This window comes from Hippoglossus hippoglossus, chromosome 10 (assembly GCF_009819705.1).
Source record: "Hippoglossus hippoglossus isolate fHipHip1 chromosome 10, fHipHip1.pri, whole genome shotgun sequence".
NCBI classification, from domain to species: Eukaryota; Metazoa; Chordata; class Actinopteri; order Pleuronectiformes; family Pleuronectidae; genus Hippoglossus; species Hippoglossus hippoglossus.
The window spans coordinates 24,886,602-25,030,267 of record NC_047160.1 but is presented as its reverse complement, the minus strand read 5'-3'; the positions used below and the strand labels follow the sequence as shown (position 1 = coordinate 25,030,267).

General features: G+C 43.8%; 5 protein-coding genes and 1 long non-coding RNA gene across 11 annotated transcripts; 4 read left to right on the top strand and 2 right to left on the bottom strand.

Annotated features, from left to right (window-relative positions):
* Positions 1-26,782: 26,782 nt before the first annotated feature.
* On the top strand, positions 26,783-53,106 carry LOC117769883. The gene is made up of 3 exons (XR_004615337.1): positions 26,783-26,793; positions 29,605-29,609; positions 52,295-53,106. It is a non-coding gene; the product is annotated as an uncharacterized LOC117769883 (long non-coding RNA).
* Positions 53,107-55,445: 2,339 nt separating this feature from the next.
* LOC117769880 (polycomb group RING finger protein 3) lies at positions 55,446-99,298 on the bottom strand. 2 transcript variants are annotated; one of them, XM_034599091.1, is made up of 10 exons: positions 99,177-99,298; positions 74,726-74,835; positions 69,302-69,419; positions 66,192-66,288; positions 64,230-64,285; positions 63,858-63,965; positions 61,004-61,092; positions 58,327-58,464; positions 56,248-56,328; positions 55,446-56,028 (listed from the first exon to the last, which is right to left on the bottom strand). In XM_034599091.1, the coding sequence occupies exons 2-10, from the start codon at positions 74,738-74,740 to the stop codon at positions 55,981-55,983; spliced, it is 750 nt and encodes a 249-aa protein (XP_034454982.1). In that variant the 5' UTR covers positions 74,741-74,835; positions 99,177-99,298; the 3' UTR covers positions 55,446-55,980. The 2 variants fall into 2 exon arrangements, with proteins under 2 accessions (XP_034454982.1, XP_034454981.1); XM_034599090.1 differs by lacking the exon at positions 99,177-99,298 and adding an exon at positions 96,569-96,859.
* On the top strand, positions 99,029-109,639 carry slc49a3 (solute carrier family 49 member 3). 2 transcript variants are annotated; one of them, XM_034599088.1, is made up of 10 exons: positions 99,029-99,438; positions 104,438-104,596; positions 105,099-105,315; positions 106,010-106,086; positions 106,346-106,483; positions 107,167-107,283; positions 107,422-107,574; positions 108,274-108,431; positions 108,594-108,697; positions 108,877-109,639. In XM_034599088.1, exons 1-10 carry the CDS (start codon positions 99,256-99,258, stop codon positions 109,107-109,109), a joined length of 1,539 nt encoding a protein of 512 aa, XP_034454979.1. In that variant the 5' UTR covers positions 99,029-99,255; the 3' UTR covers positions 109,110-109,639. The 2 variants fall into 2 exon arrangements, with proteins under 2 accessions (XP_034454979.1, XP_034454978.1); XM_034599087.1 differs by having other exon boundaries at positions 99,030-99,438; positions 106,346-106,487; positions 107,171-107,283; positions 108,877-109,278.
* A 755-nt stretch (positions 109,640-110,394) lies between these two features.
* LOC117769877 (nuclear cap-binding protein subunit 1) lies at positions 110,395-118,417 on the bottom strand. 3 transcript variants are annotated; one of them, XM_034599086.1, is made up of 23 exons: positions 118,197-118,402; positions 117,019-117,107; positions 116,678-116,778; positions 116,432-116,588; positions 116,220-116,327; positions 115,916-116,037; positions 115,692-115,761; positions 115,263-115,478; positions 115,075-115,172; positions 114,923-114,986; positions 114,721-114,831; positions 114,380-114,444; positions 114,202-114,264; positions 113,964-114,038; positions 113,635-113,738; positions 113,366-113,488; positions 113,003-113,105; positions 112,360-112,453; positions 112,168-112,271; positions 111,900-112,017; positions 111,648-111,788; positions 111,438-111,551; positions 110,395-110,969 (listed from the first exon to the last, which is right to left on the bottom strand). In XM_034599086.1, exons 1-23 carry the CDS (start codon positions 118,228-118,230, stop codon positions 110,856-110,858), a joined length of 2,388 nt encoding a protein of 795 aa, XP_034454977.1. In that variant the 5' UTR covers positions 118,231-118,402; the 3' UTR covers positions 110,395-110,855. The 3 variants fall into 3 exon arrangements, with proteins under 3 accessions (XP_034454977.1, XP_034454976.1, XP_034454975.1); XM_034599085.1 differs by having other exon boundaries at positions 110,402-110,969; positions 111,648-111,791; positions 118,197-118,417; XM_034599084.1 differs by having other exon boundaries at positions 110,402-110,969; positions 111,648-111,809.
* Positions 118,418-118,470: 53 nt separating this feature from the next.
* LOC117769879 (thiosulfate sulfurtransferase/rhodanese-like domain-containing protein 2) lies at positions 118,471-122,638 on the top strand. The gene is made up of 10 exons (XM_034599089.1): positions 118,471-118,810; positions 119,712-119,992; positions 120,108-120,216; positions 120,316-120,435; positions 120,725-120,830; positions 121,046-121,161; positions 121,420-121,578; positions 121,784-121,922; positions 122,075-122,353; positions 122,408-122,638. Exons 1-9 carry the CDS (start codon positions 118,670-118,672, stop codon positions 122,302-122,304), a joined length of 1,401 nt encoding a protein of 466 aa, XP_034454980.1. The 5' UTR covers positions 118,471-118,669; the 3' UTR covers positions 122,305-122,353; positions 122,408-122,638.
* A 1,270-nt stretch (positions 122,639-123,908) lies between these two features.
* Positions 123,909-142,166, top strand: sec24b (SEC24 homolog B, COPII coat complex component). Of its 2 annotated transcripts, none has more exons than XM_034599083.1 (24): positions 123,909-124,200; positions 124,760-125,449; positions 125,950-126,093; positions 127,205-127,354; positions 130,519-130,602; positions 131,129-131,292; positions 131,602-131,786; positions 132,086-132,188; positions 132,300-132,423; positions 132,527-132,636; positions 132,925-133,037; positions 133,194-133,312; positions 133,715-133,770; positions 134,258-134,464; positions 135,121-135,244; positions 135,563-135,721; positions 136,030-136,203; positions 136,485-136,595; positions 136,987-137,162; positions 137,607-137,744; positions 138,169-138,273; positions 138,993-139,085; positions 139,676-139,779; positions 141,146-142,166. In XM_034599083.1, the coding sequence occupies exons 1-24, from the start codon at positions 124,110-124,112 to the stop codon at positions 141,258-141,260; spliced, it is 3,639 nt and encodes a 1,212-aa protein (XP_034454974.1). In that variant the 5' UTR covers positions 123,909-124,109; the 3' UTR covers positions 141,261-142,166. The 2 variants fall into 2 exon arrangements, with proteins under 2 accessions (XP_034454974.1, XP_034454972.1); XM_034599081.1 differs by having other exon boundaries at positions 132,297-132,423.
* The last annotated feature ends 1,500 nt before the right edge of the window (positions 142,167-143,666 follow it).

The window sequence follows — 143,666 nt, the reverse complement described above, 5'->3', positions numbered from 1 at the left end:
CTAGTGAATTTAAATGTGGAGATGGAGGTTCGTGATCTATGAGTTCCCTTCTAGTTGGAACCGTTTCTCCACAGCTCCTCCTGTAGGTCTGGAGCTGTATGACCAGCATGGAGCTTACTGGGAGTCAAGACGCTCCTCTGGGGAATCTGGATTCCCTCCTGCAAACATTCCCAGTTGTGTTTTCATCGAAAGGTCTTTGGAACTGCTTCTAGGGATTTCATCCTTCATCCTTTTCATTCTAAACATCTGAAGCCAGGCCTGAGGCGTATAGCATGGTGTGTTTCCAGTAGCTATACCATGAACTGATTGTCTGTATAACTAGGTCACTCTTAAATATGGCTGAGTTATGCTAATCCTCTCTTTCCTAAACATAATATATTTCTCATGAAATAATAAAACTCGTTCATGCTCCTCTGCCTGTGCATTGTCCAGGTTCGACGGCCACTGTCTCTGAGGACGTCTCTTCAGGGATCTCTACAGGAACAGTCACTCAGCTTCTCACTGACTCAAAGGTCAGCTGTGTCCTGCAGGTAAAAGTTCATTATTTGTGACGAGAGCGACACCGGTTTGAAACTCTGGAGCAGTTACGTCCAGAGCTGAGGAGATGCAGGGAGTGAGGAGTTCCCCTCTCGTGTGTCAACAGCTCCTGTGCGAACACGGTAAAGCTGTTTTCTGACATGAACACCAGAGAAGGTCAGAACAACAGAAGTCTGGACTTTCTCCAAAGTTTGCATTCCACATAGGAATAATGCAGCAGGATATTCTCTGGTCAGATGAACTCAACACAACACAGATATCTGGAGTTTAACCAGTTGCCTTTCCAAGTTGACATCTTCGTCTGTGTCTTCTACTGGTTCGGTTCCTCCTTTTTCATCCTGAGATATTTGTATCGTCCATCGTGTGTTAAAAACGTCATCAACGCGAGGATTCACATCGACTTGGACATCTGCGTCCTCTCCTCCAGAGAATTCCAGGAGTTCACTGCCTGAAAGCAGCTCAATTAAGAAGTGGCAGGCTCCCTGACGGAGGACAGCTGCCCACCAAAGTGTTCTGCTGTATTTACGACATTCTGAAAGACTCGCTAAATGTTGCATGAATGACTCATGGTCTTCATTAGCATGTCATTCTCCCACAACAGAAATGGCATTCTGAAAAATACATTATGCAAATGACGGAGCTATTCAGCGATGCCGTGGTAAATACGCTGGCCGGCACCTTGAATACATCTGCTGTGACATTCAAGGCTCAACGGTTTTCCTCCATAAAAGCTCTGCTCAGCATCCCGGCTCTGCAGAGGGTTTGAACTACGACACAATCTCGCCGTAAAGACAAACACACACACTTACATGAGCATTAATTATTCACCGCCTGCACGTTCGACCTTATTGAAAACCACTCCCAGTCCAATGAGATACAAAACACCCTGCAGATCCGTGCTATGAAACACATAGAGGCCTATGCAAATAGATTTGTCCAAGTAAAGAACATATTATACATGCATGCTTTTGAAGTGCAGGGGGCTTTGAACACATGAAGATGTAACTCGAGCTAAAGAGACCATACATATTCAGGAGCTGAACTCTGAAGACTGAGGAAGGGAGGATTTCAGGCCAAGGGCTGCAGATGGAGAACAGGAGGGAGGCTGCGAGTGTTGACCCTGATCATTCTGCCAACGCCGCCAAACCCGACCCTGCAGAGACGCCGTTCGCTTCCACAACAGCGGAATATGTTCGATTCTCTTCTCTGTGTTGTTTTTCGATGACAAAGAGACGTGTGTGTGTGTGTGTGTTTTCGGCCTTTCAGAGGGGGGTGCACCTGGGCAGGGGAATTCTCTCTGATGACGACAACGAGCTTTGAAGTCCGACGGCGGTTTGATGTTGCAGCCGTCCAACGCTCGCTGAGCCGGGACAGCAGCCAGTCTGCTCTCACCCTGAGAGCTCGATCACGGAGCTGCCTCTCCCATCTGTCTGCTGGAAAGACGCAGACAGCAACAGTGCGGTAATTGGGGCAAAAAATAGGCTTCCCCTCGACGCGCTGTTCAGCTCCCGGAGCCGAACCTCCCTCCTCGTTTTTACGCTGCCAAAAAAAGAAACGCAGCGCCGAAGCCACCCAAAATAATCCAATCAGCTCTCTCCCGTGCTGTTAATTGCCTCGCCTGCGCTTAGAGGTCACTCTCCACGTTGCCGAGCTGGCCAAGGGCACCGCCGACTGCATCTCCATAATGGCTCCGGTTCTCGATGGGATTAGCGGCGACGGCAGCTCCGCTCTCGGCACGCTGCTGAAGCCATTACCCTCAGCAGAGCGCCCGAGCCCTGCAGCGTGTCAAATGCTGTTATTGCTCAACGCTCCAGCCATTTAGCACCACTTGCCGCTCGCTATGTGGCGTTTGAGCTCGTGTCGGCGTTGTTTGGTGTTTGCCGACGCATGACAGAGCTGCTGCACGTCTCCATTTTATCTGTTTCTCTTTACACAGGGATTCAACGTCTTTTTCATTTAGTAACTGGTAATGTTTTTGAAACACGACATCATATTTTTAAGCTGGAAACAAGCACACAGTTGAACGGTGAAGCTACAACAGCTCTGGTCGATAGTCACAGCTGTTCTCATTTCATTTTCCCCTGACTGAACAGCACTGTGTTCTTTTCACTCTTCTTTATTATTATCATTATTTAACTGCCCTTCCTTCGCCCCCCCCCCGCCCCGAGACTGAATTTTTGTGTTTGAAGCCGTGGCTGTTTTTAAAGCTTCCTCTCTGCAGAGTGGGAGGAGAACGAGCAAATGTAAAAAGAAACAGTGATTTACTGTTTCCACGCCGACTGAGGGTATATACACAGATTAAAGTGGTTGTTCGGGGGGGAATATATTCATTATGCGTTGAAGGAACAGTGCATCCCTGCAAAGAGATAACAGTGCGGGGGGGTGGGGGGGGGGGGGGGGTACTGGAGGGTGGTGCCATGCATTTAACACATGGAGATGTTATTCATCACAAACCCTATTACTGCAGGTTATAGATTATTTCACATCTGTCCGTTCTGTCCTCGATTATACAGATGTTTTAACCTTCTCAGATATCCATTTGATATTTCAATTTAAAGTGACAAATCATTTAAATCTTTCTGCTATAGACCTACAGTAGATCTATGTAGGTTCCATGTCTACGTCCTGTTAGCAATTCCTCTTTTCAGATGAAATTAGAAAACCTTTATGGAACTAGTGGCTGTGGAGATTTGTATTCTTTGGCTCATGGGGGCGGGGAGGGTGAGGCCCAGACCTTCTGTTGCAGATTATTATTTCTTCTTCTTCTTCTTCTTCTTCTTCTTCTTGGGAGTGTGTAATAAGGGGGGGGGGGGATTGGAACTGCTGCACAGACGTCACTTTAGACAGAACAGGACAGGAGCTCCATCCTCAGTCCTCCTCTGTTCTGGGCCAGACGGTCAAAGAGGCAGATCTAGTGGACGCGTGGAGGAGGAAACATCCTTCAACCAGGCAGTATACCTGGATCAAAATAACAGACGGCAGGGTCGGTGCTGCCCGGCTGGACAGATTTTACATATCCGCTCCTTTTATCACCCGTGTGACAAACTGTCAAATCCACCCGGTTGGTTTCACAGACCATCATTTAGTTTTAGTGGAGCTGCTTTTATCTCCTGCTAGAAAGCCTGGATCCTTCTGGCATTTTAATGTTAAGCTCTTAAATGATTTTAACTTCTGTGGGAATTTTAAACTGTTCTGGGTCAACTGGGGATCCAAGAAAGAGTCGTTTCCCTCCCTGAGTCAGCGGTGGGAGGTCGGCAAGGGTCAAATCAGGGTGTTCTGCCAGCAGTACACCTCCTACTCTACAGAAAACATTAAAAGAGCAATGGAGCAGCTAGAGGCAGATATAAAGGAGCTGGAGAGTGTAGCTACTAACACGGAGCAATTAATAGTGAAAAGACAACAGCTGAACTCCTTTCTCCAGGAGAAGGCCAAAGGAGCTCTGGTCCGAGCTCGTTTCCAACAAGTAAGAGACATAGACGCACCTACCACCTTCTTTTTTAACCTGGAGAGGTCCGTGGCCCAGGGGAAGCAGATGGTGTGTCTCCGAGACACGCGGTGGATTTCTATACCGACCTGTTTGGGGCAGAGGAATGTGACGGGGAAGCTGTTGCAGATTTGCTGCAGGACCTCCCACAGCTGAGTCCAGGTGAACGAGACACCCTGAGCTCCGACATCACTCTGGAGGAGCTGACCACTGCAGTGTCACAGACGGCTGCAGGCAAGGCACCAGGGTTGGACGGATTACCGGCAGATTTTTTACAACATTTCTGGAATATTAATGGGACAGGACCTGCTGGATGTGTTGAAGGAGTCGTTTGGGAAAGGACTTCTTCCAGCCTCCTGCAGACGGGCTGTCATATCCCTCCTGCCAAAAAACGGGGATCTAACCCTGCTGAAAAACTGGAGACCCGTCTCTCTGTTATGTAGTGACTATAAGGTTTCATCTAAGGTGTTAGCAAATAGATTTAAGGTTTTTATGGAAGTGTTTATTGGTGCTGACCAATCGTATTGTGTACCAGGTAGGTCAATGCAGGACAATTTGTTTTTAATGAGACACATTTTTGATTTGTGTACAACGTATAATATTAATATTGGCATTATTTCCATTGACCAGGAAAAAGCATTTGATCGTGTCGATCGTTCTTTCCTGTTTGCCACACTGCAGGCTTTTGGTGTCGGGGAGCACTTTCTGTCCTGGGTGAAATTATTATATAATGATACGTGTTGTGTGGTGAAGGTGGGGGAGGGCTGAGCAGACCTGTACCAGTCAAAAGAGGGATCAGGTAGGGATGCCCCATCTCAGGCCAGCTGTACAGCGTGGCCATCGAACCTCTCCTGTGTCGGCTCAGGGCTCGGCTGAAAGGCCTGCGTCTGCCTGAGCCGTAAACGTCCTTGTCCAGGGTCAGGGGGACATCCAAGAATTAGAGGGCAGTCTGGCATTATATGAGAAGGCTACGACAGCAAAAGTGAACTGGGAAAAGAGTGGGGCCTGTGTGATTGGTCAGTGGGACGCAGGGAGAATACCCCGTCTCCCTGGGAACCTGACCTGGGGAATAAGAGGGTTGAAAGTCCTCGGATTGCATCTAGGCAGTAAAGAGATAGAGAGGCAGAACTGGGAGGGAGTGCTGGGGAAGGTGCAAGCAAAGTTGTCTCAGTGGAAATGGTTGCTACCCCAGCTGTCCTACAGGGGAAGAACTCTGATAGTCAATAACCTGGTTGCAGCATCCCTGTGGCACAGACTCCAGGTGCTTACTCCTCCACCGGGACTCATGGAACAACTGCAGAGGCTGCTGGTGGACTTCTTTTGGTCAGGTCATCACTGGGTGCGGGCGTCCGTTCTGTACCTCCCTGTGGCAGAGGGGGGCCAAGGACTAACGGACATCATCTCCAGGACGGCTGCTTTTAGACTGCAGGCAGCCCAGAGGCTGCTGTGCGGCTCCCCACTGTGTTGGTCGGCGGTGGCACGCCTGCTGCTCTGGAGAGCCGGGGGCCTCGGGTATGACAAGCAGCTGTTCCTGATGAACTCTCCTCAGCACAAACTGACTGGACTGAGTTGTTATTATACCTCGGTGATAGATGCCTGGAGGACTCTCAGCTTCACTAGGCCTCCTGACCCCACGCCTGGGATGTGGCTCTTTGAGGAGCCACTGTTCGACAGTGGGTTCCTGGCCGACTCGGTCCTAACGTCAACTACGGTAAAGAACAAGTTCAGGGAGGCAGGTAGAGTGAAGCTGGGCCACCTGACACGGACGTCACTTGAGAGGCTGGCGGAGGTGACGGGGAAAAGATCCACCAGAGTGCTGCGGAGCCTCGTGGACGAGGTGTGGCAGTCACTGGCCCAGCCTCTTCGGACCTTCGCCCAGAGCCAAAGTCAGGCTGACTAGTGGGCAAAAATACAAGAGTACAGGTTTCCTATCCTGAATGTGAGTCCTGCTGTGGGGGAGTGGAGAGAAGAGAGCGGCCGACTGCTAACCCTCAGGACTCCAGCACTGGGCACCTTCAACACCTCTGGAGGGAAACAGCTGTACTGCAGCTGTGTGAAGGTCCTGAACTGCCGCTCTCTCGCAGGAGTCAGGGAGTCGAGATGGACTGAGGTGTTTGGCTCAGACTCTTCCCTTAGTGGCAGTTGGCCTGTATAAACCTCCTGTGGAGAAACGGATGGCAGACATCCAATGGAGGATTATACATGGAGCTGTAGCTACAAACAGATACAGAGCTCACCTGGACCCAAGCACTGAGGGGGGGGTGTCCTTTCTGCTCACTGCCAGAGACCCTAGAACACCTAGTAGTGTCCTGTCCCCGATTGGCTAACACTTTTGAACAGCTGCGGGAGTGGGTGGGGGGGTTTAGGAGAGGTTTTCTCTGTGCCACTCTTTGTTTTTGGACCCAAATACACAGCAAGGAAAAAAACACACTATGGTTTTAATGAATTTTCTCTTTTCAAATGCAAAGATAGCGACTTGGATAAGTCGGAAGAACAAAATGGCTGGGGGAGGCTGGACTGATCCACTGCGCTGTCTGAGGGGTTTGGTGGCGTGTGTGTGCATGAAAGGAGTTATCCTTTCTGTTCACATTATAATTAGAATAATTAGGTTTTACTTGACAAATGTGTCATAATTAAAGTTATTCAAAAGTCAAGTCTTCTTCTTCTTCTTCAAGTCTCTGGCTGTGTTTGAATGAAAACAGCAACACAACTCTCCCTGCTGAACTAATTAACACATTAACTTAAAGATAAACTACCTCAAAGAGTGTGTGAAGTTAAACTCTCATAAATCAATAGGCGTCTGTCGGATTTTGATGGCAACGACACCTAATATGAAATATTACACAGAATTCCTCCGTGATGATGAATCGCTGAAGGATGAGCGGAGTCAGACTGATTGATGAGCGACGACAAAAACCACCGACAACAAAATGGTTCATTAACGCAGACAAAACACAGGGAACACCAAGAGTTTCACGCACAAATGCACACGGCTTAAATTCCTATTCACTTAATGTCACGCCTTAATTGTCCAAGCATTTCATCATTTTATTATTTTATGGAATAATACACAGACACAGTTAGAGGAGCTGGTTCTCTGCAGGTTTCTCAGCTGAATGATGGATCTGCTATTTTCTGTTGTGCATAAACAACAATGTGATGAATGGGAAGCCTCTGTGTGTGTGTGTGTGTGTGTGTGTGTGTGTGTGCGAGCGCGCACTTACTTTTTATTCATCATCATCAAAACCTGACTCCACAGTCTCACGGCTGCGGAGACTCACTTGTTGTAAACACGGATGATTTAGTTGGACGTGTTATACGATGGTGTCACCGGTGTTTAAAGTGTTTTATATGATCATTGTGGGTTTTATGGTTTCATTTTTCTTTCACATCTTGTGTATAAATCTGTGTGTTTTGTTTCAGCTCAAGGGAAAAACAAACGTCTCTCTGGGGACAAAGAAAAGGTGAAATGTGAAAACAGAGCTGTTAAACTTTTATGTTCAGACCCTCTTTTGACACTGTTACTGTAAAATGAATGAACTCTCACTCAGGGTTGAGTTTGTCACCTTGATTTCATTTGCTACTGTGCAATATTTTCATTTTCAAATATTCATGAGGTTTAACATTTGATTTGTTTTGTATTTTCCATTTATTCTCAGTTTCTTCTGTACTGTTATCTTCTTGTGTTTTCATATCTTAAGCCTGTTCAGTACTTTGGTCGACTGTGGTTGTTTTAAACCGGCTACATAAATACATTTTCACAGAAAACCTTTCAAAACGACATCTGTGGGATCTATTTCCACTAAACTGCAGCAGAACGTAAAGCAACAGTCTCCACAGTGGAAACCGTCTCTGCTGATCCTGGCACAGGTGATTTAAAGCCTCTCAGTCATCAGACCAGCTGCTTCTCGTTGAAATCTGATTGTTTGGCATCAGGTCGGAGAAGGACAATACACACATGTAAGACAGCACAATAAAAAGAATCACAAGTGTAGAAAACATATTTATTGGAAAGTGAGTAAACAATGAAACAGTGGTTGAGGTTTGCTTCATCTGGGACCTGAATGTTTCTCCATAATTCAAACACCAGGAACAAAGTTAAAGAAATAATAATTTTATCATCCAGCATCGAGCGTTTTATATCTCAGATGATTTTCATGCACTGGGAAGAAGATAAGGTTTGCAAACTGGACACTATCATGGAGGAATGTGAGGAGTGTTGACGTCTCAAAACGGGTTTTGATAAATAACAGGAGTCTTAAAAGGGAGAGCGGCGACCTCCGTGGGCAGACGAGACGGCGAAGGTCGACCAAAATGAGACGGTGTGTCCTGCCATTACCGCTGTCGCTTAGCAACAGAGCTGCACTCAAAGGGAAAGTTTGAACGGCCTTTGGTTTTTAAACATGTGTCGGTAGCCGCTCGGTTGAGTTTAAGCGTGATCCTCCAGCACCGGACATCTCGGTTAAACACTGAAGCTCAATGAATCCTGGGATTGAGAAGGATTCAGTCAATGCATCAGTCTTCAAATGAGGCCTCTGAAAAAGACACATGATGGATTTCAAATATAACCTAATCAATTCTCTCCATTACATTTGGATGTAATTCTCCAGACGTGTGTTTGTTGCTTTCCGTGTGTGGTTTCCTAAACGCAGGCTCATCCTCTTGACTCGTGTGCCTTCATGTATCTCAGCTGTCGGCTCTGCAGCCGTTTTCTCTGAACTCCAGGTCCTTCAGATGTGAGACAGAAGGAGAATAACTTCAAACACGGGAGCCTGCTGCTTTCTGGGCTTCTCCAAAAAGAGGACGAGAGAAAACACACCCACCGTCTTCACTTCAAGGAGCGAGCCAGAGGAGGGAGGATGAAACACACGACTGCAGGTTCACAGGAGCATTTGAACTTTTGACTTTCTGCTCATGTGGGATTTCGACTGAAGGGAGAAGATGTTTTCATGGTTTTGGGCTTTTTGGTTCAGTTTATTCCAGCTGTGCAGTGAGACTGTCTCCGTTTTAATTAATAAAGCTGAACTGCAAGAAGGTTTCAATGCTGCAGAGTTTGATTAAACTGTTAGGTTTTAAGTTTGCAAAGTATAAAATCAATATTAAAAGAGAGAACGGTGTGAAATTTGCACAGCGGGAAACTAAAGAGCTGAAAAGTGTTTAATCATCGTTCGTCAAGTGAGACTTCAGACGTCAAAACAACACAATTACATGTAAGCGGTCACAAAGTAACTTTAGATTTATTTGATTGAGCTGATTTCTATTCAGTGCTGAATCATAAAAGAAACAAACTGTAGTTAAGAGGTGGATGAACTTTAAACCTTCACTTCAGAGAAACATCACACGGACGTCACTTCTCAGTAAAATGCACTTTTTCTTTTTCATTAGTCCCACAGTGATAAACATTTGTCATGTTACAGCAGCAAAGGGGAAAGATATAGAATAAAAAACAAAGAAAGCAATAAATGAGTAAATACTGGTTCTTAGGTGTAGGATTCTAATTATAGCAACTAGTCTTATTTCCCTCTTTGCATCAGTGAAGTTTCAGAAACGTCTCAACTGAGCCACTCGAGGAAAATATCACAATCTGCTGATGAGAAAGCGGCCGTTTGCCTCCAGGAGCTGAATCTGTGACGTCACCGTTTTCACTCCTGTTTGTGTGTGTGAGCAAGATTACACAGAAACAACTGAACAGATTTCCATGAAACTTGGAAGAACCCAATTACATTCTTGTGCGGATTCAGAACCAGACGGTGGATCTGGTAAGTTTTTCTTAAACATTGAGAAATAAGGCATTTTTCAACATTTTCACCACTTTCCCAAGGAGGAAAAATCATATGTCTTGATTTAAACAGTCAAACATTTATGGAGCTGATTTCTATGATTGTGTGTAATTTGTCGCAGCTCGACTGAACATGATTGGCCCGTTGAGCCTCGGCAGAAGCGTGTGCTCTAAGTGTCACTGTAACCAGGCCTCTCTGAGTGAGAGACTCCTCGGTGTGTTTACATGTGCTGAGCCCTTCGGCAGTTCCTCATACAGCACATCGATGTAACTGTAATAAGCTTCTCCACCATTACACAGCAGCAATCAATTTCCTGCTGTCAGCCCAACGACCGAAATGAATCAGTGTGTTTACTGACTCCAACACACACGAGCACTGGAAGTATCACGTTAGCTCCTCGGGCTCCACATCCTGCAAATATTTACTGCAGCTGCCCGTAGTCGAGTAGAAACCACGGAACTACGCAGCGTTTGTGTCGTCGTGCAGCTGCAGCCGTCGAGTTCTCTGCAACACGGACGCCGACAACGAGCAGGTGAGCAGCTCTCGCCTCCGACAACCCACACATTATCCTCTTCATTTAAAAAAAAGGAAATGACACTCGCTCTCTGGATCTTTACGGAACATTTCAGACCTTGTTATCCTGGATCTTCTCCAGCCTCGTGGAGGTCGGCTGACCCCGTGTCTCCCTGCACACTCCTCCTTCATCCCCTCATTAAAGCCACTGTCCTGTTCCCATCATCCCTTTGGATGTCTTTGTCTTCAGCGCTCCAGCCGTTCCCTGCCTGCTTGTTCCCTCGGCTTTGACTTGAACCTGCTTATTATCGGCTCCCTGCACATTTACTCACTTCCTCTAACTTTTGCCGAGGCTGAGCATGTTATTCTATTGTTGATCAAGTGAAGTGAAGCCGTCCTGGCTCAGTCGTGTTTGTCGTGTTTCGGTGTCTCAGCTGATAAAGAATCCATCACCACCACAAAATGGGTTTTGAATTGAGGACTCATTTTATCTGCTTGTATGTGAAAATGAAATGTGCTCCCTGGGGCATCCTGTTCATATTCTTTGTTACATTGGAATCCACCACTGCTCTTGAGAATAGAATTCTAACACATAACTTTAAGCAAAGACAAAAACAACAATTATTTTCTTGGTACATTTGTGCTTAACCTCTGATCAAATCCTGAGAATTGGCCACTGAGTTTACCCAGAGTTCACCGTTCACACGTGCACAACCCAGCCGGAGGTTGTGACTCCTCCTCATTATTCAGGCGAGAGGTGCTTCACACATCGACTTCTCCTGAAACTGTGGAATCTGTGGAGCGTCTCACTCGGACATCTGCGTTCACACGTGCACGTCCTCCAGAGGAAATACGGAGGATCTGCACAGAGTCTGAAAGCAGCGTGTGTTGGTGTGTGGTCATTCCACTCTGAGGGCCGACGAGGGCAAAACACCAATAAGGTTTTTACACGCACCACCGCAGCAGAGAGCAAATCCATTAAACATTAACAAGGAAAAATAACACTTGGACTTTTCCTTTCCTTCTCCTCTCGGGGTAAATAGGAATAATTCAACCTGTATTACAGATTAGGTTTAAAGGGGCAAACACACTCTGGAGACAGATGAGCATTTACTGCTTTAATAACCTCTAAATGCTTAATTCCAAAGTCAAAGACTTCAACCATCATTCTTTTTTTAATCCTTTTATTTTTAATCCATCTCCTCTTGCTGTGGGTGAGAAAATGTTTTTTAGGGTTGTAGATTCTGTCTTGAATTGATCCGGATCGATCATGAATATAAAATATAAAACAGCCAGCTCTGGTTTGCAGGGTTTGATCCTGCACCTGCACATTTACACTTCAAATCAACATGCAGTGTGAACGTGCACTGACACATTTATCCAGATGGAGAGAAAGTGAGCGAGAGAGAGAGACGAGGAAATGTGAGAAAACATGTCAAACTAAAACCTCCCTGATAAATTAATACATGAGCTTCTTTCAAAGCTGTTCCCAGGATTCGGAAGCATTTAGTCAAGTTCTTTCTAATGAAACCAGTTCTGAGGATTTGATTAGTCTGCTCAAGTCACCGGGACAGAACAAATCACACAGTGCACATGATTCCAAACTTGTCTGGTTCTTTTCCTGCAGGAGATTCATTTACGTAGCCTAAAGAGAATCGGAACAATTCACGGAAGCAGCGGTGGTTTCCTCCGAGGTGGCCTCTTATACATTATCCATGGATAATCGATTGTGTCGCTGCTGAATCATCTGTTCTCCAAAGCTCTTCAGCCGCTTTCCAGGGAATAAGGACTTGTTCAAGGATTCATCAGCCTGAGGAGGACGAGCAGCCTCGTATTACAGATCTTACACACGCACCACAGGTCGTCAGGTTTTAATCCAAACTGCTCAGACCTCAAACAGTCATTTACCAAAGGACCACGAATACCAGCTGCCAAAATAAAACAAATGCCTTCATTATCTGCTTCTCTTTAACATACAATCTGCCTCTTCACTACATTAAAAACTGTTTTGTCTCCTCGTGTTTTAAAACCTGCTTCATTGAAGAGCTGGGATTTTCATAAATCAGCTGTTTAAACCTCATCAGTTTCAGGTCAGTTAGAAAGATAGAAAATAATGAGAGGTCCCATCAGCAGGAGGTTTTGTAAAGTGGGAACCCATGTTCCCAATTCTACATTGTATGTGTAACCATTTAGTCTTAGTTAATGGATGCTGATGCGAACACTATTTCTACACTCGTTTCATCAAGATCCATTAAAACAAACAGACAGGACTCAAAACATGACCTTGGCTGAGGTCAAACCTCCCTAACGTCCCCTGTGGCATGAAGATGACAGAAGAACGACCCTCTACGTGTTACTTGATGAACTGCTTTGATAAAAAGGATCCACTTTTGTAGGCAGGCGATCAAAACAAATGTAATCAACATGACGTCTGAGGAGAACTGAACCATTTCCAGCTCCAGTGTGAACAAACCTTTTCAGACCCACTCAGATATATTTCCATGGACAGCTGTACTGCAGCTCTGCCTCGTATGTATATATAGGGTAGTAAGGTGGGTGGTGGGGGGGGGGGCTCATACAGTATATTTGTAACATACACCTCCACAACACGTGCAGAGCAACACGTGATGCCAGATTTTTCAAAGTGGCACAGATCTGCCGTTAAACCACAACGAATCCACAAAGCGTTTGTTTCCCTTCCCGTCGCTCGTCGCTCTTCCTGCGTGCGGCTCGACGCTGCCAAGTCACGTGTGTGACGGACGCCGTGTTTATGGAAATGTCTCCTTTTGTTCTGCTGCAGGACACACGACAGCCACAGCAGCACAAAGCCTGGCATTTCTGCTTTTGTCTATATGACATTTACAAAAGGGGACAGATAAACACTGAGGCTGCGTTTCCCATCAGAGGCTCGTTCCAAAAACGCTTTGTGATTGAACCGTCACAGCTGGGGCACGGCGCCACGTTAAACCCCATTTTACTTTCCTCTCCCTGTTTAATTTCTCCATCTCGCTCCGCCGCCACGTCCTCTGGTCGCCAGCTCGTGGGGATGAGAGCCGGCGAGCCAGCGAATGAGAGACGGATACAGATGCACCTGTGTCTCTCAGCACTGGATGAATTTCAGGATTAAGACCCGGGGGCGTCGCCAGCAGATGTGATTTATTCATTGTAAATGAGAGCTTCAATCCTGTGGGGGGGGGGGATTTGATCTCTTCCTTTGTAAAACATCTGCTGGGTTGAAATCAAACCACCATGATCAATCAATCAATCACTGTGTCCTCTCAGACATTCACTTGTGACTAATACGCTGATTTAATGTCAGAATCAAAGTAGGAATTTGAAGTGGAAATAAAACCAACGGTGCAAATCCTCATCTCACTTTCTTTTATGTATTTATGCAGCAAACTCTTTCAAAACAACATTTCCAGGAAAGGAGCAGGAAAGAGAGAGAAAGAGAAGTGCGAAGCCACATCTCATGCAACTTGACAGCTCGACCCTTTCACCCCCCCTCCCGACAACAACAACAACGGTCCGTATGTCGCCCCTCATCCCGTCGGCAAGGGGCCGTTCACGGCTGAAGGCCTCGTGCATCAAGTCAGAGCCTAAGAGCCTCGTCCAGCCTCCTGAAGCTCAACGAGGGGAGAAGATGAGAAGAGTGAAAAAGTGGAAATGGCTCTTGGGTCTTTCTGGGCCAGTGACAACCTATCAAGACAAAATGTTGTGTATTCGAGCAACGTCCAGCTCATCTGAGGAATAGTCGGCAGGATCTGTCGGGTTTTAATGTGAACACAAAGGATTTTTCACATCCTAATCCGACTCTTTGTAGAACAACAGTCGCTGCAGCAGTTTTTAAAGCAAATTTAAGCAGAATTGATGAAACCAAGACTGAAAATCTCTCCGGTGACTTTCACAGCAGCAAAGCAATCAACAGCAGGAATTCCCTCTTGTGTGCAGAGCAAAGCTGCACAAGCACCATGATTACATCTGCATCATGGGAAACAGCTTTTATAGTTTTGCATGGGAAGAGAGATGTTGGGATATCGAGACCGACTCATAGGTCAGTTATTATTTATTGATTTCAGGTGATTATGGTCGAGCAAAGCCTGTCTGCTGTCAGATTTGTATTGATCCAGGAATTAGCAGATCTCAAGTAAGTCGAAGTCTCACACCCGTGACCAGGTGGATGAAAAAGGCCAAATGGAGTCATCAGAGGACGAGTTGCTGTCTTTCTAACGAGGCTCGTTCCCTCGGCTGCTGCACCTTGCAAAGACAATCGTGTGCATTCCTGCAAAAAACCTGCTGTGAGCGAGTGCTCATTCAGCGCAGCCGGGCGCATCATTGAAGCGAGGCGGAGTCGTCTATATCCTGCCTCAGTGGATGCTATTTTATTTTTGTAATGCTCATGTACAGGTCTCAAGTGCAGAGTGCCTCCTTCTCACAGGACGGTACTCGAGCAAAAGTGAAGTAACTTCTGCTCCGTGTGCACGTCTGCAAGAGGCTGAGAGTCGCTCTCAGGTCAAGTTGAATGGAGACACCTTGGGGGCGGGGACTGTGGCTTACGTTCCCCACATTTGATTGGTCTCAGGAAGGGTGGGGCTGAAAAGGCTCGACAGATCAAACATTTCCTTAATTTTGTGACTTTTGACAGTTTTATGCGTCTGCAAACCCATAACGTTCCGTCTATTACATCCATGTTAGTGCAGACTCAAAACATCACACCTCTGGCCCTTTCAGAAATACATTTATAACATTACAACAACAATAAATCATTTATAAATACCGAGTGTTTGAGGATCCTCTATTTGGAGCGTGGGATGTGAACAGTAAACAGGAAACACTGTGTCGGCTTGGAAGCTTTTTTTATTTCCCGTTATTAGCCCCTTTGAGAATATTGATTTGCTTCTGTGGGTCAATGACATTGATCTGAATTACAAATCCAAATGCAGGATAAATCCACCGCCGTTAATTTGTCTGACAGCTCATCCTCTGCATCAATACCTGAACACGGTGTGAAAAATGAAACTCAAGCGGAATATAAACGTGAAGGTGAAAGGTCAATAACGTAAGAGCTCGGGAGTTGTAGACAGCAGAAGATCATTTCTGTGTGTGTGTGTGTGTGTGTGTGTGTGTGTGTGTGTGTGTGTGTGTGTGTGTGTGTCCGTCTCTAACCTCGGCCAAGTGGAACTGAATGAATCGTCCTCTAAAGTGTCATTTAACAGTCTCTTTGGTTGTAACTTTATTCTTCCATTGCTCCGTATAAATTATGCAGCTCAGAAAACACAGAAGAGAGCAGCTGGCAGAAAAAACAGCTCTGAGGTCATTTTGTAGCTCAACTAAATAATGTAGGAGAAGTTTATTCACACAGAGAAGAACGAGAGTTCATCAGTGTTAAATCTTTGTCTTTATCTTTTAATTTGAGAAGAATAAAGATGCACGAGGCCAGATTCCCCAGGATGTAAAAGCCTCACTTCAAATTTAATGAAATTCTCTTCAGTTGCGTCGGCTCAGAGTCGGTCGGACGTCGGCACCACATTGGGGACCGAGCCCCAAACCGCGGCGATGTCCTGATGTGTCGGCTACAAGCACATGAAAGTGGCAGGTCCTGCCAGGTTACAGCCACATCTGGATGGGCAGAGGCCCCCCCCTCCCCCCTGGGAGACATCTGACTGTTGCAGAAGAGCATCAAAGTGAAACCTCCCTTTTAATGATTCATGGTTGTAGTGGGAGCTCCTGCACGTTCCAGATCTCTGCCGCTGACAAAGCAGCTTTGTAACATTTAGCAGAAAGTTAAAGGAAACGAATCAGGACGTAAACAACGCATTTATAACGGCTCAAAACTCCAAAAGAGATTTAGAAATGAGAGTGTTGTTTGAGGTTGGTTTCAGGGGATTCGTACAAATGAGAAGTTTAAATCGTCGTGAAAAGTTGGGAGAAGTGCACGACGACATCAGCATAAATTACATCTGGGCTTTCTGTGGGAGTCGGAGGCTCCAGGTGAGCAGACGTCTGTGTTTGTTTCTAAACAAAGCAACGTGTCAACGCACCTGTTGAGATGTGAGACGTGTGTGACACGTGCACATCTGTTTGTTCTTTTTTTTTCCCTTTCACTCCAGATGCACCAGTTCAAAGCGACCGCGTGTGAAAGCGTGTGCCGACGCTCAGCTTCAATCTGAAGAGACGTCTGATGTTCCAGCTCTTTCCTGGTATGTGCAAGAGTTGAAACAATTTAAAAAAACTGCAGCTCAATATTCTTTGTATTGGTTGAATGTGGAGGACGAGCTGCAGAGGAGGACGAGCTGCAGAGGAGGACGAGCTGCAGAGGACGACGAGCTGTGGAAGCTGCTGACACTGGGGACGCCTGCACACTGAACATCTGCTGGTGGAATCACTTGAATTAGGTCGTTTGGCGGCCGTGCATCACGTGTGTGGCAGGAAACGTCTCTGAAAATGAAACCGCAGTCGCTCTGTTCACTGAATTCTCTCTGACTCCGTCTCCAAACCCGTCTTTTTAAACTGGCCACACTCAGTTTGATTGTGTGAAATAGCTGCACAGTTGCGTGAGCAGTGGATGGAGCCCAGATTGAGAAACAGGGTTTGATTCCTTGTGGTCTACGTGGTCTGACCTGATCTCCTGCAGCCGCCCGGGCCCCCCCCCCCCGTCACTCACCTCCACCTCACCGAGCTGATGCCGCGTCTCCTGCGGCTCGTTTCCCAGTGACCTTCCAGGACGAGCTGGCCGGCGGCCACGGGTGAAGCAGCCCGCGGCCCGGTGACAGCTCTGTGTCCGCTTTAATTGACGATGAATAAGTGATGACATCTTAATTGAATGAGGCAGCTCAACACTGACGGTGGTGATCAAACGCTTTCCCTGTATAAATAAAGTGTTTTTTTTGTAATGAGTCATTTTGTCAGAAAACAATCTATTGTGCGATGACGACGATTTGGCTTATTATCAATGTGACATGCACACAAATGAGCCCAGAGAAGAGAACAAAGGAGTACTTACATTTTTAAATCGTACTAAGAGTCACATATCATATAATCAGATCCTCAGATGAAATAATAAAAGGAATAATTCACGAGTGGGAGGATTAAACTTGTGTCTATGCAGTAGAAAAGTAGAAAAGTAGAAAATTGGTGCAATAGGATTTGAGAAAACTTAGAAAGGACTGTGGTATTCTCCTTTTCCCAAAGGTAGAAATACTTCAACACCCAGAATGCATCAGACTTTCACCCCTGCTACTACAACAACATTTTTATTTGGACCAGTATGTTTTGATACTGGTTACTGGTACACACACCGCCCCCCCCCCCCTCCATGCAGGTGAGGTCTGGTACCCACTGGGTTAGGTTTAATGCTCACATCACAATGGTCTCTCCAGTCAATTAACATAGAAACTGCACTTAATTACACTATGATGAACGATGCAGCATAATAATGAGTTACCACCTCTTATCTGATGACTAACGATGTGCCAGGATCCGTCGGTGCGTGCGACTGTGTGGCGGTAACTTACTGCCGCTTCATAACAAAGTGAATATGTCACCGGGGGGGGGGGGGGGGGGGGGGGGGGTTCTGGACTCCACCCACGGGTGCTGTTGACTGTGTCGAGCGGCGCCGTTCATCTCGTCCTGTCCCGGCGCCCGGAGGCCATCACAGGCAGCTGGAGCCCAGATCCTTGTTCCTGAATTATAGCTGCTAATTATCCAGATCCTGCACGTGATGGGAATGTTAACAAACGACCTCCATTTACTGTGTGTGTGTGTGTGTGTGTGTGTGTGTAGCTGCACCTCTAAGGGGAATAATTGAATAAAGAAAAGCACATTAAAACACATTTGTTTCTTTCACGCTGGCTGCTTCCAATTTATATACTTAATAAATGCTTTGTGTTTTATAGCAGAGCCGTGTTTCATCTTTTATAACACAGATAATGTCTCATATTGTCCGTTCCACTCCTCAGAAAACCAGTGTGTCGGCTACATTATGTTAATCCACCTGGTCACATACAGTAAAAACCTATAATTTTCTAATGCGACATGTTGCGTTCACTGCAGCTGAGGGAAATGTGCTGCTGACGCTGTGGAAATTCCTGCTGCTTTGGTAACAACCAAGTAAAGCCCCTTTATTCACAGCAGCAATGGGGGTGAAACTGTGTGTGTGTCTCTGTGTGTCTGTGTGTGTGTCTGTGCTGAGCTGCACCTTTTAAACCAAAGGGGAATAATTGAAAGAATAACACATTAAAACACGTTTGTTTCTTTCATGCCGGCCGCTCAGGATTAAACATTATTAAACTGTTATTTTTCCAGCCTTTATATTCGGTGCAGGTTGTTGCTGATTGTGCTTTTTGTTTTTACAGCCCTGCTACACACTCATAATTAAACACAACACCAGTCGTCACCTGGCCAGATGTTGTGTTTCAGCACAAACCAAACAAGCTGCCCAGTTATGTCAGTTTCGTACTTTTACCTCCAACGAGGAGATTAAGCTTTCATCTGCGTTTGAACGTTAGTTTACAGGATTACGCAAAAACTACTGGACTAAAGAACCCGTTCAATCCTGTTGCGGATCTGGATCAGCAGGTGGATGCAGTAATATTTCATGTGTAACTTGGTGCAGATCCAAATACAAAAATCTGGATCTAGGTGAGTTTGTATCTGGTGCATAGATCGTAAATAAAGATGGAACAAAACAAAACCTGAACAAAACCAATGGAAATGACACTGAGGATCATTTCTGTGCTGTTTTCACATTTGCCTCACGTTTGTTTTTCGGTCTTCCAACATGACTGTATGTGATATAACATGCACACGCACACACCCACACACACACACACAAACACATAAAGCACTCTGTTATAAAATGGGGGTTGAAGTATTTTCTGCCAATACTATCCCCACATTAATGAGTGTGCTGTGACTGGAGGCCCTCCCACTGAATCCAGGTCCCCAGAGTGAACCACAACAAACCTAAACATGGCCGCACATTAATCATCAGCTCCCGCTCTGATGTAAACTAATGGCGTCGGCTTCTTAATCATAATTCAATTGGCTCGATTTCGCAAAAAAAAAAAAAACCCTGACGTAGCGATGTATCATGTTTTCCGAGCTTAGTTCCACATGAGAGGTTCATTCTCTCTCGTCTTCCCCCCCAGTCGGGCTCTCGAGAGCCCTTTCATGTCCGTCCTGCTGGCCCTCGCTGCGATCGCGGCTTGGGTGAAGAACCACGTTGTCTGATGTGCGGGCTGCTCTCCAACACACGAAGAATATGGTGCAATTACGGCCGACACAAACCCAGCACGCCGTTATTCGAGCAGTCAATCTTCAGCAATTTGAAGACAGCATCGTAAAAAATGACTGATTATCTTCTGTTTGATAAGGAATGCGTTTCAGAGAGTTTCGCTGATAAGGTTTTTATTCGGAGGTGACGACGGCTCTGAACCAGTCACGTCCACAGTTCTCTCTCCCTGTGGCCAAGAACCATCTTAGAAACCCAACCCCCGGCTCTCTGTTGTGGTGCAGCACGCTTTCCTCTGCGTCGGGACGGGCACCACACAGAGACCTGGGGTTTCCAGATTTGTTTCTGCACGTCGAATCTCTGTCTGTCAACAACCATCACGCTCCTATACAATATTCCTTATCGGCGGATGCATCCCTCCACTTAGAGCCGAGCAGCAGCGTCTCCAGTGAAGAATAATCACAGCTGCAGCCGAGCTATCTGACGTGTTATCGAGCTCGGAGTGATTGGTTTCCTTTTCATGTGGACAGCCCTGCAGCTATCTCTCCCTGCTGCCATCTCTCGGTGCTGCACACGCCTGGAGATTCCCATTAGGGTTTTATTTTTATATTTATTTTTGTTATGTGCCTCTGCATGTACAGTGTGTGTGCACGTGCAGTGAATGTCTCATGTGTGGCACGTGCATGTGATTGATCAGCTGCTGAGGAAAGTGGATGGGGGGGGGGGGGGGGGTGTGTTCAGGGCTCCGCGGGGTTTATCAGGGGTTCGCAAATTTGATACAGGAAGAAATTACTTTTGACCTTTTATTTAAATACACAACATTCACATATTCACAGCAAGTAAAAAGCTCTGATTCACAATCCTGCCATTTATCACAGTGCGCTCCGTGCTGCAGGTTTTAACACAAATACTGACGTGGAACAACCAGGCGACAGAGAAATAACCGTTTTAATGTCAAAGACGGATTGGAGGCGTGTTTCCTCACAAGCAGCACTTCACTGTTCACCTGTTTCTCATGCACAATAAACATATGTACAAGATGTATGAAGATGACTCGCACACTGCTACTGACTGCAAATACTCAGCTTCTGTCTGTCATGTCCAGGAAGGATGGAGAAAGAGCCCAGCTGGTGTAAACACACTGAACATGTGAGCGATGCAGGAAGCTCGGGGGTAATAACACACAATGTACGACAACGTGGGAGAACAAGGAAACACCACAACATATATTTCAGGGCCCGACTGATATATTGGTGTAATCTTGGCTCCTGCATCAGGCTCTAGTACATTTATGCTGCGGTCGATTTTATTCATGTGCAGCTGTTGAAACACAATAGACACATGGTTTATTCCATAAATCTAAATCTGATTATTTGTCAGCCAACATATTCGGTTCAGAAACATAAACACATCAGAAAGTTAGATTAAAACACAGAAAGATGAGGTTTCCAAGGTTGTGTCCAGGTTTTAGAAAACAGGAGAAAGAACTTTAATAAAAAAAACAGTCCAACAGACTGTGTAATGTAAAACCACATTAAAATTCACTAGATGTTGGATTTGCACACACTCATAAATACCAGTTCTGATTTATTTCGTCACAAACCATGAATTATTCTCAGAGAAGTTGAAAATTGTCCTTTCGCACAACGTTGAAGAAAGTGAAAAAACTTTCTGTATCCTCATCTTTCCAAGTTTGTGTGTAAATCTGCAAATTAAGAAACAAACAGTGACATCAACCGACTCCAGGTTAATGAGGTGACTCCTGCAGGTTTGACTCTACTGTTCTGTTGTGACATCGTTTCACACCGACCACACCCCCACGGGGAGACGCCACCAATCTGACCTTTCACATTGTTTTATATCGTGATGAAGGCGACAACAGCAACAAACCACACACACACACACAAAAACACAAACAAAACACACACACAAAACACACAAAACACACACACAAAACACACAAAACACACACACAAAACACACAAAACACACACACAAAACACACAACACACACACACACACACACACACAAAACACACACACACACACAAAACACACACACACACACAAAACACACACACACACACAAAACACACACACACACAAAACACACACACACACAAAACACACACACACACAAAACACACACACACACAAAACACACACACACACAAAACACACACACACACAAAACACACACACACACAAAACACACACACACACACAAAACACACACACACACACAAAACACACACACACACACAAAACACACACACACACAAAACACACAAAACACACACACACACAGTCTTCAGAGCCGAGAGGTAAACATGTCACAAACGGGTGGTGGGCCCAGTGGGACGCCTCCTGATTGCTTTCATTATTCCCCCTCAAATCAAAATGTCAACCAGCATGAAGAAAGCCATCCCACTGCGTTCGCTGATAATTAGAGGATCCGTTTTTTCCCCCCCGTCGCAGACAAAGCCAGTTCTCTGGGAATCAAACGGCCGAGACAGAAAACTCCTGCTTGTTTTTCACTTTGAGCCTCATTTGCTCCTCTGGACGAACATCTGATCTTCTCCGCTGCTGCATCGGACAAAGTTTCTGTTCCGGTGCTTTGATGTTTTTAAATTGTCTGTGTTCTTGTGTTGTGTCTGTGCTTCTCTTAGATCACTTGTCACTGTGTGTGTGTGTGTGTGTGGGGGGGGGGGGGGGGGGGGGGGGGGGGTGATACCAGAACATTGTCTGTTTCAAAGCTGCAGATCTCAATTAAAACCTTGAAAAGGAGCCGGAGGTGAGTCACCAGACTGCAGAGAGGAAAGCAAACATGACGAGAGAGTGGAAACCTTCACGAAGACCCAGCAGCCTCCTCATCAAACTACATCCAAACTCACTGGATCCGGACTTTATTAGGATCCGCACCAAATTCCTTGATCCATTAATTCTCCAAGAAATTGAAAAACGTCCTGCCTTGGGTTAAATCCCACCCCATCGGAAAAACCTGAGTTTCCATTAAGTAGTTTTAGCTCCAATCTCCACCGAGTCCCACCAGTTCCCTTAAATCCAATCACTCCTCTAAATGTGCCTGATATTAATTTTCCATTATGATCCATGACGTATTCTTTGTCCCGATCCTCCTCAAAATTGAATGTGTTTTTCCATTTTGACTCACATCCCGTTCTTCCACCGACGATCTGCTCGGTCAAAATATTGAGTTTACTGGTGTTTTCTCACGTGAAAATCTAAACCAGGCTTCATGAGTTTGTTCCATAGTTTCATTTGTTAGTTTTGGTTTCACGTTGTAATTTAAGCAGTGAAGATCTTTGTCTGACACACGTACGTCGGACTAATATGTTGATTCAATATAAACAGAGAAGGTTGTAAAAGCAAAAACACAGTAAATACAGATTCAAATCATCTTTTTCTCGAGAGGATAAATGTTTTTAAAAAACACATCACATCTTAATTCTTAAGATGAGCCTGAGGCTGAATGACCTCCTTCCTGTAACTGACGGGAACCAATAGACGAACTGGTGTTGAACTGGTGTTGAACTGGACGTCTCCCAGTGGCTGAATTTAATTTATGTGCATGAAGCAGAGCCGTGTGCCTGCTCAGCAAATCTCCCGGTGGAACAACGGCTGGAGAAAACAATCATTGCTCTCATCGTGTTTTAATGTACAGCAACCAGCATGAGAGAAAAAACCCTAATGTGTTTAATGTGCGCTGCATCCAGCGATTCCCAGTGGGTTCACAGGAGCTGCACGGGGTGTGAAACTGAACGGCCGGAGGATACGAGAGTGTTGCTGTAAATACAGAGCGGCTCCCGTCTTTAAGGGGCCCCCGCTGATCTGTGACCTGCAGTGGACCAGCAGGAATTAGCACAGCGTCATTACAGCCACGGACCAGCAGGACGACGGCTAATTGGAGCAGAGACAGAAACGTTTAGTGCAGAGGAAACATTCCTGCGTGTTGACGACTGGAAACACAACGGCCGGGTCCTGATATTGTTTTTATGCTTCGTGACGGAGGCTGGTTAGTGTGAATTGTTTTGTTCCCACTGTTTGTTGTTCATGAAGCTCCTCATGGCCGGGAAGCTTCTCCACCAGCTGCTGCTGCTGCGAGAGAAACACCGGCTTTAACAGCTAAAATCGTTTAATAAAGTCGTGTTTTGTCTCATGCGTTGATGTTTGATGGTTTCATGGGAAACAGAGAATCGTTTAAAAAGGAACAGGTTGTGATTCTAGTGTTTTCTTCTTTCTAATAGTTTTTTAAGTGTTTGTATATTTAGTCTATAAAACAGTTATTGTGCTTCACTCAAGCAAAAATGTGTATTTGCTTCTTTTCCCTGAAAAGAGCCAAAGCAGAAATGTGTTTAATTTCTATCGTGTGTATCAGATGTGTGTGTGTGTGTGTGTGTGTGTGACGTTATGTGAGAAATGAAAACCAGTGAATTTTGAATTTTCCAGTTCTGTTCACCTCAGTAAAACAGATAAATGTACAATATTTAGCAGCTTTAAGATATTTAATAAACAGTAGTTTAGATCAAATAGTACATTTATACTGTGGACAACCATAAATGAGTTAAGGATAAATATTTAGTAAAATATTAACTGTCTTCATAGGAGTAGTTTTAATCGTATATATATATATATATATATATATCTCACAACATTAGTGTTTTATAAACCCTTTAGTTCAGCTTATAACATTCTTGTAAAAACTGGCATCTCTAAATATGGAAATATAAATGATTATTGATGCAGAAAATGGGAAAGGTGTGACTTGAATGGCTGCAGTTGGTCCTCGTGTGCAGATTCATATTAATAATTAGTTTTATTTTACAAAACTGGTATATTGTTGTTGTTTCAGAGACAAAAACACAATCTGCTCCCTGAATCATAAACTGAATGATCAGTTAGTTTGAGTTTGTCCACTTTGACCTCGGTGATGAACGAAGTCTGTTGTCGTCTGTGTTGAATCCAAACTGAGGCTGAGATGACGTTTTCTCTGCCGGAGCAACAAGCTTTAACATCTTTGAGATGAGATCTTTGACCACAGAGGGAACATTCCTCTTTCTACAGACCCAGCAGAGACAGATGACTGGTTTTATAGTTGCTCCTCATACTGGGAGCCCCACTGGGTCGGACACTTCATTTTCCAGCTCAGCGTGAATGGAGATGAAGCGGCGCTGCTCCGTGAATCTTAAAGTCAGCCGCCCTCTTCCCGCTCCGTGCTCGCTCTGGGTTTTTTCTGCTGACATCAGTGGTTTTCCCTCCTCAGACGTGTTTGTCAAAGACGAGCTGGTTGAAATATATTTTTTTATCTTTGAATACATTACACGTGTTGTTTTGCCGCCTCAGCTCCTCCTGCTCCCGGGTGAAGGCTCGCCCGCCCTTTGGAATAACCTTCCCTCTCTCTCTCTCTCTTCATGTTCGGTGCATCGCTTCTCGACTTAATTTCCGTTTACTGTTGACTCTCTGAATTCCTCTGTACTTCATCCTATAAAAGCTTCATTCGTCTACGCTGCTGCTTTCACAGCGACTCAGAAGAAGCAGCGATTCAGCAAATGCAGTTTCCCTGAGAAGCAGGTGCACAGATAGAAGTATGGCGAGCGAGCGATCAGGCTTCACACCCGTTTGGCAGCTCGCTCAGCAACGTGACGACTTGTTGTTTTCCACGAGCATCCAGTCCGATTCCTGCCCCCCCCCCCACCCGGCTGTACACTGCACATCCAAAATTTGTCTAAATGAAACTCTATTAACATGTGTCACACCCGATTATGTTCAGCACCTTCTCTCTAATTGCATTCTGCCCGGCAACGCAACGCCGGGAGATGTTTCCCTTCATTTGTTTCCCCCCCCCCCGACCACCCAGCCTGTGATTCACACACACAAACACACTGAGGATCTGGCTCCTGACAAAAGGAACAACAACAACAGAGGTTGGCTCTGTGCACACGGGAGGAAATACAACAAGAAAGCTATTGGTTAGATAAACGTGCGGCTCCCTGACAAAGGGAATCTGTGTAGTGACAAGTTGATTTGAGGCTCCGACCGCACAACCACGGTCTTTGTGCGACTGTGACGTCAACACAACGACTTTCCCTTTTTTAATACGCTGAAGCTGATTCTCCATACGAATCTAAAATACAACCACACACAGTTTTTAACCATGATTTTCTGCAGAGAGCATCTGAGAATGTTGCCTCCAGCTGATCCATGTTTGTGTTTGGTTGCAAGTTATAATATTTGGGACGTACGTGACCACCTGAACCGAGCCGTGTGGAGCGATGTGGATTCTGGTGCTGTTTGGACATGTTGTTGGCCTCAGTTTAGTTTGAAATCTCATCGCAGGCTGCGTTGTAGTGTGGACGTTTAAATGATAATACTGATGATACCCGCTTCCTGATTGGTTCTTATCAGCCATGACTTGAGCAGTGAAGGTCAAACGTCACCATCACTGTCAGTAACAGCTCCGTCCTCTTAGAATCCCAGATTTTACCTTTTCATAGATTGTTGTTTTCCGTTCTTAGCTTTTCTCGTGTTGACGGAGACCATTTTCGTTTTGAGTTACAGCAAAGTGTGGAGAAGAAACCGTGAGATGGGCGATGAATTTATCCAAACACAGCTGGAAAAGTAAATACATCTGTGGGTTATCACGTCCAAACTCTATGCAACATCTCCTCAGTCTCCTTTTACAGCATCTTGAACATTTGCCTCGTCCCACACCGACTCCCGAACTGGCCCTCGAACGTTACATCAGTGTTTCTGTTCAACACCGACTCCCCGGAGAGCCGCGAGCTTCACGGCCATCTGGACCGTTTCAGCCTCATTAGAAACAGAGCCTTGTTTTTTTTAACTGTGCAAAACTAAAATCACCCGTCTCTGTAGAAAGTTTGAGCCTCACTGTGCATTTATCACCTGTTTATTCGCTTCCTGTGAAAACTAACAGCTCGTACAAAGACCCGTGAATCTCTCGCCGACGCAGAAGCTCCAAATATCTCGCATCAGGCTCCTGAAGGCTCCACACCCACCAGCAGCCAATGCACTTGGTAACCGGGGTGGCGGCTAATTAATGGAGCCTTCTCTCGGAAGCAGCCACCAGATGCATTAATCATCTCATCTATATTTAATCCTCAAAATGCTCCATTAATTCCTGATGCAGCTCAGCAACACAGGATTTTTTCCACTAGTTTGGGACCGGAGCTGTAATTTGTGAATTCTGTCGCTCGCCCTCCTCTCGCTGCGTCGGCTAAAGGAGTGAAAACGACCACATGGACGCACAGATGTGTTTCACCGCAGTGCTGCTGCCTGTCGCCAAGTTGGCAGCGGGCAGCGGGCCCGGCGCCTCCTCTCCCGTCGGCTCGTCCTCCATCTTTTCCCTCAGATTTCCTTGGACGACCCGCTCCGGAGACAGATGGATCAGACCAGGTTGTGGCTCTGCCTCCTCCTGCAGAGCCACAACCTGCCAGATCCACTGCGAAGTTCCTCTGGACTTGATTACGCTCTTGACTGCAGAGCGACTCGCTCATCAAACCACATTGTCTGTAACAAAGAGCGTTCTCTGAACACGCAGCTGCTGGATGAGGTAAATAACAGTCGCTGGTGATGAAGTAGGATTCTGTGCATCACCATTTGTTCCACTGTTGCTTCTAAGTTTATCATTCACCAGCAGCTGCAGAGTAATAAACTAAGACAGAAAGAAGTTCCAACATTCAAATTCAAACTTTTCATCCTTTTCAGTAACTTTTAGTTTATTCTCTTTTTTGTTTCAGGAGTTTTTTGGGTCTAGTATTTACTCTGGATCACATCCCAACTTTGTAACCCACGATATTTTGTGTAGATAAAGTGGACAGTATTTATATAACACACATTCATACACTCGCAGCACAGCAACAATTTGCTCAAGGACACTTGGAGAATGGAGACGGGGATCAAACCACCGACCTTTTTAGTGGACAACCCTCTGTATCCCCGGAGACACAGGCGCCCTTCGGCAAGATTATTGACATTCAATCATTTTTTTCACCCCAATAAAGTTGATATCACTAAACTGAGATGTTTTACGTAACATTTACTCCCTGATTAAAATAATGTGGAAAAGGAATCTGCTTAACCAGCAGCTCTTGGTTAATTCAATTTGAATAACACATCTTCAATAATTGAAGTGTAGAACCCATAAAATTGAGAAAAAGTATCAAGGAAACATTTATAAAACATAATCTTTTTATCCCATATATTATAAAAGTATCGGGTCCAGTGCCTGTGGAAAATGAAAATGAAAAAGCCTTTGTGTTACTTTAGATTTATTCTCCTCAGACTCGTGTTCTTTGGTGAAATATTAATTAGTCGTCGTCCATGTGCTGAAATAAGAGTTCAGGTCTGTTCATGTCACATCTAAGCGAGTCGGAGTTTCTCCTGATGAGGAGTCTCGTCTTTCTAACGACGACTTGATGAGTCTGTGACGGAAACGTTCCTCAGTCAATTAACTCCAGCAGCGATCAGCTGATTTGACTCACACAGATTAACGCGAGAACCAATCAACACACAGAACTGTCACCTTTTTAAGTGGCACACACACACACACACACACTCAGTTTCTGACACTGACACTTCTGTTCATTGTTGTAATTTGAAAACCGCAGCGAGATCACAGGAAACGTGAGAGAGACGCCGACCTCTTCTTTAACATTTCTATAGAACGTTTCTTTAATGAAATGCACAACAGATATTGACGATGGCATAGTGTGTAATACATTAGCTTTTGTTTCAACAACAGTGTCCTCATGACAAACTCCTCATGCGGTTAAAGCAAAGTCGAACAAACTGACGTCTCCCACGTTAACATTGGACGAGCATCGGTTTATAAATTGCTCGATACTTATACCTACATTGTAAATCATACACTGAAAATGTCCTGCAAGTCAGATGTGAACCAAATGGACTCAAGGATTCATCATCACAGGACCATGAATGTTGGTTTGAAACTATATAAACATTCCTGTTGTGGATATTGAAATGTTGCACTCAATACTTCCAATGGCTTTTAACTGCAAGTGGTTTATTTGAACCAAAATAACCAGGGTTCATCCTCTGAGCACGACAAATAGCTATCAGCTGCTAAATTCATGGCAATCACGAAGGTCTGAAGGATTTATTCTGCTTCAAAATGGTTTTTATTGATGTTTAACTCGTGTGATAGTTTATTTTTGTATTTGGTGAAAATCAATTCTCTGTAAATACTATAAAATATTAAAAACTGCTCTTCAGGGTAACGGACATAAAATCCAGGCAGAAAAACAAATGAGATCCTGGTGATTTATAACGAGTCTGCACATCCCGAGTAAACGGATATAACCCCCCCCACGTGTATCGCAGTCTCTGTCTCTCGCTGCACCTAATGGTTCTATATGAAGAGAGCAGCGTTATTATGTTTCCTGTCAAAGAGAAAAACATTAAGAGGATTCAGGGATTATTTCCCGTACACGCGGTGTCAACAATCCTTTACATATGTTAAAGCTGGGGGAAAATAAATCACGTTTATCCTAATTGCCTGGAAAGTCGACGCACCGCATGCGAGTCCCTGTCGTAGGGAAACACCATTAATTTGCTGTTCCCGCTCCCTGAGGATTTCCTCGTGGGACGCTGACACTAGACAAACGAGACACGCCGAGCTGATCAGTGTTTGCTGAAGCACCAGAGTAACATGTGCTTTGTTTCACACGTGATATGGAACACGTATGACACGTGCATGTTCTGTACGACTCTCTGTGGCAGGTATTTACACTGCTCTGCATTTTATTATATTAAATATTTCCTCTCATCGTCACACGTCGACGCCCTCGACCTCAGTGCAGCTCCAGAAAAACAGTTTCATTCATTATTGCATCTCTGTGCTCATCATTTATTTTGTCCACTGTGAGGTTGTGATTATTTTGTGACCTGCAGACATCTTCCTCATTTAATGGTTTAAAAACAGAAGAAAACAAAAATGTTTTTCTTTGCTTGCTTTTTTAAATTATTAATTAATTTATTCATTTTTCTGAATTATTCATCAGAGTTTGTTATTTTTTTTTCTACTTAAGTTTTAAAACCATCAAGGTGCTTTAAAGTAAAATCATTCTGAACGCGTATCCTTCTTATAAAAGCAGTGTGGTTAGTTCCTGAACTTTCACCTGAAGCTCGTACGTACTCCGCACTTTCCCATCATGCCCAGCTGCAGCTCGTGCACCAAACTACTCAGTGTGCATTAGCCTGTGGTTATAACTCGTACCTGTGGAGACACTTGCTGCTGCAGCTTTAAAGTTACACAACTTTTCGTGGATGTTAAACTTTGTCTCCAGGACATTTTTTTCATTTCTGCTTCTCTCATAACATTCAGATGAGTTGCTAGATTTTTTTTAATTTATTGTAAATTTGCAGTCGCGTGCTCTGTTCACGCTCTTCCAAGTCTCCACCAGCTCATCCTCTTTATCCAGTCACAGCCTGACACGCTCACCTGGAGCCAATCAACCTTAAGCTCCCAGAGTTATAAATGTTCTCCACTCTCTCTACCTGCTCAAAGTATCATTCAGAAGAATCATAGTCAGGCTAAGAGTCTAAGAGACAAAGACTATTTCATGACAAATGTTCACAATAAATTTTTTTCACTCTAATTTACTCATTATTTCCTCTGTTATTCTCTCCTGATTGAAATGAAAATGCTTCTTGATTTCATTCTTTATGTAAATCATGAAACCTTCAACCATCAAGGACATATTGCTTCAGTTCAACAGATAAACAAGAGACAGCAGCACAGACACAACCACAGACAGAACAATGTGGTGAGAGGAGGAGAACCAGGGTTTATATACAGCTGCTGCTGATGAGAGGATGAGAGACAGGTGTGCTCCGGAACCTGCAGGGGAAGCCACGCCCACATCGCCCACACACACACACACACACACACATCACACACACACACACAGATTCAATGCAAAATTAATATTCAGTGAATGTGCAGCTAACTTCATCAAAACAAACTTCAACTATTATTACATCTCTTTAAAAATGCATTTCCTTAGAAGCACAATTTCAGGGTTGAAGACAGAAGAAACATTTCATGATGCATTTCTGTTTACATGCACACGCTGTGTTTGCATTTGCATGTAAATCAAGACCAATGAATGATTTCCTTGTATGTTTGGATTATTTCCTCATTCACTCCTTCAAAACTCACATTGATATTAAATATGTGTTCTCACTGCTGCATCTCGTAATGTGCTCACAGACCAATGAGGCGGTGACTCTGACGTATAGAACCAATCATCCTCCTGCTCTCTGGAGTGAAATACACCACGTGTGAGGAGAATTAACACTTTACTTCATATCTCACCTCCTCTCACTGCTCATCGGTGGGGGGACATAAAGGAAAAGCTTTTAACGGGGAGCGTGGTTCTGCTGCCATAAAAACCCACTGTCCCTCATGAGCAGGACGCACAGCAGCTGTGAGACTGTCTCGCATGAGGTACCAGACTCCAAACCTCTACTTCATTATGCCACATATTCAGATTTCACCGAGACGTCTCCGGGCGTTCTTTCAATCGTCGCCTAACTTCATTAAAAGCCCATTAGGACGCCACAGCGGTGGTGTAACCAAAGTGTTCCCAGTGTTTCTGTCCAAAGTGTCTCCCCGCGATGCAGAAATCCTCGTGCAATTAAGAGGTTCTCAGGGAAAGTAAAGAAGGTCCTGAGGGACGGGGGGGGAGTGTGTCTGATCCACTCTGGGTAAGCACCTGTGCTTCTGACAGGAATTCACCTGTGGGACAGAAACAGAAACAGCAGCAAGGACGTTTGCATTAATGAATTTTCCCCCAGAAAACGGTGGAGCTGAGCCCAGACAGCGGATTTGTCAAAGTTTTATTTCTGTCTGCTGAACAATTAGTTAAGAGGTCGATCAGGAGACAGATTCATTCAGTATTAAAACGAACGAGTGCGACAGTTACACTGTTCAAGGAGCAAAGGGATGAAACCGGATTTAAGGTTTAAATTAAACATAAGAATATTGTTTGCTAAGAAATTTGCATCTGTGCCGTCTGACGTCTGTCGGTTTATTTGTTTGTTTGCAAGCAAGATTACACAAAAAACAACTCGACGGATTGACACGAAACTTGGTGGAGGGACGAGGGACGAGGGACGAGTCAGAGAAGAACCCATTTCATTTTGGTTGAGATTCAGAAATCATTAACATTTCAGAATTGGGTGTTTTTCAATATTTTCACTGTTATCCCAGGGAATAATTCATGAATCAGCTCTACTGAGAATTCTAGTTTTGCAAGTTTTAAAATAAATTGTGTCTGATTTAAAGTTTGAGTTTCAGGAAACTGTACAAAGCTTCATTATAAAGACGATATTTCACAAATCCTCTTCAGCTGTTTGACAAAATAATGTGCACAATGTCTACAAATGAGCTTTCAAGGCTTCATCGTTTGCTCAGAGGCTCAAGTCATCGGGTAGTTTTTGTCTTATTGCTTTTAACCTTTTTTGCAAGAAATAGAACTGGACAAACTGTTGAAGATTAAAATGATCATGAAATAATATTTATGTTTCGTGTACTTGTATCATCGAGGAGCGGGACTGTTTATTTTGTATTGTCTTGCAGCCCCTCTGTGTGTGTGTGTGTGTGTGTGTGTGTGTGTGTGTGTGTGTACAGTGTGTGTGTGTGTGTGTGTGTGTGTACAGTGTGTGTGTGTGTGTGTGTGTGTACAGTGTGTTAAAGTGGGGGCGTGAGAAAGCCGAACCAGTGAAGTGTGTCCCAGCATTGTTTCACACCACAGAGGTGAGCTGACCTTCTGCAAGCTAATTAGAGTTTGCAAGAGCCGAGCTAATGAGCGGGAGGAACGGCCACATGTGGAAAAACACACGACTTTCTCATCCACGGACGAATCAGCTTCCTGGACGTGACTCCAAACAACTGGCACGGGTCAAAATGGAGCCATGGCGAGATTGATATCCTGGCGTTTTCCACCAGCGGCGGCCTCCTCCTAAGATACCGGCCAATTCCTTTACCTGAGGGGCCTAATTAGTCATCAGTGAGGATGAAAGAGGGCAGGGGGGGGGCACAGACCTAGATTACCCCCGCCGCCGCTCCTGGATCCGGATGATAACATCGTCACCGAGGCCCGGCGCTCATTACAGCCCGGGCTGCGCTCCAGGACATGAGCTGTGACAGGACTCACATCCTCCACAGGTTACGGAGGAAGAACGAGCGCGCTGTCATTTCTATCATTTCACCAAAGTCATTATCGGGGCCGGCACAGTGGACGTTTTCAGGGTGAAGGACGAGGAACCGGGGGGGAGGATGTGCTCTTGACTGAAGCAGAGAGTTTAAATAAAAGATTATTCACTGAGGTCGTGAAGTTTGCCTTTTGAATTTGTATTCCTGAGGTGAAATGTCTTTGATAAAACACACACAGGGCGACGGGTTTAAAAGGTCCAGTGTCTACGATTGAAAGGGATCTTTTGGCAGAAATGGATTATTATAGTATTCACAATCATGTTTTCTTTCTGTCTCTCTCAGCTGGAATCGTGACAGGAGCAGAAATGACCTGGAAATGATAAAAATCAACAAAATCACATTTATCAGGCTCTAAAAGTTATTAAACTTTGACTCAGAGGATCAGTATGTGGTTCTCCCCTGGAGCGAGTACTGCACAGTCAGATCTCAACTCTTTATTTGACAAAATGTTTAAACTGTCTTCTTAGATATTTCTTATTTGAGAAACATGCAGACAGATCTTTCCCTCCTGTAATGAATTCTACATCATCTATCTGAACACCTCCCTTCTTGCATCAGCGTGATGTGATTGGCCAGCGGCTCCAAAAGTTGAGCTCTGAACCACATCACTCCATCAAAAAGTTTATTATCTGTAACTGTGGTGACCGACTGAAGCCAGTGCAGACACGTTGAACAGTTATAAAGGTGCATTATCACAAATTATGCAAATCATCGTTGACTCCACAGCGTTAAAAGTGCACAAATTATAATAAATAGTAGATTATTTCTGTCCCTTACAGGTGATGTTACAGGTGGAATGTTTGTGTTTGTCTAGAACATAAGTACGACATCTCTTCTCCGAGGCCTCGCTGCTTCCTCTCACAGCTCGAACTCTGACTGTGTTGCTGCTGAACTGAATCACATGTATCGTATCATCAGAACTGATTAAATTCTAATGAGTTTCGGGTGCAGTGCTGCAGAAAGTATTTCCCATATTTATTACACGTTGAATTAAATCCACTGTGTATCGTGCAGTTTTCTTATTTAGTCTTTTAAATTTGTTTAAATTAATGAAGAACAACAACAAACCGATTCAGGACTTTGAGGGAACGTCAGACTCTGGAGTCGTCTCCACTGACAGCAGCTCAGTCGTTGTATTAAACATCGGTGCGCTGGCTCTCAGAGGGAATCTCTCTCTCTCTTTGTGGGGAGATTAGTCTCCGTTCCAGTGATTACTCAAAGCTCAACACTCAACCTGCAGGTGAGAATTATGCCTGTGCATATCTTTGCATATTTAAGCCTGAATATCTCTAAACGTAGAACATCCTTCATCACAGAATATTTCCGTGTCCTTGATGTCGCAGTGATGTTTCGTGGTGTTACTGCTGGAGGCGACGGGGGAGGATTTATTCCTGGGGACACAGGATGTGGTCTAGTGTGGGCACACACACACACACACACACACACACACACACACACACACACACACACACACACACACACACACACACACACACACACAGGTAAGAGCAGCCAGTTTGTGATGGGAGGTGTGGCAGTGACAGGTTGAAGCTGCAGCGGGTGAGATCACTAGAAAGATAATTGATTGTTGCGTCTCCTCCTCCGCGTTTCAAGATGGAGGCTCTCCCTGATTAGCCCCGCCCACCTGACGAGCACACGCACACGGCCTCACATGTGCACACGACGTTGGACCCGCGCACGTTCTATCGCGTTTATCGTCTGACTTTCTTTTGGACTCGGTTTTGAGTAGAACAGCCAATGGGAGTGCTCGCTGTGATCCGTGATGGGAGACGTTGACCAATCACAGGACAGCTCACACTGGAAACAGAGCCCAGAGGAAGAAGTGTAGTTTTCTCTCTGACCACTTGAGTTACATTATGCTGAAAGGTTATTATGGGATAATTGCTCAACAGCACCAGACATATGTCACCGCCCCCAGCTCTAAAACTGGGTGGTTTAAGGTTAACAGCAATTAAGGTAAGGTTAGGTAGAGGTTAAGTAGAGGCTTAGTGGAGTGTGAAGGCTGCAAAATACTATAAAATATTATAAAATCTGTTCATACAATGTATTTTTTGGTCTCTTTGTACATTTATTCAAAAGATATGTTAAAATATTGAGTTATTTCCCGCACTGAAAAACCACATGCTTCAAAACGAAGAGAAGTTGAACATGAAACCTTCACGGAGGCAGAATTCACAGACGTACTTTTATCAGAGTTTAGATAAATGCACTTTAATAAAACAGCTGTAGTCTGTAAGAAGTCTGTGGTGTTGTTTTGACAGCGCTGCTCTGGAACACATCTCGCATATCAACAACCTGAGAGAAGCCACGGGGGGGGGGGGGGGCTGTATATCAGGAGACATCGCTGAGGAGCTCAATAACCTATTTATAATGTGAGGGGGTGCGGAGCCGCTGCTATCGGCTCTCACCAGGGGCCTGGACGCAAAGCGACGCCTCACGAGCTGCTAATCAGCCAAAGTCAGAAACAAAGCAGGGATCAAGGCCCCTCTGTCACGCGCTCCTCCATTTTGAATATCACCCGGGCGCAGCGGCAGGTTGCAGCCTCCAGCTTCTCTCCTGCAGGTGAATAGAGAAGTGGATTGTTTTCCAAGTGGGAAGCTCCCTGTAGATATTCTCTTTGAAGCGGCCGTCCTGGCACAGGTTTGACTGACGTCCAGGCAGGCGCCACACGACAAAGAGGATCTGAGCGAGGACGAGCTCCTGGAGAGAGGAGACCAGCTGATGGCACCATCTGGTCTCCTGCAGCAGCCTCGTGCCTCTTGAAGAGACACTTGACTGATCTGCAAGGACTCGAGAGGGAGAAGTGAGACGATGGCACCGGACGGCAGCTGCTGCTCGGCTGTGGAGCGGTGACAGAAAGCTGCAGCGATTCTTCAGTGGAACCACGAATTCAACTGGAGAGAATCGCAGAAATGAGAATTAAAATCATATTGTTGCAAAGCGTGAGAAGAGCTGTGAGGAATCCCTGTGCAGACACTAAGATATCAAGGTGTAAGGATATTAAGACAAGGTGGTGTTGGAACAATAACAGTTTCAGCCGATCTCCGGCTCCAGCAGAGATATTAGTGTGATATGGATTTTCCTCCCCAGCAGGTCAGACTCATCTACGGAGAAACACGTGCTTTTATTGTGAAGACGTTCTCACCGTGGCTCCTGCAGTTTACTGACTGATTATCGATCTACGAGCTGAAACCACACGAGACCTGCTGCTGTTTTACCCTCGGACGTCTTTGCTCTGACACTTTGAGTCAAAGTCAGAAAGGACCACGATGCACTTTTTAAAGAAAAAGGGACATTTAACCTTTTCGGATCATAGTTGCAGCTTCAGTCTCTTTTCTCAGTGGAATGCGGTGACAGTTCTAAAATATATTAAATGTCTCCTACTTTTAAAGTATATATAATCACTGCTTTTGAAATATGAAGATGTTAAGTTAGAAAAGGAACAAGGGTCTTTCTGTGTGTTTCATCTCAACATCCCGGCTCAGGGGCTCATTCTCCTCTGTCGCCCCAACTTTTTAATAAACTGAGATTTGTTGAGCCACCACAGTAAAAAAAAAAAAGAATCATGTGAAGTGAGTGAAGTACTTTTACTGCACCATGCTTTTTTTTATTACGATGAAAAACTTTTACCAACAACTCAAAGCTATTAGCTTCTATATTAGCAGTAAAACCCGAGTCCTGAATCCTCCCACCTCCTGTGGCGTTGCATTTATTCTCAGGAGCAAAGTAACCGGAGTGTTTGATGTATTGGAGGAGATTTTTTTTTTTAACGCAGCGAGTGAGCTCTGCGAGCGTGGGCGTCTGTGGAGGCGAAGTAATCCTCCTCAGCCTCAGAGTCCAAGCTGATCCAAAATGAAAGGAAAGTGCAATTACTGAGCCTCATTCACCATCAATCGGACGCCATCGCCTATGAATCCAGTTCCGCTCGTCTTTACCGGCTCGTCTCCTCTGAGCCGGGGACCGTGAGGACTTCTGCTTTGTTTCTGGGACATTGTGAGAGAAGTAACTGGTCTTAATGTTGAATCTGAAACCAGAGCACATCCCAGTGTTTCCCTTTATTTACTGAACAGGAACATTATGAATCAGATTTTAAAAGACCTCAGGAACTTCAGCGTTTCTCTTTCATATTTGATAACACGGCTTAACGTGTTTGTATCATAGTTAAAGAGGTGCTTTGTTTTAATATTCTATTTTAGGCTGTCGTTCTATTACACATTGTTTATTAACAGAATATGTACAAGAGCTGTTACAATTAAAACAAAAATAAATAAAACTCCATACTGCTTAAAATTCCAATTTAAAAAGTGGAAAGTTAACAGAAAATGTGATCTTAAGAATTGCAATAATATCCCACAAAATAGAGGAGTATCTGGGCTTTGTGAACAATATGTATTTATTATTATTAGCATTTCCTGTATTGACCTGTCCAGGTTGGACCCGTTCCACCTGAAGTCAGCTGGGATCCGCTCCAGCCTCCTCAAAGGGTTTAGATGATGGATCAAACAGATTGAACATCAAACTCAGATTATTAAAGGAAACATGTGTTCACATATTCAGGGTCATAGCAACAGAGGTTATGTCCATAACCGGAGTTCTCTGATCAGACCCAGTCTTTGCAATCATCCTCGTACATATTAAATAACAGGACAGATTGACTGAAATCACCATTTTTCATGTGAAACCTGTCAGACAGTGAAAGTCCATTTCCACAACTCATTGACTCTGGACTGTTAAATATAGTTTCTGCCCCAAATCATCCGTCTGACAGGTGATGAAATTCTCTGTCACTCGATCAAAACGACGTCTGCAGAGAGTCGGCTCTTCACAACGTGTGCTCTCCATTATTTATCCTTTTTAAGCCAAGGACTCATTTCTAAATGCAAATACAAATGAAGAGACATGAAGAGTTCTTGAATTGAATTATCTCTTTCCAAGTTGACATATCTGCTGGGATCTGCTCCATCCTGAGATATTTGTTTTCCTTGTTTTTTTTGTTATTTTCAGTTTTGCATTCGTTGCGTGTTAGCATGCTCGTGGTGAATCCTCTGGAGAATCTCCTGCTATGTCACATGATGTTTTCATGTCGGCAGCAAACTGTGTCATTACACCGAGCTCCTCCAGAACATCTCAGGAGATTCAGTGGATGTTTGGAAGCAGCTTTAGCTTCAAAAGAGAAGAGTAAAGCAACGGAAAACATGTTTAGTGTGTTTGAATATGTATTTATATTAAGGCCATTTCTCTTATAACAGAAAGGCCTCGACCGGCATTACGTTATTACAGAACATATTCAGAAACCATAAAGTGTTGGGGAAACGTCTTTTATTTGAAGCCGCGTTGCAATCACATCACATGTGAGCACATGTAATTATCATGGAGGCAGAGACTTACTGTGGGAGGGGTCGGGCGGCACATGAAAGGCTTAGCGTGCGCGCACCGCTCCGACTCCGCGTCTTATGCAAATCATCACGCAGGGTTTCTACATCCCCCCAAAACAACGAGACACACACGGAGGAAATCAGTTAATGCACGGGAGAAGACGTGTGAGCAGGATTATGTAACTGCTTGTGTTTTCTGGGAGGTGAAAAGGGAAATCAGAACATTTCATAAAAAAACCCACAAATGAACATTACGGATGAAATGAGGAGTGACCTGGTTTATTTGAGAAGTCGGCTGCTGCTTTGATGAACGGCCGACTGGCGAGGAGACGGTTTTCACGCCGTGTGAAGCACTTGAGGGAAGTGATGCAACGATGGTGACTTATTGAAGCAGAGCACATGTGAAGAGGCTCCCGTGAAATCGTTGTTCCCCACGACTGCTGTCATCTGCTCATCACGGAGAGATATTGCACGATCCGCTGTGGATAAACAGGACGGGTTTGAAAGTGTTTTATAATACACGCTCGACTCCGGCTGGCAATTCAGGAGCAAGTGAGTCATAAAGGGACGGTTTCGTCTTTTGAAAGCTATAAAACCACATTTCCCTCCGGTATTCGTCTGTCGTTTTTCTCTCTCGCACTTTTCTTTTACCATCTTAAGAGAATGACAAAGGAGGAGAATGTTATAATAGGTAACAATTCCACAAACCTCGAAACAACAACTAGACCTATTTATTGTTGACTTTTGTACTTAAAGAATCCAAAATCATTCATTTTGATCGCCTTTGAGTTTCATAATATCCGTATTACCCGTAGTTTGCTCGTCACAGTTATAACTTCCAGGGTAAATAACGTATGACCAGGGGAAAACACATTTACAGCCAATTAGCCGGTCGGATGTTTGTCATTCGACCTTTAACCACTCAGATCTAATCAGTTAACCTGTGAGTCTAAGTGAACATGTGACCCAAATTTGAAAGGATTCTCTTGATGCGTGGTTAATGTAAACACATTCACAAGGCAAAAAAAAGATTGTGTTGTCCTTGAGTCCAAGTGAGTGTTTGTGACAGATGTTCCTGATGTGTATAAGGACATGAGGTCACCAAGACCTTGACCTTTGACCTCCAAAATCAAACCAGTTCATCTTCAAGTCCAAGTGAACCTTTTTACCAAATTTGAGGAAATTCCCTCAATGTGCTCGTGAGATATCGTGTTCACAACAACAGTTCACTTGTCTGTTGTTGTCCCTGATCTGAGCCATGATTCTGACATGGATGAGATAATTAAACACATTACATCCAGTCAGTCGAATGGAGAATCCTGGCTGTGTGTTTTTAACCTCCATCATCACCTCATCAGGTCAAACTCATTCAGTCGAGATGAAAGTGGTTTGATGAGGATATTTCCGTCCCTGCAGCCGGGACTCGTTCACATCAACACGCCCGTTGTGTTTATTATAGAAACAAAGCACCCGTCACCCTGATGTTACTCAGAGCAGCTTTTTGATTGGATCCTCGTTTCCTAATCTCTTGCTGCTCGTCTCCTTCGCTGCTCGTCTCCTTCGCTGCTTGTGACCTGAGCTGTGAAGCTTCATCCACTTGTTCCCAGATGAGTCTCCTCTCCCAGGAGAGAGTTTCCCTCAACAGCAGAAAACCAATCAAACTCTCCCGGGTGCAGATTATTAGCTTCAGGATTATAGAGTCATGGCTGAAGAGAAAGAGGCAGAATTTATTTGCAGCTTGTGAGTCGGGTTTTGCCTTCGAGGCTCAAATCCTCTCTCACTCTCCGGGTCTTAGGAGGAACTTCCTTAATACCACACAAACACTCAAACGGAGCAGCGGTGCACTACGTGGAGCAAACAGCTTCCTGAATGTGAAGGAACGTGATATGTTGTGGTTTGAGTTCACATCACAGCTCCAGTTGGTTCCAGCCAGTTCGTTTCATCTGGGACAGAATCTGCTTCTCCTCAGAGACGACGTTCACATGGACACTGACAAACCTGATCCAACAATAAACCTGATCCAACAATAAACCTGATGAAGACAACTATAACTATTACTATAAATAAAGATTGTCAATGCGTAGACTTTCCCTCATTGTAGAAAAATGAAGCCAGAATATCGGGAGCGCCTCCATCTTTCCTTTTTGACATAATTTGGAGACTCAACTTGGAGCATCACTAAACAAACACTATTCCACCTTGTTTCTTTAAAACTGCACCAGTTCTCCTCTCTCCACTCCCAGTTTGATTGTTCCCAGCATCTTGGGGAACCTGGCAGATTAAGGGGTGTGATCTATTGTATAAGCAGGAAACTTAACAAGGCAGAATACTGAACTAACAAGAACTCCAGAGGAAGTTAACAGCAAACCACAGAGACTCAGGTACAGAAATCACTGAGCGATTCATCTCTACTCTTCCGGCTCCTCGCTGCTGTTGAGCTGCCGATGACGCAGGAGGAGACGGGTACGACTCTTCCTCACTAACAAGCAGGACCACGACAGAGCGCCTGTCCCCTGTCCTGCTGGGAGGCTTCATGTCCTCATGGCACAAACTGCACTGATGGAAAAACAACCCTGGACACTTGATGGGCTCATGAAGACTGAGGGATGAGGCTGAAACACCTGAAAGTGAGCTAAGTTCTTCTTTTTAACACTTCAACTTTAGTTCAGACACTTATTGTGATTTGTCTGGTTGTAAATCAACTTTTTATTGTCTCTTTGTGTTGTATTGAAATCTAAAAATAGAAAGTTTAAATCAATATTTCACTTTTCAGAGTCGTGAACATGTAAATTATGTTTATATTAGTGGTTTAATTTCTATTATCAAGCTTTTTAAAATCCTGTGCATGTTACTTTTGCTGATGAACTGACCTTTAACTCCAATTATCAATAAACTTACATCATATTTTTCATTACCTTCATTATCTCCACTAATTACATAACCTGCAGCATCCCACGGTTTTCCTAACTGGTCGCACACTGCACATTACCAGTGGAATTGTGGGAGTTGTTGCCGGCTCACGGTGCTCAGGTCAACTCATTTTCCATTCCTTTCCAAGCGGTTGCTATGCAACTACATGATCGGCTGCGCGGCGCCCCAAAGTAAACAGGCTTTACTCTGTGTTTGTGATGACGACTCTGAAATGACAAGCAGAACCGAAGAGCAGCTGAGATTCACCCGGTTCAGATTCTGTGTCGTTCGCTGGAAACTCAACGTCAACGCATCACGAGAAGTTTGAAGTCGTTTACAAGCATCAAAGTTACACTTCAGACTGATATTCAAACAATAAAAGACGACACTGGCATCAGCAGTGAACCCTTTTCACATTAAGAGTCTGAGTGGAGGCGTTTTTCTATCTGTCAAATAAATGAAAGTGGACGTTTTAATGGAATTTCCCCAAAACGCTCATCAAGTTTATCATAAACCACCTGGCAGCGTTAAACACTACACAAAACCAAAAACTCTAAACTGTTACTACACACAGTGTGTGTGTGTGTGTGTGTGTGTGTGTGTGTGTGTGAGACAGTACCTCATTTTTTAAATTCATCAGACCAAGAACGTATTAGTTCATCGACATATCCTGTTAACCCTTATTCTAACCAAACAGTTTGAGTTGCTTAAACCTTGATCTTAATCTCAAGGCATCATGGGTCGATTTCAAAACGTAGCCCCGGCATTAAACACACAAGTAATCGAATTCTATCCAACTTTGCCTCACAATCAATTAACGTGCTCAGCCTGTGTGTCCATCTCCTGGATCTATCTCTGGTAACAACAGGGATTCCACAGAGCGAGAGTATTCTCCGATTACCCTCCACTTCCTGCTCGATCCTCCGCTGCAGCTTCCTGCGTTCATCTCCAGTCTGTGTGTGAAAAGACGTGATGCACTTCCTGAGAGCGTCAGTGACGACTCAGCTAATTGCTCAAAGCTCGGTGTTCTTTAGTTACAGGTGTGGACAGGATGAGTGGCCATGGACGCTCCAGGATTCATGATGTAGTCAGGAGAGAAACTCAGGAGAAGCTCCAGAGCAACAGATCATTTCAGGAGTTCGGTGCAGGTCTGAAAACGGCTTTAAAAGAACATCATGTCTGGAAACAGAACATCCAGATGAATGAAACATAGAAGAACGGAGAGATTTTCTTGTTACAGATGGAAATTGAACTCACTGGGAGGTGAACAGACTGTTTTTGGGTGTTAGGTTGATATAGTTCAGCTTATTTCTTTTGTATTTATGTGTAAATAACTCTTTATACCATAATCATTTGACCCATTAGGTTTAATAAAGTCTGAACAGGCTTGAAGAGATTTTATTCTCAGGAAATATATTTCACAGTATTCCTGTGTGTGTCAGGTCAGTGAGTCCTGCAGGGGGAGAAGGAGCCCAGAAGCCTAATGAACCTTTTTTAATAAACATCTAATTATCTCCACCCCCCCGTGGTTTGGTCTGAGCTGTTTCACTCTCCTGTTTGTTTTCTTTGCACCAGTTGAATCTTGTTTATCGTCTGAAACGTGGACTCTGGTTGAACCCTGAAGTCAGGCTGCTGTTTTCCTCTCCACGGGCAGCACATGTTCAATTCACCTCCTCGCTCTCACAGGCTGGAAGTGAACATAAAGAACAGAGTCACTGCTATTTGTTTCTTTTTGCATTGCAAGACCCAAATGAAGGTGATACAAAATTATGAAATCTGGTTTATATTGTGGTTGTGACTCAGTTTCATTATATTCAGAGAAAATGAAGCAAAAAAAATGAGAAAGTCTGGAGGAAAATACAAGAAACCAGTGAAGCTCCCGGTGGAGGAACAAGTCAGTCATACACACAGACACACACACAGACAGACAGACAGACAGACAGACAGACAGACAGAGACACACACACACACACACACACACACACACACACACAGACAGACAGACAGACAGACAGACAGACAGACAGACAGACAGACAGACAGACAGAGACACACACACACACAGACAGACAGACAGACAGACAGACAGACAGACAGAGACACACACACACACAGACAGTGGATTAGATCTGTGCCGTCAGTTTGGAAAATCCTCCATCTGCCATTCGCAGAAAAAAACAAATCTGAAAAATCTTTAAATCTGAAAAGAGAAAATGTGAAATGAACCAGTTTTGTTTTTAATCGCAGATTCATTGTGTTGGTTTGTCTTTGTGTTAATTTGCAGAAGCAGCTTCACCTGCGTTGATGAGTCTCCCAGTTTGAACCTGTTCACTTTGACTCTTGGTTCATTTCTTCTCTGAGAGAAACTTTACGTTCTTGATGTTTTTTCTTTGATTCGGTGTCAAAGTGTTTTTAAAGTTTCCCTCCTGAGCTCAGTTGTGCTGAGACGCCTCCGTGTGAGAATGAAGCTGTGAAGCTGTGGAATCTGTGCAGAGAGCAGCTCTGCATCTGGTTCTCTGAAGAAACTGTTACACAACAACAGTCACAAGCTGCTTTACACAACACAGACGTTTTATTTACTGCTTTATACACGAGGGAGACATATTTATAAAATCATATTCCACCTTAAATAATGACTTTTAGGTCAAGAAAGTGCTGGTTATGTTTGAGTATGAAATATTTGAATTTTTCTCTGTCTGGGTTTGGGAATGAAAAACACTTTTCAGTTATTTAACACATATTTAATAAAAGAACAAACTGTAAAAATTGTGTTTGAAAGTGTTTGTGTTGTAGAAACCTGGAGAAAAACAGATAAAATGTCAATGTTGTGGCCAAAAAGTCAGTAAATTAATTTGTAACATTTGTATTAATTTGAAAAACGACTCGTGCCTCAGGGATTTGACTCTCATCAGCATTAGTTGTGTATTTTTCTTTGATTTATGACTGGGATCCAGTCCAGTGTGACCACAGAGTTTAACACAAACAGATGTTAAATCATTGTTACTAATGCCCTCCTCTCCTTCTGGTGTTTGAAGGGATTGAACCGACGACTTCTGGGCCACTGCAGGACTGTGTTTGTTCATTTAATTACCCGGTTATTTCCTCATAAGTAGAACAAACACAATAAAACAGAATAGAAGCGTTAACGAGTGGGTGTATTTGTACAAAGGGGGGGCAGAGCCAGTGGCAGAGGAACCTCTCTGGTGTCTTCCCAGTAAACGACCACACGTTCAGCCTCTGACGTGACGTCTCCTCTCTGGTTCTCACAAATCTCTCCAGGCGGCCGCTCCACTTTCCTCTGCACCTGTGTGATGAAGCCGCAGCTTAACGGAGCCTGAAGGTGATAAATAAATGTTCCTGCCTGTTACCGGCTCCTGTCGGGTGGCCACTGAGAAGGAGTCACAGCGGGGGGGCGAGATCTCTTTGTTTTCCGGTCCACTTCAGCTCAGACGTCTCTCTCTCTCTCTCTCTCTCTCTCTCTCTCTCTCTCTCTCTCTCTCTGAATTGCTTTTCCAATGAAACTCGAGTTGACACAACAGAGAGAATCATGAGCCTGAACATTCACCCACAAGGATCCAATCATTCCTGTGCTGTGGGTTTGAGATTTCAGCATTTTTCATGTGTAGCAACATCAGTCTCGACTGGGAATTTTCCAGTACAACTACATCATAACCACCTCTGTACTTATTTAATTATTATTTAAATCCAAAGAAGGAGTAAAGAAATCCTCCCTTTTCACAGAGTTGAAGAAAAAGCTTCCTGCTGTGGAGAAACAAGCCAGAGGAGAAAGAGACCAGGTGAAGTTAAGACCTTCATCGAAAAGTCAAAGGTTCCAAATGTCCCTGAACTACAGAAACAACTTTGTCTTCAGTTTTCACAAACGAAAATACAACTAAAAACTTCTAAACTCTTAAGAAGTTATTAGTTGTACTTTTTACCGAAACATTCGACTGGTCCCAGACTCCGTATATAAGATAAATTCAACATGGCCGATCTGTTGCATTGATGTTGTTGATTAATGTGAACAGCCTGAGGACGGGGGGGGGGGGGGGGGGGGGGGGCGGACAGGAAGTGGCTGTGCTGTTTGAGGAGCAGTGAACATGTTGGAGCGTCCATGTAAACGTGTCGTCTCCGGTTTCCCCTGAGATGAAGTCATGTTTACACAGGTTCACAGTTTACCTCCCGTGAACGACTCTGTGATGCTGCTAATTGGTGCAACAATGGACGTGTAGCCTCGTGTGTGTGTGTGTGTGTGTGTGTGTGTGTGTGTGTGTGTGTATACGTGTGTGTGTGTGTGTGTCAGGAGGGCGGGGGTTTGACAGCTGTTACCATGGGGACAGTTAATGCCCGGGCTTTGGGAGATGCTCCTCTGAGCGTCATTATTCCCAGTTCACGGGTGTTGACACCGTCTGCAGACTTGAACTCGGCCGAACAGAACCTCAGCCTGAAACTTTTGGCTCTTGTGCTTCTTCCACGGTCGGATCCTCGTTTGTGGAAAACTACGACTCTTTATTTTTTACATTTCTGAGGCACAATGTGTCTGTAATCATGAGATCAGGCTGTTTTCATGCAAGTGTTTCAAGTGTTTCTCATCTGATGACAGATTATCAGATCTGCACCAAATTACACAGACTGGTTAATATCAGCCATCATCAAGATCCATGAATTATTCTCTGAGACATCGATGAAAGTGAGAAAAGAGAATTCAAACTGAAACGTAATGGATTCCTCCCTGTCTGGTGCAAGTTTCATTCAAATCCCTGAAGTAGTTTTTTTGTCTAATCCTGACTAACACAGACAAATTCAGACAATAACATCAGCTCCTCTGCAGATTTAATAAAACTGTCATCTACACGTTGGGAACAAGAACAAGTGGATTATAAAAAATAAATACAGATTTGCAGGCTGAATAGTTTTCAAGCTGCTCGAGGGAAGTTTGTGTAGATTCATTTCTCTTCAGATCAAATAAACACGTGCTGATAAATTAAAAAAAACGAATTGTACTTAAGATCCACGTCGTCCTGATGTCATTATAAAAAAACATTTCATGACATTCATAACTCAAGCCAATACATTTTCTTTGGGAGGCTTCAAAAGTGTTGTCTTACGTGTGTACGTGTGTGTGCGTGTGTGTGTGTGTGTGTGTGTGTGTGTGTGTGTGTGTGTGTGGCACCTTTGTGTCTTTTTGATGAATTATTGACCTTTCCATTCTCCGCCCCCTCTCTCACCGAGCAGTAATAACCTGAAGCAACAATATTGCCAAACACATAAAGAGCGAGAATTGAGAGCAAATGAAAGGAATAAGAAATGAATTTAGCCTTTGAAAAGACGGGAAGAGAAAAGTCCTGCGAGTCGGCAAAGTTTGTTCATCTCCTCAAACACAGAAGTTTGGATTTTGTGGCCGAGTTAACTTTTGTCTTGTTATATTAAATATAAGGTTCAAAGCAGTCGTGATTTAAAGGTAACGACCGAACTTCCTGTGTTTCATAGAGCGAACACGTGGACGAGGTTAAACTCTGAGCTGATGCACAGCCGCCATGTTGCAGCAGCAGTATCAGTCGAGAGGAGACGGAGGACGAGGCTGCTGTCAAACCCGGACCAGAGGACGTCATGCAGCCCGGGGACGTCCTCCTTGTCTTTCCACTCGTGGCTGTCGAGACACATCAAGAGAAACGGGCGACTGGAGCTCTGAATAAAAAAGAAGAAGCCGTGACACTCGCCGATCCCTCCTGCCGGCATCGAACCACGTCGGCTCGGGTCGTCCAGGCTACAAGAGAGATCTTGTTCATCCGAGTCAGACTGTAACCCCGGAGCTGTCAGTTCACATCATACAGGAGATAGAGTGTGGGGGGGGGGGGGGGGGGGGGGGGGGGTTTGAGATGGGGATCGACTTTAAAATGTGGACTTTCACAGCTCTGACGGTTTTATTGAGTTTTAAAAAGTCTGCGAGGGAGGTGGTCCAGAGAGAGAGAGAGCGAGAGAGAGAAGTAGAGCTGTAGAGGAACAAGTGGTGGAGCTCATATCCGCTCGAGGCCCAAAGATGAAATCTGCTCCACATTACACATTCATACACATCAGTCGTCTAAATAAGACAGATTTTCCATGGATCAGGATCCATGAATTATTCTGAAGAAAATGAACGGATCCACAGTAAAATGTCTGTTCTACTCGGACCCAGAACACGTTCTACTGCCAAGTTCAGTGGAAATCAGATTTTTTTCTTTGTGTAATCTTGTTGAGAAACAAACCAAACTAAAGATAGAGGAGGAAACAGAATCCCTCAAGTGACAGGTCGTCCTCAAGGCAACATTTCATTAAAGTAAAATGGAAAATGATCAATATCAGAGTGTTGTATTCCAGTATTAGCCTCTGTAGAGCTTAAGATGGATGAATAGATAGATAGATAGATGAATAGATAGATAGATATATGGATAGATGGATAGATAGATAGATAGATAGATAGACGGATAGACGGATAGATGGATAGATAGATAGATAGATAGATGGATGGATAGATAGATAGATAGATGGATAGATAGATAGATGGATGAATAGATAGATAGATGGATGAATAGATAGATAGATATATGGATAGATGGATAGATAGATAGATGGATGGATAGATAGATAGACGGATAGACGGATAGATGGATAGATAGATAGATGGATGAATAGATAGATAGATGGATGAATAGATAGATAGATATATGGATAGATGGATAGATAGATAGATAGATAGACGGATAGACGGATAGATGGATAGATAGATAGATAGATAGATAGACGGATAGACGGATAGATGGATAGATAGATAGATGGATGAATAGATAGATAGATGGATAGACGGATAGATAGATAGATAGATAGATGGATGGATAGATAGATAGACGGATAGATGGATAGATAGATAGACAGATAGATGGATAGATAGATAGATATATGGATAGATGGATAGATAGATAGATAGATAGATAGATGGATAGATAGATAGATGGATAGATAGATGGATAGATGGATAGATAGATAGATAGATGCATAGATAGATAGATAGATAGATCACTATTATTATAGATTGACGGGTCCCAAGCTGATATTTGTATGAAGCCATGAGCGATGGAGGTTTGAAACCCTCCCAGCTTCAGAACCTGGAACGTTGACGCTCTCGGCCTCTGTCGGTGTGACGACGGCTCCATGTGGTGAAACGTCTGCCACGGTGAAACGTAGGAAACCCAGTCTCCACGCCACGGCCTCGGTTAATGAGTCAATAATGAGGTTTTCCTCCTCTCATTTCACACGTGAGCTCTCCCGCCCACACGCCGCCTGAAATAGCTGCCGTCTAATGGTCCTGAGAAAACAAACAACACATCCTGTCGTCGTCTGAGTCGCTTCTCCTCCGACTGCGAGCTGCTCATCAAACCTCCGCTCTCCTCCTGCACCTCATCCCGGCAGCGGGGTCACATTTATCATTTCAGACCCGTCATGAAGAACCAGCTGCACCGAGAGAGAGAGAGTTTTAAAGACGTGTGTGTAATCACAGCGACGTCCGCTTCACACTCTGTTTCCTCTGGTTTGTTGATTTGCATCATTTTGGCGAAATCTCAACAAAATCTCTACGTTTTAATATTACAAAGGTTTAATGACGATGTGGTGAAATCTGATCTAATTTCCAAACCTGATGAAAACAGTTGTGTGTGAAATTGTGCTTGAATATATAATATACATCATTTAAGTGCCTTCTTCAGACTTTCAGATCAATCGCAGGAAGCGGAGACAGTTTTAAACGAGAGAAGATTTTGAATCACAAATATTGTGCAGCCAGAACCTTGATTCTCCAAGAAATATGAGACATGTCAGGTTGTAAATGCAGCTTGTTTCATCTTGTAAAAGTGGTCGGGAGTGTTAAATTGATGCTTTTATACATTTGAGATACATATTTGTTGACTTGTTCAGATGCACAGTGGTGGGGGAAGTACTTGGAAGTAAAAAAATACTTCATTACAAGGAAGAATCTGCGTTTGTAGATGAAACAAGTATGTAAATGGATTTTTCAGACGTTTCTCTAATCTTCAGTGTTTAATAAGCCTATAATAATAAGTCATTCTTGAATAAATGTACTTATTAGAAAGCTGAAGCTGTGTGAATCCTGTAGGAAACATGAAGTCCCTTTGAGGCTGAATCAAACAGGACGTGCTCGACCGGCACAGAGTCGACCAGCAGCCGAGTGTCTGTGCAGCTGCAGGACGAGCAGATGAAAACCTGAGGCCACTGCCGGTCTGACGCTCAACATCTGCCAACATCTGCCCCGACGACGCTCTCAGGCAGCTGCTGGCGACAAACAGACCGTTACCACATACCATGTGATGTGCTGCTCGCTTCATGTTCTTATATTTGACTGAAGTGGAACGGCTCTCAATCTTTCAGTAAAACAATAAATATTTTATTTATTGTGTCAGTTAGGTCTCAAAGAATAGGAAATATTCTTTATTATAAAAAATCTAAATATATAATTAAACAATGCTTTTAAGGGTCTTTCTTTTCTTCAGAAACTATAAAACCTCTTTGAATACATACTTATTCCACATTCATCATTTTAACTCAGGCAATAGACTGATCTTCTGATATTCCTCCAATGAGACACGACCACATGACAAAAATAAAAACCAGACGATGTCGCACATGTTCGACCTTCAGGGGGAAACACACAAGTCACCACAGCAACACTTTTAAAGGCATTTATTGATGAAATACACACTTAAGTTTTGACAAAAGCTTCTGTAGTTTTTGTATGTAAGAAATTCCAGCCCCATTCTAGACCCCAAAAACTCCTTGAATTCAATGTGGCAATGGAAACCAGTTCATTACATGTGCAATAAATAACAATAATACAAAATGAGGCGAGGAGAGGGACACCTGAATAAGTGCCCGTTGAACCTGAAAATCAAAAAAGGAACAAACAGAAGCCTGTGAAAATCGTCAAAAGAAAAAACAAAAACGAGAACAAAAGGAGCGGAGAAAAGAAATCAGAGAGCGACAAAGACTAAAGTAAAACCCAGTCGTTTTGTAATTCGGGTGCATTAGTGTATGTTCTGAGATTTCCTGGTCACCCTCAGGACCAGAAGGCATTTAGTGACCTGAGGAACTGACTGGAAGAAAGAAAGACAGTAAAAAAAAACAAAAACAGAAAGTCTGGAGTTCTGCGCTGAAACCTGGAACCATCTGAGAACCGTATATTGCACATTTTCCTTGCAAATACAAGAACCACGTTGCCAGATTCACACTGTTTAGTTGTTGTTGTTTTTTTTTGCACTTGACCTAGAAAAGAACAACGATGTGTTTGTGAAGCGTCGACAGAGCATCGGGGGGGGGGGACGAGGACACATGGAGGAGACGGACAGAAAAGAGGGAATTCAACCGCAAATTCAGAATTTAAGTCCAGTTTCACAAAATTTAAAATTTACAATTCGAGCAAATCTCTTTCCAAAAAGGAATTAACCAAGAAACTACTGCAGAAGTCACTTATTCAGCATAAATAAATAATAATAATACAAAACTGGACAGATGTATTGATGGCGAATGGCTCCTGGGGGCGTGTCGCTGTGAGCTTTGGTGGCTAATGACCAATTTCCCAATTTTATTTGGGGAATCGCTGAGGCCCGAAGTCTCGATCCACACAGATGTCAGGTCAATTTGCTCGCCGCGCTGCAGAACCCATGGCGACGCGATTCAGTGCACTTGAGCGCGGTGCTTCTCAGAGTCGAGCGGCGGCGCCAACTCGGCAAGACAATCAAATTTTGGAGTGTTTCAGTTCACGTCAGCGTCTTGAGTGACCCTCGGCCTCTGTCGCACTCACACAGCCTGTGAGATTACTGAGCTTTACTCTGCAATGAGGGAGCAGGAGCCGGGCAACAAAGAAAAACCATTGCCCTCTCCGAGCGGCGTGAACACAGAGGAGCCATTTTGAGTCGCCAGGAGTGATTCTGCAACCAGCAAACTTGAAATGAACGCTGCTGCCGTCAGAGGGCCGGCCTCTGAGACGTCCCCAAGGTCAGCAGCCGAGTGGGACTTGTTTACTCGGCATGAACCACAATCTGCCGGTGCCGAGAGGCCACATGCAGCCGTGAAACCGTCTCAGGTAGAAGGTCCACGTGGCTTCGCCCATGAGCTTCACCCGGATCCCAGCAGGAGATAACAGGCTGACGGGCGCTCAAGGTCGAAGCGGAGGAGACGAGCACGAGGGCTCTGACAGCCCCGGGCCTGGCTTCGTGCCGCAGACCTTTCGGAGGCTTGACACCGACGTGAATCTGCAGTGAGGCGGAGCTGAGCCTCCCGTAAGCCTCTGAGCTCGGCTGTCAAGCGTAGTGGCAGTGACGACTCAATCCCGGTGCCAATTTCAGAGCAGGAAAAGAAAGCTGAAGGTGAAATCTGGAAGATGCAGCCAGTGAAAAATCACGTGCTGGTGGTTGGACGGTCAGAAGGTAGAAGCTACGTGTGATATTATGGTTGTTTGAGACTCACAGGTCCAATTAGAGATTGAAGCAAAATCTCAATCTGACTCTGAGGCACCGTCACCAGAGAAAACTCCAATAAGTGTGAGTTCATCTCAGAGGCGGGACATTGCGGCTCGCACATCCAATTTCTCACCACTTTTCATTTTTATTTTCACAGCATCAGACCCGTCACAGTCCAGGACCTCAAGTTTGCCGGAGCAAGTCCAGACAAGAGGGGAAAACAAAGCCAACAAATCAATGAGAAGATAAAGAGATAGAAATAAAACGGAAAAGCCAGCAGCTTCCAGCGAGGCAGGTCTGAGAGGGGAGAGGACACCCGAGGTGGCAGGAGAGCAGCAGCTCCCACTGAACCTCTCTCTGAAGGAGTCGTCAGAAACGAGAGGTTGTTAGCACCATAGAAAGCACCAGAGACAGAGAGCGTCCCACCCCCCCACCCCCCCCCCCCCCCCCCCCCCCCCCCACCCCCACACGTCACATGCATCACAGGGTTCTCGGAACAAAACGCAAAAAGTACGGTGAAAGTTTTTCCGTTCACACTGCAGCTCAGTTTGTGTTGAAACCAGCTCAGATCAAATCGTCTGTGATGAAACTATAAAAACTCAAAGTATAGTAAAATGATGAAAAGTGAGATTTTCTCCATCATCAAATCCGTCAGAAGTGAAACCTTGATTTTAACTTTCTAGGTTTTTAAACTTTTTGTGGAACCAGAAAAGCACCAGTCGGTCATTTTACACTTTTCTTTCCAAGGTTGTTTCAGTTTCAAAACTTTTGCGACAAATTCCCACAAGTAAATTAACTTTTTTTGACATATTGAAAATGAATCCTGGTTTGTGAGACAGTGTGAAAGTCCCCAAGTGAAACAGAAAGAGGAATAAAAGATGTTCCGTCTTCGCAGTGTTCTGCAAAACATGTAGTTTGTAGTCGTTTTTAAAAGTAGCACCGTGTTGTTGTTGTTTTTCTTTACAGCTTTATCACACGAGGAAAAAGTGGATGAAGGAACGAGAGACGTCATCCTGAACAGACCGGACGTTTACAGAAGGTGACGACAGCTACAGGACGAGTCCGACCGCAGAAAGAACATGAACACGACGGATATGATGACACGTCACCTCGTCGCTGACCTCAGGGTCTCATTTCAAACAGGGCTCACATCACGTGTGCAGGGATTTGACAGAACACACATCCACGATCTGACCAAACACGTCGGGCTCCTTGTTTTTGGTTTTTTATTGTGAATTTTCTACCATTTGTTGGCTTTAAATTTATTGGTTAAGAGTCAATAAACCATATTTATGTTATTTTTGATTTGAAATCATTCAGATTTTCTTAAATCAGATCAGGAGGCTGTTTGCGTTTCACCTTTTGCTTCCACGATTTCAGCTTCAACATTAAAAAAACCAAAAACAACGACCAGTTGACGTATTTAACCGGATTAATGGGCCTTTGACATATTTCTGTTCCCTTCAGAAGTGAAACATGCAGACTGGAGGGTTTTGGTAGAGCTGGTTTGGTACCGACCTGTCGGCTATAAAAACGCAGATTTTACACACAAGTCATATAGGTCCTGATGCAGCAGGGTTCCTACACATCTCATTGCATCTCCAAATCCAATTAGCGGATTGTAACACAATATGTGCACGACGTAATTTACTCTTCCTGCAAGAAATATAAATATTGCAGGTAAATAGATAAGAGTTTTTATCCAATTTATAACGTTTGACGGCCGATGTGCGGATGAGGAGGAACCCTGCGTGTGAACATATAGAAAACATCTGGCTGTGGGCAGATACAATGCAGAGGGTAAATAATTGTTATTTAACCACTGACCACACGGGTCAGGTGAGGTAATCATACTTGAGGTCAGACATGGCGTTTTTTTTTTTAAGGATCCAGTTGTGTTTCACGTTTTTTGAAGACAGTTGAGCAAGTTGTGAGATTAAGACATTTTTCTCATTGGACAGAACATTGGTTTTGCAGTGTGACACAGTAGAAAGAACAACCGTACAACTAGAAACACGCATCAGCACCAAATGACCCAACTGGGGCCATTTTGAATTCAGAATTTCAATATCAAAAGGTTCAGAAAAAACCTCCGCCCCTGTGCGGAACCTGAATTTTTGCGAGTAGCTTCTCAAAAAGAAAAAAAGAAGTGTCCTGTGAAGTCGACATTATCGAACACTAGCTATTCTGCAAAAAAAAAAAACGCTCTTTAACACTGTGTAACTTTGAACATTTGCAACTGGCAGTGAGGACAAACTGAAATATACCAGAAACCTGCAGCGGTGACATCAGTGATCTGATCTGTATCAGCGCCGCCTCGTACGTTATCTCGTCGTCTATACTTCGCTCTTATGCCCGTTCACTTCCTGTGGGCGAGAAAACGTCGATACTTAAAACCAGGATTTAATTTGGGGTAAAAAAAAAAAAGGGTGACATGCTCTACTGGGGGGGGGTGAAGACAAACTGGACTGGTTTAAAGCAACACTTTGCAACTTCTAACTGCAGCTTCATTAAACCTCTGTTCTATGTAAAATTAATATTTTACTCTCCAGGTTTTTATCTCGTCCGGCTGAGAGAAATTTAAACTCCTTTACGTTTAAAAAACCTGTGAACACCTGCTACCTTTGGTGGTAATTAGACATAAATCAGTCGCATCTTCAATTATCAATTATAATATTAATCAGGCCCAGGAAGTGGACGAATAAAGCTGAACTGGAGAAACTTATTTTTAAGCAGCTCTCCTGGTTCAGGAAGCAGAGGATCATGGGTAATATCCACAGTTCTGCTGTGTTTCAGTTTAGATAGTTGTTTCCTCTACGTGTGGCTGCAGGGGGCGCTGTTGCTCAGTAAAAGTTACGTTGTGTTGCTTTAAAGTAGTTTGTGGTAAAAATTTCAAAACAAATGCTGCACAGGGAAGTGCATGTTGCCAACAACAACAACAACAACAACAACATGTGGTTGTATCAGTTTTCACTGAACGAGTAGAAACACAAGGACGGATACTCAGGTCTGAATGATGCAAAAAAAACAAATAAGATCTAGAAAGAAACCAGAAAGATGAACGAGGTCTCTGCCCGGACGTTTACAGACACCAGTGTTGAGTCATCGGTGAGAAAGGATTTGTTGATGATGAACAAATGAACAACAATAACTGAACTCTACAGGAGGCCGGTGAGATGAGGAGCACGGGGGGGGGGGGGGGGGGGGATGGGAAGCTTTCTGCTTATTCGCCCTAAAGTCTCGTAACACACACACACACACACACGCGCACACGCACACTGCAAGGGATTTGATATTCGTCTTGTGTCTGTGTCAGACAACATAAAGATGCATTTATATATTTTTGATACTGATAGTGAGTCTGTCTTTTAAAATCCTCATTTTTAAACCTCTGGACACTTTTCTTTCTATTTGCCCGACATATAGATAGCACTTCTGGGATCCACTCTTTTCTTTTTAACAGTCTAAAGTCTCTCTTACTCTCTTCAATCGCTCTCTCTCTCTCTCTGTAATGACATTTTATGTACAATATCGGTATATAGAACATAAATTACTACACAACAAAAGAATTTTAGCCTATTCACAATTGACAATCATCAAGAACCCATGAAGCAAATTAGACAAAGCCGACGAAATGAAATGGAAAAGGAAAAAAAAAAAAGATTCTGAGACAATTTTTACTTGAAATCGATGCCTGTTATATATCTTCCATAAAACTTTCTGTGCTCCCCAGACGTGTCAAGTGGATTGTGACAGGAAATAAAAATGTTAAAAAAAACAGAAACCTTTTTTTATATATATAAAAAAAAAAAAACGTCCTCCTCTCCGCTTCAGTCTTTGTCTCGGGAGGATGAAATCTGCACGAAGCTCAAAAAAAAACACGGTCACGGGATTCCAGACATCTTGTTTGCGTGTAAACAGAGCACCAGTAGTGTCTTGGTTCAATGTCTCTTCTGTACAAAAGTATAAATATATGCTTTCTCTCAATTTTTTTTTTCTTTTTTTTCCCCCATTTTGTTCACATATCAAGGATGTAGCGGACAAAAAACAAAAAAGAAAATGGTTGTTGTAGTTCCTAAAAAAAAAAAGCAGAATCTGTGCTGGAGGTTTCCAGTTCTGTGGTTTGTGTTTGTTCCCCAACGTTCGCTCCCCCGTTTGCTGGCTTATGCTGATTTGTGTTTTTTGTTTTTTTTTACTGCCGGGCGTTTTGCTTGGTGTTGGTTGATCGTCTTTGCATAAATAAAAAAGAAAAGAAGAAGTTTCGGCACAGTCTGCAGTCACCGGACCTGTAATTAAAAAAAAATTTTTAAAAAAGGAAAGAAACAACCGTTGTGTCCGTTTTCGCTACAGCAGATCCATCTTGGGTCTGTAATGGAGCAGGAGGGGCGATTTCTGTAAGACACAAACATATGGAGCCTGTTAGCTTTAGCTTGTTAGCTTTAACCTTTACAGGACATTGCACTGTTAGTGTCAGGTCAGACATGTTGCCAACCAGGGACCAGTTTGATAAAGTCTTTGAATCAATAGTCAGACGTCAGATTACATGATTATAGAACTAATTTAACATCTTCAATTTTATGTCACATTAAATCCGTCTTTCTGGAGCGTTACCTTAAATCTCCATCTTGTCACGACGACAAATTTCAATGTGTGGTCCTTCCCCAAGATTTCCTCATTGCATAAAATGTCCAGCTGTAAAAAGAGAAAAGAGCAAATGACTGAAACATTTCTGAACATCAGGGTTTGAAGTTTTCACTCAGCAGAGAAATGAGACGTGTGCACGACATGACGTCAGGTTTCCAGTCTGCATCTGATCCGACGTGATGCAGATATAAACTTCCACCTCCCGTCCTCTGCTCTCTCTCATCTTTCAGCCCGAGTTATAACATCTCTGAGGAAGAGGAAGCTGGTGAGAGCAGACTCAGACGTGGAGTGGCCCCTGGCCCCTGTGCAGCAGCGGGGCTTCTCAGGCGAACACGGGAGTTCAATACCGAACACAGGGGCCCGGCTCGCCAAATCTACCTCTCCTCCTGTGAAGTCAACATTGATATTCTGCCCGAGCAGCGCCTGGCATCTGCGTCTGCCGATCAATATACTGAGAGACAGGCAGGGAGGGAGGTGGGGGCGGGGGGGGGTGGGGGTGAAGGCCTGAGACAAACACTGCCACAGCATCACCTACTGGCTGCCACTGGAAGGACATGTCAGCCTTTATCAGCACTGAAACAGCCGGTTTGTGATTAGAAAGATACGAAACAATCCAGAGGAGGACGGACGGGATTTAATCCTGAAAGTCACAGAGCGTCTGCGTCAAAATAAAAGAGGAAAAAACATCCACCCACAGTGAAATGGCAAAAAAGTGATAATATACTGGTTTTATTTTTTCTTCTGTTGATAGAAAAGTGAAGCTCTTTGGATTTTCAGCACAAAACAAACAATCTGAAGACGTAAACTAAATTGTGAGGAGCATTTTTCATCATTTTCTACCACTAACAAATAATACCTCAATAAACCAAAGGACAGATAAATCCCATAATGAATGAAATCATCAATCGCAGGCCTGTTTACTGCAGACAGAGATTTACTGTACGTTGTATTTGAATGCAAATGACCCGGGTCAGTTGCTTCAGACGTTCTCAGGAGTTTTTCCAGCCATTTTACCATCTACAGTCACTTGGGACGTTATGTTGAGCTTTATACAAACATGTTATTTTGGTAGTTCGGGGCGTTTCTTCCATTCACGCGTGTGTTTCTCAATGCGTTCGCTTCCTGCGGGAACATTTAGATGTGTGACAGGATCACAACGGCAGGTTCACAGACACAGGAAATGAGTAAATGGCCCAACTGTTCTCTGACAAAGCCACTTATTGTAAAGCTCGGTGCAGAAACGGGTTTGAACAACAACCTTCGACAGTCAATAGATGGCACAACAATGGCTGGCGGGGGGGGGCGGGGGGGCCGACTCGCCGAAGCTGCGCGACGGAGGCCGGCGATATAATGGAGCCGTCCCACTCATCTCTGTGACAGCCAGGAAAACCACAACAAAAAAACAAGAGACGCAGAAAATAGAAAGACGGGAGGAAAGAAGGCGGCTGTGATGAATATTCACAGCGTTTTAGAAAAATCCATCTGTCAAATTATCGCCCACCTTCCCCCCTGTTGCTCTGAACGGGGGGGAGGAGAGACAATAAATAGAAGAGTTGCCACATCTAGATTTCACAAGGACCTGATACCTGCAAATTATAAGCAAACACAAAGAACCCGTGTGTGTCAGTGCAGGAAAGTGTCTCCGCTGACCATCGTGTAATCTCCGGTGATTACATTCAACTTTCTGGTAAACAAGGAGCAGCTGGTGCTTTTATACGAGTTAAAACAAAACGCCAAAGAATTAAGAGATTTGTTCCAAATTGCTACAAATCCACTTTGGGGAACAAAGCACTTCTTCTTTTCTTCAGCGAGCGTGGATCACTGTATCTACATCACTTGTTAGGCTCGGGAATTAAGACGAATGAAAAGAGCGAACCACAGTCACACAAAGCTGATTCAGCGGATTATTTCTACACTTTCATATCTCGTGTAGTTCTTGTCAAAGTTTTTTTAAAATGCAAATGCAGCTTTGGAGTAAAGCAGCAAACGTTGAGCGTGCGATGGAGCTGTGGTTCTCTCCTCTCTGGAGCGTGTCGGTGTCTGTACCTCATTAAATGATGTCAGGTTAAGCTTTTTGGCGATGAACTTCTTGAGGTGCAGGACCGTGGCTTGTGCCGAGCAGCGGATCCACTTGCGCTTCAGACCTCGTAGCTTGCTGCTGTTGCACTCCAAGCAGATGCTGACCTGCGGAGAGGAAGAACACAAAACGGTGGAGCAGACGGTGAAACGAACGTACGAGACGGAAGCATCAGCAAAACATTATTAATGGCTATCGGGACGTAAAGACGGTTTCAGACACCACTTACCAAACCTGCCTTTAAGCTAAATTTGACGCGTTTTAAGCCCCTCTTGCATCCGAGGAGCAGTAAGGACGGTTATCATTAATATTATAACTCTGCTCATTTCATGTATTTATCATAAGAATAGACAGAATGATGGTTTTCTGCTTTTCCCCTTCACATCTCAATGAACCAGTAGTGTCCCCCCCCCCCCTGTGGTGACACGTTAGTTGGTTTTGGCCGCCGGCGGCTGCAGGAGTCGGGTTGCATCACCACCACCGAGTCCTCTGCCGCTCTCTCTTCAAACAGGGAGAGCCAACATTACTCTGGTTTCTGCTTAAACTTGGAAACCCATCACTGGTCTCTGATTAAAACTGGCAGCGCTGTAACGTGTTTTTCAACCCGCGCTGGCAATCAGGGAGGCTCATAATGTGGAATAAAAGTCTCCGCGGTGATCTGGACTCCGCGGCAGCCCGAAGAGGCAGCTTCCTCACATTACTGAACATTAACGACCTCTTTATGTTGCCCAGGAGTCCTGCTAAGGCTACATGTGACTGATGCAAGAGTGAGGCGTATAGAGAAAACATCATATATGGCTTTATGGTGCCACACAGAGATGATTTCACAGGCTCATCACCGAGTCATGGACGCGTGCAGACGTCTTGTTATTGTGTTTCTTTGTGTGGCTCTGGGAGCAGCAGCAGCTCCACTCTCTCCGTGCCAGTGTTGGATTTGATAAACGAAGCTTTGAGCATTTGGAAACGTGATTAATAATTTAGAGCAGAGCCGTGTTCTCTGATTTCTCCTCTTTAGGACCCAAAATAGCTGTGGTTCATCAAATTTTACACACGGGGAACATCTCATGAACATTAGATGTGACCCTGACCCTCAGGATTCATCCCTCCATCCCAGAATAATCACTTCTGAAACCGGCACTATTTCATGCTTTGCTGATGATGTAAATATCTCTGAGTGATTGTGGCTGTTGTTGTCGTTCTGTTCGCTCTTCTTTCGCTGTGTGTCACTGCTTTCATTAGCTCTCTGTGGCACTGCTGCCCCCCCGCAAAGGTCGTGCAGGAGGCAGCAGGAGAGCGTTCTGGAAATCGGTCACGCGTGGCGCTTGGCCTGGCGCTTGTTAAATCTGAGCGGCGTCCACATCTTCAGTGACACCGTGATGGTAGTGGTGGTGGCGGCAGTATTCTAGCTGAATAGATTTGCTTCTTCCAAACAGCTCCTTTCTTATAAAGATAACCTTCAGCATCAGTTTGTGAATCTCACACTGAATATAGGACCTCTGCAGTCAAGAAAATAAATCTATATCTCCTCTTTGGGTGGAGAACAAACAGAACAACACACAAGGTTCCCTAGAGACGGACTGTATAGAGTAAATAAGGTATCTTGGATTCCTCGGCTCGCTCCCTCCTCGATATTCGACGCGGCTGCATTCAGCTCACACAGGCGGCTGGATAAGATATTCAGAGCGCATTCTGCACCGTCGCTGAATTTCCAAAGGGCAAGATCCTCACCCTCACCAGGGGCGGCCTGTCTTCAGCACATGGCAGTGACGAGCGGCTCCGTCCGACACCACTGGGTCGTTCCTACGTCTAAACACAGCAACAAGGACACTTTTCCTCAGCCTGTGCAACATTAGGGGAAGAAGATTTGTCTTCCCGGTGTCGTCCGTCCAGCACGACAATCAGTCGGCTCCCTCTGCATTATTGATACCATTTTTTGCAGAGCTTGAGATTGTGCCAGACTACAAATGAAATCAGGAACTATCCATTTTGAATGCCTCCGGTGGACGGCGGTGCCGCGGTGCCCGACACTAAATGAATAAATTCAAATTAAAGAGCCACAGAAACCAAAGACAAAAGAAACCTGTAATTGTGAAGCAGACTGGTGAATCACACTGGGGCGCTTTTATAAAAGCAATTATTGAAATGCAGGCTTTTAAAAAAAAAAAAGGTAATTGTCCCGACAATTATCAGCAACAGTATTTTATTCAGTTGTGCGTTTGTTCCTGACACATTGTTCTGCAACCCGTCATTATTTTTAAACCGTCTGCTGCTTCCAAGCTTTAGGAGACAAACTCGTTTTACACAGCCTCTGAATTCTAATGCTAAAGCACCAGTTCACCTCTATAACATAATCATCATGTTGCTTTTCATGTTATCTAACCAAGCAGATAGTTACACTGTTAATTATCCTGCCTCCATATAAACAAAATGAGGGATGTCATTGTGTTTGTGTCGCTCACTTCACCTAAAGTCCTAATGTTTCTCTCAGGAAAACAAAAACACCAACTTCTCTTTCCTCACACTTCCTAACTTTGTACTCTGACTGAAGCAAACCTACACTTTGTCTTAGTTTATAAAAGACCAGCTGCCCAGGGGACAGAACAGCAGCAGCATCACTCGCTGTCCGTCACTAAAACGAGGACTCACCTGCTCGTCGCTACGGTGATAGTCGTTGTCCTCCTCTGGTTTCTCCTCTCCTGCGTCCTTGTGGGCGGTGTCCTCTGATTTTGCATCGCCTGTTCGGAAGGAGAAGAAGTGTTGAGCGCCACGTTCTCGGTTCTGAATCACAACAAAACACTTGGTCCCCGGAGAAAAGGAGACAAACAGATCTAAACCTGTCAGAGTCAAAAACTGAGGACAATCATTCAATCAGTGGGTGTTTCTTCAATTTTTCAATTTGTCTCAAACTGAATCACTGTTTATGTTTTTCCCCGTCGGTCCAGCAGCGTGTTTCTCTCCTCGAGCTCATTAACTGAAGTCAAGAGGCTTGAGCCTAATTGACGTCCACGGTGACTCGGTTGAAGTCGAGACTCGTTGGACGACGGGGAAACAGACATGTTTGTCTCTCTGCAGGTTTTTAAACAGCCTGAGCCTGTCGCAGTGTAAAACGCCTCAGAGGCCCATTCATGAGACAATCACATGTCTGAGGCTGTCGCAGCAGCCGTTAAATGAATTAGCTGCTGTCTGAGCACGTTTCTGGAACACAGCGACTTCTAATCAAGAGAAAACCCTCAGTCATCCTCCACATTGATGAGCCCGTGGGGGGGGGGGGGGGGGGGGGCACCGGCGCTGCCTGAACCCAGTTCCTCTGGATCTCACACATGTGCCTTTCTCAGGAAACTGGAGACAGACACTCTGGGCCACTGAAGCTAATGTGCTCAGAGTGGTGCATGAAAGGTACTGCTCCTGTTTAACGACACACAAAGTAAAGCCTGAGGTGGTGGGGAGGTGGAGGAGGCCTGATGTGAAAAGGCCTGAGGTGATTTTCTTAATTGTCTTTTATGAGTTGGTGTCACAGACAATTTTTTAAAGTGAGGTTTATAAACGTTTTATGAAACGTGGACCTGCTTTTTCTCGTATGTGCACGTAAAACTCAGCGGACAGTCGCCTAAACATCTTGTAAAAACACCTCATAGAAGAAGCTGCTGCTAAATCGTCAGCAGGTGTGGCTCTTATGTTTCCTCCTGGATTTTCTCGTTGGCCGTGATATTGCAGTATTGAATCGTTTCATACGAGACGTAGTTATCCGAGTCAAAACCGAGGCGCTGTGACCAAATTGCCGCTCAGATGCGTATTGCTTTTCTGTAAACTTTACAAACAGAGAGATTCAGTGTCGTCTCCTTGTGTGTGTGTGTGTGTGTGTGTGTGTGTGTGTGTGTGTGTGTGTGTGTGTGTGTGTGTGTGTGTGTGTGTGTGTGTGTGTGTGTGTGTGTGTGTGTGTGTGTGTGTGTGTGTGTGTGTGTGTGGACAGTTCACTGCTCAGACTGTAGATGTGATTGTGCTCAACCCTCTGTGACCATTTTCCATTTGGACTAACTGTCACCAATTCCACAGGGTATTACCGGGAGAGGCCTGAGCTTGCTTTGGTGTCCCTGCGGTGATTGTCTCCAGAGTCAGCTTCTCTGATTGCTTATCAAGGGGGGGGGGGGCTTGCTCTTGTTGTTGTGTCTCACCTTCAAACAACCCCAGAGTATCTCTCAGATCCTAAATAGACATGACGGCATCAGGTAATGATGTCGCTCGAGTCCAGGGATCTCTCTTCTTCTTCTTCTTTTTCTTCTTCTTTGTTTCATTCAGTTTAACAATCGGGTCTGAAACAGTCGAGTGTCTGACGGGTTCGTGATTGATGGGATCTCGTATACAATCAAATCGCAGGGGGACGTACAATAACATTTTCAAGGGAGGCGTCTTTGGGGGTAAACCATCCGTTTGTGTGTGGGAGTTTAGATATTGTCATGAAAGAGGAAAGTGCCGCGGCCTCGTGTTCCTCCATCTTCTTCAGTAAGTGCTTGTGAAACCGAGCAATTTGGAGAACATGAGTCTTGTGAGCTGACGGAAGTTTTTTGTTTCGCCGATGACAAACGATGCTTATAAAGAAAACTGTGTTTGCACTTAAAGAAGAAGTGAATGGAGCTCAGAGTTACAGAACGTCTGGTGCCTCCAGTGATTCAGCCGTATCCGTTAACGTCAGCGCGCGATCATTGGTTGAGTGATGGGTCTACGGTGCATACTACACCATGTGTGTGCATCAACAGCAGGAGGGCTCTTATGAGTTGAATCCTTGGAAAACAGTCGTATCAAAGACTCAATAGAAACTGTTTGAACTACTCCTATGACATCGCATATTTTGCTGCTGCTGTTCCACATATTCAATATGTTCTAAACAAGACATCATTCAATATACAGTGTCCTGCGTAGAAATCAGTCCCCTAAACAACCGTGATTATTGTTTTTTCTTGTCACATGTTTGCTTTTTAGCTCAATAAACTCAAATGATGGAGAAATGAAATTCCACAGTTCCTGGGTCTCCACCTCTGTTGGCATCAAATGATCCGTGAAATGTATTTGTGTATGAACATGAATGTGTGTTTGAGCATATGTCAGTGTGTGTGTGTGTGTGTGTGTGTGTGTGTGTGTGTGTGTGTGTGTGTGTGTGTGTGTGTGTGTGTGTGTGTGTGTGTGTGTGTGTGTGGCTGTAAACTTCAAGTGATGAGGCTCAGGAAGCTGGAGAGCATTTCCACTTCCATTTGAGCCTTCATTACCAAAATCAGAGAAGGGGATTAAGCGAGCGATTAGGCCTGCCAGCACGACGGCCCTCTGGGCACACATTCACACCAGCACTCGCAAGCAAACTGGTTTGGAAAAAGAACAACAAGCAGGACAGGGGCTCACTCTGACTGGTTAAACTGCCTTCGTCTCTACTACTTAATGGTTCCCACTGTTACTGGTCACGCCTCTGATGTTACTTATTGTTACTTATGTTCACAGCTCCCGATCGTACCATTGCGCTGATCTAGATGAGTCTTCATGTGGCAAAGTTCCCCTTTAATGTCTCCGGGCACCTCCATCCCCAACTTCTGATAGAAATCTCTCTGCTTCTTTATCTCCGCTGCAAAAGAGGAGAAGAAACAGAAGAAAGTGAGACGAGGCGGCGACTGTTTCTCAAGGTCACCGCTGTCGCCAGGCTTCAGAGGTTCACTGGAGTGTGAGTGAACACTGAAACTGTTCCATCACAGATGCTTGGCCCATCCAGGATAGCAAGAATATTCTATTATAATGTATATATTCATTTCTTAATGATGCAAACTAACATTTTTTGTGTATTAGATGGACCCACTCTATGTTACATTACAAAGAAACACACAACACTCACCCTCTTGAAGTCCCGGTACCAACTTGTAGACAATGTCTTGCATTGTTCTGTCATGGCTGAAGAGAACAAGGAAATAGTTAGTTGGTATAATCACTTATAATCAATATTCATACATATTTTTTTTAGTTATCATCCTTATTATTAGTTTATGAGAACAGACATATATATTTAATAATATTGTGGTGGTACACTCGATACCCAGGATCCCTTTTGATTTTAAACAGTTTCAAGAGATTAGTTGAAGGAGTCATGAGTTGATCAAAAGGGTCAAGACAGAAAAAGACAATCTGCTGCATCACATTATTATATATTATATTTTGAGACTTTCCTTCTTGTAAAAGGAGGTCCACATTATATTTATGCCTCTAAATGCAACAACCTGAGGAGAAAGAATTCCTCCTGAGCTAAACTGAACGGCTGCACTTGCACAGAGCCTAAAAAGTTTGGAAACACAAATACAGTAAATGAAGCACAACTTCCCAAACGGTGAAAGCTTTTTCTGAAGGTGTCATTTATGTCGAGAATTCAAGTGACACCCGCCCTCGGAGGCCGCGGTGCAGCATATGCTCCGTCAGTCAGTGTTAAATAGTTTTTCCCTGTTTGGTGACGCAGGTGCACAGTGTGTGGGCTCCGGTCGGCCGTCACCCTGACACACAGGGACATGGTCACGCTGGGTTTGCTCCGGTTCTATGGAGGAGCAACCTCCAGGAAAATGTGACAGGTTCATCTCCCCTGCTGTTCGCTGGGGAGAGAGACTGAATCTGAGGCCTCACGATGGTGAGGCTCCAGATACACAGCAGACCACTGCCCCCTGGTGGGCAAAAACTACAACACAAAGCTGAACCAAAAGCTGAAGCTATCTTAACCTGCTGGTCAACCTTCTGTACTCAGGCTCCAATCAGGAATTCCTTTTGTCCTTATTGAACAAACACTGTTTGTTGTATTCTGTCCTCTCAGGGGCGTCTCTCCAGGAAACAGATTCCAATCAGGTGAAGACTTTTAGCAAGTTAAATAAATGTTGTAATGAACAAAAGGACTTCGACACAAAAGGTTCTTAAAAAGATTAAAGGCTTAAAAAAGAAGACATTTTGTGTTTCTGCAGGTTTTTTCATCCGTGTGGGTGCATCACTGCAGGAAAACCCCATTCACTGCCAAAACAATCAATATGAGTAGAACTGAGAAGAGCACAGAGGGAAATCTAAATCTGTGCATCTGAAAACTATCAGCCCCAGAACAGCAGGATATTGTTTGTAAGTATTTACGTTATTGTGAGAACTAGAAGCTACACTCGACAGAACAAGTAGTAGGACGAGTTTGACTTTTGTTTGACGATCTTCCTGATGAGCACTCGGGGATAATGATCTGCTTCAGTCACCTGTCGAGTGTTTTGTCCTCACGTCTCTCGTGATGTTTCCCATCAGCTCGAGGGGGCAAAGAAAAGCAGCTGTGCAAAGAGCTAATGTGTTCTGAACGGAGCAATTCCAGGAAAACAATGAGTCTGCCGACAGCACAGTTTAGGAGGTAATGACTTAATTGCCGGTGCAGATGAGCTTTGTGTTTCGTATTAATCAGACGTTGATGGGTGAGCACTCAAGAGGAGGTTCGAGCCACATGATCCCTCACGCTGCAGGACTTCACCTGGCAGAGCCGACTCCCAAACACAACAAGGGAAAGACTTTTCTAAATGCGACTTCTTCACTTTAACCTGAGGAGTTAATCAGTGTTGATTTCAAAAGTTCTGGAAAAGCTCCACAGCTGATAACCTGGTGACGCCCCCCACAGGCACAAGTGGCTCCCTACACACTGATGTCAACATGTCAGTGTGTGTTAGTGTGCATGCAAGGGTGTGCATGTGTGTGCACTAAGGGAGTGTGTGTGTGTGTGTGTGTGTGTGTGTGTGTGTGTGTGTGTGTGTGTGTGTGTGTGTGTGTGTGTGTGTGTGTTGAGGGGTCCCTCACTTACCCAATGTACTGCAGTGGATGGCTCTGATGAATAACAATCCTACACGTGGGGCACGTGTTGTTTTCTTCCAGATATTTCACGAGGCAACTTCTACAAACTGGAGACACACACACACACACACACACACACACACACACACACACACACACACACACACACACACACACACACACACACACACACACACACACACACACACACACACACACACACACGTTTAAATCAAGATATAGCCAACATTAATATTGTTTATTTAGTTCAGACAGTTGTATTCAAATGACAAATGGGCTGCAACTAACATTTCTATTCATCAACTGATTTATCAAATATACTAATACTGTAAATCCATCAAAAGTTTAGTCTATAAACTTCCCTTCACAACTTCTCAAAAGCAGAAATCAATATCTCCAAATTGTTTTTTAATCTGACAACAGTTTGAATCTCAGAATAATTGAGCTTGAAATGATATAAAGGAGAAAAACAGTAAAAGCTCATGTGTGAGAAGTTGGAAGAAGCAGATGTTGATGATAAATCAAGCGATTGATAATATGTTTGATTTGATTAATCAGATAATCGTTTGTTTCAGTGACACAAATCCTACACAAACAGAAAGGAAGTGATTAGAGGAGGAACAGAGAGGAAATTTTGACCCCTGTGATGACGTAATGACTTCTGATGGATCAGATGATCCTGTGAAACAGTTTATACTCAAGATAATTGATTTCTCACCGGTGAATCCCTTTATACACACAATAAGACCCTCATCTGTGGTGGAGCAGCGCCATCGAGTGGACACGCGAGGTACTACACTGTATGGGTTCATGCCACAATCTGGCCTGGAGCTGAACGAGTCAACTGGTTTGACCTTCGTGATATTGATACGCAGCTTTAATAAAGGAGGCTACTTGCTGCAGGTCGGTCAGATGTTAGTCAATAAAGAAAAACACATGAATTCCTTAAATAAGACGCTACTCTAGCTGACGTTGGGCGATGGACGGGGTGGTACATGGTGGACGGGTCGCCAGCGTATTGCAGAGCCGACACATGCTGCTGTCAGACGTGCACTGAAACAGAGGTGTTTTCCTGAAATGACCCAGAGGGGATGTATGTGAGAACGCAAATGTCTCCGAGTCCCTTCCTCCAGAGAAAGAGGAGAAACTTCCTGTCTGAAAACGGCAACAGACAAACCACCAGTCAGACCTACAGGTGATTTAGAGTCTCCAGTTAACCTGACCTGTCGGCCGGCTGTCAGGTTCAAACCTAGAACCCTCTTGCTGTGAGGTAACTATGATAACCACTGCTCCACCGTGCCGCTCTTAAATTTGTTATTTTCTTTCCTATGATGTTTTTATCTCGTTTCTTAAATCTCATAGATACAATTAACGTTTTCTGCAACTTAAACTCTTTTAACACATATTACACACGTCTGTTAATTATAACCCAGGCCCAGTTATGAGGCTTGTCTGGTATAAACCATATCAATGATCCTAATTCACAGCCTCACAGGAAAAACCTTCATTGTCAAATAGAATTTAATGACACAAAAACGTTTCCCTTCTGTCTGATGCACTGACTCAAATGTCGAATGCACCAGGAATAAAAGCACAGAGTTTGATTGAGCAGCGGCAGTGAGATCGACCTCAGGCGATAAAAACCACAGACACCTTCATTATTCTGCAGCATCGGAAGATAATGATTTCACAACAACCACCACAACCTTTCAGCTGTGTACAAACCACAAGCGCCTGGCTCCCTGTCAGTGAGCAGTTAGATCTACCTTCACACGTCTCACCCAGAGCTCATGTGAGCGTTTCAGGTGACTTCAGGTGGCAGGTGAGGTCATCAGGATCAGCTCAGAGACTCCCTGAGGCGTTAGAAAACAGGAAACTCACGGGCTGCACCGCTTCCTTTTCACTTCAGGAGGCGTTAAAACAGACACCCACATGTAATGCACAGGGTTTCGTCTGTAGGGGCAGTGCGCTCCTGCTCAGCCCGACGAGGAACACGATGCTCTCGGAGACACAAGGCCTCGTGGTTACACAGGAAACATCTGGCTGAAGGAGGAAGCTCTCCCCTGAAACGTGTTGCAAGAGTGACGAGACGTGTTACGACTACTTCAGACTACATGAACTTTAAAGTCGTCTACTCCTGTGGGAGACTGGGATGGAACCCCCGACCCTCTGGTTAGTGGACGATCCGCTCCACCTCCTCCTGAGCCACAGGAGTTGTTGCAGATTTTAATATTTAGATATTTTGCCTCATATAGAAAATCGAATCACGTCTTTGAAGAGTTTGATCCAACTGCGATGAGAACGTCTCCTAACCTCAGACAGGACTACGTGCAACTTATGTTTCTTTAACTTAAAAACAAAGAAGTGTGTCTCTGAGAAAACTCTGAAGATGATTCAGACGCGTCGCTTTTAGGGCTTTTAGGCTTCAGGAGTTTCCTCATGTATAAAAGACAGACGGTATGAAGACTAACCGCAGACACAGACAGGACTGTATTATCCTACTTTACTGAAAACACCCAGCTAATGATGAACCACTGTGTGAATAAGAGGCGACATCTTCTCTCCTTCATCTGCCGGGTAATAAATGTGCAGATTTCATCGCAGTGACAGGAATCCAATTTTCTGTGAAACGGCGAGTCTGATTGTTTGTTCACCTGAGAGGCTTCTTTTTATAAATCCTAATGAAGTTATACATAAATAGGAACAAAGGGAAGTTCTATGTTGCTAAAACACTATGAAACTCCAGAGCACAGCTGGTCCGACAGACAGCAGGGACTTCAGAGCTGCTGATGAAACACACGATACAGACTTGAAGGCAGAGCTGCGAGTCAGAGAGCAGATAGAAACAAAGCAGCAGGGATCACAGAGGCATCGACCGGCCTCCAGGATTCTTCTCATCGCAGGTAAATCCTGGAGGTAAAAACCTGAGCCAAGAAAAGAAACAAACCCCTGGGAGACAAACAAGAAAGTGACGAGACAGAAACAAGGAGAAAACTGACAGGAAACAGAAAGACGGCAACAAAACAAGGAGATGAAGAGCGAAACTTCAAAGCAGAGAATATTTGAGAGCTGGTGCGTGAAGGGGGGGGGGGGACCTACAGGTGTGTAAGCACTCGGTGACGGTGGTGGCGTCGATCAGGTAGCCCTCACACAGACGACATGTGATGTGGGCGTTGATGTGACACAGCTTTATCTTCCTCGTCAGCATGTCGGGGTTCTGAGGAAGAAGAAGAACAACAAACACAAACATTAAGGACCGAAGCTCGGGACAAGTCAAAAGTTGAATTTGCGAAACCGAGAGCAAAACAAAAAACATGATTTAGCTCCCGTCAAAACACCTTGAGCGTACGTTGAGATGTCTGGGAAATCAGTTTGTGTTGGTAATACTTCTTCTATTGATATATTTTACTGAAAACTACAAGATGAAGGTTTGATTTCTCGAGGAAAAAAAGCACAAACCCACGCAGAGGTTGAAAAATGCCAACACGCCTATGAAACCACATTTAAATCCTCTCTAACCCATAAAACGTTCTTCCAACACCAAGTCTCGTGGAAATCCGTCCTGAAGTTCTTGTTTCAACTTACTAACAAACAGACAGAACACTTTCTCATTGTAAAAGCTTCTATAAAACTTTAATGTGCCATTTATTGAAGTGCTTAAGGTTTAAAAAATCTTATTCAACATTAAAAATTAAAAGGATATACAAATATTTAAAAAGACAATTAACTTTTAGTTATTTGCCATCATATATTTGCAAAAACTCCAAAAGTGCCCCATTTAAATAACTAAGGCGAAGCTACTCATGTGCTTATTTTATTTTCTGACATTACTTTTTGTAGTAAACCCTGAAGGTCACAGGGTCTAACCTCTAAAACTGTGACTCCACAGCTACAAGACTTCTCTGTAAATAACAGACGTGCAAATGAAGGAAGTTAAAACCACGTCTGTAAACACGCTGAGCAGATTGTTGCACATCCCGACGTCCTTCGTGGTTTTTAACTGTAGCTGGATTTAAACCTAAATACTGAAAGTTTCCGTTCTGCAGGTGGACAGAAAAATTCACCAGCATCTATTCTAATAATCGATTTATCACTTCGGTGTTAAATATTCACTTGATCCTGCTTCTCCGATTTTTACTGCTTTTCTCTGTTTATGTCACGAGAAACCAAATATTTCTGGTTTGGACCGTTTGTCCGACAAAGACTGTGGGAAACTGAAATTGACATTTTGTCCTCAGAACACTTTCTGAATGTCGAGTGGATTAAACGACAGATTAACTGATAATAACACAATTTGACCTCTTTTCATTGTGCAATATTTACAACTCAGGCCTGTTACAACTCTTCTCCTTTTCTCTTTCTCCTCCTTCCATTGTGTTTGCTTTATATTTATATTATTTGTGCGACAGTGATGAGCCTTACCGCAAGCACAAAATATATATCTTCAATTATATGAAGGTTAAAGATGCACACTTCTACAAAAACATCAAGCACAAGACATAGTAAGTGAATTCCAGTGGGAATTTCACCTCCAGAAAACATATTGTCGAGCACAAGCAATATCAAAAAGCACAAACCACAGCAAGTACAACACTGCCAGAAGCAGTAAAATACCCACAATCACAACAGAGAACATTTTGTGGAATATTGCTGCAGCATTTCACAGCTTCATTGTTTTTCCTACGTCTGTCCTCATCGCACCCAGGGAGCTACTTAACCATCGCTCCTGCTTTTCAGCAAACATGGGTCCGGTGTTTTCCTCCTAGATCTGAACCTGAAGACAACGTTCCAGAGTCTGCAGCAGCACCGACGGACTCTTACAAAAGGAAATGACTAATAATAAAAGGCAGGTGGCATCTTCTATTGGCAGTGACGAATCTCCGCCAGCTTTAAACCACAGGTGGAGACCGTGAGCTGCAGCTGAACCACACAGAGTCTCCAGCTCAACACGTTTCTGCTCCATGACAATCTGACGAGAGGCCGACAGGCTGCTACAGCTGCCGATGATTCATAGGTGTTAAAAAGCAGCGATTGTTGCTTTAGATACGCTTAAAAAGACACCAACTGTCATTTTAATCTGAGTGGCGGTAACAAACAGGAGATGTGGCGTCAGTGAGGCCTCGTTTCACTTCCAATGAGACTTATCTTACTAAATACACACTCCCAGTCCACCTGTACCTGTCACGCAGATTCCATTACACACACGAACCCTGCAGCGATTCGTCAAACAATGGATTAGTCAATAAACAAAGATGTAATCTGCCATTATTTTTGATCCCTGGATATTGTTATTTGAGTCACTTTTTGAGTAGATGTAACCGATGTGCAGGGCAATGAATGTTTTTCAGAATGATCACACATTTGTGACTGTACACCTCAAAGGGTTGACCTGTTTTTCCTTTTCGGTCGGAGATGCACTTGACAGTTCTGACACCGATCAGGCCTCATCCACTGAAAATGACCATGAGGCCGTCGTTGAAGCGATGAAGCAGCAAGTACCAGGTCAAGACTGTTTCAGGTGGAGCAGACAATACCTTCAACACTCCCGTTGATGTTGTGGAAGATGCCAAGCAGACACATGGTCCTCTTCACATCCACACCATGAAGAGGACATATCTGAAAACGATGATCAGACTATCCTTGGATGAGTCCTTTGAAGGTGTGATCAAAGACCATCCAGAACTCAAGGAGATCAAAGTGTGGAGCGACGGTTGCGTTTATCAGAACCCCATATTTGGTTAATTTGTTTGTGTTTTCTGAAAAACCTGAAAAAATGACTTGGGCCATTAGTTTAAGAGGGTGACGATATAAAAGTGCCAAACTTAAAACAGGGAAATGGGCGTTCAACAGTCCACCGCCGTGACAAATCAGCGCCAAAAACAGCGTCACTAAAACACATATAAAACTTAAACTAACGATCAAAGTACTACAAGACGGCGTGGGCAACACAGTATTAACATCTGGACCAACATGTACTTAGTCTTTTACGTCTTGAATTATACATTTTTCATAGAAAACGACAACATATCTGCAAAGCATCTCCCAACACAACTTGTAACTTGCAACTTGCGCAACAGGTAAATGTTCCCACGGGAAACATAAACAAAAATAGTTAATGAAACCCCAATTAGGATCTTTGGGTTTTGAAATGTTGCTCTTACAAATTAGGACTTTTGAAGATGCGACCTTGGTCACTCGGACATTTTCAGTCATTTTCCTTCTAACATTTTCTGGGATTTAATCGACTATATGGTTAAAAATTGGAATTCTTTTAACTGACGGATTGATTGCTAATGAAATCACCAGGTCCTAACATGCACACTTGTATGTTAATAGAAGCCAGTGACTGAAAATCCAAATGAACAAGAGCGGAGTCACACGAGAACAGTCAACAGGAGCCACAGCTCATTTTCTCCTCCCTGTTGTGTTGCTAGTTAAAGCACAATTATTTGACAAATTAGTGCAGGATGTTTTATGAAAATAACACTTTTCCCACCAGACAGCTTCCAGCGTCCCTATTAGCACCAGCAGGAACAATGCAGACACATACAGCAGCTTATAATAATAACAACAATCCACTGCTGCCTCAGCTCTAACGCACAATAATGAGCCCGTCCCTCAGACGCTGCTAACTGTAAAAATCCTTCTTTATTAAAAGTGATTGCTCTGCTCCAGCTACTTGTTTCCATGATGTTTGGATTTGCTGCTCTGTTGCACACTCGTGCAGCAGAGCAGCCCCTGGGTGGGAGCAGGAGCCCAGAAGTCTTTCAATTAAATTCAAAATACTGTATTACAAGTGAGTTTGCAAACACAAGTACACACATGCAGACAATTCATCAACATACATAACACTCGGCAAAACAAATACTGGGAAGGAATGAAAAATCCCTGCAATGCAAGCTACAGTGTGCGCGCGCGCGCGCGCGTGCGCGTGCGTGCGCGCGTGTGTGTGTGTGTGTGTGTGCGTGATTCTTTTCTGTTATTGGTAGTATGTCACTTCCTGTACATCCTAACCAACGCTGCAGCTCGGTTTCAGCTCCTGTAGGTCGCTGCTGCTCTTGTTCCCTCTCACATCTTTGATGAAGTCTCACAATCTGGCTTCTTCTTACTCATTACATACTTTGATTTTTTTTATTATTATTTATGCAGTTTTACAGGTTTTCTTAATGGCCGTCTTTATATTTACTGTTCAAATCTAAAGACCTGTTACACGAGTGAGAAACTTCATGCATTATAGATCCATGTGAGTGACTGTGAAGACTGTGAATTTCACAGTTGTAAAATGGTGATTTTTAATGTTTACTACAACGTCTTTGTAGAAGACAAGAAAACGATAAAGAAGAAAGTGTTAGAGAGAGAAAGTGGAGGCTCTAATGGATTTAAAGGTTAGAGTCAGTTATCATGGAACTGCTGGTTGTCATGCTTGTGTTCTGCTTTTCTAATAAAACACGCGCTGTTCCTTCTACTGAACAAAATCAATATTGATCTCAGGTCACTGAATGAAATCAATGAATATTAAAGACACTGAAAGGCCACATTGACTAATGCATAATCTTTATAAAGATCAGACCTAAAAATTTAAGATTTTCTGTTCATCTCAAGTTTGAAAGACGTTTTCTTTCCATTACGGTATTTTCTCTTCCTTCTCTGAATCATATCACTTCTGTCTCCATCAAATCAACAAACTGGTTGGTTTTCAGTTCTGCTTTGACTGAAAACAATCAGCGGTTCATTAAATTTATCCGATGCAATTAATGTTTAATTACTATTATATTTGTGTTTCCCACAGAGACGGTACTTTTTAAATGAGCGACTGACCGGCTCCCTGTCTGGAGTGTGTGACAGACTCATCAACAGACCACAGTCGCAGGCAAATGATCAGATGTGAAATTACAGCCAGCTACATTACAGATAATGGACGGTTGTGTCTGGTGATTACGGCGCCGAGGCAGCTCACATCCATCATTTAGAGGCTCCAACCTGTTCTGAGATCTGCGCTGACTGACTGCACGAGCATCTGCACACCGAGGTAGAACACGGGGAGGAAGATGTACAGACGCCAGATGAACGTGGAGGTCGTGATCTTTTATCTGTGCAGATTGACGAGGTTCACATCCTCAAAGTAACGATAAGTGTGGTTTGATTTTGATTGAGAGTTGTAAACAATCTACAACGACACGGCTGGAGCTGAAAAGATTAGTCTGTTAATAATTAATGGAGTAATTTTTAGGCAAAAAGAGCTTTGCAATTGTGAGGATTTGCTGTTTTGTGTCGTCTTTGAAAGAAAATGTAACATATTCAAATTCTAAAGAGCTGATTAGACAAAAAAATGATTTCTAATTTCAGACATTTTAGTATGTCAAAAAACAATTGTGGAAAGAGTGAGCAGCCATAGTCAGAATATTCTCTAAAGAATTGTTATGATTTTGAAATTATATTTTCTACGAGGAGCATAGAGCTGCTATAGAGTCGGGAAATGAAAGGACAGAAACAAGAGGAAACCAAACAGCGTGATTCTCTCACCCCTAATACCGCCATGCGTCGACTGTGGATGGTGCAGCAGCCACGTCTCTTCCTGCGGTTGTACGGCCGACAGTGTTAGCTCCTCATCATGGAGAGCCTCTCATTGGAGCCTGAAGGAGACAGAGGAGCAGAGTAAGACATCTGTTTGTTATGCAGCGAGGTCACAAACCAGGCGACGACGGCAGAGCTGCACGAGATTCATTCAGCCTCCGGGAAGTGAGATGCGATGTCAAGGGACAGATTCAGGACACGTTTTAATTCCAGGTGTGAACAGACGTAGTGAGATCTGACCTCACGTGTGATCAGATCTCTCAGGGTGGATGTTTATACCGGGTCGGCACAGCGCCACAGAGACAAACAACCATTCACATTCACACCTATGGAGGATTTAGAGTCTCTAATTAACGGAACCTCAATCTGCAGACACGGGAGAACTCGGACAGAAAGTGTGCATGATCACACTCCCCAAAAAATAGCTTTAACTTTGGTTTGGTTGTGTTGAGTAACTAAAAGGAAGAAGACACAACGTACAGAGAGTTGAGTACAATCCAGTACGTCAGAGTTCCACCCACACGGTTTGACGAGCCAAAAGAAAACCACAGACGAGGATCTCACGAGTCACAACTCGAGCACGCAAGTTGCACAAGTGTTCACGAGCCGCCGTAGCCGTCATTCACACACACAGCAACATACTGTACTTCTGGATCCCAGCCACGCAGCAGTTGTGCCAGAAGCGTGTGTGAGTCACTGTGTAATTGTAGGAGTCCGACCACTCGTGGAGTCATGGAGGGAGGTGGAGAACGCCAGGTGAGCATCCTCCTCCGTCTCATCCGTCTAAACACACACGTGAAAAACCCACTGCCTTTCAAAAGTCAACCCGCCTCTGTCTGCTCGTCAGACCATGAAATTAGCCCAGTTAGTCTGCAGAGATGAAGTGTGGCGGGGGGGCTGCTGAGGACACACGCTGTATCGCTGCCTATTAGAGAGCTGTCACGCGCCGATGAGCTTCACGCAGATGTTATGGTCACGTGACGGCCACGCAGCTCCTCGGTGTTTACATGTGTGCGTCTGCAGGGTTGAGATGAGGTCACGTTCACATCAAGCACATTCCAATGTGTGGAATGTGTCAGGAGCCGCTTTCTCTTTTGTCCTTTAGGTTGCTCGAACAAGGGGGGGGGGGGGGGGGGGGGGGGGGGGGGGGACGACGACACAATACTTCTACACTGAAAACATTACACACTCAAATGTTGAGTGTTTATTTAAAAAAACTCATGTTAACATCTGCAAGTTCAACGTGTCCAAAAGGGCAAATATGGAATTAAAATGAGAGGATAATGTCAATGAAATGAGCTCATTTTTAAGAATTTAAATCTGTCATGATAGGAAGATAAAAAGCCCAAACTCCCCTAATGAGCTGCACCTCAAGGTCAAATATATCTCGACACCTGAACCTTACACCCACATGTGATTGTTTGAACATCTCATTCCTCAACAATCAACATTAATCTGCTGACACAGCAGCTTCTCCTCTTCTGGTTTCAGACTTGTCAGTTTAAGAAACTCCAGCTCATCCAAAAACGATATTCTGTTTACTTTCAAATGGTGCAATTTCAGCTCAGAAAATACCTATAAACAATTAGTAAAATATCAAAGTAGTTGCCAATTAATTTGGTCAATTAACATCTCAATTAACAGACTAATTCTTGCAGCTCCAGTCAAAACGTTTTTGGTCATTTAGTTAATTTGTGAGCACAGTACGACTCTAAATAAGCTAAATATCAAACTGTGACAGTTCTCCACTCCGAACAACAGAATTCAATTTGGATTTCGACCTTATTCCAGGTGCCACGTGTGTATTTATTGATGTGGTTGCAGATCAATTAATTCTTAGGAGAAAAAACACTATGAGTCAGACTTTCTTATCAGAAGATAGCTGCTGTCTTTCTTTTCACTGGATGACTGCAGAGTTATCACTCCAGGGAATGTGTACATGTGATAAAAACACACCCAACCACCTCTTAGCTCAGGTCAGGTCAGGTCAGCTCTCAGGCTGCTGCCGGTGATAAGGATCATTCAGATAGAATCAGGTCAGATGAGGTTGTTTCAGCATCGTCTCAGATTTTGTTCAAACCTTGTTTGGTCAAAAACACACAAATCAAGGCCTGTAAGATATTTCTGTTTCGATCCTGTGTCCTTCAGCTCTTTATTTCTTATCATTGCTTTTAAAAAAACTCTCATCTGGAAAGCCTTGTTATTTCAGCACAGCCTTTCTGTGATCTTTAAACAATTCACGAATTAAATGACCAATTTTTCCAGCTGTAAAATAAATATATCCAAACATTAAAATACTGGTTAAAGCTTCACAGAAATAACAATTTAAACATCCCTCTGCACATATGGATTCTATTAACTGAGCCAGAAGGAAACATTAAGTGAGAAAATGAGAGGAAATGAAAACTAGCGTCTGATTTGTGGGTCTGTTCACACCCTGCTGGCCTTTTTGTCATCCAGTAATGATTCACGACCATGACACCACAGAGATCCTCATCATCCTCCCACTGAAACCTGTCGAGCAGCATGTGTTTGTCCCACAAACCCACAGACACACTCATTCCCGCTCACACTACCAACACCTACAGAAACCAGTCGCTCTGGTTCCATCAGTCACGTTCTACAACCACAGACAAATATCTGATCCCAGCGGAGTGCGAGTCCCGCACGTGGTTCGAGTTGTGAGGGATTTGAGCAGCACAGATATCGACCAGTGCAGAAGAGAGTCTCATTCTGTCAAGATTCACAGAAACAATGTGATGAATCAAATCTCCTTGGAGCCGCAGGGGGAGAAAACACAATCATGGCTGTTCTCTGAAAGGACTTTCAGAAAGCCTTAGCTTCGGGGTGTCTACAGCTTGAAACGAGTTCAAGTGAAGACTTTCTAACCGCGTTGGAAATTAAATTAAAGACCAAACTTGTGATGGAAATGCAAATCATCAAAGGATAAACTGGTGTCAAGTGTGTTAGACTTTGATCCACATTCATGCTTCATTAGCACGTCCAGGCTTTAGCCCCCACGAGTGCTCATCATTCTCAAGCCGCTTGTTAAACCTGCATCACCATCAATCCATTGATCAATAAATCCAAAATGTTCATTTCCCAGACCAGTAACAAGTCTGTCAAGTGCAAATATACAGAGGTCGTGACAGTGATGTTGATGCTCAGTGTCCATTGATGTGATTCTTTTATTCGCTCTGAGACATCTAACGTTTCATCACACGACGCTGCCTTGACAGAGCTCGTCAGGTTGCCATGGTGACTTGATATCTGATGTTCCGCTCGTCTCTCATCTACGGAGGTTGTGGGTTCGACGTCCTCTGACGCAGTGATGACCCAAAATCTGCAGTTAACGATGCCCACATCCTAAAAGTCACACATCACGTAAGGTCGGGTCACCAGATGATCACTGGGGTAAAGAACTAAATACTTTCACCTCTTCAGGCCATGAAATTCCTTCAGATGTAGAAATAAGAGGAATTTATTCAACACGAGACTTGAAACTAAAGAGTCGCACATCGCTGTGAGAGGCGGTCATGTGACAGCCATGGGAATATTGGACAGGATGATATTTTAGCCTTTAGTAAGTGAAGGTAGGGTGAGAGTGGACGTCGTCTACATAATGATATTAAGGGATATTAAATATCATCAGTGGGATCAAAACACCGGGATTGATTCAGGAAAAATTTGCTTGACTGGATCAGAAAATAATTGCTGAAATCCACTTAAATTAAATTCATTCCTCGACGTCTCTTTTTACACGATTATTCTGAGGTCCTGGCAAAAAAAAAAAAAAAGGAGACCGTGGCTCGAGTCCACAGCTTAATGAAATAAAACTGTCAACAGTCACTCTGGGTAAATGGATCAGTTAAACGCCTGCAATGTAAAAACATTACGGGGACTGATTTCATTTTAAGTGCTCTCTTAACAGAGTCCAGCTGCTTCTTGGGAAAGCAAGAAATATCAGGGAAGGTGAAATTGGAGGTTTTTAAATTCTTAAATTGAACCTGCTGCTGGGGTGAAAGGTTTGTCGGCCTGGTCGACCCCTGAGAGGAGCGAGCAGGTATCACATGAGGTTTCACAGCAGTGAAGTTCCTGAATACAGTCGACCAAGGAGAAAAACTGAATATAAATTAGTGCAAAATTGAGAATTGGGGGTAAAATTCACAGCCTACGATGATATGACAGGTCGTCAAAGAATCCAAGATCTCATTTTTTAAAAACACTTCCTGCTTTATGATAGAGATGCGTTTTTTGTGCCCAGGCAGCTGCGATTAAAACGTCAAATTCACACGACAACATCCAGTTGGCAGCATTTCAGTGCCGGACAAACTTTATCCTGCTCACTGCAACAAATCAAGGCAACAAACACAACTGCAGAATCCTTGAGAGATCAGCAACAGCAACAGACAGAGCGACAGCAGGAAATACTCAAATTGACGGCCCGGCGTAATACATCAGCTTTTATGACTGTGCAAGAGGTCGGAGTGATTGTGGTTTACCTGCCAGAGCTGTGAACACGGAGATTTCGCAGCATCAGCTTTGTGTTGTTGTAAATGTCAGATTTTAAAAAAGAACGACAAAAGCTGTTTGCAAAGAGCCGCTCTGAAAAAACTGCAAAGCTGACGACTGGTCTGTGCAGCGGTAATCTGCAGTGACCTGATATTGATCCTCTAAACTTTGTTACCTTCATTCTTACACATTAGGCAATAGCATCAAAGGCTCTGAATCATAAAGACATATCGTTTATCCTGAGACGGTCACAGGGGGGCCGTTCACACTCGGTATTATTATCCTTAGTGATCCGATCACAAGCAGACAGCTCTATTTAATCGCTCCCTAATGCATCCTTAAATGCATCTTGAGCTCCGATCTCTCAAACCACATTCAGAGGTGTGACCACATCCTTTATCAGCGTGAACGTGAATTCATCATCTCCTCGGCTGACATCCCCTGACCTGCTACAGTTTCATTCTGAAACTGGGTCAAATCTTCTTTCATCGTGAAGCTACGTGCAAACCCGTTGATTCACTCAGACCTCAACCACATCCACTAAAGACACATCTTTATTCTCAGCCTGGGTGAAAACAGCATCATTTGGTCTCAGACGTGATGTGTTTATTAGCATAAAGAGCAGGGAAGTGAGACCTAATCACAGAAGACACACGTGGAGACACTTTCTAATGTCAGGTGTGAACCGACGTGCTCAGAGCTGTCTGCTCTTAATTGGGTATATTGGGGCGAATGTTAACGTCAGGTCTGGACCGACAACCTCTCACGCTTGCACTCACACTGACATGCAGCTTAAGGCTTGCACTTTCAGACATGCAGTGACGGCTAGACATGTTCCTGAGTCCTGCCAGCCTCCTAATAGAATGTCAGACTGATCCCACGTGTAAACACAGCAAGTAAATATCAGGAGAGCTCACAGCGAGTGGTCATGTTGGTGACGTTTCTAACACGCAATACAAAAAGTGAGAAAAACAAACTACAATATGAATGTCAGAATGAGAAAGAGGAGCCAGACAAGTTGACGGCGAGATTTAAGAGCCCTTAATGATAACGGCCGACAGTGCTAATGACGTGCTATAAATCAAAACATGTGATTTCAAGGCCAAATTTCTACGCCATGTCCTTCGTCCTCGACTCAGGCGTCACTCCACGCTCTGGACATTTTCCTGTTTTCCGCATCCGACTCGGACGATCTCCTGCTTTCTACTTCATATGAAGCGCAGAAGGTTTAAGTCTGAAATCTGCTTTACAACCTTCAGTTAACATGACCTGCATGGTTTGGGACCGTGGGATGACACTGTAGAGAATCCAGGCAGACACAGGGAGAACATGCAAGCTCGGCACAGAAAGGCTTGGTTTGAAACCCAGAACCTTCTGACTGGGAGAAAACAGAGCGAACCACTGCATGTTCCACGTGTTCGATATCCACCTGTTGTTGACTCCTGCAAAAACTGCACTGAAACAATTGCGCATTGACCGTCAGAAAATCAATGCAGCCAAATATTACAAATCAAGATCCTCATTTGAACCACACACTCGCTACACATCGTCCTTGAGACCATTGATTCAGATTCTACAATTTGCTTTGGTTGAGGCATAAATTACAATATAGTGGTTGCTCACAGCAGCCGGGTCATTTCTTCAAAACACACAAAAAGTCCTCAGGACGCAGCCAAGTCTGAAGATTAGCACCGTTTGCAGTCAATCACGAGCTGAACAACTGTCTCAGTAGCTGATAAGTACACACACACAGAAAGAAACACAGAAACACACACACACACACACACTCTGGCATCACAAAGAGCTCCCTGTTGGCCGGCCTGTGGGTATTGGAGTGTTTGGCCTCAGTGGAAGTCGGCTGCCAGCTGGAGCGACGGACACTGAAGGCCTGCACCAGTGGACGGAGCCAGCAGGGGAGGCCTCTGCTTGTTGTGGAAGCTTTGGCTGCACTTCAACACACACGCACACAAACACACACATACACACACCACAAATACACAAAGATGGAAAAGCACTCTTGCCCAAGTTTACACACAAGCGTACACACATCCACCATCTCTCTCTCTCACTCTCTCTCACACACACACACACACACTTATTGTCTCCTCTTAATTCTCTTTGATGGCCTTCAATCCTGCTGCCAGGATTTGGTGCCTGGGGAAATCAGTCAGACAATAGACGCGCTCCGGAGAGAAGCAGGCTGCAGCGGGCCAGGAGGCCGCCTGCGCTGCCAAGAAGCAGCAACACTTGAATAATTGAGCTTTGAGTTTGGGTTGAGAAGGCCGGCAGCTGAGTTATTGAAGCTAATGTGTAATACGGCTCGCAGGTCACCCGGTGCACAGAGGGAACAGACCCTGGAAAAAAAGGACAGTCCTGATGAGATCTGGAGGATCTTTGAGTCAAACTTTTTAGAGAGTAAAGTCAGTTGATGAGTTATCGGTTGTAAAGACGAAACAAATCCGATGAGGTCAAGGATGAAACGACAACAGATATGACTAAATGCTCTCCTGACGTGATTGTGAACCGAACTGGTAGCAAAGCAAAGATACTGTTCTCATTATCTCTTTTTCTACTTCAAGCTATCAGAGTGAGCAGAGAGGCGCTGGGACTTTTCTGTGTCAGCAAGTTTCTCCCAGAGGCAGCAAGCGAAGAGAGACGCCAAGATTCACACGTCTGACGACACTCAACAAACACTTAGTCCACCTGCGTTTCGTCGCTGATCCCACGTTCCAGAAATCGATCTCGAGAATCCGAGGCAACAGTTGGAACTCTACCGCACATGCACACGGTTTGAATTTGCCAGGAATAGGAGGAAAAAACTGTTTGTTCATCGGGGGGGAACAAAAGCTCAACAATCCCACTCAGAATCAATCTGGGTTGTTGTTGGGACACGTGGGCGATTCTCCAAGAAAAGAAGACAGAGAGACAATGTTCACTAGAGCAGAATGAGGGAAGCTCAACAGGCTTGATTCTCACAGGAGTAAATGCTGAGAGCCAAGATTATTATCTTGACAGAAAAATAATCAGTGTCCATTGGGATTATCTTTAAAAGGGTAACTGACAAATATGTATCTGGTAGAATTTAGCTTGTTATCGAAGTGCAGTTGTTATCCTCTATGATTTTTAGATCGAATGCCCGAAACATGTTCACAGGTAATCTTCACATAAAAAGTCGTGTTTGGTTGCATTTTGGATTACACGACTAAATAAATCAGTTTTACAGTCAAGTGTGTTTACGTCCCATCACCGGGCGAATGTGACTAGACTGGAAACTGTGCCAAGAAAATAACTTGGTCCAAAGTCCGGTTCATTTCACGAGCGCTGAGCCTGGGCAGCATTTTGGATTAGGATGGCTTTCACCGGTGCTAATGTTACAGCACAGAGGCTGTTCCCCACTGCAGGAGACATACTGGACATTCCTCACTTCACTACTGAACACTCACAGTCTTCTGCAGTGACCAACAGCTGGTCTGTAAATTCCACTTTCACTTATTGTTTTCAAACAGACAGACAACTTTAAATATCAAATTAGAAAACATACTGACGCAGCTTTTCTGCTTAGATATCAGTGATATTATATATAAGAGGACAGGAGTCCATGGTTTGGCACACAGTGCTCTGCAGAGAGAACCACATATAGTGCACAGCATTTCTTCTTAATGAATTAAGAATTGATTTGAATCCAATTGTGAGTTTGGCAAAGATCCCAAACTCCTGTGCTTTTCTTTGTTCCATTCATAAACTCAGTGTCTTTGGGTTCGGGACTGTTGGTCAGAACATGTTGGTTTGTCACTGCTTTCTGATATTTTATAAGCAAAACTATATTTGAAAGGAGCGAGCCCTGGATATAAAACAATACAAACCCTGCACTTGGGACGATTAATCAATCAAAATATATTTGTATAGCCCATATTCACAATTCACAGTTTGTCTCATAGGGCTAAACTAGACGCGACATCCTCTGTTCTTAACCCTCAACAAGAGTGAAACTACCAAAAAACCCTTTTAACAGGGGAAAGAAACATAGAAACCTCAGAGAGAGCCACATGTGAGGATCCCCCCCCCCCCAGGACGGACAGACGTGCAGCAGATGTCACGTTTAACAGAGAACATCTGCAAATTAAGAGTATTTCCAACATTGATTAGAAGAAACTGTTTGTAACATAATGGAGAACAAGAGCGAGCGAGGTGACATTTTACAACCTCTTGTACTTTACAGTCATATTCGAGCATATTGGTGATCACTGAATTAATGTCTGAGAGGACGACTCCGATCAGGAGCAGATTTATAGAAACCTTCATTTTGTGCCTGTCAGATGCTCCCACATGGATTTATGAATCGCCCAGTCGAGCGCATACCTCCAGTTCCCTTATCAATTCAAATCAGGCTGCAACAGGTTGCCCACATCCATACAGAGCAGTTCCCTAAATATACCTGTTTTTGATAATTAAGATTCATGAATTATTCCCCGTGGGAAATTGTTGAAAATGCAAATAAATCTCCTATCTCACAATGTTACAGAATTTGATAAAAGAAATTCCTAAAAGATCCAAGTTCCATCCTTCCACCAAGTTTCAAGGAAATGTGTTTGTTATTTTGTGAGTCATCCTGCTGGAAACCACAACAACCAACCAACAAACAAAGGAGAGGGGTGAAAATAAAACCTCTGGCGGAGGAAAGAAAATCCACGACTCAGACTCGTGTTCATGTCAAAAGCTCAAGGTCACACAGCAGCCATGTTGTCTATGTTTTCATCTGTGAAGGCCAGAACCTGGTGTTTACTTTCAGGATCTGATCTGAAATATCAGTTAATACAGCCAGAGATTAGATGGTCCCAGAAACCAACCGGTTCAAAGCCCATTCACAGCGTTTATCTCAAGAGTTTAAACATTTTATTGAGCCACTTGAAGTCGGATGAAAAACCATTTGTGTGAAACGCTGGTGGCTTTTATCTCGAACATCAGGTGGAGTCATGTGTGGCTCCAAAAATAAAGGGGATGAGCCAAATTGATCCTGGAGGGGAAACTGGGCAGATTAGTGCACTAACACTATATGAGTTAGTGGTTTCCCATTAGTCGGAGATTCCCATCGGAGCCACTAACACAAAAAACGCACACACTCACACATGACATTCTTAAGGAGCTTTGGGTAAATGTTTCCACTAAGTGATACATGCAAGGAGCGCGGCCAAATGGGATTGTTATCCAGCTCCTTCAAGTTATCAGGCGCTGAGATGGAGCGTGCTGTGGTCCTACTGTGCAGACAGACACACAAACAAAGCCTCACATAAAGGAGACGATATCAAAGAGTAAACAGGCTGAGGACACACTGGCTGCCCCGACGGCTCAAAGACAAAAGAGGATCTTCAAAATGAGGCTCTGCAGAAATCTGTTCAAACACGCCGACGTGTCTCTAACCTTCTTATTCTCCGTCTGCTGGAAAATACATCGTCTTATTAATTACATCCGTCTAAACAAGGATACTTGTTGAATTCAGATTTGTGTTTACAGACGAGGTCGTCTTTTCTGTTTCCTTGTGTTTGTTAGTGATCATTGAATCTGTTTTCCATAAATAATGTGCTTCAGGTTTTCTTATCGTTTTCAGTTAAAGCTGCATTTATTGACAGTTGCATAGAAACTATGGGTCACGTGACTGCACAGCCGGTTTCAGACATGAGCTCCGGGAAATGTCTGCACGATGGGAACTGGACTCTCTCCAGGTCTGAAGAATGCAACTGTGGAATAATAAATTCTCCAGTCGGACGAGTTCACAACAACAGAAAAATCTCCTCGGTGTTCAAAACGAGGCGCAGGAGGAAGAACGTAACGTAGGAAATCCACTGCAGAGATCACGTGTTTATGTTTATAGCACATCGACTCTGACTAGTGTCACCAAAATCTCTCTGATCAGTTTCTTCTGTGTCTCCTCTTTTTCATCCTGAGATATTTGTATTTGTTTTTTACAGTTAGAATCATCACCAACTTGCTTCAGGTGAATCCACCAGATAGTCTGCTGCTGTCGGCTACTTTCACATGGGCTCACTCACATTATGCAGAGTTTTAAGTCGGGGGGGGGGGGGGGGCCCGGCAGGAGAAACTCAAGAAAATCTCTGCAGCAACCGACTCAGACATTTTGCATTCACATGTAGAAGCCCCTCCGGATAACTTCTGTTTATTATCCTCAGTGTATGCCTGAGCGCCATCGTGACAAATGCATACAGAATCCCCCCTTTTGCATCATTCAGCTCATCGGCCAGCCACACTCACTCACTGCATCTTCTCCAGCTGCAGGCAGCCGATTCCAATAAAGCCACTGTACCTGCTCTGCCTACAGACACGGCAGACAGAGGCAGGCTGCTGCATACAGCTGAGCATTTAGACGTTAAAGAGCCAGACACTGAGCTGCTGGAGACCAAAACAAAAGGTTGGCAGCCACAATACATGATTTACTGATGCAAACCTGTCAGATGTTCCTGCAAAGATATCACCGTCAGTTTGTTTTCTTTGAACTCTCTGCACTCGCGCCGACACTGCTCCTCTTCAGTTTATCCCAAACAAAGACGTGTTGTCAGTGGAAACATAAAAATGCATTTTATCCTTTTGAGGAACGACGAACAGCAAATGAAACGGCTAAATCAACATCAGAAGGTGAAGACAGAACCAATTAAGACATTTACTCACACGGATAAGGACGATTAGTAAGTATCCTGGTATGAAGTTTTTTAAAAAGGTCAACGTGTTGATTCACAGCTCTGTTGAGCTCGCAGCTAACAGCGGGGCGCTCGATCGACCACACCTTTCAGCTGCAGCGATTCCTGACTGCAAACACTGATAAGATTCTCCTGAACTCAACTGACTGAAGCTGCAGTGGTTACAGACGGATTCAGATCCACCTCTGGTAGAAGAGAAAACACCGTGTAGTGTTGTCTGGCTCGCGTGAGAACTTCACCAGCAGACCTAAAGAATCATCATTACTCAGTGGTCAATTTGGCATCCACACAACCCACTTAACAGATACCAATAAGCAGTCAACTTTAATTAAGTCATTAAATACATGTAACGAGCACGGCTGGCTGCAGCTCCCGGAGCGCAGGGACACAAGTGGATAACTAACCAACAAGCAAAGCAGCTGTAGAAAGATGAAATTATTAACTATCGAATTATTAAAGCTCTCAGACCCTCCAGTTGTTCCACAAAGTACAAGATGATAACAGGCTGTCACTGATATTAAGGCAGTTAGATAGATAACACAAATACTTTTTAATTAATATATTATGATGCAGTACAAGGAGAAAATATGAATTCCCTGCGTTGCGATCCAGTATTTGTCTTGGCACGGCAGAGTGCAGCGGAGAGCAGTAACTAAAAAGTGTCTTGAATAACAAATGAACCCGAGTCAACTACATCATCGACCTCCACACAGCTGTTTGTGATGACTGGATTAAATAAAAGGCTGAACGCGCGCCTGTTGTTTCCTCGTACAAATGTCTCTGTTCTGCTCTCGACTCACGCCCATGAGCCAGGCTTCGGTGCGACAGTGTAATCTTGGCTGCGTGGCGTCAAGATGCAAAGCTGCTCTCCTCCATCGCCAGATAGTCGTCGGTGGGACGAGCAGCAGCCGGCCGCATGGGGCTTCATTCTGGCTTCAGCCGGGGTTTTACCAAGTTGTTGTCACGTTGGAGGGAAACCAACTGGCCTCGTTTCTGGTCCAGGAAGCCTCTTGTTTAATGAAATATTTTTGGCAGATGAAGACATGGATGCTGCAGCTATTTCAAAAGGGTGAACAAATTATTTCTAACCCAAGTTACATTTCATATAATGTACTGGTATAAGCACTATGAGGGTTAATGTAAGTACTATTCTAGGATATATGTTTGAAAGGAGACATATGACGCTTTGAGTTTTTCTTTTCTTGTAGTGTGTGATAGTTTTTTTTACCTCAGACGAGAAGGTTGTGTTTTCACCCCTGCAAGATTACATAAAAACAATTGGATGGATTTCCATTAAACTTGGTGGAAGGATGTGTTATAAGAACCTGTTAAACTGAGGTGCTGAATTTCCTATACCGTTTGATATAATCTCACAGTCAGGGAACCTGGTCTGAGATCAGTTGAGTGGTTTGTGCACCCACTGGTCTGGGACTGAACTCTGACAAACTGGTCCCATTCATTTTAAGTGCACACAACCTCCCCATTAAAGTTCCTCTACCAGAGGCACAGAGGCGCAGCAGGATCTCTGCTGTAAAGCCGACCCTGATCTTTAGGAGTCAGACAGTGGAATCTCAGGACTGACACAACGTCACACATCAAGTAAAAGACAATATTAGCAGCGTGCCTCCAAACTGTTCTTTAATGGGAGAACTTTAACCGCCTCTCCCACAGGTTTGATTTTTACAGGTCGTTCTCTTTCTGAGACAAATGAGGTTCACAGCTCTTCACTCTCATCATGCTCAAAAGAATCTGCATAAAAACACGATTAGGACCAAAAGACTTCATCTTATTTCACAGTTTTAAAAAGGCCTCAACTTTATGACTTAATGTCGGATGCTAATCTGAAATGTTACAGGTTAATCTATTATACTGCGAAGCCAAGTGTGATGTTGTGATAGCTGCTGAGTGGAGTTACACCACAGCTAAAGTAGTTTTAGGGTTATTTTGATTTGGAGCTTTACTTTAAAACCAATTCAAATGTTGTTCTAAAAAACATGTAAGTACACTTTTGAATTAACTTGCAGTAAATTCATAAATGGATCCCAAACTCTTCAGCGTCACAACGCTCTTAACTTTCTCTGACCCCGTCAGAAACGCCCTCAGAGTTCACAGGAATCCTTCACCTGCCATTTGTCCTGACAATACCTCAGTGATATGGTATTTTAAACATTTGTTTATGCAGGGAGGGTTTGCTGAGCAAGTATTTCCTTCCAACACCTCTCTCCACATTCTTACTTACACACATTATAACATCGACTATTTGCAACTTAGCAGCTCCAATGCTGTGTTCTACTTAAAGCCATTAACAGCAGCAGGTCGGGCAGGTTCTCGCTCTTTGCCAGACGAGAGAGTTAAAGTAAAGAATCATACATTCAAAAACTTCCATCCGTGACCTTTGACCCTTTTAGTCATCACCTCTTCATACAGTATTTTCTGTTTTTAAGATAAGGCTTCATTTCATTTGCTGACACTGCAACATTAATTTCAAAGCAGGAACTTATGGCATAAAGATAACATGACATTTTAACGTTAAATGTTAAATCAATCATGTTATAAATAATGTTTAAAGATTATTAAACATAAAAGAAAAGTAGAAATTGTGATTTTCATTACTGATGAACTTCCTGATTCTCCTTACATAGAAACTAACGTGAAAACCCCAGAGAAATTTACTTTTATATAATAGTAAAACAAAAGAAGCCATTAATTACATTTGAGACACTGTCACTTACACCACTTGACGTCACTTTGCTAAAAAGCACAGCAACACACGCTCAGAAGAAAAACCCCTCAGGTCGAAGTGGCCCTCTTCTAAAGCTCTTAGCCTCCTGACCTCGGGGGGTAATGACGCCATGAGACCCTGAGGGGTAGGGGGGGCGGGCGGGGGGGGTATTTAGGGTCGGTGGTGGGAGCTTATACAGTGAGATCAGCTCCGACAGAGAGGGCATCTGAGGTCACTTCACTTTAAATGGTCACGGTGGCAACCAGGGCTGACCCTATTTTCAGCATTGATTCATCTGCTGGTTATAGCAAATGAACAGACCCTGTTAAATGTGCCTGAATTGCTTCTTCAAGATTCATGAATTATTCCCTGTAGAAATATCAATGATAAACAAATAAATCCTGGGTCTGCCCCTTTGTCCGGCTCCGCATCAAAATCTCTTGGAATCTTCCTTTGGCCCATGTTCCATCCAACCCTGTTGTATAATTAAGTAGAGACTTAAATGACAGAACAGTTGTCAGCTCATTTTCTCACTGATCAACCAATCTCTTAATCAACTTAACACTAAACCCTCTTCACTGGATAACTGATGATAAATCCTCATCTGCTGTCTATGTAGAACGATGCAGAAGTCACCACGCTGCCATTACTATACGAAGGAATTAAGAATTACAGCTTTTTCCAACAGCTCTGTGTCAACCAAACACATTTTAGACTAAACAAGTTCCTGTTTATATTCCTCTGAATAAAAAATAAAATACACAAATGCACCATTTATTCTGCGGTGGGGACGAGGCCAGCTTCAACTGGCTTCAATGCAATGAGCCATTTCGTGGGTTTGTTGGTTAACAGGCTCAGAGCAGCGTAGCGCTGTCTTGCTTTTCCAGTTCGAAACCACAAACTGTGGGCTCCCGGCCACAGGCAGCGACAGGGTGAGACCCAGAGATGACAGTTATTACCCATTTACAGGACGAGCCGGGCTGAGGAACGAGGCGAGCAGGTAATTATTTCCTCGTTTGGCCCAGCGACGTTCATTCACAAAAGCCTTTCTGGGCTTGTTAAGCCCGACAGAGCGGCTAAACAGGGCCGTCACTCGAGCAGCGCTGCGATACGACTGCGATACAGAGCAGAGACCTTTGCTGACCCTCGACCACGTTTATCAAACGGCTGACGGACCAATAAATACAAGCTGAGCTGTTATATTGTCTGTTGGGCTCTTTCACAAGGCTCTGGCCACTGACACTGCAGTTTGGCATGAGACAACAGACTACAAGTAATCACAAGATGATAGTGGAGGCGTGTGGGTGAAATACAAAAGGAAATCTTTAAAGTCACTTAGACTTCTCCCTCACAAATCTTTACTTCATGCCAGCGAACATCATTCAACTGGAAGCTGAGTGGGCAGCAGGCTCCTACACTGTTCAAACTAAATACATCAAAAGGCACATTGTTTTCACAGTCTTATAATTAAGTCTGCTCCAGGAGGGCAGAACAAACCAAGAATGTGAAACAAAGTAAAAGTCAGTTAAATAAGTTGTGTGGCCTCAGAAACTTAACTGTAAATCACTTGTTGGGATGAAACTACGTAACGATCACCATATTATTCACCTTTGGACATTTTATAGACAAAACAACTCATCAATTAACCAAGAAAACAATACGCAGATTAATAGATAATGAAATTGATGATTATTTGAAGAACTATTCGATGTTCTAATGTTTAAAACTGGAGGAACTCCTAAAGCATGAGGATAGGTTGAGACATAAATAATAAATAATAATGTCAAAGGCCTCGGAGGTGATATGATTCAGTTTTGGAGACTTCCTGCTTTACTTGGCTCTTAAATCCCAGCAGTGAAAGGTGGCAGAGAAACAGATTGTGGGTGAAATAATGATCCATATATCCAGAACTGACAAATATGTCAGAAACCCAACGTTTTAAAAAGGAGTGTAACACTTTGTGCAACATCCTATGTCATGTTTGGCTGAAAACTAAAGTATCCTAACCTTTAACTCTACAAACTACTAATCTAAACCAACTGAAACACTTGAAACTAACCTGAACAAACCATCAAAGCCCGGTTTACTTATTCCCACGTCTTGTCGGGTCTGATCATGAATCCAACACCCACAGATTTATGGTTTAATATCATAGAACATCAAGACAACCAGCAAATATTTGCTAATTAATTAATCTAAATGTTGACTGCTTGGTTCAGTTCTTCATGAGACAGTGCTGAGAGTGATCCGTTAACTCAAAACCACAACGTCAACGTGTGTAACTTGTACAGTCGAGAAAGCAGAGACACAGTTTCAGAGACATCAGCAGCAACTGAACACCTCGGACCCGGCCGGCAGGAAAAAGGTTACACACATGAAAGCCCTAAAAGAGAAACCCCCTCCAGAGCAGCTTTCAGCATCCGTGCACTTTAAGTGCACCCGTCTTCCTGTCCTCATTTAATTGCCTCAACTAACGAGTGAGTCTGGGAGATGCGCAGCTCATTTATGAACCTGCCGACGCACAACACAACAAACAAGCTCACAATATAAGAGTTACTTAGTAACACAGATAAATGTGAGTGATCGCGTCATCTAGATTTAATTCAAACCCTGATTTGGAAACACAGGCGTCCTGCATCCTGGTGTTTTTTCTCCACCTGAATCCAGCTCAGTATCGGTCAGTGGCTGTTTGTAATGTTGACACAAAGGCAGGTCGAACCGTTTAAAATTCACACAACCTGTTGACAACCAGTTCTCCGAAATGTTGACACAAAACAGACACAATTGGCCGTGAATCTTATCAGAGTCTGAGCAGCCAGAGCAGCAGCCAGAGCAGAGCCAGAGCAGAGCCAGAGCAGAACAGAGCAGCAGCCAGAGCAGAGCCAGAGCAGCCAGAGCAGAGCCAGAGCAGAACAGAGCAGCAGCCAGGGCAGAGCCAGAGCAGCCAGAGCAGAGCCAGAGCAGAGCAGCCAGAGCAGCCACAGCAGAGCCAGAGCAGAACAGAGCAGCCAGAGCAGCAGCCAGAGCAGCCTGAGCAGCCAGAACAGAGCCAGAGCAGCAGCCAGAGCAGCCAGAACAGCCTGAGCAGAGCAGCCAGAGCAGCCACAGCAGAGCCAGAGCAGAACAGAGCAGCCAGAGCAGCAGCCAGAGCAGCCTGAGCAGCCAGAACAGAGCCAGAGCAGCAGCCAGAGCAGCCTGAGCAGCCAGAACAGCCTGAGCAGAGCAGCCAGAGCAGCCAGAGCAGAGCCAGAGTAGCCACAGCAGAGCCAGAGCAGAACAGAGCAGCCAGAGCAGCAGCCAGAGCAGCCTGAGCAGCCAGAACAGAGCCAGAGCAGAGCAGAGCAGAGCAGCCAGAGCAGCAGCCAGAGCAGCCAGAGCAGCCAGAGCAGAGCCAGAGCAGAGCAGCCAGAGCAGCCAGAGCAGCCACAGCAGAGCCAGAGCAGAACAGAGCAGCAGCCAGAGCAGCCTGAGCAGCCAGAACAGAGCCAGAGCAGCAGCCAGAACAGCCTGAGCAGAGCAGCCAGAGCAGAGCCAGAGCAGCCAGAGCAGCCTGAGCAGCCAGAGCAGAGCAGCCAGAGCAGCGCCACCTGACAGAGGGACATTCATCTACAACTATTTCATGTGTATTTTCGTTTGTCTTCTGGTCTAAATGCTGCTTTATTGACCTGTATATTCAGGCTTAAGAGGGTTTTCACCGCACTGCTGAAAAGTCAAATTTATACATCCGTGTTTCCCTTTTCTTCAGTGAAGGATATTTGTGTCCCACGGTCTCAATTCTAGCTCAGATAAATAAATCAATTTTGTTGACCAAACCTTTTAAATTGTGCTTCTAAGAGTTTCAATACACTTGGTTCCACACCAGAGTTTTTCTTGTTTGTTCTGTGGTGTTAATTCTGCTTTGATTAGTTCTTCTTACCTATTAAGTCTTCACTGGAGAAATCATTACTGCTTGCTCCAGTTAATAGTTTTCCTGCTCATTGAACTAAATGCTGCTGAAGAGAAGTTCAGGGGAACGGAAAAGTTCTGTGTCCAATTCTCTGAATTCAGCAAAACAACATTGAAATAACTTCCTCACGGTTGACTGACGGGGGGAAGTTGGTGTTTTGATAATAGCAAAATAAAAGAAAGGCAAATAAATCACGATGCTCATCTTTTGATAACATTATCTTGTTGTGCCCCAGAAGGTAAAAGCAGCACCATCAGCTGCTTATTTCAATGAAATGACTCCTAATATCTGAATAACGACATGGAAACATTGATTAATCTGCATTTTCTTTTACCTTGTTGTTAAATGTGGTAAAGATTTGTGCCACATCTGGTTGGAAACGCTCATAACATGTATTCTCCTTTGCACTTTTCTCTCAGGGTTGTTCATCCTTCTCCTAACCACCTAGTCAACTGGCAGCTCGTTAGGTATTTGAGTCTCTGTTCCTTCAAAGATCAGCACCAACAAAAACTGCTTGCGATTGGTCAGTGACGTAAAGTAGCACTTGCAAACCAAATTTTTATAAAGTTTAACTTGAGATTTCAAGCAAGCAAGTGTACCGATGTTGTTAATTCAATTGACATAAACTGCTTTGCCACAAAATGTCCCTGTGGTAAATTAAAGTGTGCCCGGCCCTCAGGCCACGTCGACAGTAATGCTGCGTAAAAACCGGCAGCCGCCTCGTTCATTTCAAAAGAAACACTGTGTTGACACAGTCGATATCAAAAAGGTGACGGTTCCAAGCAAAGAAAAATGGAGAATAAAGCGACTGCTGTGTAGACTTCTCATTGATGTGAAATCATAGATCCACGAGTAGAGTTTTGACAGCTGAGACACCGTTAAACCAATGGAGATTGAATTCAAACATGTGTTTCTCGTCACCTCACTAAAACCTGTAGGATCAATGTCATCTATCTGATTCTAACATGAGAGAAACCACACTGTGCCGGTTGATATCATTCTGTCTGTGTGGCCAATGTGGGCTTCGTTTATTTCTGCAGAATCTTATCAAGAGTCTGTTATGAGGAGGAGAAAGTGAGACCAGTGCTTCTCTAAGCTGCAGCTTGAACTGGAGGCTGTGGCTCAGCAACTCATATAGGAAGTTGACTAAGACGATTTCCTGTCTAAAAAAAAGAGAGAAATGCCTCATCTGGTTCATCTGGCACTGGTTCTTAAGGAGGCCAGATATCCTGCTCGCCCGTCCTGTAGTGCCAACACTTATCAGACAGCCCCACGGGCCCACGCACACTGTCTAAACGAAGCAAGAGGACATGTATTGGGGTTAATGGATCAAAATGAATGTCCAGCTGTTAGAGAAATCTGTCTATAACGTTGAAAAAAGCTCATTTGAACTTGTCAAGTTTGAGGTCAAGGGTCAGCTGCGGTAAATGTGGGCTCGCCCTGCATAGCAAGCAGATACCTGACATGAAAGCTGATGCTGGGAGAGTATGTGGACTCTTATGCAACAGTCATATCGTATGTGACCTCTGAAGTGCGACACAAGCACGAGTCAGCTGGTCAGGAACGATCAGTCGGGACAGTGGGGTGCTCTGGTGGAAACACGAGGAACACGAGGTTCAGTTTACCGCAACAGAAGGCGACATCATTACGTAAAAATACTGTTTCACTGGCGTCTGACTGAGCCTCCACAGATTTAGATTCTGGTCTCAAGCTGATACACTTCTCTCAAAGGGAAGAGGAGAGAATTCATTACGTTCCAGTGAAAAGCAGCATCCAGGACTCGCGGATTGTCAGATCTCATTCCTCTCTGAGGGAATAAAGCATCAGAGAGCGGCTCGGCGGCTAAAACACGAGCACGCTGGGTGCAGTTCAGCTGCAGCGTCGTGGGATTTGAGGCAACTGAAGCTCGAAGGAGCAGAGGAAACACTTCCCTGGTGTATGTGTGTGTCTGTGTCTGTGTCTGTGTGTGTGTGTGTGTGTGTGTTCACCATAAAAATCACAAAGTAATTCATTAGAAGGACGCAGGTTATACAGCTTCAAATATTCACCGCGACATGCACGTGGTGGAGGGCAGCCTTAATGTCAGCGCGGTAACTGCCATAGCTTGAAGTCGATACCAATCTAATTTATAGTCTTTGGTTTCCATGCACTAAATAGACTAAGTATAAATGTCTGTGGTTCAGGGTGCACGCAAACACAGGTTTAATGATCTGCAGATCAAGAGACGCCCGATCGTGTAGGTTTCAGCCGAGCTACGTGTTGGTGAAAAGTCAAATCAAGGTGACGTGTCAGTGATGATTTAATGATATGTAAAGTTTAACCATAAAGCAAAACTCTCCATCTTATGAAGACCTAAAAAAACACGGTTCTCTTAAAGTGAACGAGAAGATTTCCAGGAACAATCCAGGTTTTCAGGTGAACTAGGAAAAACCAAATGAGTTTTTACATTTGTTTGGAGAAACTTCAACTGAATAATGACATTTTAAGACAAATAAACTTTTGTTTTTTGTGTCCCCCCGGACAAATTTCAGTCACATTGTTAAACCCGCATCTACCTCGTCTTCCTCATTTAAAAACCCACACAGTGAGGATGCAAATATTAATGTCCTACTTAACCTAAAAGTCAAACCCTCAGTGTGCGTGTGCTGGAAACTCCACACAACGTAACACAACTTGTGAGAGCTTCACGTTGAACCAAGACTTTGTCCAACGTCTGAACAAAGTCTCGTAACCAAGCCGGCACAGATTCAATACTTAGAGAAACTTTACCTCCTCAGCAGATTAACGTGAAAATCTGCTTTTTGTGTCAAGCTGCAAGCGAGTTAACAATAAGTACATTTTTTTTTACAACTGGAGCTCGACTTCGAGGAGTCAATTACAGCTGAACCGGACTTAACAAGACACAGATGTTTGCAGTGCGGCTGTTGGAGAGAAAGAGCTCGAGAGTCACTTTGTCAAGCACCTTGAGCAGAGCTGCTTCCAGACACCTCCATCTTCTGACCTGCAGCTCACCTCCACCGAGCTCCCTGCAGGCTGCACGGTCCCTGGAGAGGAGGAGGAGGAGGAGGAGGTGGAGGAGGAGGAGGACGAGGAGGAGGATGGTGTAAATAAGAAAAAAGTTGAGGAAACCCCTGAATGTGAATTTCATCACCGCTCAGGAGTGTGTTGCTCCATGTGCAGATGATATTTCAGCTGCATCCTCCTCCACCTCCTCCTCCTCCACCTCCTGAATAACTGCACAGACTTGTTGGCTGCTCTCTCTTTCTATGCATGTCCCCCCCTCACCCCTTCTTCTCCACAATGTCACACACACACAGTGCAGCAGCAGCAGCAGCAGCAGCCTGGCGAGGGACGACATCCACCCGCAGCACAAATGCACCAACTTTGTGGAAACCTCATGTGGATCCGGGCACTAACTTTGCCCCGCAGGAGGTGCAGGGTCAGCCCGAATCTAATGGAGGAGCACGAGCGTCCCCTGCTCCTCTCCTCCTCCCCCCCTCCAGCCTCAAGAGCATTCCAGCTCAATGGGGGAGAGAAGACACGGCGGAACAACAGCATTCAAACATGACGAGACAACAGAGGCGGCAGTTGGAGCCTCGTCTCCGGCGCGGCTAGCCCGGCTAGCTCCGGACCAACGGTGCCACTTCACCCCCCACCACCCACCCCCCGTTCGGAACGACCCCCCCATCCCCGGTGTGCAACCGCAGGGCCCCGGCGCCGCCATACACCCGCTCCCAGACACACACCAACACGTATAGCATGCCCCCGTAGCACCCAGCGGAAAGACACAGGGAAAAGGCAGGAGGAGGAGGAGGGGGCTCGAACCGGGACCGCAAAGCGGGCCAGCGACCCGCCGGGGGGACGCGCACGCGGGGGGCACGGGTCCGCTCTCGCCCACTGACCTGTTCGGGAGCAGCACGGTCCGCTGGATGTCGGGCTGGATCCGAGTTAAATCCACTATCGGTAAAACAAAGAGGCGAAGATGACCGAGCGGCCGCGGAACAGGCCGAAACAGCTGAGCCGCGCATGCGCACCGCGAGCCCGGAGGGAGGGGGCGGGGTGAGCGGGTGCAACTCGTTTCTGGGATTGGTCCGCAGAGAGTGTCAATCATTATTAATCTGAGAGGAGGGCATCGATCCTGTGAGAGTGTGTGTGTGTGTTATGATACAGTTATACACACTTTACTGACTTCCACACTGGGGTTATACTGGAAACAAAGCTTATCCAGTAACATGTAATGTGTGACATCAAGTTTACACTGTGTATAATCTGGTAATATTAAATTTACACTGTGTACATTCTGTTTACATCAAGTTTACACTGTGTATAATCTGGTAATATTAAATTTACACTGTGTACATTCTGTTTACATTAAGTTTACACTGTGTATATTATGTTTACATTCTGTTTACATTCTGTTGACACTGTATATATTCAGTTTACACTGCATATATTCTGTTGTCACTGTATAATCTGGTAATATTAAGTTTATACTGCATATATCATGTTTACATTCTGTTTACACTGTATATATTCTGGTTACATTAAGTTTACACTGCATATATTATTTTACATTCTGTTTACACTGTATATATTGTGTTTACACTGTGTATATTCTGTTTACAATGTGTTGATACTGTATATATTCTGTTGACATTCTGTTTACACTGTGTATATTCTGTTTACACTGTGTTGATACTGTATATATTCTGTTTACATTCTGTGTACACTGTTTACATTCTATTTACACTGTATATATTCTGTTTATATTAAGTTTACACTGTGTATATTCAGTTTACACTGCATTCACGTTGTATATATTATATTTACATTGTATATAGTCTGTTTACACTGCATATATTCTATTTACATTTACACTGCATATATATGTTTAGGTTTACATTTTGGTGTGTATATTTTTGTTTACATTATTTATAGTCTGTTTACACTGTATATATTAACCCTATATATCCTGTTCAAAAGGTATTCTGTTACCTTTGTGTGTATATACAATGTATAGAGCTTTGTTGAGAAGTATATCCTTAACACTAAAGCACATACACACAAAGGGTTAAAGAAAGGGAGGAGGGTTTTCAGTCAGAGCTGTTTGAACGAGAGGACTTCTCACTCTGTTCATGTGGCCAAGCACAAGGAAGAAAGATCAACAGTGGGAGGTCGTTTTCACATGTAAACATGTCCTGTGTCTGGAGAAACACTTGCTGTGTACGTGATTGAATTCAGCCATGATTAATTCCCTCATGTTTTATGTGGAAAAGAGCCATTTACATGTAGAATAACTGTCCTCTTTTACAAAATACAAAAGTCCACACTGGGGTCAGTTGGAAGTCGGGCCTGTGCACCGTACTAATATTTGAGAGACTTCATCTTTGACACACTTTGAAAATGGGCTGCAGGTTGACACAGATATTAGGTCTGAGTGACATTGATGAGGATTTATTCACCCACCCTGAGTCTGGTTCTATTTGAGGTTTAATCTCCACATGTGCTTGTTCATGATGAAAACAGGGTATCTCTTTAACGATGTGAGGTCTTGGCCTTACTAATGTGTGTCATGGTTTGGTGCAGTAAAGCTGCTTGAACCTGAACCATGGTCACTGGCTTTAAGGTAAACGCTGCTTAATGATAACTTCCATAATTTCAAAAATGATCCTGAGGGAAATTTAGGCGGTTAACTTTTTTAAATTATTCCCCCCAAAAAAGCAGCACACAGGAATAAGAGAACATTAATCTAGAACAAAAGGTGCTAAATAAATAAAAATAAATGATATTTATATGAACAATATAGTTTTTAGTTTAGGCGTTGTTTTTTGTTGAGCTTTATTTCTCAATCACTTCAGACAGGTATATTATATTGGGCAGCTTTTTGTTTATGAAGGTCAACACGTTGCTCCACAAGCTGTATATCAACTTTATACACAGTATATAATGTATAAACCTATATAGACCGTACATAAACTTTGTATACAGTCAAAATGTTCGGCTTAGTCTTACTGACATGTTCCAACCTCTTTATATTAAATTATCAGAAGTGTTCCAACCTATTTATGATTTAAATAAGTTGGAACAGATCACAATGATAGTTTAATATAAAGAGCTTGGAACACGTCTGATAATTTAATATAAAGAAGTTGGAACACGTCTGATAAGTTAATATAAAGAAGTTGGAACACGTCTGATAAGTTAATATAAAGAAGTTGGAACACGTCTGATAAGTTAATATAAAGAAGTTGGAACAATGAGAATGAAACTGTCACAAGTTGTAGTCAGAAATGTTCTGCCTACGTCCGGGCCGGTTGTTTCCCGGACGGAGTGGCTCATCTAGTGGGTGTAGGATCTTCGGTACAGTACACTCCCCGGCGCTGCACCTGAATAACGAGGCGATGTCTCACTACCTCCCGTCTCCACATCTGACCGCTCACGACCGAACATGTGCGTCGACCCTCCCGCAGCACACACCGGATGTTCGCGTCGTGTAGTCGCCACACTCACCTGGATTTCCCGGGAGCTCGTGTCCACCGCAGAGCGGAGTTAGCTAACTGACGCCGCCCGGTCAACACAACTTCGTCCAATGGAAGATAATGGCGGGGACACGAATGGCGGTGAAGCCTCCTCTTCTTCTTCCTCTTCTTCCTCCTGTGATGTTCCCAGGGAGCCGAACGTGGAGCTGAGGAAGCTGCTGTTTTTCAAAGTGTACAAGAGGCGGTGGTTCGTGCTGCTGATCCTGTGTCTGCTGAACTGCTCCAACGCCATGGTGAGTGCGCGTCACGTGACATCACAGGCAACTCAATAAAGTCAGTTGTGACAAAGAGTCAAAACAAACGAGCTGCACGTTGGATGAATCCAAATCGTGGTTTTAAATGTTTGACGTGTGTTTTTATAATTCAATGTTTTTATTAAACTCGTGTTAAGTGTCTTCTGATAGTGGGTGTGTTTAGTATGGAAGCCCAGATGCGCCAAACAAAACAATCAGGACCACCCAATCAGATTATGAGTTAACGTCCCTATGATAAGTGCCCATAAGAACTTTTAATGTCAAACTATTTCATAAATAGATAAGTAAGCAGATCAGATTTAAAACCATAGGTCAGGTGTGATAAAAAACAAACAAACTTCATCTGTGAAACTTGTTTGATAAATGAAAATCATAACCACACAGTTAGATTATGAATTAACGTCCATATGCTGAGTGTATGCTGAATGCTAAGTATTTCATAAAAAAAATCAAATTTCCACTTAAATGGGGGTTTCAGGTATTTTTCAACCAACCAGAGCAACAATTTGAGCCTTTTATTTGAACATGTCGTGGACTGTTGCAGTTTCCCCATAAGATTTCATCGTAGCCGCTGCTGCTGGTGGAGGCAATCACCTGAACCGATACTACGTCCACATTTGTAAACATAGGGCCTAGGTTAAACACCAGAATTCCCCTTGAAGAACCCGTCTTGTCTTTATCCTCAAAATGACGTAGCTGTTGTCACATTCCACACTTGAGGAAGTGCTCACTCTTGATGTCGTCCTTTAGCCGACAGCTCGTTGCCTTAGTCGAGCACCTCCGCCGTTCTCTGACCTTTTGTTTCTGGCGTCTCACAGCAGATGTGGTTTGTGAGCACAGCAGGTAGATGACATGTGTTGCCCTCTTGTGTTTTGCTGGAACTTGATATCTATTCCCCCGGGGGATGTTGTCATTGTCAAGCAGAGCAGGTTCTGGAGGCAAAGCGTGCCTGCCTCATTCATGCAAACCGAGCCCCTCCCTCACCTGTTTGCAGCTCCCGCAGGACTCGTCCTCTCTGTGGGAGCCATTGTCTCTCCAGGGCTGGTGTTCCCCCTCACAAAAGACGCTCAGCTGCTGGAGGGTCGGTCATGATGAGGCAACTAGCAGCTGGTGGGACAGCGAGACATTAATCTGTGTGGCATTAATGCCCCCGCTGAGGGTTCAGGGTGTTATCGTGGCAGGTTATAGATTGTTAGTCTTGTAAATTGATTTTGAGAACCATGCTTTCATTGTTTACCTCCTTTGTTTACACCCAGGTTTTCTTGGCTAAGTGTGAAGACCTCTGACACTGGAGAGAGAACGAAAAGCTGCAGATCTTTATTTTGATTGAACTTAAAATTAAAAATCTTCCATGGAAGAAAACGTTGATTCCTATTAGGGCGATGAATCAAACTCTAATGTGTCCTAAATGAAGTACAGACCGGGGACATATAAAAGGAATAACTTGATTCTTGCTGTAAGACCACGGTGTATTTTTCTTTATGACCTCAAAGTTATTGAAGGTTGAAGTAACTTTTCCTGCAGTGACACTTTTAACAGTTTATAGGTGTCCGTGTTCCCATGAAGCTTTGTCGTGTTAACACAACTTGAAACTCAAGTAGTGGAAACTTGACACGTGCTGCTATTGTAATGAAACAATATTGTGTCAGACAACCTGATCTTCCTCACAGACAATCCTCTCCTAAACAGAGGGAGGAGGAATGAGAGGAAATGTAAAAAACGCCTCCGAGGCTTTCCTCCTCCTGAGGGACAGGACTGGCATTGTGCGTCTGAGTCAGCTGACCAGCTCGCGTCAGCTCAGTTCGGCCTAAATGAGGTTTTCTTCATTGTTCACATCACCGGGAGTCGTACTGCTGCTGCCTCTGGGATCCCAGTTTGGGTGACGGGTCAGATTCATTCAGTCTGTGTGTTTGTGTGTCAGCCCTGAATGCAACTTCTTCATAGAGTTCCTCTACTGTGCGACTGGTGGAGCCCTCGCAGATGATGTGACTAAACTGTGCAGCTACACAGAAAATGACCTGAGTTCCACTCTGCATGTCTCACATGGCCGGACCCATGAGCAGCGCTGTGTCAGCACTAATGGTCTCACTGCACTGCTCTCATTATCTTTCTGCAACAGGAGGAAAAGAACCCGCTCTGCCTTGTTCTTTAATCAATCACCATCGACTGTGGTGATGTGGTGACGGCGCTCCTCGAGATAAAGTTGGAGAGGGGGGGGACTTGTGTTGGTGGATCCGAGCATCAACCCCCCGGGACGTCACCCATTGGTTTGTGAGCTGCTGCTTTGAGGCCTGGAGTTTTTGTCCAGCGCCATCATCATCATCTTGGTTCTTTGGAAACTAGAAGTAACCATATTTGGCGGAGCAGGGGGAGGAGCCTGACTGAGAGCTCGAGGACACTGTACGCCCATTGGACGCCACTAGTTGTCAATCACACATATCTACAACGCCCCAATGCATACGGTGCTTTATGGTCTATTTGACTCTTAATGGGACCATCATTTACTAAATGAGCATCATGGTGTATTGAAGAAGACTTGAAACTACAGATTGAGACCATAGAGTCCTTAGGAAAATGTTTACTGACGTCATAAATCAAGTGAGAAGTAGAAGAAGAGTCATTTTCTCATAAACTTCTATAGAACCCGAGTCGCCCTCTGCAGACCATTTGAGAGAATACAGGTGTCAGGCACTTCTGCATTGCCTTCGCTCTCCAGAAACGGCGTCTACGTCCATTTTTATAAACAGTCTGTGCGTGGAACATTCCTGTGTGTCATTAAAACAGCTAATTCACAAAACAACAGGAGGTTGACTGTGTGATCCAGATCCAAACTTTCCATCTCCACTGCTCAGGTTGCAGTTTAGAAGTTCTTCCCATTGTTTCCCGAAGCAAAGCGAGTTTAGATTTTGATAACGGGTTGGAAGAAGAAGTCGATGAGGACGGCACGCTTACATCCACAGTATCCGTCCTACGCTCTCCTCCTCTACACCGCACGAGTCTCTGCATGTACACCGCTCACACACAGCGCCGCCCACCACGAGTCAATTCCCGATCTGTGGGAGACGCTGCTGAGATGCCACGCTGCTTTGTTGGGAAAAGAAGAAAAGGCCGCGGCGCCACACACACACTGAGAGGGAGGAGTTGATAAAAGAGACACAACCAACCCCCATAGAAACATCTATTTAGACATTTTCAGTAAAAGAAATACTTCTGTTACCATCTGTGCCTCAAAGTCTTAGGCCACACTGCAGAGCCCCGTGTTCAGTGCTCTGGACCTTGTCAGAAGATTTACGGTTGTATTATTGCCGTACTTCTTTGTGCACCAAAGAAATTACTGGTTTCTGGAATAAAATCTACTTATGGCAGGAAAACCGAGAAATAATTCACGTTCACATTAACCTAGTTATTGTACAACTCATGTTAACATGCTCGGTATTAAAGTTTAAGGTTAATAGTTTTGAATATAACAAATGGTGAAAGCTCTTAAAAATCAACTCATTATACGAGAAGCTACTATTCTTTATTTTAGAATCCGCTTTAGTTGAAGTCAGATTTCAGGTTTAATTATTTCGTAGCCAAGAATGTGCTGCTACTCAAACTGTGTCCTTTAAGCCGTCTGACCTCGCTGCCTCTATGATCCCTTTGTCACGCACATATCGCAAAATAGTTTTTCCGCATCCCTCAATAACCGAAACCAGACGAAACCAGGTTTGGTTACTAAAGCAAGCGAACAGGCTGTAGCCCAGTTGCTTCAATGCGTGTGAATACCCTCGTTTTCAGTCTGTTAACCCAGTGAAAGGCCTCGTCCCAGTCATTGCATGACAGTAGGCCCGCCCCAGTTTCCCCTCCAGCACGAAAAACATCTGCACACAGCACGATGGGCTAAATGAAGTCTGTTCCTCACATGAGCCGAGCAAGTGTTGGCACTTCCTCTTTCTAAAATAACACGTCCAGGTCACATGGCGACGAGATAATTGAGGAAATCTGACACTGAAACGCACGTGAAGCCGGTTTTGTCGAACTGATCACAGAGAAAGTTGAGTTGATACGTTTTGACTGTCGTTAACTGAAAACTTCATCCAGAGATTAAATCATAATGATGCAAATTCAATGTTTGAACAGCTCTTATATATTGTAAGAGAATATAACAGTCAGATTGAGGAATATTACAATTAAATGATCGGAAAGTGTCAATTCACAAAAGGACTGATTCATTATCTGCATGACACCTTTAACTTGATATTAACACATTTTACTTTCCTGGATTTACAGCTGACAATTATATGTAAACAAAGTAATAAACGTCTGTGGCAGAAATCGACAGATAAAAGAGTAAAGACTGAAATTTCAGGGTTAAAATAAATCTGCCTTCACTTTTACCTTTTCTTTTTTTACTGACATTTTAAAGAGCACACGCTGCAGAAAATTTTGATTTTACAAAAGGGCGATCAGGCTTTTATCCTGTCTCTGGTTTATTGTCAGTGAAACCACATCTTCATCAAGGATATCAAACTAACAGAGAACATGTGTTCCAGATTTATCAAAATGACCTGAGCAGTAAATTGAATCTAAACAGACACCTGAACTCTCCAGAAGTAGTTTTACAACCTTTAATTATCTTTTATAATTATAATAATCCTGTATTTATACATAACCTTTTTAAAACCCAGTCACAAAGTGCTTTTCATGAGATGAATGATAACTTGATGGCAAATAATTAAAAGCAATTTGAAGATCACAGAATATTAGGTCAGAAGAGTAAAAATGCTGCAAATGAAAAATACGTTAAAATATTGTAAAATGATCAAAATAGTCAGTAACATTGTAATTTTATCATGATCTTTTTTTCCCCAGACTAAAATTAAAGACTTTATCAGTATTCCATAGTTAGTTTTATTTTCATAAATCAGTATCTAGTACTTTTTCCCTCAGTCGACTGATTAGATGTCGGAATAAAACTCTGAATGTGCCTTCGCAGACATGGCTGACCTTTGCACCAGTAGCAGACCAGTCGGCCCATTACCTGAACGTCACTCTGGAGGATGTCAACTGGTTGTCGCTGGTCTACATGGTGGTGGCCATACCGCTCAGCTTCGGCACCACGTGGATGCTGGACACGCTCGGGCTGCGGATCACGGTACAAACTGCACCCTGAGCTAATCAGGTGTTTCTGAATGAGTGTTTTCTGCTAATTCAGCACATCAGAGGTAGATTCTACAGGAAGGAGACGTTTCCTTTTCTGTACTGGAAGCTGTGTTTCTGAGTTGACTGCTTCAGTATGAGCCAGAACAATCTGGAGTTAGCTGGTTGTGACAGTGGCACAAGGATTTAACCACCACGCAGGTTATTTATAACTAAATGTGCAAGAAACATAAAGAGACTATATAGATTGTCTGAAGATGTGCTTCGTGTTCTGAAAGTCAAATGAGAGAAAACTCTGTTTCCAGAAATTGAAAAACAAAAGACCCGACTTCCTCCCACTATCCAGGGGATGAAGACAAGTTTATTGACTTTCTAGTTTGGTACATGTCCCATTCACCAACATGGAGAAGGCCGGGTTTATGACCTATACTGCAGCCAGGCACCAGGGGGCGATCAGTCTGTGGGTTTGACGTGTCGCTGCCATCTTCACCTTGCAGTTGATCCTGGGCTCCTGGCTGAACATGTTCGGAGCCCTGGTGCGCTTCCTCGCCACGGACATAGAAAAAAGCTCTGTTGACCTGTACCCCGTCGTGATGGTGGGTCAGACCATCGGTGCCATCGCTCAGCCCCTCATCATCTTCACCCCCACCAAGCTGGCAGCCCTCTGGTTCCCTGACCACCAGCGGGCCACAGCCAACATGATCGCCTCCATGTGTGAGTGATTTCAGCGGGCGGGTCGTTATCACTACGGCGTTCACACAGCGGCCGCTATTCATACACATGCAAGATAAGATAACTTTATCATCTGGTAATATTTGTTAGGGGTGTGTCAGTTTTAGCTTATTGTGAATTTACTCGTCCCCACGTGAGACATTTCAGCTTTAATGACGTTTTTCTTAAAATCCAACCACTGACGCACCACAGAACAAGACATGAAAACATTTAGATTTAATATAAAAGAGGATTTCTATTATGATCTATAAACAGAGCAAGAGTTATTTGAACATTTATGTTTAACCAATGAGGGTGAATTAAAAATGGCAAAGAATTTAAAACATCTCCTTTTTGGAACCTGTACATCGTGACCTCACTATTTCTCAACTACATGTGAACTTTAGACCTGAGGCGTTTGTCATATTCACCATTATATGGACAAATTTGATTTTGGCCCGAAATGATCTGCACGTAAATCTAAGAGAATCAAAAGAAATGTATCTGAAATATTATTTTTTTTTTAAGTCAAACCAGCCAATAAAGGTAATTTAAGAATTTTTGTCAGAGAGAAGAAGTGAGGTGGCGAACACACACACACACACACACACACACACACACACACACAAAGAAACACAAGTGGAATAAGACTGAACTTTTAAAACAGGAGCAGAATAACTTCTCTTTCCCTCCTCAGCCAATCCGCTGGGCATCCTCCTCGCTAACATCATCTCTCCTCTGATGGTTCAGAAATCTGCTGAAATCCCAAGGCTGGTGAGTCGAACCTTGTTGCTGCCGTGAAAGTGGTTCACATAGGAAGTGTTGTGCTTTCGAGGCTGACTTCGAGAAATAATGATCTTGTCCCAGCGATCAGAGGGTCGATATTTCCTCTCATGAGACCAAACCTGAGCAAAAAGCAGAGTGGATGTTGGATTCTGACCACCTCAGCTCCTAATGATGATAAATCACCTTTAATTCAACACGCTAACATCAATTTATCATCACGTTCTGTGTGTCTCTTTCCCTCCTCCAGCTGCTTGCCTATGCAATCCCGGCCTGCTTCATCTGTTTCCTAGCAACAGTAGGGATACGGAGCAGCACCCCCCCCACGCCACCGTCAGCCAGTGCCGAGTCCTCCGGCTCGGAACCATTTTTGCAGGGCATCAAACTGGTGAGAGCACACAGAGGCAGGAGCGATGAGGCAGACGGCAGCGTGATACTGGTGTCCTTACTGGTGTCCTTACTGGTGTCCTTGTTATTACGCTCATTGGGATTTATCACCTGAAGCAACTTTCAGACACATCACTAGTCTGACGTTTTCCTGTTGTTGTGACCACGTCTCACCCTGACAGTCTGCTGCCGTGTTCTTTATGTGTGAAAAGCAACGTGCGGAAAATGTGCGGGATCAATTTTCCGGATATTTTCATGTCTGACAACAGTAATCAAGTCGTTTTCCAGTGAAATCACACTTTAGATTTAGCAGCAAACAGCAGAATGACGCAGTTAGAGAGCAGCTGGTGAAGAAAGTTTAACATCTGGCTGCTAAAAATGATGATTTGTTCCCTCAGGAGTTGGCACAGACTCAAAACAAAACTGAAAGAGAGCGAATATTTAGCCACTTAGATTCTCCAGGTGGTGAGAGACACGAGTGTTTCTCTGTAGCAGCTAGTATAGGTTTATACTATAAATATATAGTATACTATGTAAATAAGTTAGCATTTGTTCACAAGTTCATCATATCAACGCCAAGAGATGTCATCTCCATGGTGATTTTTTTATGAGGCTCTTTTGATGTGTGAAGTCTTTTTTTGAAACGTCAGCCGATGTTTGACGCTCCCTCTGTTTCCTGTGCAGCTACTGAAGAACAGATCCTACCTCATCCTGCTGGTGTGCTTCGGCTCGGGCATCGCCGTGTTCACCTGCTTCTCCACGCTGCTGGAGCAGATCCTGTGTGTGCAGGGATACACCAACGTAAGCACGCCACACCGTCTCCATGGAAACGTCTAATTCGTTCTTAACTAACAATCTGGTCTTTCACATTATCGATGTAATACGTTTCAGGAACACTCCAGTATACCTGATTAAACTCAGAACATCTTACCCCTGCAGAACTTCGCCGGCCTGTGCGGCGCCCTCTTCATCGTGTTCGGCATCGTCGGCGCCGGCGTTCTGGGACTCTATGTCGACAAGACCAAGAAGTTCATCGAAGCCACAAAGATCAACATGAGCTTCACTGCTCTGGCGTGCATCGTCTTCTCAGTGGTGAGAACACGACTCAGGACCAGTTTAAAGAAAATGTCACTAAACAGTCTTTGACCGTTAGTTCATCTCTAAAATGAAAATGTAGTAGTCACTTTTTAAAAAATGCCTTTAAAAATCGTACCCTCGATAACAAAATGTTCAAAAACACCTAAAGAAAATACTGTAACATTTATATTCAGCATTTATTAAGATTTAATAAATGTTTAAAACACTATAATGAAGCCATAAGACCATATAAGGACATTTTAAGTGTTTATTAATGTGCAGGATTTTTCTTCAACCTCGTTGTGGGTGCATTAGCTTTATATCTGGGAGTGTCCCGTACGGGTGGTGCTTCACGCATAAAGACGAAGCACCCCCAACCAGGCCGGAGCGTTTCATTTGTCAACACTACACCTGTCAGTCTATGGGTCTTCTGACAGACTTGTTGCACAAAAGAAATGAAAGAGGAAGTGAAGCTTGAGCGAAGGGCATCTGACAAATTGAAAAACAAGTTGGGTACATCTGAGTTTGAGCACAGCGAGAAAACACCACAACAGACACTGAGAGAGTAATAGGTGATAGAGTATTTATTACTCTATAGATGTGGGAGGCATTTGGTTGGAAAGGTGCGTTAGTTATTTCTTAATTTAAATGTTTATTTCCTGTCCTGTTGTTATTCTGTTCATCTCAGAGTTCTGCTCCCCCCCCCCCTCTCAGGTGTCTCTGATGCGGCAGCAGAAAGTCGCCGTGGCCGTCGTCTGTTCCCTCTTTGGCTTTTTCGGTTTCTCCATTTACCCGGTTGCCATGGAGCTCTCTGTGGAGTGTTCGTATCCGGTCGGCGAAGCCACGTCGGCCGGGCTCGTCTTCGTATCGGGGTACAACTCCGCTTTCTGCTACTTTACTCTCTGAGCAAACCACACACACACACGTGGTTTATTTTTATGTTTTAATATTTACAATAAACTCTAATCAGTTGCTGGACTCATGTGTGTAAACCCATGTTGGTGATGACCGTGTCCCTGTGATCATTCTCCCAGACAGGTTCAGTCTGTTCTCTACATCGTGCTCCTCCAGGCGCTGACCAAGCGGCTCGCTGACTCTCCTCTGTCGACCTGCGGGGACGCGGTGTTGAGCTGGAAAGGTAGGTCACATGACGGCGTTTACACCGAGGCGACGCCCCCCTGGGTGTTTTACCCTCGTGTCTGCGTACATGACGTCAACCACGACACAGATCCTTCCTGAGTTGTTGTCCCGACTTGAAGGAGGCTTCACAGTCAGGAACTTTTATTCACATTAATCCGGTTCCCCTCTCGCCCTCAGTGCCGATGCTGGTGATGGCCGGACTGTGCAGTTTGTTCAGCTGCTGCTTCGTCATCCTCTTCCACACGAGATACAGACGACTGGAGGCTGAAATGGAAGCGACGTACGGCACCAAACGAACCAGTGACCCCGCCCAGTGTGCAGTTACCAGTGAACACGCCCAGAGTGCAGTGAAGAGTGAACACGCCCAGAGTGAGGCGACCAGTGACCCCGAAATCTGTAAACTGAAGTAAACGTTTAACCTTCCTCTTCCGATCGGGGGATTTAAATGGTTCTTGCTTTCCGGGTTTATTTTTTTGTAAAAACTTACCTTTGATTAAGGTATTTGAGCGGCACAGTGGTTCACACTGTCGTCTCACATGGAGGTTCAGAGCTACTCGTCCTCCTGGTGGGGGATTTCTCCGGCTTCCTCCCACAGGCTGAACACATGCAGAGTGAGGTCAGATTAACTGGAGACTCGAGCGTCAGCTGGACGAGAAGCGACCTCGTATACATGATGGATGGATTCTCTCAGTCCAACCTGAGCTTTAACGCTACTACCAGCTTGGTGAAGTCAAACTTTACAGGTAGAAACTTGAAAAGCGTCTCTGCAGGTGTCATCACTGTCTCCGTCAGTGTTTTGTTGAAATTCCCAGAGGCAGCAGGGGCATTAAGCTGCAGTGCATTCTGGTCTTTTTCACGCAGCTTCCATTCTCTGGGTCTGACAACAAAAACCTGATGTTTACAGTCGAAGCTTCCGGAACCTTCTTCTCTGCAGCGGCTCGAAAACAACTTGATGTGTTTGTCACATCATCGCACACGTCTGCGTCTTATTCTTTTATTCTGAAACTGCTCTAAAGGTTCTGGTTACTAACACATTCTACATGAAACCAAACAATAATTCTACTGAACCTGTTTAGTGTCTGTCATGTTGTGGAGAGAGGATCCTAATAACAGCTGTGTGGGTTTTGTGCAATAAAGGAAACTGTCAATGTTGTTTGGTAGACGACACTTTTGAATCCAACTTTAACTCTGAATCTAAGAATTATTCATGAGACCAAATCAGCTGATTCCTACTTTTTAAAATGTAAATTAACATTTTTTTGATTATAACAGTAATAAGACTACTAAAGATTGTTTTGTATTTTTCAAAGATTTGTTACACTTGAAGGACTTGATGTAAAATGACGGTTCAAGCATCTGTAATAAAAACATTCTGTTGTAATGAGAAGCATCTTTTTAACATTCTCTGAAGGTCAAAACTACAATAAAGATTAATAATAATACAATGTTTTGTTACATTTTGTATTTCAGTGCCTTAAAATGTGAATAAACTTTCTTTGAGTCTGACCTTTCTGGTGTAAATCTGTCCCTCTGATGTAGAATATTTAATTTGTGTTTTATCAAACTCCTTGAACACATGTTGAATCTGTGTAACTCCTCAGTTCATGTAAACGAGATGATCTGCTCCATCAGAAGAAGAGAAACCCGACAGGCAGACGTTCAGTGGCTCAGGTCCAGAAAACGACAGAAACGAGCGGCAGGATAAAGACTCTGGAGAGTTTAATTATTTCCCACTTGCACAAAAAAACAAATATAAAAAAGTATATCGCTCTTTAGATTCAGAATCAGTCGGAGCCGACCTGACTTCTCCTCTGATCACCTCTCCAGCTCTGTCTGGACTCAGACAGTTTTAAAAAGACCCCACGAGAAAACAAGCAGAATGTAAAAATTAACCTAATTAAAAACCAAAGCAAAAAAAAAAAACAGAAAAAGGGGAAATACAATTAAAAATATCACTACAGCAAATTAATGACAGGATTTGTCAAATAGACTCTTGCATGTAACTGACAGGTCGAATGACACTAAACACAAAAAGAAGGGAAATTTAAAAAAAACAACAACTAATGAGATTCTTGATGCAAGAGCTGGTAGTTTGTAATGTGTATGTTTAGCACAGGTACTGTGTGAACACACGTACACATTGATGTCGGTGATTCTTAGAGCTGCAGAGCACAGAACTGCTGGTAGACGGCCAGGATGTGGGGGTCGAGCTCCGCGGTGAACAGCAGGTTCTCCAGGGTCCCCATGTACTGGTGGATGGTCACATGGTGCTGCACGGAGAGAGAGAGAGAGAGGACACGTACCCTCAGGATCATTCAAACACTACGGAACCCATTTCCTTTAAATCTTACGGAGGGGTGGGGCATGACCCACGGGAGAGCCCAATTCAAAATTGAAGCGGATCCACAAAGACGGGCGAGTCCAGGAATTTATTTTCAATTTCTTCAACATGGCGAGACGGGACGTGTTAGAACAAGAAAGCCCGTCTTGATTTCATCTGGACCGTCTTTTTATTTGATTTATTGTCGAGCCTGTTGTGAAGCACCTTGTGTGAGTTTATTATTATAAAGCCTCGGTGGAGGTTTGAGCTCTCCGAGCGGCCTTCTAGATTTATATATACGTTTACATTCTGGAGAAGTAAGTTTAAGTGGATCCTCTTCATATATCCCAAGTTTTAACAACCTGCCAATATTAACTTATACTGTGTGTGTGTGTGTGTGTGTGTGTGTGTGTGTTACCATGAGGAAGATCTGCTGCAGGCGCTCGATGCAGCTCTTGTACCAGGGCGTGCTGATGTCGACACTCCCAGTCTCACAGCGAACCAAGTGCTCGGTCAACAACATGATGAAGCGCTGAGGAAGGAGAAGCAACATTAAATACGGTCTTTTACTTTATCGGTCATGTGAAACGTCTCTGGTCCGATTCAGATGAAGGGATGGAACTATTACCTGGAAGATGACGAGGAAGAGGTTCTTCTGTTCGCTCTGAGCCGACTCCACCTTCTCCTGTAGCCTCTCGATCTGCTCCTCCAGCTGACCATCCTCGTCCTCGCTGTTCTTCTCCATGTCCTCCTCGTCACCGCTGTCCTTCTGCTGGAGTACAAGCCCCAACTACACTTTACTCAACAATCATCTATAGATTTGAATCACTGATTTTCAAACCGAGTAACGTGGTGGAGAAAACGTCGAGGATGAACTTACCCTCTTATGCTGCTGTTTCTCCAGCTTGTCCTTGGCCTCCTCCAGCTCCTTCTGGATCTTCTGGACGTGTTTGTTCATCTTTCGAATGGTGGAATGCAAAATCTCCCAGGTGAAAAGTCTAGAAGAGGTTCAAGGTTGTTTTTTAGAGAAAAATATTATATTCAGGACACTGCAGAACACACTTTCTTTTATTTTCCATGAGCAGAGAATGTAAAATAAAATGAGAAATGTACGTGTACAGCGATACGTAATTTTTTCTCTGCCTCACCTGGTGAACTCGTGAGCCATGTCCTGGGAGAAGAGCCAGTTGGCGACAGCAGCACAGTCAACAATCTGTGTCCGGATCATTTTGTCCACCAACACGGCGATCATCTACGACAGGAAAACACCAAACTCTTCATTCAAGTCATTAAAAATGTACATTTACGTATAAAGACCCCCTGAAGGACCCTGTGTTTACCTGTGGGTGGTTCACCCACGCTTCATAAACCACTTTCAGCATGTGCAGCTTCCCCTCGTCGCTGTCGGTCAGCGCCTTCAGGATTTCATGAAACCTGGAGGAAAAAGAGGCAGCTGAGGACAACGGGTCTGGATTCACTCATTCAACACAAACACACCCAGTACATTGTTTCAGGGGATATTTCAATCTATTCATTTAGTTTAAATCTCAATAGTTATACAGCTGATGATGATGATCTTTATTATTATCACTACTACTACACTGTTCTCTTGAGATTAAACTCTATTTTAAGCATTTTTTCTTTTAATAAATAATAATTATACTGGGATTAAAATAAATCAGTTAAAGATTTAATTGTGGAGTGACATGTATAAGTAATTATATATATGATTAGTTTAAGTTTAAACATGGATGTGGCAGTCGGCTTCACATGTTGTACAAATTATACAGATTTTCTCACCAACTTCTTAAAGTAAATTAATGAATTATCAACAAACGTTGAGGGTTTAACAGAATCACCTGAAGCCCCAGTGTCGGACTTGACCCAACTCATTTTAGTTTGTTTCTTTTGAGGCCATGAAAACTGGTTTAATAAAATCACGTGGCAGATGAAGATCAAGGTTTCTGTGGCAGGTGAACTCACTTGGCGAGGGCGCTGAAGGAGTGGCTGAAGGATTTGGCCGCCAGGTGGAGAAGAGTCTGCAGGAACACGTCAATCTTCAGAGGGTTGAAAGTCTCGCCTTCATCTGAGAGGAGGGGAAACAAAAAGGAGAAAGTCAGAGACGAGTTTCAGGCGAGTGATCCACCAGCCTGCAACAGTGAGAACAGAATAAACCCTTCAAGGGCTTCAACACATGTTAAAGGTGATTTTAAGTTAATACGACAACTATTGACCAACTGTAAAATGATGAGTTCTCTTCTTGTGCTTTATGATCTGCTTGTATCGGCTGGTGACCGGTTTTCTACATAGCAGGTAACATGTTCCTTCCACTAAAATAAATAATACCATCGTCGTCTTCCTGGTTGGGGTTGGGCACTTCTTTGAGGATGGACAGGATCTCTTCATTGGACGCACGGTTCTTGATGGCGTTCCCCACAGTGATGGATACTGGGTAACCAGGCAACGACGCTGTGAGGCAGGAGACGCATTTCAATCACTTCATATCCTAAAGAATATACTCAACACAGAATTGTTTGTACTGATAATTTCACTGCTGCTTTTCACAGTAAATGTGTCTTTTGAAAACGTGCAGCAAACACTGAAGAAATTCTCACAAGAGCTCTCGTCCAGGTACTTGTATATGAAGATGGGTTCAGCGGGGATGAGCGCTGAGAAGGTCGGAGGGACGATGTCCACCATTCGCTGATGATACGAAAGTCTGGAAGGAGAAAGAGCCAAAAGATGAAACTTTCCAAATAAAAAAGGGAAACATGTTAATATTCAATTTCATCCAGAGGAATTAAGAGAGAACAGACAAGAACAGCAAATAAAACGAAGTGAATGAAGGATTTTGAAGTTTAACAGGATGTTTAACGGAGCTGCAGATTCAAAGTCATTTTAAACACTATACAACTTAAAGAAAAGGTGAATAACGATTTAATACCTCATAGACTTCTCCAGAACTTCTTTGACAAACTTGGGCTTGGGTTTATCTAGATCCACAGCCAGGCAGTCGGACCTTTACAGAGAGACACACATTATTAACTGTACGGTTCACATCTTATTTAAAACTAAGGAACAGCTGCTATAAAAGGTTGTGTGTGTGTGTGTGTGTGTGTGTGTGTGTGTGTGTGTGTGTGTGTGTGTGTGTGTGTGTGTGTGTGTGAGAAACATTCACTCACCAGTCGTCCCAGCTCCAACGAAACTGGAAGTTGCTCAAATGATGAGAAAACCAGTTTATTAGTCTGGTGAAGAAAAAGGGGGAAGCAGAGAAGATGAGTGATGGTGTCACTTCAGACAGGAAACACCTCATGGAGGTTCCACCCTCTGACAGGAAGTGTAACTGTGCAGTCAGGTTACCTGTCTATGCAGGAGGTGTTCATGGTGTCCAGCCTCATGTACATCATCTCTGTGGCTTGGGCCAACTGACAGGCGGGTGTTAAGATAAAGTTTATTTTTGAACTGTTCACAAGTGTTTTCTCTTCTGGGGTTTTAAATTTCCTTACTTGCAATTAAGAACTATTAACCACCACATGTCCAGGATAATAAGTCAGTTTAAAGGGATTATAATATATTTTTGTACCTTTAACAACTTAAAATTCTCTTGTTGAAATTACAGAAACACAAGCTCAGATTTTTAAAGGGCTGGTGGAAAAAGGAACTTTGACGTAAACTCTACTGACACAAACAATCAAGGATACGACTTGTGGCAGAGATCCCGGCTGCAGTTTGCAGAGTTCAATAAGCAGTGTGGTGTACATGACGTCAAGGTGAGGCGGAGCGGGCAGCTGGAAAAGCTCCCCGAAGATCACCTGGACAGAGCAACAGAAAATGTTTTTAAACCAGTCTTTGATTTTTCTTAAATGTCAGTGTGAGATTTGTCGAAAAACAAAAGCTTTATACCTCCACAATGTGATAGTTGAGCGGAATCTTATTTTTCCCTGGATAACTGAGTAACTGAGCAGCACTGAAAGGTTATAAAAGAGAAAATGAGAAGGGTTAAAATACGTGTGACGGTGGTCGGTTTGCAAAAGACGATCAAACCCGTCACCCACCATGTTTTCCTCTCTTTCCAGTGAGTCTTGATGATGCAGTGCAGGTTTTCTTCGATGACAAATCTCTCCACAGAGTGACTGCCGGGCATCACGGGACCCTGAAGACGAAGAGCAGGAAAATGTGGAAACCGGGACATTATTATCATATTTATGGCGAACAAAAATGTAACCAGGAGCATGTACTGTACCTCGGGGGCGTCGGTGTAGTCGAACATGCGGAAGACGACCTGGGGCATCGGGTACTGAGCGTCGGGCATGTGGCCCGGTGGGGTGAAGGGCGGCAGGTTGTGTTGCAGCGCCTCACACAGGACGCTGTCGAAGGCGATATACGGGCGAAGGATGTGGCGCTCCTGCCATCGGTCTTTTTTTAGCTTCTGCATCTGAGCCCAGAGGCAGTCCAGGTACTGTGAGGGGGGGGTAAAGAGAGAGAAGGGTCAGGTTTTCACAGTGACCTGAACTCTGGCTCCATCAGAGACAACCTGTTTCCTTCAAGAATGAACAGAAACGTCACGGGGAAATGAAAACAAGTCCTAAACCTCACTATAGCTGTGCAATGGGAATGTGTTGTATTGTTGAGTAGACTATTGGGAGAACTGTAGCACTGCTGTGTCTCTCACCTCCTCTTGAGGATGAGGCTTCTCCGCTGTCCACACCTGCAGCATCGGGACATGGGTCTTTACTCTCCTCCTGAAAAACAAGAAGTATGTAGTGATGCAAGGGTCGGCTGACAGATGTGATCAAACCAGCGGCTGAGTTATGAAAAAGGTCAGCAGGACAAATGAGCTTGGGAACAGTCGAGAATAGACAGAGAGGGGGGGGGATACAAAAAGAAGAATCGTACTTGAGGTAGCCCTCGACCTGACTGAGGAGTCGGTCCATCTCAACGTCCTTCTTCTCGTAGAGCTCCTTACCGACCCAGGGCAGACAGGAGAGAACCACGTACACAAACCAGTCCGACCGAACCTGGGGACACAAATAAGATCCCGTCCATCACAACAGCTTAGATACTCAACATAATGCAAAATTAAAAATGTATCTGTGTTAAACTAAAGTACCACGATGCAGAGATCTCTTAAGCAGAGAAGTCAAGATTTTACAAGATGCTTGCTACTGCCCTGAACTTATTTCCTCCACATTCCACCTACCTGTGGTACATCCTCCTCTTGAGTAACACTGACAAAATTTTCAAACATGGCCACCATCGAAGGAGCGGCGATCACATGGCAGTTGACCAAGTCAGACAGAAAACGAACCTGCAAAAGAAAAGAGGTTGTTTAAAAATGCAAAACACGAAGGTATATACAGATGTTAAAATTAAAAAGCCAAACATCTGGTGCTTATGCAAACTTAAGATTACCAAGTAAACGGCTTCATTGTACAAGTTGTTTTTCAAGGTTTCTTTGAGTTGTCTGATCATGGCCTCGACAAACTCGCCCCCGAAGTTGTAGTTCCTGGCGTTGAGGAGGCCGACTAAAGTTGTGTAGACAGTCAGCTTCTCGGGTAGGAGGCGGGCGCTGTCAATAAAACACAATTCAATGAGCGCTACCACCTAATAAGACTCATTTTTAAAACAACGAAGGTGTGACTATTTGTGGAAACTTACACAGCACATAAAATGCGCAGGATTTTGTTTTTGTAGTTTGGGAGGTCGGCCTCTAAGACGCCAGCGAGCCCCTCCAGGTTGCTCTCCAGGGACGACGTACTCTGAAAATACAAACGAAGGAATTCAAAATAAAGCCCTTAACAGTGCAACCCTACTTTCTGCCAAACCACACCTTACTTCATTTCAACACCACCTATAGTTCTGGTGTTTGTTTTAAGCAGTAAACCTTGAACCTGTGATGTAAGCCTCAATCTTCACAGAGGGTTCAATCTTCAGTGAAGCCATCGATATTAAAAACATAGCACTTCACTCATGTGTGCCTTCCTGTACATGGTCCTCACCTTCTCCCCCACACGACATATCAGTGACTCCAGACGATCCTCGATCTCGATGGGCTCAGATGTTCTCCTCCTTTTATGAGCCTGACCTCCTGGAAGGTTAAAAGAGCAACACAACGATGAATGAGAAACACGAGTGAGGAGATTTAACTCAAGGGGCAACGTTGAGGAGAAAAATCCATCAATATACAAACAAAAACTAAATGTAAAGGACCAAACAGCTCTGTCTTTACTCGTGGTTTCTCCTCAGAGGTAAATTTAACACTGGAAGACGAGTTTACTTGTCCCTGAACTTAATAAAAGACAGTATTTGCTAATTAGGCTATTGTAGAGGATCAGGGGACATTAAGGCTTCAAACTTGGTGTAAATGACGCAGTTTTGAGCCGAATTTGAATGTCGGGGCTCACGGACACTTGGATGACACCATGGAGACATTTTATCCGTTTTGTCGTTTGCAGAATTCCATTGCATTTGAGTATTTTATCTTCGTTCTTACAGTTTTCCTGTTCACCGTCCTTTTACATTCACATACACTTCTCTTACTTTATCATCTTAATATACTGCACTGATTTTAACTGTCCGTGGACATTGCAATGATGTCATCGTTGTTTTTACTTGCTCTATGTGCATTAGAATTGCCCAATGGGGACATTAAAGTTAGTTTGAATTGAATCGGTCCCCATTTACTTCAATGATATTGGATTTAGCTGCAAAAAAGTTCACCCTTGAAACTCCAGAAGTGTTTGATGGACTCAAACACGTCACCACCCCCCCCACCTCCATCGACATATTAATGAGTAGATAATGAGGGAATTTACATTTTTGCAGATTTTGCAACACATTACAGATTTGGCTTTAGTCTAAAATGTTTTATACATAAACTAATCTAAATGAATTCCCAGCAGCTGGTGACCGCCCCCGTTCTCCACCACACGCGTTAACCGGGCTGCTAACGGTGAAACGTCCCGGGGGGAATTAAATCGTCACAGACGCCTCGATTAATCGAACAAACCGATATTAACCGATCGATGCAGCCATTCGGAAATTACTCGCGAACACAAACCTGGCGAAACAAACCCCCCCCACGCCAGAGATTATAACCCGCGAGCAGAAAACACACGCTAACGCTAGCTAGCTGTTAGCACTGACACCCTGAAACACACTCGCAGCGTCCGGTTACCGTCGTTCTCGTCGCTGTGTCGTCTCCGGGACATGTTTCTCTCCGCGGCGGGGTGGGGGTGGGGCGAGTGCAAAAGTGGGTTCGAGGTTGAGGGTTCGAGCGAGCGGGTGTGGAAGTGACGAGCACGTCGGTGGGAACGAGCGTCTTCACGGTTTCAGTCTGGCCGCGACCGGAGCAGGAACATAAAAGCGGTCCGATCCGATTCAGGCACTTCCGGGGTCAACCGGAAGGTGCAGCGGCTGTTTTTCATCCGTCGCCCGGTGAAGGATTGGTCCGGTTCCTCTCGTGTGTGTGTGTGTGTGTGTAAATAAAACCTTTTTATTTTAATTTGTCAACATGAGGATAACTTTTAATCATCACAATACAACTGGTTTTATTCGGAGCCGCAAAGCAGCAGAAGCTCAATGAGAGTTTGATCAAAATCTCGCCGCTTCGCCTCGGACTGTTTCCTCATATTGACATTTTTAACAAACATGGCAGCAGAGGATCCCTGCTCCCAGTTCTCAGACTGGGAGCCGGACCCGTCCACGCGTGGTGGTGGTGGTGGTGGTGTGAAGCAGGAGAAACAGATGTGTGCGTCACAGAGGAGGTTCTACAGCCTCTGCAGGAGGAAGGTGAGAGTTGATTTAAACACTGGGAGGCTGGGAGGCGTCATTGTTACAGACAACCAGAGCTGCAGACACATCTGGACACTTCCACTGGAGATATACTCATCAAACTTCATCACACATGAATTCACAACAGCTGGAATTCATCAATCGTCTAAAATGATCAGTTTCTTTAAAGGTCCAGTGTGTAAGATTTAAGTGAAAGGATCTATTGGCAGAAATTGAATATAAAATAATCCTAGTGGTGTTTTCACTCGTGTGTTTCGTCTAAATTGTACGAATTGTTGTTTTCTTAACTCTAGAATGGACCTGTTATATTGATTTATATTTACATCAGGAGCGGGTCCTCTCTACGGAGGCGGCCATGTTTTTTTACAGTAGCCCAAATTGGACAAACTAAACCTTTTTGAGTTTTTATAACAACTGAAGCTTCCACAGGTTCTCTGTCATGTTTGGAAGCTGAGGTTGAGGTGAGGGGTGTTCAGCTGCAACATGTAACTTCACCACTAGATGTCACTAAGTCCTACACACTGAACCTTTAATATAAATTGATAAGGACAGAGCAGGGCTGTTCACAGACATTTTGGGGTGCAGGTGCTCAGATGAAAGAAGTGGGCACCCATCTCCTAAAGTTAGTATTGAGAGAGAACATAAGATGCGTAGAGGCAGAAATCTTAAGACTGATAAATCATACCTCTATAAATATGCTTTGGCTGTTATTTGAACATGTGGTCGCAGTTTCTTAAAAGTAAGATATAAGGGAGCTTTATCAAAAATTTGATTTAAACTTGACTGATAAGGTGTCTTTGGATTTTTTTCTTTTCAAAAGTCAAATATTCCATCTGTCTACTACATTTTTCATTTCAGTTTTTAATTTAAAGTATCTCATGCGTTTCTTTCTCCACAGTCATTTGCTGCCTTTGTGACATCCAAGAGCGACGGCAGTCAGGAGGAAGGAGGTGCATCCTGGTGCTGCTGCGGCCAGACCTTCAGGGAACACTCGGCTATTCACAAACATGTGGCCAGGACTCACGAGGGGGAAATAAAGCAGCTGACACAGACGACATACGAGTGTTTTTTAAGCCAACTGGAGGAAGAACCTGAAACACAGCAACCAAACGCCGAGGCGGTGGACATTTCTGCATGGATACCCGACACCAGCCACATTTCTGAGGAGCAACTTCAGAAGTAACTTTCAATTCTCTCATTTGGGTTCAGTTGTCGTGCAACTCGTGTCTTTGATATATTGTGTGTAAATTATAAAATCATAAATACTGATGGATGTTCCCTTGTTTTCTGCCAGGGGTCCAGGAAAGGTTGTCCTCTTTTATCACTACGGTCAAGTGGAGGATCCGCAGGTCATCTGTGCTTGGCAGAAAGCTTTGTGTGAAAAGCTCCACTTAACTGGCAAGGTGATCCTACACACAAGTATTTACATCTGGAAGAGATCGAAAAGGAGGAATCGTTTAATTAAATTTATCTTTCCCTATTAAAATGATCCTGTTCTGCAGGTGAGGGTGGCGTCCGAGGGCGTCAATGGAACAGTCGGTGGCACCAACATGGCGACGGACATTTACATCAGCGCAATGTGTTTGCATCCTTGCTTCAGGATGGAGAGGGAGGATTTTAAGGTCAGTCACTCACTGTTGTCTTCTGTAATGTCACATATATGTTATATTGAAAAGTCATTTTTATTGTGATAACAGAGAATCATCTGAGGCTTGGAGAATAGGTGAAATCTTTAAAATCACCTCTGATGCATAATTTTATACATAACAAACACATAATTTAGGGAAGCCTTTAATTAATTTAGCACAAAGTCTTATTGCAAGCATGTCATCTTCATCTTTACCTTTCTTTTAATGTAGTAACATTACATAATTTATTCTATGAAGTGTTTGTTCCTGCTTGTGCCTGCAGACCAGTGATGGTGGTGCAGAGTGTTTCACAGACCTCAGGGTTGGGGTCTATAAAGAAATCGTCCCCATGGGAGTGGACCCTGATGTCATCTCCTACCAATTAGCAGGTACTTTATTATTATTGCAACACTATGAAATGGATTTTAACTGTCGTAATAACAAACAAACTCCCATAGGTCTATTGTGGTTGTTCCAGGAAAACCAATTACTATGTCAGTGAATGAGCTGAATTTCTGTTTTGCAACAGCTGGTATTCTAAGCTTTTAATTTGTGTGGTTTGTGAAGGTGCTTGTGTCAGTAAAAAAACATTTTTTCCTGTCAGGAATTCATTTGGAGCCGGAGGAGTTTCACAAAGAGGTGGAGGCTCTTCTGACCACAGGAGATTTGTGCACTGACACCATTCTCCTCGACTGCCGCAACTTTTACGAGAGTAAAATTGTAAGTAATTGATCAGATTCCCTGTAAATAATACTCAGCTACACAGGTTCTGAAGGCAAAATCATTTGACCAAATCTGAGCCTTTGTTTATTTTACTCCTTTTTTGTGATATCTACACCATGTAAGCAAATACTGTGTTTAACTTGTTGCAGTGCAAATAACAGAAATTCAAGATAGCACTTCAACTGGCATTTTGAAAAACTTCGTATGAAGGCTGCAATGTTTGTCACAAACTGTCATTGTTATTTTTCCCTCCAGGGGCAGTTTACTCAGTGTCTGGCCCCAAACATCCGTAAGTTCAGCTACTTCCCGGACTACATCGACCAGAACCTTGAACTGTTCAGGGACAAAAAGGTCCTCATGTACTGCACAGGAGGGATCCGCTGTGAGCGAGGCTCTGCCTACCTCCGCTCAAAAGTAGGTGGACCTGTCTGGATCTTACACTACAGGATGAGATTTAAATTATTTATTTTGATTGATAGATGTTAATGCAGGCTGCTGCTTCTTCACAAGAGGGAACTGTTTAGTCCTGATGTGCATTTGTCCTTCTTCCACTTGTTCCTTAAGACAGAAGCTATATTTTTGTTTACCTCGATCCTAACATGTCCTGCCCTCCTTGTAGGATGTGTGCAAAGAGGTTTACCAGCTGAAAGGTGGAATTCACAAGTACATGGAGCGTTTCCCAGAAGGTTTCTATCGTGGAAAACTTTTCGTGTTTGATGAGCGTTACACCATCTCCTCCAACAGAGACATCATCTCAGGTTAGTGTTTCCTCTCTGTGTTATAAAGCTCCTTTTAAGAATTTGAAATAATGAAAATACAATTTGTCAATATCTAAAATATTTCCTTGTTGTCTTGTGTCAGTCTTTGAGTTGAAAACCTTTCAAACTTAAATATTTCTGTGTCTGTTCAGACTGCAGGTACTGCGGCAGTCCGTGGGACCAGTACAAGCTCTGCTCCACCCAGTTCTGCTGCCAGCTGGTTCTGTCGTGTCCCAGCTGCAGACGGGACGGACACACCTCCTGCTGTCCCACCTGCCAAACCAAGGGACGGGCTCAGAGCGAGGCACCGTCCGCCGCTCCACATCAGAGAGAGGAGTGCGAGTGCACAGACGGGCGTCCCAGAATCCCTCAGGATGTGTAACTTGACAGTGGATGTGATCGAACATGAGTTCTTACGGTCACATGAAAACTGCTGCATTTCCAGGGATAGTAAATATGATATATTAACTGTAACTGTACAGTATTGAGTATATTTTAAGTCATCCATTTTTTGTACAAATGTTGGGGTTTAAGTCAGATTTACTGTATTTAGGTGGTTAAAGTAATCTGTGAATCGGATGTAAAATGATAAGAGTTGATTCCTATTTTATTGAAAACATGTATATGAATACACACCTGCAGAATTCATGAGTTTTCTGACACTGATTTTTAACTGGAATGCCTTATCAGTAATAAATAATACTTTGTCCCAGGGGTTTTTGATTAATTGTGTGTGTGTGTGCTTCTTTGTGTTTTTATGTTTTAAAATCAGTGTGTTGGATATTATCTCTGTTCATTACATACTTTTATTTGTCTCAAATGGTAATAGTTTTATATTTATTCCAAATTTAATTAATTTGATATTATGTTTCCTAAAAATGTGTAGATACAATACAAATACACCAAAACCAGGCAGAGTGTATATCAGCTTTCGTCTGCTCTGAACTATTGATGCAGTAGTTTTTCAACCTAAGATTTTATGTCTAATCTGAAATAAGACTTTATTGATCGGCACAAGAGGAAATTCAACACAAGCACAGGGAACAGGCTTTAACAGTGGGAAGCTAACAACTCAGACAAAATAATAAATTGAAGAAACTTAAATTCATTCTGATAAGATATTGTTTTCCTTTATTTCTATACTTTATTGAAACAGTATTTACGGATATTAAGAAATATAATAAATACAATAAATAAAGTGCAAGTAAGAAAATGAATTTAGAAAAAGCAAGAATAAACTAAACTATTTATAAAAACGAGTCTTGACACAGGACATTAATAAATACCATTGTGTGCAACAGGTTTATAGTAATGAGTTTTTCTTTAAATGTTAATGGACTGTTACTTATATTTCCTGAACTTTAAAAACACAAATACTTGAAACAGTAATTAAGGGAAAAAACTTCAGTGTGTGTAGAAAGGTTTAAGTCACGTTTTAATTTAATTCAAAACCTACACAAAGATTACAATCCCATTATTGTGTAATTATTTGTGAAAACAGGCAGCAACATAATGAAGCAGATACATCTAAAGTAAAATCTATCTATCTTTATTATTTATTAAACCAGGACGATGCACAAAAACAATAATCTCAACATGAGAAGAGATGATTTTTGCCAGATTTAGAGATCAAATATACTTTATTGTCCCGATGGGGAAATTATTTTTGGGCCAAAGTGCTGCAGCAGCTGCAGAACCTTATAATAGAAAAATATAAAAGAATAATAAAGCAGAATTAAAGTGAGTTGCCCTGAAAACACTAATAAAACACAAATATGAAAAACACAAACTGGCATTAAAACCTAAAAGTGTAAAAATGTGCCAGACAAAGTGTAAAGGTTATAAAGTGTGTGTACTATACATAATATATATATATTTTTAAAGTAATTATATAGTTATAGCAATAAGTAATATTATAATTGTAATATTCCAGCAGTGATGGATGCCCCACACTTGCAGCAGAGATCCACCAGGCGGATCCACCAGCTGCTCCTCATCCACACTGGAAGCTTCAGCCCCGGCGAGCGGACCTGCTCAGGCTGCCCGGGTCCTCACTGACCAGCCGCGGCCGCAGCAGCCGCCTCTCGACCGCTCTTCTACCCGCGGAGGCTTTTGGTAACAACCCCGCTCATGTGCATCTGCCCGGCCGCGAACCTGCGGGAGTAACCCGGCCGGGAGGACCGAGCGATGTCGGCGCCGGGCTCCGCGAGCGGCTCCGTCAGCGGCTACAACCACAGCTCGACGCCGAACGGAGGAGCCGCGCCGCCCCGTCAGAACGGTAACACAGGCCGGGAGGATGCCGTTAGCCAGCCCGCTAGCGGTTAGCATGCGATGTCAGCTAGCGTGTCAGCTACCGAGCATCGGGTTTAATCTACAAAACGTCTGTTCCGGTTTTATTTACAGCAGCGAAATCCAGAATTAATCCTGTGGACGGAATAAAAAATCTGGAATTAAAGTGTTTCGGGCTAATGCTAGCTGGATGCTAACGCTAGCTAATTTAAGAGCTGACTCAAAGGGGGATAAGGGCTAATGTTAGCTAGGTGTTAGCAGCAGGTTAGCTGTGTGACAGCTAGCGCACCATCATCTCAGTATCTCCTGTTGTATAGAAGCTGTGAGACACTGAGATCACTTCACACTGGAATAACTGGTTCTGCTGCTGCTGCTGGGATGGTTGTTTGTTCAGTACTGGGATCACTGGGCTTACTGGGCTCAGCTGGTTGTCTGCAGCTAATGAACATATGTCCTGTTTTTATTTATCTTCCCACTGAACTGATTCAGATGAAGCTAATGACTTTGATCTTAACTGCACCTGTCTTCCTCTTCCTCCTCCTCACCAGGTCCAGCTCACTCGTACCCACCTCCAGGCTACTATGGAGCCCCACCTCCACAACAGAGCTACCCCACCATCCCTGCCAACCCCGTCCCCGGCAAAGCGCCCATTACGAACAGTGCTAACTTCTACCAGAACAACCATCAGCAGCAGCACCATCAGCAGCAGCAGCAGCATCTCCCCCAGCATCATGTAGCACCCTCCTCATACAGTGCTCCTCCAAGCTCTGCTCCCCCTTCTCAGCCATATGCCACACTCCCCTCTCCTGCACCCCCACCATCAAACACCCAGTACAACCATCGGCCTTTGCAGCAGCAGCAGCAGCAGCAGCCGCCCTACACCACTCCAGGATCCTACTATGGACAGCAGGCGTACCACGCTCCCCCGGCACAGCCCCTTCAACAACAACAACAACAGCAGCAGCAACAACCCAGTTTGGTTCCGGCGACAGCTACCGGCACCGGAGCGCCCCTCTACCCCATTGTGTCGTACCCATCGGGGCCGGGGAGTAGTCAGTACGGCACGCTGAGCTCCTTGCAGGGCACCCCCACGCCCCCCGGAGTGCTGCCCACCCAAATGGGTGCACCGCTTCATCAGTACAACGCGTTACAGCCAGCCTCCACAGCACCGGTGCAGCCCGGGTACGGCGTGTGTCCTCCCAGTCAGGGGCCAACGGTCAACGGACAAGGAAGCACAGGTGTGTATAACAGTTTGTGTTACGGTGAAGGTGGTCGGCTCCCGGCTGGAAAGTGAGAACTTCCTACAAGATTCCTAGAAACACTAAAAGTTCATACCAGAGCATCATGACATACTTTTGGTGTTGAAGAAACATTGATCCCATCTCTACTGGTTCAGATCAGCTTCTAAAGGCTGTTTTGGTGTTAGTCTATAATAAGTCAATAATTTGCATGCCAAATACAACAGCTGTCGATATTTATTTTTACAGAATTAATGCTACGCTGCCCTTTTAAGATTTTTCCTTCAAGTCACATATCTTTATTTGGCTCATACACACATACACTGTCTTGTCCCTGCATTTGTGAAAAGACTCTTAACCACAAAATATAGTTTTGTCATAGAAAAGAAAGGTTATTCTGTCACAGTTTCATGGACAATACTTAGTTTTTCCAGACCTTTTCGTGCTGGAAATTTCGTACTTATTTTTCTCATTGTCTTCTGTCCTCCTCTCTGCCGCAGCCCCGACCACAGTCCACCAACAATATGACCAAAGCCACCAGGCCCTGCAGAGTTATAACTCCTACGGTGGCACCGGGGGTGCAGACACAGACCAGGCTCCCTCAAGAGCCACTTCGGTCCATTCCTCGCCGGGCCACCACCAAGGTAATGACAAGATTTTTTATAAGACTCCTGACACCAAATGTTTCAGTAGGTTTGTCTTCACAAGGCGGTAGCACAGGAAATATGCTTCAGCTGTTAACACTGCTCTTTATGTTCTGATGTGACAGCTCAGAACATGAGGAGGCTTTTTGTGTTGATGCTTCTCTTTGTACAGAGATGGAAGTTGACGAGCTGCTCCTGTAACGAACAGACAACAAACTGTACACTGCAGCTGCTTTCAAATATTGAACTGTAATTCAAACTGTAGCTGAAGTGTTTCCTTGTGAATTTTGAGAGTTTATAGTTTAAAAGTCAACAACTACAATCGGACGAAACACCACTGTAGTGTATTAGTTTGAGAATCTGTATTCAATTTGATTGACTTACGTGTTTGAACAGTTAAGTTCATTTACAGTTAACATGACAGCTTCTGGTTTTTCTGTGCTCTGTGGAGTCGTTTTTGTCTTGTGGTGCAAAATCTTCAAGATTTAGAAGCATAGTTTATTTGAAATATTAATAATGTATGTGTGTATAGGTTATTTATCCAAAGCTGTTATACCTGTATGTGTACTGAGAATTTTCCTCTGAGCGAATGATAACGGCCTCAGGCAACAGAAAACATGTAATACAATAGCAGAAGAAAGGACACACCTCTACAGTGGACATGTTTTAACAGTCACGCTTGGTGGTTAGGAATATTTCAGGTTTTCAGTATGAACATTTTCAATAATATCTGTGAATTTCCAAACCGGTGGTGGTAGAACTGAGCTCGTTGAACAATCAGAGAAACATCTACGTGTGAGAACCACAATGAGGGAAACCACAGGAAATGAAACCCTTACAGTTCTTAAAACACAACAAGAGATATGATGCACACATACAACTTTTGCACGTGGAAGTTTTAAGTTGTTGGTTGTTTTTTTTTCTTTGCACCAGTTTCTTATGTGGCAGAATTTTACTGGTTTTAAATTTCACATTAAAGTACGTCTCATCAAGTTGTTACTTCCGCTTTCTTTATTAGTTTTTCTGCATGAGCGCCACCGTCCCTCCTCATCTCGATGAACCGGTCTTGACAGTTTTCTTATCCACCTCTCCCGCCCCCCCCTTCCAACAGGCATGCAGTATGGATATGTTGCTAATAGTGGAGCTAGCTCTGCCTCTGCCACCACCTCAGGCCCAGCAGCAGCAGCAGCAGCACCCCCCTCGTCATCCAGCTCTGAGGATGAGGATGAGGATGATGATGATGAGGAGGATGAGGAAGCAGGTCTGCTTTAGCTTTTACCTCCCCCATAACCCCTCCTCTACCACTTCAACCATCCCCTTAAACTTCTCCTAGTTATGTCTAAAAACCTTCTTCGAAAACATAACTTTGCCATTTGTGCGTTTTCGTGTCCCACTCATACAAAACTCCCTTCTGATCACCGCCACCCTTCTGTTCTGTGTCTGACGATTGTCACTCCTGCTCTACTCTCATCACCCTTAATGAGTTTTCCACTCATTATCTGTACCTTCCCCTTTCCTTATAGGCTAATCAGATCTTTTTCCTCACCTTCCTTCCATCTCCTTTGCAACAGCCCTCCACAGTTCACCTGTTGCTCACCATCTTTCCCCCCCCTCCTCACAGTCATCAGTGCTCTTCCCTAATGTCAAATCCCTGTTCTGTTCCTCCACCAATTAAATCTGATATGAAATCTTATCTTAGAAAGGTAAACGGGTAAGTAGCCTTAAGCCACATTCTGCTTTTCTAGTTGTCGTGCAGTGGAAGCTGTCGTTCTCGTGTGCTGCTGAGTGATCCCTGGGTTATGATCATCCGGCTGGTTGCAGATGGAGATAAAAATCAATATGTTGTGTTCCTACTTTCAGTCGTATCACAACTGTAGAGCTCAGAGAGTAGAAGCCGACCTCATGGGCTGGATACGAGTTGGGAGTAGATGGGATTGTTTAATATTGAGCTGAGTGAGTTTTATGAAATTAGATGTTGGATGTTGTTAATGACATAAAATGTATTCAATAATAATAATAACTTTTATTTATACCGCACTATTAAAAAAACACAAATAAAACCACAAACAATAACTTAAGATCAAATATGAAGACAGGCATAAAAGAATAAAAACACTAAACATGTGACAGAAAGTTTCAGTCGAGGGATGAATTAAGACTTAAATTACAATCAATTAAACAATTGTTATCCATCATTTGTGATTTATTAATCAAAGAGGCAAAACATCTGCCGGCTTCATCTTTAAAATGGGAGTAATATGTTTGACTAAATAAAGTCTTTATTGATAGCTGTTATTTTAAAAGTCACCAGGGGCATTAATCTTGCTTGGATTAACATTTGACGACATTCTATCATATTACAGAAACGTAATCCAACATTACAGATTTTAAAGTTTCTAAAAAAGGGAATTATTTTCTGTGGGAAAGAAATGTAACTTCTACTTGTTACATATCGGGCTCGTGCAGCGCTGCACTGGGCTTTTACAGCTCGGTGTTATGTTATGTGCGGCTGAGGTGTTCTGCAGATGATCGTCCCTCAGGCCCCGTGTCGTCAGCCAGAGGTTAACATGTTTTTAAATATAGCCAGTCCCCTGCTGCCAGGTCCAGGCTCTCCGTGAGGGAGGACGGGCAGAGTTTATCTCAGCGCAGCTATTATTCATTAGCACGCCACTTCAGATAAAGGAAAAGCACCGCCTGACCCGGGCAATTGGAATCGCCATCCAGTGGCAATAAATAGCCAGGTGGTGGGGGGGGGGGGGGTCCAGGGGCATTACACATTTTAATAAGTTCACTCACCACATTGCAAACATTAAGTGAATTATTGTGGTTGAAAAATTGGCGATTAGAAAATTGAAAAATGGAAATGCACCTATTAATTTCACACAAAGCAGGAGAAAACTGCTCAGTAACAGCATAAACTGATAAAGTTGACCGTGGATGTTTGAGGTTGTAATATATAATTTATGATGTGTATATACTACAGGAAGTTCCATTACATCATATTTTATGAATAAATGAACATAGCTTACATATATGAAATATATTTTGTTACCATTTACAACTGTACATAGGGATTTCTTTCATTATTGGTGAGTCCTCTGATTATTTAAAAAATATTTCAGTCCATAAGAAAATGGTGAAAAATACCTGAAATGCAAATAAAAAAATAGAAAAGCTTTAAATTAATAACCAATGTTTTTCCGATTTACTTGAAAAACACACAAGAGGAAGAGGAGGAGTTGTCAGATAAGTATCTGAGAAGGAGGAAGAGGGCTTAGCTGTTCTGGTGTCGTCTTCCTCCTGCAGACCAGATAATCCAGGAGACTACTGGTCAGATTTAGTCGGAGATAATTGGATCCCGTCCTGTCCAATGAGATCTCTGCCACAGACCTGTCGTGTCTTGGTTCGCTGTTTGTTGATCCCTCCTTTTGGCCGGCACAGATTAAATGGTTCATTCAAATATTCTAACCTTGTAATCCTCTATGAAAAAAAAAATCTATTCATGAAATGACATGAGAGGAAAAACAACCAAAGATTAGAGAGAAAAATCCAAAAATGGTCCCGGTGATTTTACATCCTTGAGGTTTAAAATAACGAACTTAACACATTTCCCTCCCACCAAGATAAAGTCATTAGTTTTAAGTGTCTTTACTTTTAACTTATTGTTTACATCAATTAGCTGTCGTCTTCTTCTTTTTACACCTATTTGCCACAATTCTGCAAATTTGTCTTTGAAGGTCATGAATTTAGAAAATGTTAAAGTGTGCAAAAGAAAATAAAGAAACGGGAAACTGTGTAAAAGAGGAAGGTTGATGATCCTAGACTGAGGAAATCAGGAGGAAATTAAATCCACAACATTGAATTAAAGACCCAGTGACAGAAACGAGAGTTAATAACATTAACCTGTCTTTCTTCTCATAGCTTTCCTCCATCTTATATCACCATTCACTCCATGTTTCCCGTCCTCAGAGGCCTGAGCTCTCCACCAAACATGTGAACACTAGCTTGTTCCAAACTTGAGTGCGTCCTTTCATCCTTTTCGTTCTGTTCTGTGTTCACGCAGCCTTCCCTTTCCTCTCTGAGCCCAGAGGGAGGAAAGAACAGCACGCGTCATGGTCAAATAAAAGAAACTCCTTTTTATTCTTCTGAATGTTTAATCTTTTTTGGTCCTTTCCCTCTCGTCCTCCTGTTCTTTCATTTGTATCTTGACCATCGTTCCTTCACATGTTGCTTATTGATTTAATGTACAGACCATGATGTCACCAAGTGATCTGCTCTTTCAGGTTCTGTTGGTGCCAGGGGCGATACGCCATCTCTTAATGACTCCTGTCTCATAACTTCATATTTAGTTCTATTAAATTCATTCTTTACTCTCAGGTCGTTTATATTTCTGTGATTCACTCTTCCTCTCTTCTTCTCTCTCAGGTGGGGATACGTCCTCCTCCACCACTGGCAGTGCCTCTCCGGTGCCCAACAGCTATGATTCGCTTGAAGGGGGCAGCTATCCAGGTACATCTCTATCTTAACCAGGCTTTGTATCTAAATAATAGGTAAACATGCATCTGACCTCTACAAGGAAACTGCTTCACGACATCTGCTGTCTTGTTTGTGAGTTGATGATTACGCAGGTTTTCATTAGGATTTGTTTTTTCTGTCAGTTAGCAGCATTACACAAAAACTACTGGACGGATTACTACGAAGCTTGTTGGAAGGATGTGGAATAGCTCAAAGAAACACAAGTTTTCATTGATTTTTCTCAGTCAATAATTCCTCGATCGTGATGGAAAAGACCACACACATAATGACCTTTGCACACAGGGAATGACCTTGATTATCAAAACAACCCAATTTATATTTGTCACGATCTTTTCTTTGCCAGTGGTCAAAATGAATCGCTTGAAGAAACCAAGATATTTATCTGCAGTGAAAAGCTGATCGAAGGACACGTGTCCCACATGAAAGTCATTAATCCAAACTACATTAGACACTGTCTCATATGTAGAAATCCAGTTCACATGCTTTCTGTGTTCCCCAGATTCTATACCACCTTCTAATGATATGAGCAGCCAGGCTCAGCCCTATGGTAGCTATGGTTACTCCAGCATGCAGCCAGCCTATCCGCAGGGGCCGCCCTCCCACCCTGACTCTTCTCCCACTCACGACCAGTACGACCAGTCAGGCTACGAGCACTACTCCCGGGTGAGACCACAGTTTCTGTTAAGTGTTAACTGATGTTTTCCCTTGTGGGTATTTTGGAAATTATGGAGTCAGATTTTTTTTTTGCCAAGGAGCTTTTCAGAGCTCTGCTTGTTCTTCTGTGATTGGCTGCTTCAGCTGCTGGAGGAACACCAGGAGCCAATCAGAGCCAAGCAGGTGGCAATGTTAACGACCTGTGTCAGAGTCGGGTGGATCTTATCCTCTGTGATCGTGTTCTTGCTGCATTGTCTCACCAGTTCGCATTAATTACAGGTTTAAAATGTATTTCTCTCCCTCCCCCCTCTTATTCAGCCTTTTCCCAACCTGTCCCAGCTGTCTGCGGCCCTCGGGGGCCTGAGCGGGGTGCCGGAGCTGGAGGTGGAGGCTCTGACGCCGATTAACCTGATGCACGAGAGGAACCTGCTGCCCCCGAGGCCCCTGGAGGCCCCTGAACCCAACCTCAATGGTGACCTCAAGAAGGTCAACTGCAGTCCGCAGTAAGTAAAGTGGGGGGGATCCAACTACTTTTTATCTACCAAGTTTTATCTAGTTGTGGGTAAATAGCACATTATATTTCAAAAACCTTAGGAAATTATACAGTAATGTAAAATTACCAAACTAAAAATCAAACCATTTTAAAATGAGGTTTGTGTTTTTCTTGTCCTGCTCCTCTGAATTTCTCCCTGTTTCTTAAAATAACACTTTTATCTCCCACACTTAACCTCTGTCATGATCTAATGTGTGGCTGTGTTATCTAAGCCCCTCATCGCTCTCCCTGTGTTTATCTGCTGATCAGGACATTCAGGTGTACGCTGACGAGCATCCCCCAGACGCAGGCTTTACTCAACAAGGCCCGGCTCCCTCTGGGCCTCCTCCTCCATCCCTTCAGAGACTTACAGGTGTGACCTAACGCCTGCAGCACGGATCGGAAAAATTAGAAAAATTTAAAATGCTCAGCTCACAAGACACGTTTTGCATTCTTGTTTTTCCCCTTTCTCTTCCTGCAGCAGTTACCGGTGATCACATCGAACACGATAGTGCGCTGTCGCTCCTGTCGTACCTACATCAATCCCTTTGTCACCTTCCTGGACCAGCGCAGGTGGAAGTGTAACCTCTGTTACCGGGTCAATGATGGTAGGAGAAGAATGTTTTATGCATCCAGTCCTATATTTACCATCACCCTATATTCTGCATAGTTTTGCAGATGTTTTACTCACTTGTGTTTTTCCTCGTTAAGTTCCAGATGAGTTTATGTACAACCCGGTCACCAGGTCGTATGGCGAGCCCCACAAAAGGCCGGAGGTTCAAAACGCCACCGTGGAGTTCATCGCCTCCTCAGACTACATGGTAAACATGCTCTGCTTGTAAAACGTGCATTATTTTATTAAGTCGGCCCTGTGGTGTGATTGTTTGTCCACTAGAGAGCAGTCTTGTCTCAGTGCATAGGAACTTTTAATAACTGTCAAGAGGGCAAATAGATGTGTGATGAAACTCCAATGAATTTATTACAAAAATAAAGTTACATTAACTTCAAATCAGCAGATCAGCATTTTCACATTCAGCAGCTTAGTTTTATCTCATCTCAGGTTCTTTATCTCCCCACTAATCAACACATGTTCTCACCTGTGTGCTCAGCTGAGACCTCCTCAGCCGTCGGTCTACCTGTTCGTCCTCGACGTGTGTCACAACGCTGTGGAAGCCGGCTACCTGAAGTACTTCTGTGAATCACTTCTGGAGAACCTGGATAAGTGAGTACTGTTGATGTTACGTTAATGTGGCTGGTTGATGAGTCTGTTAAGATCAACTAGAAGATGTCAAGAAGCAGATGTTATGAACAGCTGTCACAGACGTTTCTCTAAAGCATTTCCATCTAAACCTGACAAACATGTTGTTATGTTCTTCAGGTTGCCCGGGGACACGCGCACCAGAGTGGGCTTCCTAACCTTCGACAGCACCATCCACTTCTACAACCTGCAGGAGGGACTGTCACAGCCACAGATGCTGGTGGTGTCAGACATAGACGGTACGTCTGCTAACAGGAACCAGGATTTAGATTTAACGTTTTGTTTTTAACATCTGATGATGAAAATATATAGTATCTGGTCTTCTTTGACACATAAAGATAATTTTATAAGAAATCATGAGAGATTTATATACATTTATCCACAATTTCTACACATAATATGATGCATATATCTGAAATTAGCGTTTTTTACTTTAGGAGGGTTTTCAAAGTAAAATTAGAAAAGAAGCTGACTACTTTTACTACTAACCCTAACAGAGCATTTCTCCATTATTTTAAGTATCCAATGGAAACTGGTATATCTTGGCCATGTTTATCAGTTTTCTTATGATGTGAACTTTTTGTGAAAATTGCGATTTCTCAGTTTTCTCCTTTGGCTTGTGTCCCTCTCTCTTGTCGCAGATGTGTTTATACCGTCTCACGACAGTCTGATGGTGAACCTGAAGGAGAGCAGAGAGGTAGACTGTCCTGCTTTGTGGAAACAAATGTGTTTATGACCATTTTGAATGTGTCTCTCTCGTCTCCACCATTTCCTTCTCCTATTTACATTCCTGTTTCTATTTAATTTTATTGCCTCCTTCCTTCCTCCTGCTCTGTCCCTCTCTTTTGGTCGCTCCCTCTCTTCCTCTGTTCTCCATCCATCTATTCTCTCCTCTAATCCCTTCACCTTCATGTACCTGCTCTCGTCTCATCTGTGACTCTCTGCTTCTCTTGACATTTGAATTTAAATGTTGTGCTCATTCTAAAATATGCAGTGAAATGCTTTGTTACCATCTCCAGCATATTGGAGTTAATATATAATGAACAATAAGGCTAAAAATGTGTTCAACACTTGGGTCTTAACTTTAATAAAACCTTTTCCTTTTCATTCCATCATTTTCATCAGTTCCCTCAATCCTCATTTCCCTGATTTAAATTCCCCCCCCCCTCTCTTCTCTCCTGCAGCTGGTGCAGGACCTGCTCACCTCGCTGCCGGCCATGTTCAGTCAGACCAAGGAGACCCACAGTGCCCTCGGCCCGGCGTTGCAGGCGGCCTTCAAGCTCATGTCTCCCACGGGCGGCCGCATCACGATTTTCCAGACACAGCTGCCCACGCTGGGTGCTGGAATGCTGCAATCGAGAGAAGACCCCAACCAGCGCTCGAGTACTAAGGTGTGGCGAGAGAAAGGGGCGTTGCTGGATGTTTGCTGTGGTTATTGGGAGTCTGAGTTTCTGTGGGTGCTGCTGTTTTTGTTCTTTAGCAGTGATTTGTGTGTGTTCTCCTTCTGAAGATGTCGACTGGCACATTTTAACTGCAGTGTTTTTCTCTCATGGTTTTCCCAGCCAGTTGCGTTTTACAAATGGAATTTGGGAACTTGAATGAGCTTGGTGACCATTTCAGTGAGATTTATGACTTCTAAAGCAAAGCCATGCGAGAGATGAAATGTAGCACGATGATTTCTCTTCCTCTCTGTGTATATTCAGTGTGGATTTAAATTTATTGTCTTGATGTTTTTTCGTTTCCTGACACAGAACCAGGCTTTCTATTTTTCAGAATGAAAAATCGGCCAGGAACTTGCTGCAGAAATGTGGCCACAAATCACGAATATAATGAATAAAGAACAGATGTGTTTTCTTTGTCAGGGAAAATGAATCTCTGTTTTTTAGATTCTGAACTTTCTGGAGGATTCAGAGGCCGAAAGAAACAAGGAAACTTTGAACAAATCCAGCAATTAAAAATAAAATATGCCCATAACCTGAACGTGCTGTTGATTTCTTCTTCTTTGTAAACAGATCAGACGATAAGTAATAAGTCTGTTTCTTTGCAGGGAGTTCAGCACCTCGGCCCTGCCACAGACTTTTATAAGAAGCTGGCTCTGGACTGCTCAGGGCAACAGATCGGGGTGGATCTCTTCTTGCTCAGCTCCCAGTACGCTGACCTGGCCTCGCTGGGTAATACTGCCTCCGTCCTAACCTCACTGAATATCTCTGTTTATCGTTTGCTCCGGTACTTTGATTCAGAAGGGGAATGTCTTTACAGCTATTACCAGGTCAAAATGTTGTTTCTGAAAAACTAAGTTGACGACATCTACAGTCTTTAGAGGGAACGTTGAGTCCCTTATCTTTAATATGAGTGTGTTGCATGTAACTGATTTTCACTGAAGTTTAATTCTGGCATTGAAATGCTTGAAAATGTATTTGAGAGCTTCTTTGAAAGTTTATTCTTTTGTAAATATAAACCTTTCCTCTTTCTCTGCTTCTCTTCTCCAGCTTGTATCTCCAAATACTCAGCAGGCAGCATCTTTTACTACCCCTCCTTTCATTACATCCACAACCCTGCACAGCTGGAGAAGTTCCAGAAGGATCTCGAGCGCTACCTCACCAGGAAGATCGGCTTTGAGGCGGTTATGAGAATACGATGCACTAAAGGTGAGCGGATTAGAGCTCAGGCACGCTGCCCCTCAAGGTATTTGTTATCTCATGTGAGAGTTGTATTTCCTGGGTCACTCGAGATTAGATAACATTTCTTTGGCGGCTGTTTTACACGCTGGATTTCCTGATAAGGAGAGTGACGCAATGCTCACAGCAAAGATAAAATCCGCTCACACGTTCATCTTTGCATGTGTCTACCTGACTGTGTAGTGTACTGTTGTATTTGAGCTTGTTTTCTGCACCTGTTCCACCTAGATTTTAACAATAGTTTCTGTTTCACTACCCTCCTCTGTGCTCCCTCTCAGGTTTATCCATCCATACGTTCCATGGTAACTTCTTTGTGCGCTCCACCGACCTGCTGTCCCTCGCCAATGTGAACCCAGACTCTGCCTTCGCTGTCCAGATGTCGATCGATGACTCTCTGGCAGACTCGTCTCTGGCCTGCTTCCAGGCTGCGCTGCTCTACACCTCCAATAAAGGTACACGCACTCTGTATGTGGGAATCTGTGAAGCTCAGTGAGCAGAGATCATTCATCACCTCTATAATAACTCTTAGTCCCCCTTAAGACTTTTAAAAACTCACCAGCTCCAGCGGCCAACAACAGGAGCTTGTAGTCATTCTAACAGATTTCCAGATGTGAACTTGTGGAGCAGAGTTACAAAAAGTTCTTACTAAAGTTTTTTATGGTTTATTTCAAGGCAGTTTAAAACGAATAAGAAACACAAGCAGCTGTGTGACTGTGTGTGACTGTGTCTGTAGGAAAGAGGCGTATTCGAGTTCACACCCTGTGTCTGCCGGTGGTCAACCAGCTGAGTGACGTGTACGCTGGGGCTGACGTCCAAGCTATCACTTGTCTGCTCGCCAACATGGGTGAGTCTCTCACAGAAACACTCCAGTGTCAAACCGATTTTACGTTCATCGCTGTGACCTGTAAAAGTATTATCAGTTTCCTTATAGGGGACAATTTGCCTGGGGACTGAATGTACAGAGATTAATAAAAGTGCTGCACGGAAAATTTGATTCCAAGTTGTAAAACTCTTTAGCAAGGTTTGAAAATGGTCATCGATAGAAATTAATAATTTATGATAAAGTAGACAATGATGTATGATGTTTACTTAAGAATAGCAAAATTGCAAAAGGCATTTTTATTGAACTGCTATAGGAGACTCAGATGTTGTAAATCAAGACTCTCTTCAAGTATTTTATTCAGATGTACCTGAAGAAGGTCTGTAACTGAAACCACGTTATATTCTTTTTCCAGCCATCGACCGGTCGATATCGTCCAGCCTGTCAGATGCTCGGGACGCTCTGGTGAACGCCGTGGTGGACATGGTGACCTCCTACAAGAGCAACGTGTCCAACCTGCAGCAGTCCGGCATCGTGGTCCCCTCCTCCATGCGCCTGTTCCCTCTCTACATCCTCGCTCTGCTCAAACAGGTGAGACACACGAATTCACTCAGTTACATAAGTTCGTTACAGGCTGCAGACGCACGTACGAAAACATGTTAAGTTCTGTGTCAACAAAACACACAGTAATCCGCCTCAATAGTTATATTACACATCATAAAAATACACATGCGTCATTTCTGCACACCCAAAAACACCCTGTAGGTACAAAATTACACACACACACACACACACACACACACCTTAATAAAGGCAGAGTTTACAGTGATACTGACTCTTCTACATGTTCACTGACTGTTCATCCACCCAGGACTTGTCCATTCATACCTGCAGGGTGTGTCCAGGTCACATTAACGAACAAACAGACCATTAAACATATCTTTTATTATCAGAGCATCAAATGAATGAGTAAATACATGAAAACCTGTTGAAAACCTGTTGAAAACCTGTTGAAACCGGTGTATTTGTCTCCAGAAAGCGCTGCGGACGGGCACCAGCACGCGACTGGACGAGCGGGTCTTTGCCATGTGTGAGTTCAAGACGCAGCCGCTGCAGCAGATGATGCAGATGGTTCATCCCGACCTGTACAGGCTGGACAACATATCAGACCAGGTAGGACGCCACTGAACTAAAGGTTATTTGAATGACGAGTCGTATAATCTGCTGAACTGGTTCAAGTCACAACCAGTGGTGGGAGAAGTATTGAGATTTGTTTTACTTTAGTAGAAATAACAATACACACAATAGGCCTATTTAATAATGTTATAAAAGTCCCTGGATCTGTCCACTGATCCGGATCAGCACCAAAATTTAAATCCAAATTAATTATTTTAATCATCTTAAATGGGGATGTTAAACATAACATCCCCAACACTAAATATAGATTGTGTTTGCTGTACTATGAAAAGAGGAAATAACACTTCACACATTTCACCCACTTTTTACACACTTTATAAATCTGGTGATTTTGCTGCTTGTGGAACAAACCCGAGTTTCCTCCAGCTAATCTGTCGCACCAATCTCGTGTGACCTGCAGGGGGCGCTCCATCTGAACGACACGCTGGTTCCTCAACCTCATCTGCTCCACCTGGCAGCGGAGAGGCTGAACCGAGATGGAGCTTTCCTCATGGACTGTGGCAACGTACGCTTCCTGTATTATTTATTCATTAAATCACAAGAGAGATGTTTTCCTCAAATGTCAGAGCTCAGCAGCAGCAGCAGGACGACCGGCCCAGTTTTAGTGTAATTTAATTTCAGGGGAATTTCCACCTCAGACGATAATTAAAGAGGAAATGGAATAATTTCAGTTTTTGACATGAAAGTATTTAGTTGAAAGAGGCTGAAAGTTTATGATAAATGTCAAATTTTGTTAATCGAATAATCAATTTAGTGATGTTCCAGCAGATGTGAGGATTGGAGGCTTTTCCTTGTCTTATCTGTCGTAAACGGAATATCTTTAGATCTTTGACTCAATCAACTTGGGCTCTGGGAGTTTTATTTTGAAATTTTACAACTGAACAGAAGGATAATTAAGAAAATAAGATGTAACATTAGTTGTACACAGACTGTAAATAAAGATGGATGACAAGTAAAAAGTAAAGACCATTTATGTAGCTGGCGATATAAACCTTGCCTGCTCCATGTTGGCAAATGGGACACGGACCAAACGAGTCAAACATGTCAAATAAATGTTTCTCTCATTTTAGGTTCTTATAACATTGATTGTTATTGTTAGTGTTCATTTTTCATCATCCATCCTTATTTACAGTCTATGGTGAAGCTCAGCTCAGATTTAATAAGAGATTTAAAGACTTTCGGACGTGAGCCTCTCTTCTGACACGGCTCTGTTTCCGTCTGCAGGTGTTTTATCTGTGGATCGGCAAATGCTGCAACGAGATGTTCATCCGAGATGTTCTGGGCTGTTCCAACTACGCCTCAATACCCCCCAACATGGTCAGTGACCCCAACGCTGTTTCTAGATTGTTGTAAATGAGCAGCTCCCCACTGAAGGAAAGTGCATTGAGAAATGATGCGTTTCACATCCAACATTTCAGGAAATGACTGAGATCGACTCCGATTAGGGAAGTTGAATTATTTTTGTACAGTTTGAAAATCTGACATAAACGCCACCGCCCAGTTTCTGCATGAATGATGCAATGCAGCACTGTACATGTTCCAGTGCAAATGAGTCACAGTCAGGGAGAACTGCATTTCTGTTTTGTTCCAAAAAAAATAACTCGTGCAGCAAAACAAATGTGCTGTTGTAGCTTGTTACAAAACAAACCAGGCCGCTACCTAGAAAACTCTGTCATTACCACACTGTGGGCACGATGGCAACACCCAGAACAAACAGCCGCTGTCAGCACTGTTTCTCTTTCTACACAGGGGCCAATGCACCCACCTACAAACCCTGCATTTCAGACCACAGGCATGTTTCTAGATGCTGTGCGAATCCACTGGATCTGTTTCCTGTCTGAAACTCGCTGCAGTTAAAACAATGTTGTTGATGTTTTGCCTCTCGCTTCGTTCTCTCTGAATCCCAGAGTCACATTCCTGAGCTGGAGACGACTCTGTCTGAGAGGGTGCGAGCGTTCCTCGACTGGCTGCAGGACAACCGAGCGTTCATCTCAACCATACACGTCGTCAAGTAAGCACTGCTGCACATCTGGACCAACATCTGACTCCGACTAACTCTTAACGTCCAGCGTGACTTAGCAGATCTCATATCCACATGCTCGGTTGGAGAAAGCGTGAGAGGGTCATGAAGCAGGTCTCCACCCAAATGTTGAATTTCAAGGAATTCTAAATATTAAGAGTTGATTCTTAACAAGCTGGTGGCGCTAACTCTTCGGGACATTGAGATGAACTGATGAAAAGAGCATCAGTCTGAACTCAAATGGTGGAAATATGAAAATATGTTTAATTTATAACTAAAGCTGCTCTCAGACATGTACTTAACTCCAGATAATTTCAGAAAATACAGGTTGTATGTGAGAAATGAGGGAGAGGGTGAGTTCCCAGGTCGAATGGAGCCAGTCAGGTTACAGATGTTGAGGTTATACATCTAAACCATTAGAGCCAACAAGAATAAGATGATACATACGTTTATTAAAACTTATAACTGTAGCTGCTCTCGTCGTCTTTCTGAAAACCCTTCCCTCTTTCCCAGCGGGTTGTCTGTCACCCAGCACAGAACAGAAACAGGGTGTGACCGGTTTCATGTCAAAGTGGAAACTGTCTCCCTGCAGTGATTGGCCTGAGGTTGACAGAAAACAATCTCCAGTGTAAACACATAGTAGCGTTGAGGTCACCGATCTGCCAGAGGAGGTAAAGGCTTCCACAGGGAAACTATTGTCTCTGTTTCCTCTCTCTCCCCTCCGCGGCACAGCATTGTTGCTCAACCACATTTCTCAGTGTTGTTTGGCGAACAGGGCTGATGTCAGGACAGATGGACTGATGGAGTGCTAACAGTGAACAAACAGTGTATTTGATTAGGTGGAGGGTGACGTTCAGGACTCACTGATCTAAAACCACAATAAAACTACAAGAGGAAGTTTACAAAAGGGTTGAGAATGTTAAAATGTGATGGGAGCTGTGTCTTTTAAAGTTCACATACCTCACTCACGTCTGTCGGCTCAGACCACACCTCATCCCTGATGGGTGGAGTTGCTCAGAAGTGTTTCTGTTGCACCTGTAACCGCGGCCAACGCTTCAGACGCCCGCAACTGACAAGTTGAGTCATTTCACTTGAGAGCAGAAAAAACAAGATTCCAGGAGATCTAGAAAATCAAGAAAGACAAAGCTGCTGATTTTGACATGAAGCACTTAAAACTTTCCCTTTTGTGGTTGAATGAGAAGATTTAGTTTTATAGAAAGAAAGAAATTCAGAAGAGAGTCTGGTTGTTGTTTTGATATCAGAACCAAAGTCCTGGTGTTGTCATGTCTCTGGTACAGAAACGTCTCAAATGATTCCCAGTCACTTTAACACCGTTTTCCTCTTTTCTCTCCGGCAGAGACGACGCTGCGGGGAAAGCTTCCATCCTCCAGCACCTGGTGGAGGATCGGTCGGAGTCGGCTTCATCTTACGTTGAGTTTCTGGAGCACGTTCAGCTTCAAATGTCCAAGTAGGCTCCCGTCAGTCGGAGAGAACCTCTGACCTCAGACCAGTGCGAGGGAGGACTTCAGCCTCGTAGCGTGAAAACTAGCTTTAGTCAGTGACGGACGCCCATCGCCTCCTCAGACCAGTTTCAGGGAGGTGGGTTTACCTCCCCTTCATTTTTAAAACAGTCTTCTTAAACAGAGCAACCCCTCGAAGCCGATTGGTCAGCCGTGGTTTGACCATCGGAAAGGGAGGCGGGGCCAACGTTTCCGGAAAGAGAATAAAGAATAACAGGAACGAATTCCGATGAAGGAACCGGGGATTTGTCACACGTCAAAATGAAATGTTGAAAACGCTCCTGCAGCGTCTTAATCACTGTCGAGCCCCCGTTTAGCCTCTCATCAAATCACGAGTAAACAAGAGGGGGGGGGGAGAACGTGGAGCCAAGAAGATGCCACTTCAGTACGTTTTTTAGTTTTGTTGTTTTTTCGTGACCTGCACATGTAGCTCGTGCTGTTTTATTTTATAATTTATTCCCTTCTTTACTCCTTTTTTAGTTAAATTTTTTGAATACACTGGAGAACAGAAACAAGCATTCCTTCTGTTGTTTTGTTTTTTTGTCGGCATGTGCTCTGAAATCCGCATGTCACCGTTTTGTTTGCTGCTAGTCCGAGGATAGAAGACGAGCGGGAGCTTCACCAGTGGCTGGACATTATGAAAACCATCCCCCCCCCCCCCCCCCGTTCCGCTGTGTGACCCGAGTGTGTCGAGCTCACTCCTCCAGAAAAGTCCCACTGTCAACAATCTTCTTCTCATTTGTTTTATTGTTTTCCGGGCGCTAACTCGAGTTGCTCCTCCACTTTGTAACTATTGAAAAGAATCTTTTATGTGCGATAATTTATGAACCAGCTTATTAAATAAAAAACAAAAACAGAGATCTGCTTCTTTTCACTGAGACATGAACAGATATCTGTCGTTTGTTGGATGTTTAGTCTGAATTTGTTCGTGAGCAGATTACTCAAAAACAAAACTTGGGTTTCAGAAGCTTTTCATCCATCAAATACACACTTCTGACTTTTAGATATTAAATTTAACTTGTTGAACTCTGCTCAAACCTTTATTTTCTAAAAGCTCCAACTTCATTGTACAACTTAGATAGTTTTACCTCCAACAAGGAGGTTTTAGTTTGCAGGATTATACAAAAACTACTGGATGGATTTTCACAGAACTTGGTGGAAGGATGCGATGCTAGTCAGAGAAGAACCGTTCAAAGTTCTCTGGGAATAATTCACGGATCTTGATGAAAACCAGATGTTTATGAGTCAGTGTGTCATTAGGAGCTGATCCAAAAAAAAAGAAATGCAACACTAGTGAATTTAAATGTGGTTTAATAAGGAGACTGTTTGGTGGTTTGGGCCTTTTTTCGTTTGATAGTTAGCAGCATTTTGAAAAAGCTTCTGTCCAAATTTCCATGAGGAATATTTGACTTTTTTACTGGTTTCCTTCTGATTTTCATTTTCAAATTTAAGATATAATTTAAAGTATTCCCACCCAACTCTGCTCCCATCAAATTTCAGACCAACTGAAGAAGTAAAATCTGATCAACTTTCATAACTTGAAATCCTCCCGTCACTTTTCACGTTTCACTACAGTTAAAGCAGCAGCACGTCTGAAACATACACGGCAACAACACTGTTGACAAATGGGACTCAGGTGTTGAAACTTCAGCCTGAACAGCATGAAAACTTTTATTGGACAATCAGCAAATGAGTGACTCTCAGTCTGCAGGTAAAACTCATCCACTCCTCTAGTTTCCTGATGGATGCTGCAGATGAACTGACCTTCAGAGTCGTTGACTGTTTTCTTTCCCCTCGAATCTAAAGTCTGAAACCGTAGTTGGACCCACGAGACGCTGAGTTGATGCTTTGACATTCGAGCCGAGCCGTGTTTTAATTCTTATCAGCAAACAGTAGTGTGTGAAATGTTAACACATTTCTGGTGCTTTCCCAGACTCCGGTGTGTTTATTCTTAAACTTCTCGACAGCAGGAAGTGATCAAACCTCGTCCCCCCGGTAGTTTTCAGGCTCCACTGGCCTGCGGAGGAGAATTAAGTTTGTTTCCTTTAACAGAGTCAAGCTGCTTAAGAAGGAGCTGTAAAAAACAACACACCATGGAAGGTAATCGTGTGTAGTAAACACACAAACAGCAAGTGAAACGGTTCCCTGCTCCACTGGCGAACAGGTCTGGATCCCATCTGCTGCCACTGCTGCTGTTCTCATGGAAAAACTGCAGCGTGAAGCTTTAAGGAGCCAGACAGACGCTGAGACGAGGCATCTTACATTCTCAGCTTTCAAATTTGAAGAAGTTCAGTGAATAAACGCTCTGGAGGGAAAGAAGTGGCCGCATCCAGCTGCAGACGGGGGCTGGAGATGTCA

Bases quoted from the DNA above. Each gene is read 5' to 3' on its own strand.
- LOC117769880 (XM_034599091.1), bottom strand. The intron at 66,289-69,301 runs GTAGGTCCCCCC...GTGTGTCTCCAG, and splicing joins CACCGAGTGCTTACACACCT to TTTGTAGAAGTTGCCTCGTG. The intron at 63,966-64,229 runs GTGAGTGTTGTG...CCTCTTTTGCAG, and splicing joins GGTACCGGGACTTCAAGAGG to CGGAGATAAAGAAGCAGAGA.
- LOC117769879 (XM_034599089.1), top strand. From the start codon at position 118,670: ATGGCAGCAGAGGATCCCTGCTCCCAGTTCTCAGACTGGGAGCCGGAC. The intron at 120,436-120,724 runs GTCAGTCACTCA...TTGTGCCTGCAG, and splicing joins TGGAGAGGGAGGATTTTAAG to ACCAGTGATGGTGGTGCAGA. The intron at 121,579-121,783 runs GTAGGTGGACCT...CCCTCCTTGTAG, and splicing joins CTGCCTACCTCCGCTCAAAA to GATGTGTGCAAAGAGGTTTA.
- LOC117769877 (XM_034599084.1), bottom strand. From the start codon at position 118,230: ATGTCCCGGAGACGACACAGCGACGAGAACGACG. The intron at 115,173-115,262 runs GTACAGTACATG...CTTCGTCTTCAG, and splicing joins ACTACACCGACGCCCCCGAG to GGTCCCGTGATGCCCGGCAG. The intron at 112,018-112,167 runs GTGAGGCAGAGA...AACCTCTTCTAG, and splicing joins ATGGCTCACGAGTTCACCAG to ACTTTTCACCTGGGAGATTT.
- sec24b (XM_034599081.1), top strand. From the start codon at position 124,110: ATGTCGGCGCCGGGCTCCGCGAGCGGCTCCGTCAGCGGCTACAACCAC. The intron at 126,094-127,204 runs GTAATGACAAGA...CCCTTCCAACAG, and splicing joins CTCGCCGGGCCACCACCAAG to GCATGCAGTATGGATATGTT. The intron at 133,038-133,193 runs GTGAGTACTGTT...TATGTTCTTCAG, and splicing joins CTTCTGGAGAACCTGGATAA to GTTGCCCGGGGACACGCGCA.
- slc49a3 (XM_034599088.1), top strand. From the start codon at position 99,256: ATGGAAGATAATGGCGGGGACACGAATGGCGGTGAAGCCTCCTCTTCT. The intron at 99,439-104,437 runs GTGAGTGCGCGT...GTGCCTTCGCAG, and splicing joins TGAACTGCTCCAACGCCATG to ACATGGCTGACCTTTGCACC. The intron at 106,484-107,166 runs GTGAGAGCACAC...TTTCCTGTGCAG, and splicing joins TTTTGCAGGGCATCAAACTG to CTACTGAAGAACAGATCCTA.